Source organism: Schistocerca cancellata, chromosome 3 (assembly GCF_023864275.1).
Source record: "Schistocerca cancellata isolate TAMUIC-IGC-003103 chromosome 3, iqSchCanc2.1, whole genome shotgun sequence".
In the NCBI taxonomy this organism is placed as follows: Eukaryota; Metazoa; Arthropoda; class Insecta; order Orthoptera; family Acrididae; genus Schistocerca; species Schistocerca cancellata.
In genome coordinates this window covers 714,380,988-714,525,166 of record NC_064628.1, presented here as the reverse complement: position 1 = coordinate 714,525,166, position 144,179 = coordinate 714,380,988, and the positions used below count along the sequence as shown (strand labels likewise).

At 42.2% G+C, this 144,179-nt stretch overlaps 1 protein-coding gene across 1 annotated transcript; it reads left to right on the top strand.

Annotated features, from left to right (window-relative positions):
- Window positions 1–34,802: 34,802 nt before the first annotated feature.
- Window positions 34,803–141,749, top strand: LOC126175715 (glutathione hydrolase-like YwrD proenzyme). The gene is made up of 11 exons (XM_049922647.1): window positions 34,803–34,920; window positions 36,405–36,505; window positions 41,699–41,852; window positions 52,947–53,100; window positions 63,398–63,598; window positions 81,374–81,614; window positions 98,701–98,872; window positions 110,109–110,274; window positions 115,667–115,837; window positions 128,252–128,334; window positions 139,110–141,749. Exons 2-11 carry the CDS (start codon window positions 36,406–36,408, stop codon window positions 139,348–139,350), a joined length of 1,683 nt encoding a protein of 560 aa, XP_049778604.1. The 5' UTR covers window positions 34,803–34,920; window position 36,405; the 3' UTR covers window positions 139,351–141,749.
- Window positions 141,750–144,179: the final 2,430 nt, after the last annotated feature.

Sequence of the window (144,179 nt, the reverse complement as noted above, 5' to 3'; positions counted from 1 at the left end):
TCCAGCCTCTGTCCCGTTCCCCTCTGTCTAGGTCTCGGTCGCGACTTTGTACTTACAGGTCCCGGGACCGGGAAACGGTCGGTCTCGTTCCCGCAACGGTACGTCGGCCGGTCTCGTTCCAGCCTCTGTCCCGTTCCCCTCTGTCTAGGTCTCGGTCGCGACTTTGTACTTACAGGTCTCGGGACCGGGAAACGGTCGGTCTCGTTCCCACAACGGTACGTCGGCCGGCCTCGTTCCAGCCTCTGTCCCGTTCCCCTCTGTCTAGGTTTCGGTCGCGACTTTGTACTACAGGTCCCGGGACCGGGAAACGGTCGGTCTCGTTCCAGCCTCTGTCCCGTTCCCCTCTGTCTAGGTCTCGGTCGCGACTTTGTACTACAGGTCCCGGGACCGGGAAACGGTCGGTCTCGTTCCCGCAACGGTACGTCAGCCGGTCTCGTTCCAGCCTCTGTCCCGTTCCCCTCTGTCTAGGTCTCGGTCGCGACATTGTACTTACAGGTCCCGGGACAGGGAAACGGTCGGTCTCGTTCCCGCAACGGTACGTCGGCCGGTCTCGTTCCAGCCTCTGTCCCGTTCCCCTCTGTCTAGGTCTCGGTCGCGACTTTGTACTTACAGGTCCCGGGACCGGGAAACGGTCGGTCTCGTTCCCGCAACGGTACGTCGGCCGGTCTCGTTCCAGCCTCTGTCCCGTTCCCCTCTGTCTAGGTCTCGGTCGCGACTTTGTACTTACAGGTCCCGGGAACGGGAAACGGTCGGTCTCGTTCCCTTAATGGTACGTCGGCCGGTCTCGTTCCAGCCTCTGTCCCGTTCCCCTCTGTCTAGGTCTCAGTCGCGACTTTGTACTTACAGGTCCCGGGACCGGGAAACGGTCGGTCTCGTTCCCGCAACGGTACGTCGGCCAGTCTCGTTCCAGCCTCTGTCCCGTTCCCCTCTGTCTAGGTCTCGGTCGCGACTTTGTACTTACAGGTCCCGGGACCGGGAAACGGTCAGTCTCATTCCCGCAACGGTAAGTCGGCCGGTCTCGTTCCAGCCTCTGTCCCGTTCCCCTCTGTCTAGGTCTCGGTCGCGACTTTGTACTTACAGGTCCCGGGACCGGGAAACGGTCGGTCTCGTTCCCGCAACGGTACGTCGGCCGGTCTCGTTCCAGCCTCTGTCCCGTTCCCCTCTGTCTAGGTCTCGGTCGCGACTTTGTACTACAGGTCCCGGGACCGGGAAACGGTCGGTCTCGTTCCCGCAACGGTACGTCGGCCGGTCTCGTTCCAGCCTCTGTCCCGTTCCTCTCTGTCTAGGTCTCGTTCGCGACTTTGTACTTACAGGTCCCGGGACCGGGAAACGGTCGGTCTCGTTCCCGCAACGGTACGTCGGCCAGTCTCGTTCCAGCCACTGTCCCGTTCCCCTCTGTCTAGGTCTCGGTCGCGACTTTGTACTACAGGTCCCGGGACCGGGAAACGGTCGGTCTCGTTCCCGCAACGGTACGTCGGCCGGTCTCGTTCCAGCCTCTGTCCCGTTCCCCTCTGTCTAGGTCTCGGTCGCGACTTTGTACTTACAGGTCCCGGGACCGGGAAACGTTCGGTCTCGTTCCCGCAACGGTACGTCGGCCAGTCTCGTTCCAGCCACTGTCCCGTTCCCCTCTGTCTAGGTCTCGGTCGCGACTTTGTACTACAGGTCCCGGGACCGGGAAACGGTCGGTCTCGTTCCCGCAACGATACGTCGGCCGGTCTCGTTTCAGCCTCTGTACCGTTCCCCTCTGTCTAGGTCTCGGTCGCGACTTTGTACTTACCGGTTCCGGGACCGGGAAACGGTCGGTCTCGTTCCCGCAACGGTACGTCGGCCGGTCTCGTTCCAGCCTCTGTCCCGTTCCCCTCTGTCTAGGTCTCGGTCGCGACTTTGTACTTACAGGTCCCGGGACCGGGAAACGGTCGGTCTCGTTCCCGCAACGGTACGTCGGCCGGTCTCGTTCCAGCCTCTGTCCCGTTCCCCTCTGTCTAGGTCTCGGTCGCGACTTTGTACTTACAGGTCCCGGGATCGGGAAACGGTCGGTCTCGTTCCCGCAACGGTACGTCGTCCGGTCTCGTTCCAGCCTCTGTCCCGTTCCCCTCTGTCTAGGTCTCGGTCGCGACTTTGTACTTACAGGTCCCGGGACCGGGAAACGGTCGGTCTCGTTCCCACAACAGTACGTCGGCCGGTCTCGTTCCAGCCTCTGTCCCGTTCCCCTCTTTCTAGGTCTCGGTCGCGACTTTGTACTACAGGTCCCGGGACCGGGAAACGGTCGGTCTCTTTCCAGCCTCTGTCCCGTTCCCCTCTGTCTAGGTCTCGGTCGCGACTTTGTACTACAGGTCCCGGGACCGGGAAACGGTCGGTCTCGTTCCCGCAACGGTACGTCAGCCGGTCTCGTTCCAGCCTCTGTCCCGTTCCCCTATGTCTAGGTCTCGGTCGCGACATTGTACTTACAGGTCCCGGGACCGGGAAACGGTCGGTCTCGTTCCCGCAACGGTACGTCGGCCGGTCTCGTTCCAGCCTCTGTCCCGTTCCCCTCTGTCTAGGTCTCGGTCGCGACTTTGTACTTACAGGTCCCGGGACCGGGAAACGGTCGGTCTTGTTCCCGCAACGGTACGTCGGCCGGTCTCGTTCCAGCCTCTGTCCCGTTCCCCTCTGTCTAGGTCTCGGTCGCGACTTTGTACTTACAGGTCCCGGGTCCGGGAAATGGTCGGTCTCGTTCCCGCAACGGTACGTCGGTCGGTCTCGTTCCAGCCTCTGTCCCGTTCCCCTCTGTCTAGGTCTCGGTCGCGACTTTGTACTTACAGGTCCCGGGACCGGGAAACGGTCGGTCTCGTTCCCGCAACGGTACGTCGGCCGGTCTCGTTCCAGCCTCTGTCCCATTCCCCTCTGTCTAGGTCTCGGTCGCGACTTTGTACTACAGGTCCCGGGACCGGGAAACGGTCGGTCTCGTTCCAGCCTCTGTCCCGTTCTCCTCTGTCTAGGTCTCGGTCGCGACTTTGTACTACAGGTCCTGGGACCGGGCAACGGTCGGTCTCGTTCCCGCAACGGTACGTCGGCCGGTCTCGTTCCAGCCTCTGTCCCGTTCCCCTCTGTCTAGGTCTCGGTCGCGACTTTGTACTTACAGGTCCCGGGACCGGGAAACGGTTGGTCTCGTTCCCGCAACGGTACGTCGGCCAGTCTCGTTCCAGCCTCTGTCCCGTTCCCCTCTGTCTAGGTCTCGGTCGCGACTTTGTACTACAGGTCCCGGGACCTGGAAACGGTCGGTCTCGTTCCCGCAACGGTACGTCGGCCGGTCTCGTTCCAGCCTCTGTCTCGTTCCTCTCTGTCTAGGTCTCGGTCGCGACTTTGTACTTACAGGTCCCGGGACCGGGAAACGGTCGGTCTCGTTCCCGCAACGGTACGTCGGCCGGTCTCATTCCAGCCTCTGTCCCGTTCCCCTCTGTCTAGGTCTCGGTCGCGACTTTGTACTTACAGGTCCCAGGACCGGGAAACGGTCGGTCTCGTTCCCGCATCGGTACGTCGGGTGGTCTCGTTCCAGCCACTGTCCCGTTCCCCTCTGTCTAGGTCTCGGTCGCGACTTTGTACTACAGGTCCCGGGACCGGGAAACGGTCGGTCTCGTTCCCGCAATGGTACGTCGGCCGGTCTCGTTCCAGCCTCTGTCCCGTTCCCCTCTGTCTAGGTCTCGGTCGCGACTTTGTACTTACAGGTCCCGGGACCGGGAAACGGTCAGTCTCGTTCCCGCAACGGTAAGTCGGCCGGTCTCGTTCCAGCCTCTGTCCCGTTCCCCTCTTTCTATGTCTCGGTCGCGACTTTGTACTTACAGGTCCCGGGACCGGGATACGGTCGGTCTCGTTCCCGCAACGGTACGTCGGCCGGTCTCGTTCCAGCCTCTGTCCCGTTCCCCTCTGTCTAGGTCTCGGTCGCGACTTTGTACTTACAGGTCCCGGGAACGGGAAACGGTCGGTCTCGTTCCCTTAATGGTACGTCGGCCGGTCTCGTTCCAGCCTCTGTCCCGTTCCCCTCTGTCTAGGTCTCAGTCGCGACTTTGTACTTACAGGTCCCGGGACCGGGAAACGGTCGGTCTCGTTCCCGCAACGGTACGTCGGCCAGTCTCGTTCCAGCCTCTGTCCCGTTCCCCTCTGTCTAGGTCTCGGTCGCGACTTTGTACTTACAGGTCCCGGGACCGGGAAACGGTCAGTCTCATTCCCGCAACGGTAAGTCGGCCGGTCTCGTTCCAGCCTCTGTCCCGTTCCCCTCTGTCTAGGTCTCGGTCGCGACTTTGTACTTACAGGTCCCGGGACCGGGAAACGGTCGGTCTCGTTCCCGCAACGGTACGTCGGCCGGTCTCGTTCCAGCCTCTGTCCCGTTCCCCTCTGTCTAGGTCTCGGTCGCGACTTTGTACTACAGGTCCCGGGACCGGGAAACGGTCGGTCTCGTTCCCGCAACGGTACGTCGGCCGGTCTCGTTCCAGCCTCTGTCCCGTTCCTCTCTGTCTAGGTCTCGTTCGCGACTTTGTACTTACAGGTCCCGGGACCGGGAAACGGTCGGTCTCGTTCCCGCAACGGTACGTCGGCCAGTCTCGTTCCAGCCACTGTCCCGTTCCCCTCTGTCTAGGTCTCGGTCGCGACTTTGTACTACAGGTCCCGGGACCGGGAAACGGTCGGTCTCGTTCCCGCAACGGTACGTCGGCCGGTCTCGTTCCAGCCTCTGTCCCGTTCCCCTCTGTCTAGGTCTCGGTCGCGACTTTGTACTTACAGGTCCCGGGACCGGGAAACGTTCGGTCTCGTTCCCGCAACGGTACGTCGGCCAGTCTCGTTCCAGCCACTGTCCCGTTCCCCTCTGTCTAGGTCTCGGTCGCGACTTTGTACTACAGGTCCCGGGACCGGGAAACGGTCGGTCTCGTTCCCGCAACGATACGTCGGCCGGTCTCGTTTCAGCCTCTGTACCGTTCCCCTCTGTCTAGGTCTCGGTCGCGACTTTGTACTTACCGGTTCCGGGACCGGGAAACGGTCGGTCTCGTTCCCGCAACGGTACGTCGGCCGGTCTCGTTCCAGCCTCTGTCCCGTTCCCCTCTGTCTAGGTCTCGGTCGCGACTTTGTACTTACAGGTCCCGGGACCGGGAAACGGTCGGTCTCGTTCCCGCAACGGTACGTCGGCCGGTCTCGTTCCAGCCTCTGTCCCGTTCCCCTCTGTCTAGGTCTCGGTCGCGACTTTGTACTTACAGGTCCCGGGATCGGGAAACGGTCGGTCTCGTTCCCGCAACGGTACGTCGTCCGGTCTCGTTCCAGCCTCTGTCCCGTTCCCCTCTGTCTAGGTCTCGGTCGCGACTTTGTACTTACAGGTCCCGGGACCGGGAAACGGTCGGTCTCGTTCCCGCAACGGTACGTCGGCCGGTCTCGTTCCAGCCTCTGTCCCATTCCCCTCTGTCTAGGTCTCGGTCGCGACTTTGTACTACAGGTCCCGGGACCGGGAAACGGTCGGTCTCGTTCCAGCCTCTGTCCCGTTCTCCTCTGTCTAGGTCTCGGTCGCGACTTTGTACTACAGGTCCTGGGACCGGGCAACGGTCGGTCTCGTTCCCGCAACGGTACGTCGGCCGGTCTCGTTCCAGCCTCTGTCCCGTTCCCCTCTGTCTAGGTCTCGGTCGCGACTTTGTACTTACAGGTCCCGGGACCGGGAAACGGTTGGTCTCGTTCCCGCAACGGTACGTCGGCCGGTCTCGTTCCAGCCTCTGTCCCGTTCCCCTCTGTCTAGGTCTCGGTCGCGACTTTGTACTACAGGTCCCGGGACCTGGAAACGGTCGGTCTCGTTCCCGCAACGGTACGTCGGCCGGTCTCGTTCCAGCCTCTGTCTCGTTCCTCTCTGTCTAGGTCTCGGTCGCGACTTTGTACTTACAGGTCCCGGGACCGGGAAACGGTCGGTCTCGTTCCCGCAACGGTACGTCGGCCGGTCTCATTCCAGCCTCTGTCCCGTTCCCCTCTGTCTAGGTCTCGGTCGCGACTTTGTACTTACAGGTCCCAGGACCGGGAAACGGTCGGTCTCGTTCCCGCATCGGTACGTCGGGTGGTCTCGTTCCAGCCACTGTCCCGTTCCCCTCTGTCTAGGTCTCGGTCGCGACTTTGTACTACAGGTCCCGGGACCGGGAAACGGTCGGTCTCGTTCCCGCAATGGTACGTCGGCCGGTCTCGTTCCAGCCTCTGTCCCGTTCCCCTCTGTCTAGGTCTCGGTCGCGACTTTGTACTTACAGGTCCCGGGACCGGGAAACGGTCAGTCTCGTTCCCGCAACGGTAAGTCGGCCGGTCTCGTTCCAGCCTCTGTCCCGTTCCCCTCTTTCTATGTCTCGGTCGCGACTTTGTACTTACAGGTCCCGGGACCGGGATACGGTCGGTCTCGTTCCCGCAACGGTACGTCGGCCGGTCTCGTTCCAGCCTCTGTCCCATTCCCCTCTGTCTAGGTCTCGGTAGCGACTTTGTACTACAGGTCCCGGGACCTGGAAACGGTCGGTCTCGTTCCCGCAACGGTACGTCGGCCGGTCTCATTCCAGCCTCTGTCTCGTTCCTCTCTGTCTAGGTCTCGGTCGCGACTTTGTACTTACATGTCCCGGGACCGGGAAACGGTCGGTCTCGTTCCCGCAACGGTACGTCGGCCGGTCTCGTTCCAGCCTCTGTCCCATTCCCCTCTGTCTAGGTCTCGGTCGCGACTTTGTACTTACAGGTCCCAGGACCGGGAAACGGTCGGTCTCGTTCCCGCATCGGTACGTCGGGTGGTCTCGTTCCAGCCACTGTCCCGTTCCCCTCTGTCTAGGTCTCGGTCGCGACTTTGTACTACAGGTCCCGGGACCGGGAAACGGTCGGTCTCGTTCCCACAATGGTACGTCGGCCGGTCTCGTTCCAGCCTCTGTCCCGTTCCCCTCTGTCTAGGTCTCGGTCGCGACTTTGTACTTACAGGTTCCGGGACCGGGTAACGGTCGGTCTCGTTCCCGCAACGGTACGTCGGCCGGTCTCGTTCCAGCCTCTGTCCCATTCCCCTCTGTCTAGGTCTCGGTCGCGACTTTGTACTTACAGGTCCCGGGACCGGGAAACGGTCGGTCTCGTTCCCGCAACGGTACGTCGGCCTGTCTCGTTCCAGCTTCTGTCCCGTTCCCCTCTGTCTAAGTCTCGGTCGCGACTTTGTACTTACAGGTCCCGGGACCGGGATACGGTCGGTCTCGTTCCCGCAACGGTACGTCGGCCTTTCTCGTTCCAGCCTCTGTCCCGTTCCCCTCTGTCTAGGTTTTGGTCGCGACTTTGTACTTACAGGTCCCGGGACCGGGAAACGGTCGGTCTCGTTCCCGCAACGGTACGTCGGCCGGTCTCGTTCCAGCCTCTGTCCCGTTCCCCTCTGTCTAGGTCTCGGTCGCGACTTTGTACTACAGGTCCCGGGACCGGGAAACGGTCGGTCTCGTTCCAGCCTCTGTCCCGTTCCCCTCTGTCTAGGTCTCGGTCGGGAGTTTGTACTACAGGTCCCGGGACTGGGAAACGGTCGGTCTCGTTCCCGCAACGGTACGTCGGCTGGTTTCGTTCCAGCCTCTGTCCCGTTCCCCTCTGTCTAGGTCTCGGTCGCGACATTGTACTTACAAGTCCCGGGACCGGGAAACGGTCGGTCTCGTTCCCGCAATGGTACGTCGGCCGGTCTCGTTCCAGCCTCTGTCCCGTTCCCCTCTGTCTAGGTCTCGGTCGCGACTTTGTACTACAGGTCCCAGGACCGGGAAACGGTCGGTCTCGTTCCAGCCTCTGTCCCGTTCTCCTCTGTCTAGGTCTCGGTCGCGACTTTGTACTACAGGTCCCGGGACCGGGAAACGGTCGGTCTCATTCCCGCAACGGTACGTCGGCCGGTCTCGTTCCAGCCTCTGTCCCGTTCCCCTCTGTCTAGGTCTCGGTCGCGACATTGTACTTACAGGTCCCGGGACCGGGAAACAGTCGGTCTCGTTCCCGCAACGGTACATCGGCCGGTCTCGTTCCAGCCTCTGTCCCGTTCCCCTCTGCCTAGGTCTCGGTCGCGACTTTGTACTTACAGGTCCCGGGACCGGGAAACGGTCGGTCTCGTTCCCGCAACGGTACGTCGGCCGGTCTCGTTCCAGCCTCTGTCCCGTTCCCCTCTGTCTAGGTCTCGGTCGTGACTTTGTACTTACAGGTCCCGGGACCGGGAATCGGTCGGTCTCCTTCCCGCAACGGTACGTCGGCCGGTCTCGTTCCAGCCTCTGTCCCGTTCCCCTCTGTCTAGGTCTCGGTCGCGACTATGTACTACAGGTCCCGGGACCGGGAAACGGTCGGTCTCGTTCCAGCCTCTGTCCCGTTCTCCTCTGTCTAGGTCTCGGTCGCGACTTTGTACTACAGGTCCCGGGACCGGGAAACGGTCGGTCTCGTTCCCGCAACGGTACGTCGGCCGGTCTCGTTCCAGCCTCTGTCCCGTTCCCCTCTGTCTAGGTCTCGGTCGCGACATTGTACTTACAGGTCCCGGGACCGGGAAACGGTCGGTCTCGTTCCCGCAACGGTACGTCGGCCGGACTCGTTCTAGCCTCTGTCCCGTTCCCCTCTGTCTAGGTCTCGGTCGCGACTTTGTGCTTACAGGTCCCGGGACCGGGAAACGGTCGGCCTCGTTCCCTTAATGGTACGTCGGCCGGTCTCGTTCCAGCCTCTGTCCCGTTCCCCTCTGTCTAGGTCTCAGTTGCGACTTTGTACTTACAGGTCCCGGGACCGTGAAACTTTCGGTCTCGTTCCCGCAACGGTACGTCGGCCAGTCTCGTTCCAGCCTCTGTCCCGTTCCCCTCTGTCTAGGTCTCGGTCGCGACTTCGTACTTACAGGTCCCCGGACCGGGAAACGGTCAGTCTCGTTCCCGCAACGGTAAGTCGGCCGGTCTCGTTCCAGCCTCTGTCCTGTTCCCCTCTGTCTAGGTCTCGGTCGCGACTTTGTACTTACAGGTCCCGGGACCGGGAAACGGTCGGGCTCGTTCCCGCAACGGTACGTCGGCCGGTCTCGTTCCAGCCTCTGTCCCGTTCCCCTCTGTCTAGGTCTCGGTCGCGACTTTGTACTTACAGGTCCCGGGACCGGGAAACGGTCGGTCTCGTTCCCGCAACGGTACGTCGGCCGGTCTCGTTCCAGCCTCTGTCCAGTTCCCCTCTGTCTAGGTCTCGGTCGCGACTTTGTACTACAGGTCCCGGGACCTGGAAACGGTTGGTCTCGTTCCCGCAACGGTACGTCGGCCGGTCTCGTTCCAGCCTCTGTCCCGTTCCTCTCTGTCTAGGTCTCGGTCGCGACTTTGTACTTACAGGTCCCGGGACCGGAAAACGGTCGGTCTCGTTCCCGCAACGGTACGTCGGCCGGTCTCGTTCCAGCCTCTGTCCCGTTCCCCTCTGTCTAGGTCTCGGTCGCGACTTTGTACTTACAGGTCCCGGGACCGGGAAACGGTCGGTCTCGTTCCCGCAACGGTACGTCGGCCGGTCTCGTTCCAGCCTCTGTCCCGTTCCCCTCTGTCTAGGTCTCGGTCGCGACTTTGTACTTACAGGTCCCGGGTCCGGGAAATGGTCGGTCTCGTTCCCGCAACGGTACGTCGGTCGGTCTCGTTCCAGCCTCTGTCCCGTTCCCCTCTGTCTAGGTCTCGGTCGCGACTTTGTACTTACAGGTCCCGGGACCGGGAAACGGTCGGTCTCGTTCCCGCAACGGTACGTCGGCCGGTCTCGTTCCAGCCTCTGTCCCATTCCCCTCTGTCTAGGTCTCGGTCGCGACTTTGTACTACAGGTCCCGGGACCGGGAAACGGTCGGTCTCGTTCCAGCCTCTGTCCCGTTCTCCTCTGTCTAGGTCTCGGTCGCGACTTTGTACTACAGGTCCTGGGACCGGGCAACGGTCGGTCTCGTTCCCGCAACGGTACGTCGGCCGGTCTCGTTCCAGCCTCTGTCCCGTTCCCCTCTGTCTAGGTCTCGGTCGCGACTTTGTACTTACAGGTCCCGGGACCGGGAAACGGTCGGTCTCGTTCCCGCAACGGTACATCGGCCGGTCTCGTTCCAGCCTCTGTCCCGTTCCCCTCTGTCTAGGTCTCGGTCGCGACTTTGTACTACAGGTCCCGGGACCTGGAAACGGTCGGTCTCGTTCCCGCAACGGTACGTCGGCCGGTCTCGTTCCAGCCTCTGTCTCGTTCCTCTCTGTCTAGGTCTCGGTCGCGACTTTGTACTTACAGGTCCCGGGACCGGGAAACGGTCGGTCTCGTTCCCGCAACGGTACGTCGGCCGGTCTCGTTCCAGCCTCTGTCCCGTTCCCCTCTGTCTAGGTCTCGGTCGCGACTTTGTACTTACAGGTCCCAGGACCGGGAAACGGTCGGTCTCGTTCCCGCATCGGTACGTCGGGTGGTCTCGTTCCAGCCACTGTCCCGTTCCCCTCTGTCTAGGTCTCGGTCGCGACTTTGTACTACAGGTCCCGGGACCGGGAAACGGTCGGTCTCGTTCCCGCAATGGTACGTCGGCCGGTCTCGTTCCAGCCTCTGTCCCGTTCCCCTCTGTCTAGGTCTCGGTCGCGACTTTGTACTTACAGGTCCCGGGACCGGGAAACGGTCAGTCTCGTTCCCGCAACGGTAAGTCGGCCGGTCTCGTTCCAGCCTCTGTCCCGTTCCCCTCTTTCTAGGTCTCGGTCGCGACTTTGTACTTACAGGTCCCGGGACCGGGATACGGTCGGTCTCGTTCCCGCAACGGTACGTCGGCCGGTCTCGTTCCAGCCTCTGTCCCGTTCCCCTCTGTCTAGGTCTCGGTCGCGACTTTGTACTTACAGGTCCCGGGACCGGGAAACGGTCGGTCTCGTTCCCGCAACGGTACGTTGGCCGGTCTCGTTCCAGCCTCTGTCCCGTTCCCCTCTGTCTAGGTCTCCGTAGCGACTTTGTACTACAGGTCCCGGGACCTGGAAACGGTCGGTCTCGTTCCCGCAACGGTACGTCGGCCGGTCTCGTTCCAGCCTCTGTCTCGTTCCTCTCTGTCTAGGTCTCGGTCGCGACTTTGTACTTACAGGTCCCGGGACCGGGAAACGGTCGGTCTCGTTCCCGCAACGGTACGTCGGCCGGTCTCGTTCCAGCCTCTGTCCCATTCCCCTCTGTCTAGGTCTCGGTCGCGACTTTGTACTTACAGGTCCCAGGACCGGGAAACGGTCGGTCTCGTTCCCGCATCGGTACGTCGGGTGGTCTCGTTCCAGCCACTGTCCCGTTCCCCTCGGTCTAGGTCTCGGTCGCGACTTTGTACTACAGGTCCCGGGACCGGGAAACGGTCGGTCTCGTTCCCACAATGGTACGTCGGCCGGTCTCGTTCCAGCCTCTGTCCCGTTCCCCTCTGTCTAGGTCTCGGTCGCGACTTTGTACTTACAGGTTCCGGGACCGGGTAACGGTCGGTCTCGTTCCCGCAACGGTACGTCGGCCGGTCTCGTTCCAGCCTCTGTCCCGTTCCCCTCTGTCTAGGTCTCGGTCGCGACTTTGTACTTACAGGTCCCGGGTCCGGGAAATGGTCGGTCTCGTTCCCGCAACGGTACGTCGGTCGGTCTCGTTCCAGCCTCTGTCCCGTTCCCCTCTGTCTAGGTCTCGGTCGCGACTTTGTACTTACAGGTCCCGGGACCGGGAAACGGTCGGTCTCGTTCCCGCAACGGTACGTCGGCCGGTCTCGTTCCAGCCTCTGTCCCATTCCCCTCTGTCTAGGTCTCGGTCGCGACTTTGTACTACAGGTCCCGGGACCGGGAAACGGTCGGTCTCGTTCCAGCCTCTGTCCCGTTCTCCTCTGTCTAGGTCTCGGTCGCGACTTTGTACTACAGGTCCTGGGACCGGGCAACGGTCGGTCTCGTTCCCGCAACGGTACGTCGGCCGGTCTCGTTCCAGCCTCTGTCCCGTTCCCCTCTGTCTAGGTCTCGGTCGCGACTTTGTACTTACAGGTCCCGGGACCGGGAAACGGTCGGTCTCGTTCCCGCAACGGTACATCGGCCGGTCTCGTTCCAGCCTCTGTCCCGTTCCCCTCTGTCTAGGTCTCGGTCGCGACTTTGTACTACAGGTCCCGGGACCTGGAAACGGTCGGTCTCGTTCCCGCAACGGTACGTCGGCCGGTCTCGTTCCAGCCTCTGTCTCGTTCCTCTCTGTCTAGGTCTCGGTCGCGACTTTGTACTTACAGGTCCCGGGACCGGGAAACGGTCGGTCTCGTTCCCGCAACGGTACGTCGGCCGGTCTCGTTCCAGCCTCTGTCCCGTTCCCCTCTGTCTAGGTCTCGGTCGCGACTTTGTACTTACAGGTCCCAGGACCGGGAAACGGTCGGTCTCGTTCCCGCATCGGTACGTCGGGTGGTCTCGTTCCAGCCACTGTCCCGTTCCCCTCTGTCTAGGTCTCGGTCGCGACTTTGTACTACAGGTCCCGGGACCGGGAAACGGTCGGTCTCGTTCCCGCAATGGTACGTCGGCCGGTCTCGTTCCAGCCTCTGTCCCGTTCCCCTCTGTCTAGGTCTCGGTCGCGACTTTGTACTTACAGGTCCCGGGACCGGGAAACGGTCAGTCTCGTTCCCGCAACGGTAAGTCGGCCGGTCTCGTTCCAGCCTCTGTCCCGTTCCCCTCTTTCTAGGTCTCGGTCGCGACTTTGTACTTACAGGTCCCGGGACCGGGATACGGTAGGTCTCGTTCCCGCAACGGTACGTCGGCCGGTCTCGTTCCAGCCTCTGTCCCGTTCCCCTCTGTCTAGGTCTCGGTCGCGACTTTGTACTTACAGGTCCCGGGACCGGGAAACGGTCGGTCTCGTTCCCGCAACGGTACGTTGGCCGGTCTCGTTCCAGCCTCTGTCCCGTTCCCCTCTGTCTAGGTCTCGGTAGCGACTTTGTACTACAGGTCCCGGGACCTGGAAACGGTCGGTCTCGTTCCCGCAACGGTACGTCGGCCGGTCTCGTTCCAGCCTCTGTCTCGTTCCTCTCTGTCTAGGTCTCGGTCGCGACTTTGTACTTACAGGTCCCGGGACCGGGAAACGGTCGGTCTCGTTCCCGCAACGGTACGTCGGCCGGTCTCGTTCCAGCCTCTGTCCCATTCCCCTCTCTCTAGGTCTCGGTCGCGACTTTGTACTTACAGGTCCCAGGACCGGGAAACGGTCGGTCTCGTTCCCGCATCGGTACGTCGGGTGGTCTCGTTCCAGCCACTGTCCCGTTCCCCTCGGTCTAGGTCTCGGTCGCGACTTTGTACTACAGGTCCCGGGACCGGGAAACGGTCGGTCTCGTTCCCACAATGGTACGTCGGCCGGTCTCGTTCCAGCCTCTGTCCCGTTCCCCTCTGTCTAGGTCTCGGTCGCGACTTTGTACTTACAGGTTCCGGGACCGGGTAACGGTCGGTCTCGTTCCCGCAACGGTACGTCGGCCGGTCTCGTTCCAGCCTCTGTCCCGTTCCCCTCTGTCTAGGTCTCGGTCGCGACTTTGTACTTACAGGTCCCGGGACCGGGAAACGGTCGGTCTCGTTCCCGCAACGGTACGTCGGCCTGTCTCGTTCCAGCCTCTGTCCCGTTCCCCTCTGTCTAAGTCTCGGTCGCGACTTTGTACTTACAGGTCCCGGGACCGGGAAACGGTCGGTCTCGTTCCCGCAACGGTACGTCGGCCGGTCTCGTTCCAGCCTCTGTCCCATTCCCCTCTGTCTAGGTCTTGGTCGCGACTTTGTACTTACAGGTCCCGGGACCGGGAAACGGTCGGTCTCGTTCCCGCAACGGTACGTCGGCCGGTCTCGTTCCAGCCTCTGTCCCGTTCCCCTCTGTCTAGGTCTCGGTCGCGACTTTGTACTACAGGTCCCGGGACCGGGAAACGGTCGGTCTCGTTCCAGCCTCTGTCCCGTTCCCCTCTGTCTAGGTCTCGGTCGGGAGTTTGTACTACAGGTCCCGGGACTGGGAAACGGTCGGTCTCGTTCCCGCAACGGTACGTCGGCTGGTTTCGTTCCAGCCTCTGTCCCGTTCCCCTCTGTCTAGGTCTCGGTCGCGACTTTGTACTTACAGGTCCCGGGACCGGGAAACGGTCGGTCCCGTTCCCGCAACGGTACGTCGGCCGGTCTCGTTCCAGCCTCTGTCCCGTTCCCCTCTGTCTAGGTCTCGGTCGCGACATTGTACTTACAGGTCCCGGGGCCGGGAAACGGTCGGTCTCATTCCCGCAACGGTACGTCGGCCGGTCTCGTTCCAGCCTCTGTCCCATTCCCCTCTGTCTGGGTCTCGGTCGTGACTTTGTACTTACAGGTCCCGGGACCGGGAATCGGTCGGTCTCGTTCCCGCAACGGTACGTCGGCCGGTCTCGTTCCAGCCTCTGTCCCGTTCCCCTCTGTCTAGGTCTCGGTCGCGACTTTGTACTACAGGTCCCGGGACCGGGAAACGGTCGGTCTCGTTCCAGCCTCTGTCCCGTTCTCCTCTGTCTAGGTCTCGGTCGCGACTTTGTACTACAGGTCCCGGGACCGGGAAACGGTCGGTCTCATTCCCGCAACGGTACGTCGGCCGGTCTCGTTCCAGCCTCTGTCCCGTTCCCCTCTGTCTAGGTCTCGGTCGCGACATTGTACTTACAGGTCCCGGGACCGGGAAACGGTCGGTCTCGTTCCCGCAACGGTACATCGGCCGGTCTCGTTCCAGCCTCTTACCCGTTCCCCTCTGTCTAGGTCTCGGTCGTGACTTTGTACTTACAGGTCCCGGGACCGGGAATCGGTCGGTCTCCTTCCCGCAACGGTACGTCGGCCGGTCTCGTTCCAGCCTCTGTCCCGTTCCCCTCTGTCTAGGTCTCGGTTGCGACTATGTACTACAGGTCCCGGGACCGGGAAACGGTCGGTCTCGTTCCAGCCTCTGTCCCGTTCTCCTCTGTCTAGGTCTCGGTCGCGACTTTGTACTACAGGTCCCGGGACCGGGAAACGGTCGGTCTCGTTCCCGCAACGGTACGTCGGCCGGTCTCGTTCCAGCCTCTGTCCCGTTCCCCTCTGTCTAGGTCTCGGTCGCGACATTGTACTTACAGGTCCCGGGACCGGGAAACGGTTGGTCTCGTTCCCGCAACGGTACGTCGGCCGGACTCGTTCTAGCCTCTGTCCCGTTCCCCTCTGTCTAGGTCTCGGTCGCGACTTTGTGCTTACAGGTCCCGGGACCGGGAAACGGTCGGCCTCGTTCCCTTAATGGTACGTCGGCCGGTCTCGTTCCAGCCTCTGTCCCGTTCCCCTCTGTCTAGGTCTCAGTTGCGACTTTGTACTTACAGGTCCCGGGACCGTGAAACTTTCGGTCTCGTTCCCGCAACGGTACGTCGGCCGGTCTCGTTCCAGCCTCTGTCCCGTTCCCCTCTGTCTAGGTCTCGGTCGCGACTTCGTACTTACAGGTCCCCGGACCGGGAAACGGTCAGTCTCGTTCCCGCAACGGTAAGTCGGCCGGTCTCGTTCCAGCCTCTGTCCTGTTCCCCTCTGTCTAGGTCTCGGTCGCGACTTTGTACTTACAGGTCCCGGGACCGGGAAACGGTCGGGCTCGTTCCCGCAACGGTACGTCGGCCGGTCTCGTTCCAGCCTCTGTCCCGTTCCCCTCTGTCTAGGTCTCGGTCGCGACTTTGTACTTAGAGGTCCCGGGACCGGGAAACGGTCGGTCTCGTTCCCGCAACGGTACGTCGGCCGGTCTCGTTCCAGCCTCTGTCCCGTTCCCCTCTGTCTAGTTCTCGGTCGCGACTTTGTACTACAGGTCCCGGGACCTGGAAACGGTTGGTCTCGTTCCCGCAACGGTACGTCGGCCGGTCTCGTTCCAGCCTCTGTCCCGTTCCTCTCTGTCTAGGTCTCGGTCGCGACTTTGTACTTACAGGTCCCGGGACCGGGAAACGGTCGGTCTCGTTCCCGCAACGGTACGTCGGCCGGTCTCGTTCCAGCCTCTGTCCCGTTCCCCTCTGTCTAGGTCTCGGTCGCGACTTTGTACTTACAGGTCCAGGGACCGGGAAACGGTCGGTCTCGTTCCCGCAATGGTACGTCGGCCGGTCTCGTTCCAGCCTCTGTCCCGTTCCCCTCTGTCTAGGTCTCGGTCGCGACTTTGTACTTACAGGTTCCGGGACCGGGAAACGGTCGGTCTCGTTCCCGCAACGGTACGTCGGCCGGTCTCGTTCCAGCCTCTGTCCCGTTCCCCTCTGTCTAGGTCTCGGTCGCGACTTTGTACTTACAGGTTCCGGGACCGGGAAACGGTCGGTCTCGTTCCCGCAACGGTACGTCGGCCGGTCTCGTTCCAGCCTCTGTCCCGTTCCCCTCTGTCTAGGTCTCGGTCGCGACTTTGTACTTACAGGTCCCGGGACCGGGAAACGGTCAGTCTCGTTCCCGCAACGGTACGTCGGCCGGTCTCGTTCTAGCCTCTGTCCCGTTCCCCTCTGTCTAGGTCTCGGTCGCGACTTTGTACTTACAGGTCCCGGGACCGGGAAACGGTCGGTCTCGTTCCCGCAACGGTACGTCGGCCGGTCTCGTTCCAGCCTCTGTCCCGTTCCCCTCTGTCTAGGTCTCGGTCGCGACTTTGTACTTACAGGTCCCGGGACCGGGAAACGGTCGGTCTCGTTCCCGCAACGGTACGTCGGCCGGTCTCGTTCCAGCCTCTGTCCCGTTCCCCTCTGTCTAGGTCTCGGTCGCGACTTTGTACTACAGGTCCCGGGACCGGGAAACGGTCGGTCTCGTTCCAGCCTCTGTCCCGTTCCCCTCTGTCTAGGTCTCGGTCGCGACTTTGTACTACAGGTCCCGGGACCGGGTAACGGTCGGTCTCGTTCCCGTAACGGTACGTCGGCCGGTCTCGTTCCAGCCTCTGTCCCGTTCCCGTCGGTCTCGGTCTCGATCTCGGTCCAGCTCGGCCGGACTCGTCCTTCTTCGCGTGGCCACTCGCAGTTCCATTGCCGAGTGCTCACACCGTACTTAGTTCAGTATCGAGTTGTTCGTTTTGTTCGCTTCACACGCCCATTCTAGATCTGTTTCAAACCATTTTTGAACTCTGAACTTCTGGTTCTTTCGTATTCTATTCAGCGTCCACGACCGGCACTTAAAATTGTTTTATAATTACGTAAATTACATAAAAATTACGTGGTATGTAATACATACTTCTTTTCAGGCAACAAAACGGCATATCAGCTTACTTCACTATTTCGATAAACAGCAGAAGAAATATTCGTAAAAAGGCAAGATTTTTTGCTATCACGCATGCAAAGGGCATCGGCACGGCACACACGAATGACCATTTTCCGTCTTTTTTCGATCCAAGGTAAAAGAGCATGTTCATTGTTATGGAAGGCAGACCGACTTACAACCGAATGAAGCCCGCGCTTCGTAATCGAGTGTATAGCGTCACATTTTGTAAAGAGAATATGATAATTCCTACAATATTATTTCAGTGGTACAGATTGGTGCGCGAAAAATCGGCTCATTGTCGCTTACCAATCGTCATCTATTGTTTCGAAGTTGTTTGCATTAGCTTGTTTGTTGCTTCTTCACTGTCTATTTATTACATGTTTATTTATTCTGCGCGTAGCGGTCAACAAATCGTGCCGGCCGATGTGGCCGAGCGGTTCTAGGTGCTACAATCTGGAACCGCGCGACCGCTACGGTCGCAGGTTGGAATCCTGCCTCGGGCATGGATGTGTGTGATGTCCTTAGGTAAGTTAGGTTTAAGTAGTTCTAAGTTCTAGGGGACTGATGACCTCAGAAGTTAAGTCCCATAGTGCTCAGAGCCATTTGAACCATTTTCAACAAATCGTGCGTAATCGGCGAGCAGTCTGTAGTCGGGGCCGATTTTTCTTGCGCCACCTTACATATATTTCACTGTGATCAGCTATATAACGCAGCAGTTGGCTAAACGAGATGTTTTGCAGAATTATGAAAATTAAAAGTGTGTGAGAATTCTGTTACGAATAATAACTCTGTACTCCTGGGGGGAGGCAAGTGCCCCCTCTTGGCGCCTTCCATCTTCAGTCACCTATGCTACTAATTTTCAATTTTTCATAAGAACCATATACCAAGCAGAATGAACGGTGAACAAGTAAAAATGAACTGTTCCCAAAAACGAGCAATCACCAGTGAACTAGTTCCCAAAGATGAACGCCTTTGCCCGTCTCTAAACCACATTCGGTGACCTGTGCTACTGAAGAAAGACATAGACCACCTTCGTGGATGTCAGCTGCGTTGGCAATATCTCATTACGGACATAGCTCAGTAAGCAGAAAAAAATGGAGGAAGTAAAAGAAGGGCGGCGGGACGTTCGAAAGCTGGATAGGGGCTGAGAGAGAGCGTAGTGCAAGGGCCTCCAGCATCAGCCCGGTAAGGTACGTAGGACAAGGGCGCCATAGTAGTTTGGAGCCTAATTTCTTCTGCTCCTACAACATCACGTCCCTGACAATATAGCCGCATTAAGCACACAATAAATACAGCTATAAAAGTGCTCATATAGAATTTTCTTAGGATTTTTACAGACGACGTTTAATGATAATAAATTGCTCTTAGAGTGGTACGTGTTCATTGCACCTTTGCCTTGAAATGGCGTACTGTCATATCACGAAAGTTGTAACATGGAAACAACCGAAATATGATGCATCCAATATGGCGACTCAAAATTAGCGAGCGAGGGACGTCATGTGACCGCTTTCCGGTTCAAATCGAGTGCCAGACGTACTTCCGATTTTTAGTCACTCGTCTGTGATGACGTGCGGATGTCCAATACTTTGTTTCTCCTCACCGTTTCACCGTCCTTCAACTACAGATGCCAACCAGTTTCGCTGTTACCGAGATGCTCATTTCCATTCACAAGTCCATAAAAATCTGCCCCTTGTCAGAGTCTCTCATGTCAATGGATTTCCCCATTTGCGGCCTGCAACGTCGCCACAGTGATTTCCCATTCGTCTCTGCTCCACTCATATACTTATCGCTTAGTGTGCCCACAACAACTACGGATTCAGTATTTCTGTGGACAGTGGTCATAATGTTTGGCTCAACAGTCTAGTGTACTCCTCCCGAACAGGCCATGAAGGCCAAACGGTACCGACCGGCCGCCATGTCATGATCAGCCCACAGGCGTCACTGGATGCAGATATGGAGGGGCATGTGGTCAGCACACCGCTCTCCCAGCCGTATGTCAGTTTCCGAGACCAGAGCCGCTACTTCTCAATCAAGTAGCTCCTCAGTTTGCCTCACAAGGGCTGAGTGCATCACACTTGCCAACAGCGCTCGGCAGGCCGGATGGTCACCCATCCAAGTGCTAGCCCTACACAACTGAGCTTAACTTCGGTGATCTGACGAGAACCGATGGTACCACTGCGGCAAGGCCGTTGGCAGTCCAGTGTATGGCGAGTGGAAATTATGTGCTTATGATTAAAGAATTCTGCTGGTGGGGAGAACATCGGTTAAGAGGTGTGAGGTGTTATGTAAATGAGTTCCTGGTGATAAAAGATGTTCAGGCAGTAGCTTAAGAAGTAAAATATAAAATCAGTTTACAATGTTGTCAGTTTGGGGACTTAGAGACTAAACGTTAGCTGCCCCAGAGGTGAACAGCAGAATGAATTACAAGTTGTGTTAACAAAGAACCGTTCTGGCACGCACCTAAAGTGAAAACCTAAATGTGTAGCCATAGATGGCGAATTTGACCATATTTCTTCTAAACGCAAATGTAGATGGAGAAGAGGAGGCTAGGGAATGCTAATGTGTAACAAAAGGGGCTTAAGGAGGAATCATGGATTTCATAATTTTGACGTGGGTTTTTGTTCAAGATCTGTTGCGATAGGTTGCGCTGATATGTTGGTGTAGATGTGCTAGCATTCCAGAGGATGGGAGTGGGGGAGGGGTCTAGACGATGGAGTTGTTGGTACATGTTCTTAGAATAAAGATACTTCTGGATGTCTATAAAGTCCCACTATCATTTCAAAACTTCACAACCTTGAAACTCTTACAGATAGAGAATCGCGATGTGTTGTAAAATGTTTAACAGCTCTCAAAGTTTTTCCACTGTGCTTTGTTGAAGATTTGACTTAGAGTGCGTCAAATTAGCGACAGACCAGGACAAGGGACAGAGTGTCATCTGGAGTGCCGATCCCAAATCTGCGACAACAGTACTGCCGAATTATCGATGCCCATATGGGAGGACACTACCAGAAAAAATAAGCGTTATGAAGTGGTTCAAAAACTCTGAAGAATTCAGCATTGCCAAGATCTTCCTTTAAGTGGACTACCCTACGTTTCAAGCAAGTTTCGACAGAGTGCAAGTTGCTTTTCAACACAGCCTCCAAAACTCAGTTCGATGTGCATCACATGAATTGCAAGAGCCAAGATCAGCTGTCCATGAAGTGTTACACAAATGGTTACGCCTTTTGGGCGCAAATGGTCCAAGCATTGCAGACAATCGCCCTCTGCGGTATACTGGCCACCATAGATACTGACACTTGTAAGGTGGCAGATTGAATGAATGTCAATTTCGCACCTCACATGAAAGATTTTATATGTCGTAACAAGAAGGTGACTATGTCACATGACATACTTTGGCGCAAATGAGCAGATTTGCATATTAAAATGTACAGTATGCAAAGTGAGGGGATGACACCTAGTTCGATGGTATTAAAACACTGAACCCAAATACTGCACGTCAATGAGCAGAATGTGAAAAAAGTTGCTGGAGGAAAAGTTTTAGTTTGGAGGCAGACGCGAGTTGCGCCGTCATGGCCTGAGTACAATGGAATCCTTATAATGTGACCCGTGGTGACAGGGTCAAGGAACACGCCGGGTGATACATCGAGGAGAGCTGGTAACAGGCCAGCACTGCATGCACGCTACGGAGAAATTCTTTAGAAAACTGCGTTGAGGAATTTCCAGAAGGATACAAACAGACCAGCAATGCAGTTCAAATGGTTCAAATGGCTCTGAGCACTATGGGACTCAACTTCTGAGGTGATCAGTCCCCTAGAACTTAGAACTACTTAAACCTAAGGACATCACACACATCCGTGCCCGAGGCAGGATTCGAACCTGCGACCGTAGCGGTCTCGCGGTTCCAGACTGTAGTGCCTAGCACCGCACGGCCACTCCGGCCGGCCAGCAGCAATGCAGTTGATCATGTGAAATGTTCGTGGTATGCTCGTGATGTATGCATGTAACTTTTAGGCCTGTAGAGCGGGCACAAAATGTCCGATTGGCTGAAAGGAACTAGGAAGGAGTAAAGTGCCGAAATTTCGACGCAGTTTGAAGGTAGGCCCTTTGTGATTGGCAGATGTAGTTTCCACGAGATGAAAGGAATGCTCCTATTGGTTGGAAAAAGCCGTGACGTGAAGCACGAAAGGACCATGGTGGGGGACAGTTTGCTACGAGAGAGACAAGGCCGAAAACTCCAGTAACTCTCCTCTGGACCAGCATCAAGTGCAGAACAGGGAGCATCACGCTCTGTGTGATGCCAAAAGAGGAATCTTGTGTGAACACTGCATTCACTTCGGCTGACATTCAGCTGAAGAGTCGTTGAGCTCCAACATCAGAGAAACGAAACAGTCATGTAGTTATTTGTTCTTGCGAGAGGGCATTGTGATATGCACACTGCTCCATCTCTGCACTTGTGTATCGCCATATTTCAAGACTAGGGATGAGTGAATGTTTTCTTGCCTAACGAGACAGTTTCTGCTGATATAATCAGAAAAGAGTTTGATTAGCTTTTATGGGATTTTCAGTGGACAAGAGCAGCCTGGTAGTTAACAGCTCATCGCAGCTAAGGTAAATACCGGTAGCTTGTCACAAAAACTAACCATCCTCCGTAGACTTGAATTTCATCCTAAATAGTACCGAACTTAGAACCGGAATTGAATGATTTGTCGTAATATTGGCCAACTTCACGATATAGTAGTAAGAATAATTTTGTAGACAAACTTCTGGTTAAAGTTTTATGCTTTTGTGTTCAGTGTTATTTCGATTAAATGGGATGTAGTGCGTTATATTGACAACTGTTCTAACATTGTCATGTTACAACCTATGTAAATTCGTGTACTTCTTTCACAATAATCCTGAATAAAAAACAATTCGTGCACAGCTAAACACTGATGTGCTCTGTCATAGAATAGGAGTCCACTCCTAACCCCAGTCATTTATTCTATAAACGCTTACACACTCACAGGGTGTTTTCGCTGATGTCTGACGATAGAGAAAAGGAATGGAGTGTCAGACACCAGCTACCTGAAAAAGTGCCTGTTTTCAAATGAAACATCTTTCCGCGTTTATGGACATGTGAATCGCCATAACATTAGGATTTGGGGCTCCAGAAACCCACACACCCTACTTGAACACATACGTGATAGCCCGAACTGATAGCCCGAACCTTAATGTTTGGTGTAGCCTAATACACAATGAGGTGACTGGCCAATGTTTATTCACAGATAAACCCATAACAGGAAATGTTTACGACCTCCCAGCATGGTGGTGCATCGACACACTGGAGTTTGAATGGGTGGGATGTGCTGAATGACACATTTCATGAGTGGTGGTTGGGTCATTATGGTCTCTTTGCATGGCCTCCGCACTCTCCCATTGCCACGTCATTAGACTAACTTTTGTGAATGTCAGGCCATTAGACTTCTTTCATGGGGTTATGTCAAGAATCGTGTGTATACATCAGTCGAAAACATTGCTACCCTTTGTGTGCAAATCCATTGAAGCAATCAGAACTGTTGATGCTAAAATACTGACCCGTACATGGGCAGAGCTCAAATGTCGCCATGAGGTTCTACGAGGGACGAGTGGGGCACACTTTGGAATTTTGGGATAACTAGGCCTACCAAGGACGACATATTACCAATTTTTTTGGGTCCAATCAAGGACATATTTTTGAAATTACCTAAAAGTCTTGAACATTTGACTGAATTATTAAACATTGTTTATTCAGTTATATTTTTTTCTAGACGTGACTTACTTCGTAAATGGTTTTATGTACAATGTGGCCTGAACAACCAGTTCCTAAAATAGGTCTGTCTAAGTCACTTGGAACTTTTCTGAACACATTTTCATTTCTCTTTTTCTCCACACTACCAGAATTACTGTTAGTGTTATCAGCAATACAACAAAGTAACATTTCTTCAAGTTTGTATTTTTTCATGGACTGCAAAAGAAAGATACTGAGTCAAAATCTGAGCAGTTTCACCAGACACTTCATCGACATTTAAAAGTTTAACTTGAATTCCCTCCTACAGACTGAAATATCTTAACAACAACCGGAAAAAGTTTTACTTTATTTCTGTCTGAGCTACCCATCGTTACTGATACAGAACTAATGTTTTCAAAAGGGCGCAACGCGTTATCAAATATAAATGGCGAAATAACGTTAACAATAATTTACGCGGTATTGGTTCTTGCTGATGAACATTTTGGGTCATTTAACTTTTTAACCAGTTTAAATGTGCATTCTGATGTTTTGAAACTGAGTTCGTGTCCAGCAGTATGGTATGAAAATATACCCTCTTTAGCACCACACTCCAAGTCACAATTACCATTTTTGGCTTTAAAAAATCTCATATGTTTGGCGAGGCAGTAGCATTAATAACAGTTTTCTCGTGGTCGTTAATATCACCCTTTCCTTTGTGTGCAACAGAAAACACACCAGTATATAGTCTACAATAAATACGTTCGTTGGTACTATCATTACACAATTGATTCATGTTGCAGGTTAACATAAGCTCACACTTTCTTTTACCCATTGTTAAGCAGTGAGACAAAAAACGAGCAGAGATAAAATGATCAAAAACGAGTAGATCAGGTACGTCACACGAAAACAACATAAATGTATTGTCCTCATTGTGTTGCCATACGACTAACAGTAAATGAAAAATAGTGGAGAAACTGGTAACCATGCCTACTTATCGACGTCAGAGCTTGCTCCAAGATTAGTTGAGAGATGCACGGGCGCAAGAGAATGTTTAAAAAACACGACGTCGAACACACAAGTCTAAAATATAAAACAAGGCTTCGCCAGTCTTAAAATTCTAAAGCCTTCGACATTTTTGCATCTCCAGGCGTTATCCCAAGCAGCACAAAAACACCAGGACTGTCGAGGCCAATCTCGGACGTTCTACTGGTAAGCCTAAGCAAAACGGAAAAAAACACTGAGAGCTGCTAAGCGTTTTATAACAAACTACGACGATTCACCTCCAATAGTTCCCAAGTTGTGATTTTTAAAATTATATCACGTCTTAGTGGACACACTATAAACACTGAGGTGGCAAAAGCCATGAGATATCTCCAAAGGTCGAGTCGATCCTGCTTCTGCCCGGCGTAATGAAGCGACACGGCGTGTCATGAACTCCACAAGTCGTTGGAAGTCCCCTGCAGAAATATTGAGCCAAGCTGCCTCTATAGCCGTCCATAATTTGTTTTGTCGTCGATGCAGGATTTTTTGCACGAACTGACCCCTCGATTATGTCCTATGTCCCGATTATGTCCTACGTCGGGCGATCTAGGTGGCCAAATCATTCACTCGAACTGTCCAGACTGTTCTCGAAACCATTCGCGAACAGTTGTGGTCCGGTGACACGGCGCTTGGTCACGCATAAAAATTCCATTATTGTGTGGGAACATGAAGTCAATGAATGGCTGTAAATGGTGTCCAAGTAGCCGAACAAAACTATTTCTAGTCAGTTATCGCTTCAATTGAGTCAGAGGGCCCAGTCCATTCCATGTAAATATAGCGCATACCATTATGAAACCACTATCAGCTTGCACACTGCCTTGTTGACAACTTGAGTCTATGCCTTCGTGGGGTTTGCATCACACTCAAACCCTAGAATCAGCTCTTACCAACTGAAAACAGGACTCATCTGACCAGTCCACGATTTTCTTGTCTTCTGTGGTCCAACTGACATGGTAACGAGCCCAGCAGTGGCGCTGCAAGCGATATCATGCCGTTGACAAGGCGATCGCGTTGAACGTCTGCTGCCATAGCTCATTAACATCAAATTTCGCAGCAATGTCCTCACTGGCACGTTCGTCGTACATCCAATATTGATTTCTGCGGTAATTTCATACAGTGTTGCTTGTCTGTGAGTACTGACAAGTCTACACAAACGACGCTGCTCTAGATCGTTAAGTGAACGAAGTTGGCCACTGCATTGTCTGAGATGAGAGGTAATGCCTGGTATTTGGTATTCTCGACACGCTCTTGACACTGTGGATCTCGGAATACTGAATTCCCTAACGGTTGGAGTGTCCCATGCGTCTAGCTCCAATTACCATTCCACATTCAAAGTCTGTTAATTTCCGTCGTGTGGCTATATTGTCAGACACCTTTTCACGTGAATCACCTGAGTACAAATGACAGCTCTGTCAATGGACTGATCTATTACACTCCTGGAAATGGAAAAAAGAACACATTGACACCGGTGTGTCAGACCCACCATACTTGCTCCGGACACTGCGAGAGGGCTGTACAAGCAATGATCACACGCACGGCACAGCGGACACACCAGGAACCGCGGTGTTGGCCGTCGAATGGCGCTAGCTGCGCAGCATTTGTGCACCGCCGCCGTCAGTGTCAGCCAGTTTGCCGTGGCATACGGAGCTCCATCGCAGTCTTTAACACTGGTAACATGCCGCGACAGCGTGGACGTGAACCGTATGTGCAGTTGACGGACTTTGAGCGAGGGCGTATAGTGGGCATGCGAGAGGCCGGGTGGACGTACCGCCTAATTGCTCAACACGAGGGGCGTGAGATCTCCACAGTACATCGATGTTGTCGCCAGTGGTCGGCGGAAGGTGCACGTGCCCGTCGACCTGGGACCGGACCGCAGCGACGCACGGATGCACGCCAAGACCGTAGGATCCTACGCAGTGCCGTAGGGGACCGCACCGCCACTTCCCAGCAAATTAGGGACACTGTTGCTCCTGGGGTATCGGCGAGGACCATTCGCAACCGTCTCCATGAAGCTGGGCTACGGTCCCGCACACCGTTAGGCCGTCTTCCGCTCACGCCCCAACATCGTGCAGCCCGCCTCCAGTGGTGTCGCGACAGGCGTGAATGGAGGGACGAATGGAGACGTGTCGTCTTCAGCGATGAGAGTCGCTTCTGCCTTGGTGCCAATGATGGTCGTATGCGTGTTTGGCGCCGTGCAGGTGAGCGCCACAATCAGGACTGCATACGACCGAGGCACACAGGGCCAACACCCAGCATCATGGTGTGGGGAGCGATCTTCTACACTGGCCGTACACCACTGGTGATCGTCGAGGGGACACTGAATAGTGCACGGTACATCCAAACCGTCATCGAACCCATCGTTCTACCATTCCTAGACCGGCAAGGGAACTTGCTGTTCCAACAGGACAATGCACGTCCGCATGTATCCCGTGCCACCCAACGTGCTCTAGAAGGTGTAAGTCAACTACCCTGGCCAGCAAGATCTCCGGATCTGTCCCCCATTGAGCATGTTTGGGACTGGATGAAGCGTCGTCTCACGCGGTCTGCACGTCCAGCACGAACGCTGGTCCAACTGAGGCGCCAGGTGGAAATGGCATGGCAAGCCGTTCCACAGGACTACATCCAGCATCTCTACGATCGTCTCCATGGGAGAATAGCAGCCTGCATTGCTGCGAAAGGTGGATATACACTGTACTAGTGCCGACATTGTGCATGCTCTGTTGCCTGTGTCTATGTGCCTGTGGTTCTGTCAGTGTGATCATGTGATGTATCTGACCCCAGGAATGTGTCAATAAAGTTTCCCCTTCCTGGGACAATGAATTCACGGTGTTCTTATTTCAATTTCCAGGAGTGTATATCTTGTGTAAGCGATTCTACAGCCATCTGCATATGTGCACGTCTCTGCCCCATGACTTTTGTAACCTCAGTGTACTTCTAGGTGCTCAATATGGATAAGAAGGAAGAAAAATTTGATGATCGGGTAAAGGTTTTCTGTGGGAAGGAGAGTTAGCAGATTCTAAGTGCAAAGGTATTAAGGCATTCGAAGGAGTGATTTTTCAAGAGGGAGAAATCAGTGTTATGTGTGATAGAGAATAAGGGAACGGACTCGTTTTGTAGGTATGTGGAATGGTGGAAAAACGTAGCCCCGTCGATCGGCATGTTAACAGTGCCAGTAGTTTGTGATTTGTGAGTTTCACTGCGCGATTAATCGGCATGGTCTCCACATTAAATAATGGTCAAGGGTTAGTCAGAAATATTTCATTTCGTTTGTGTGCGCATGCGCTCGCGCTCGCTCGTCCGTTTGTATTAATTTCTACATCTGCTGTACATTTATATTCAGAGTCATTACAAAAGGCGTAGCAAATGGGACATACATCAATATTTCCTCCATCCCTATTCAATAAAGGAATGAGGAAAGAATGATTACTTGCATGCCTCTGTTGGAACGACGTTTATGTACAAGGGTAATCACAAAAGTAAGGTCTCCTATTTTGTATAAGTACATAGACCTGTTTATTTCTACAATGGTTTACATCAGTTTACAGCGTGAACATTTAGCTATTTTTCGACATAATCACCATTTCTGTCGATGCATTTTTGTAGACGCTGTGGCAGTTTTTGTATGCCCATGTCATACCAGCTCGCCGCCATGCTGTTCAGAAAGTTACGAACCTCTTGTTTCACCTCGTCGTCGGAGCTGAATCACTGGGACCACAATTAACGCTGACAGATACTGTGAGATTCTGGAAAAACTCAAACGGGCAATTCAGAACCGGAGAAGAGGAATGTTGAGCAAGGGCGTACACATTCTCCATGACAACGCTCGCCCACACATCGCTCGGCAAACCGTTGTTCTCCTCCAACAGTTTCAGTGGAACATAATCACCCACTCACCCTATAGTGCTGGCTTGGCGCCCAGTGACTATCACCTGTTCCCTACGTTAAAAGAACATTTGGCCTGAAAGCGATTCAGCTCCGACGACGAGGTGAAAGAAGCGGTTCATAACTTTCTGAACAGCATGGCGGCGAGCTGGTATGACATGGGCATACAAAAACTGCCACAGCGTCTACAAAAATGCATCGACAAATGGCGATTATGTCGCAAAACAGCTAAATGTTCAAGCTGTAAACTCTTGTGGTTGGCAGGAGAGCCAACACCGTGTTACTAGAGGTGGCCGAAATGCACGCGTTTTAGCTCACGCAGGCTGGCGTGAGGTCTGGAACAGGACAAGGAAATTAGAATTTAGAAAAACGGACGTAGCTGGAGGAATACTTAACTTTAATCCATTAATGGTGACCGTCGCTCTTGACGGTACATGATTCAGTATCAATAGTAACTGGTAATGGCGCCTTGCTAGGTCGTAGCAAATGACGTAGATGAAGACTATGCTAAACTATCGTCTCGGCAATTGAGAGCGTATTTTGTCAGTGAACCATCGCTAGCAAAGTCGGTTGTACAACTGGGCGAGTGCTAGGAAGTCTCTCTAGACCTGCCGTGTGGCGGCGCACGGTCTGCAATCACTGATAGTGGCGACACGCGGGTCCGACGTATACTAACGGACCGCGGCCGATTTAAAGGCTACCACCTAGCAAGTGTGGTGTCTGACGGTGATATCACATTCCTCCCCCGCAAATCGGCGTATGGTGTTGGCATAAGGCTTCCGCCCGCCGTGGGGAGAACCCCATGTTGACGTATGCGACGAGGTGGGAAGCCTAACAACAGGCGAGGCTGTGCCACCCGCACCCTGCCATTCGGACCGCAGGGAGCTAGGAAACGCCTGAAAACCTGCTCCAGGGTGCACGCCAACATGCGGTGTATGCGCCCGCAGAGAGACAGGAGGGGCCGAAGGGTCGACCTCCATCGGGCCGGGGCGCCCGACGGGCGAAGACGACATATGGTCAAGAGTGGGCAAGAGTTCCATGTCGGAGGACAACTGGTCACGGGAAGCGATCAGCAGCGCGTGACCCAGGGAGGCGCCCGGCAGTTGTAGTGACGCGTCCACGGCGGTAGAACAGGCGGCGGCGGCGGTGGCGGCGGCGCGTCGCCACGGGGCAAAATGAAAGGCAGCGTCGGTAACACCTGGGGCTAAGGCGAGCCAGTAAATGGGTCCCCAGGGCACTGGCCGGACGGCACCGTCGCTGAAAGCAGACGGCGAGCGGCTGATCCCGTGCGACGACAGGGGCGCAGCTGGTTGAGATGCCGATGCACCTCACCAGAGGCCCCCAAAACCAGATACATAGCGCGTCCGAGGCAGCGAAGAATGCGCCCTTCGAGCCAATGCCGTGAACCTCGATAGTGGCGGTAGTAGACAACGTCGCCTGGGGCAAAAGCAGGTGTCTGCCGCTGCACAGGAACCTGATGCTGCGGATGTAGCAAAGACATCAAGGTTCGATGAGGGCGACCGTGGAGCAACTCAGCCGGCGACCGACCATCTCGGGGCTGAGAGCGATACGAGGACAAAAAGAGCAATAACGCGTCCTCCCGAGAATGCGACTCTTCTAACTTCAACATCTGTGACTTGAAAGTCCTGACCAATCGTTCAGCGGCACCGTTTGACTGTGGCGATAACGGCGCGGAAGTAAGATGTTGAATACCATTGGCCTTGCAGAATGACTGAAATGCTGCGGACATGAATTGTGGGCCATTGTCGGAAACAATAGTCTGTGGAAGACCTTCAATGCAAAAGATACCAGATAACGCTTGGATGGTGGCAGATGTAGTCGTGGAAGACATCTGGATAACAAAAGGAAAATTACTGAATGAATCTACCACAACCAACCATCGAGCATTCCAGAATGGACCAGCAAAATCGATGTGTAAGCGTTGCCAAGGGGAAGTGGCATGCAAAGAATTTCCGCGGTGGTGCTGATTGTTGTTCGTCACACACCATGCAAGAAGAGCACATATTCGTAATCGCGGCATCGATTCCGAACCAAGTACAGTGCTGACGATCAAGTTGTTTCGTACTCATCAGAAAGCATAACAGACTTCCACCCCGCCCTCCAATGAGCTCCCGCTAGACATCACTGAAGTCGCAAGTGGTGGTGTTTTGGGATCAGTGGGATGCACGCTACAGTGCGTCTGGCTGTCATTGAAGTAGCCGATTTGTAACAGTTCTTTGTGTCACTGATGTGATAACTGCTGCTCCAGTGGCTGTTGCAGATGCAGTTCAAAAAATGGTTCAAATGGCTCTGAGCACTATGGGACTTAACATCTCAGGTCATCAGTCCCCTAGAACTTAGAACTACTTAAACCTAACTAACCTAAGGACATCACACACATCCATGCCCGAGGCAAGATTCGAACCTGCGACCGTAGCGGTCGCGCGGTTCCAGACTGAAGCGCCTAGAACCGCTCGGCCAAACGGGCCGGCCGCAGATACAGTACGATGCGCGAGAGCCATAAGCTGAACACGATGGTCGTCCCTCTGTGTAGTGCCACGTGGCCTTCTGGAGTCAGGTCCTCTTGCGACCAGCGTGACCACCACGGGTAGTAATCATATACTGTGGCTACGTTTCTGTGCAGTCTTTCTGCAGTAACGCAGAAAGAACATTCATCTCCTTGTAACTCACTCGCACGACCTCTTTCAATCTCGGTGAGGCTTCGATAATGACGTGTTTGCCGCCTTAAAGACATTCTTGACTAACGTACACTCACCACGTAGAATCTCAAAGATACACTACTGGCTATTAAAATTGCTACACTAAGAAGAAATGCAGATGATAAACGGGTATTCATTGGAAAAATATATTATACTAGAACTGACATGTGATTACATTTTCACGCAATTTGGGTGCATAGATCCTGAGAAATCAGTACCCGGAACAACCACCTCTGACCGCAATAACGGCCTTGATACGCCTGGGCGTTGAGTCAAACAGAGCTTGGATGGCGTGTACAGGTACAGCTGCCCATGCAGCTTCAACACAATTCCACAGTTAATCAAGAGTAGTGACTGGCGTATTGTGACGAGCCAGTTGCTCGGCCACCATTGACCAGATGTTTTCAGTTGGTGAGAGATCTGGAGAATGTGCTGGCCAGGTCAGTAGTCGAACATTTTCTGTATCCAGAAATGCCCGTACAGGACCTGCAACATGCGGTCGTGCATTATCCTGCTGAAATGTAGGGTTTCGCAGGGATCGAATGAAGGGTAGAGCCACGGATCGTAACACATCTGAAATGTAACGTCCACCGTTCAAAGTGCCGTCAATGCGAACAAGAGTTGACCGAGACGTGTAACCAATGGCACCCCATACCATCACTCCGGGTGATACGCCAGTATGGCGATGACGAATACACGCTTCCAATGTGCGTTCACCGCGATGTCACCAAACACGGATGCGACCATCATAATGCTGTAAACAGAACTTGGATTCATCCGAAAAAATGGCGTTTTGCCATTCGTGCACCCAGGTTCGTCGCTGAGTACACCATCGCAGGCGCTCCTCTCTGTGATGCAGCGTCAAGGGTAACTGCAGCCATGGTCTCCGAGATGATAGTCCATGCTGCTGCAAACGTCGTCGAACTTTTAGTGTAGATGGTTGTTGTCTTGCAAACATCCCCATCTGTTGACTCAGGGATCGAGACGTGGCTGCACGATCCGTTACAGCCATGCGGATAAGATGCCTGTCATCTCGACTGCTAGTGATCAGAGGCCGTTGGGATCCAGCATGTCGTTCTGTATTACCCTCCTGAACCCACCGATTCCACATTCTGCTAACATTCTTTGGATCTCGACCAACGCGAGCAGCAATATTGCGATACGATAAACCCCAATCGCGATAGGCTACAATCCGACCTTTATCAAAGTCGGAAATGTGATGGTACGCGTTTCTCCTCCTTACACGAGGCATCACAATAACGTTTCACCAGGCAAACCCGGTCAACTGCTGTTTGTGTATGAGAAATCGGTTGGAAACTTCCCTCATGTCAGCACGTTGTAGGTGTCGCCACTGGCGCCAACCTTGTGTGAATGCTCTGAAAAGCTAATGATTTGCATATCACAGCAACCTCTTCCTGTCGGTTAAATTTCGCGCCTATAGCACGTCATCTTCGTGGTGTAGCAGTTTTAATGGCCAGTAGTGTAACTAACACTCACTACCGTTACAGCGTGTGTTTAAAGCAGTCCTAATTTGCGTCCTCATAGCGGGCTACTAAAGCCACTCATATGCGACCGGCGCGCGAAATTGGAACAGACATCATTTTTCATATACACTCGTAGAAACAAGCCTACCAACTTTCGTTTATGTCGTACAACTCCTGCTTGGAGTTTTGATTTCCTTTGTGTCAGCGTATATTGTGTCCCTCTTCAAATGACAGTAAATTTTTTCAGTATATCTTTTAAACTCACTTTACAGTGAAAGATGCCGCCCATCTTTATACAGAGGGGTCCAAAAAAATGTAGACACTTTTTGATAGTTAATATCTCTGGAACAAAGTAACTATCGCCGCAATTTTGCACAGTAGCGTAGCCCATTGTTTTCTCAACAGCTCTTGGGACTCATTTTCCAGCAGATGACAGTGCAGTAATGAATGAAGTAAGGTTGTCGTTTGAGCAATATTAGCCCATATTGAAGTGGTGGTACTGGAAGTACGAAAACATGACGCAGGTACAATGGCTATGGCGTAATGTGAGCGGATCTCATCCAACAACACGTACAACAATTTATCGTATTCGGGATAAATTTGAAGGCGGCAATACTGATCAGGCTTGGCGAGGATGAACGATTTGCATGAATGGTTATCTGGTCTGACGAAGCGCAATTTAAACTGAACGGAACTGTAAACTGCCACGACTGTGTGTACTGGGTTCCTGAAAATCCTCACGTTCACGTGGACCAACATGTTAATCAACTGGGTGTTAATACGTGGTGTGGTCTGTCATCGTGTGGTCTGATTGGCCCATTCTTCTTTGAAGATACCGCAACTGGTGTATCTTCATATGCTGCAAACATCTATTTTACCTGCCATCGGAGATGTATTTGGAAACGAAAGATTTTACCTATAACAATATGGCGCCCCATCTCACTACCACAGAGATCTCAGAGCGTACTTGGGTGAAAATCTACCTGGACGATGGATATGTCGAAGAGGAGCTGTTGAGTACCCACCACGGTCTGCAGACCTTACAGCTCTTGACTTCTACCTACGGGGGACCTTGAAAACAGAAGCCAGCTGTGCTGAACGACCTACGAGAAACCACAGCGGCGTTCTGTGCGCCTATTACATCAGCAACACTAACACCCGTAGTTCGGTCTACATTTCAGCGGCATCGATGTTATTTGGCTGCTAATGGAGGTCACTTTGAACACATAAAATAACTTTCGCCCCTTGCAAGAATTGTAACAGGTTGTCATTTGGTTCCACTGCAGGCGAGGATTTGTGCAGACTGCCTCGAAACTGATCAAAAATTGTTCAAATGTGTGTGAAATCTTATGGGACTTAACTGCTAAGGTCATCAGTCCCTAAGCTTATACACTACTTAACCTAAATTATCCTAAGGGCGAACACACACATACCCATGCCCGAGGGAGGACTCGAACCTCCGCCGGGACCAGCCGCACAGTACATGACTGCAGCGCCTGAGACCGCTTGGCTAATCCCGCGCGGCCAAAAATTGTTGCAGCTTATGTTAAAAAGTAAAATGCGCCACACTGTAAAGCTTATGAATTCTAGACCTCGGAGTAGGATAAAATTTTGCGACACACTCCATATTCCTTTGCCTCACAGTTAAAGGGTCACAACATATCGGCTGGGAAATCGTTTTGCTTCGAGGTCAAACTCGAAACCTAACACTGCAGCAAAGTGGGAAAGAATGAAGACGCTACCGTATCTGAATGGGTTAAACATTAAAGCTTACATGGCAACGTTACAGAAATGCAGTGAAAAATAGTAGACAAACGTTCTCTAAAGAGACAGTCTACCCGAAGTAAAAATTAGTGAAATTGGACCAATTGTTATACGTAAAAGTGGTGTAACTAAATACAATTATATCAAATGTGTTCTTCAAACCTTATGAAACAGCACATAATTTTGTGTTTAAAATTTCTATTATTTCCCCAGCTTTAAAAATACTGCGCAATCATGTACACATAAAACTTAACAGTGTTATTACTTTCAGTTTGAAACTGCTGATTTAATTTTTCTCAAGAGAAAAAGGCAGTACGTTGCGGGGCCTCTGACAGTGCGGGTCCCGTAGAAAGTGCCTACGTTTTCTGTGTGGATTGACTGCCACTGTACTTGTAGAACGTAGCTGCGTAATATTCCAGAGTGGGTGGTGCGTGTGTTTTGAAATCCCTTTTACAGACGTACAGCATTTTCCCTGCATGTTACTAACAATCGAAGCCTATCATTTGCTTTGTCCACAACTGAGCATATGTTTTCATACATTATCACTCCAAGATACCTGGAGGCCACGGTCGACTTGATTTGTGTTTCAAAAGTTTGTATCCAGTGAGGGGCATTCATGACAATTAGGATAACGTGCGGGAAGAGTGAGGATTGGCTTTCATATAACTGATGTTTTCGGAATCCGCCTTGGATTTATAGAACGCTCGGACGGAATGTGTGGCCGTAGAAACGGCTGGTGGATCGTCCTAAGTTTCGTGAAGAGGTTATTGTAAGGATCCGCAGGTTGCATCATGACGTAGTAGAAACAACGCGTGAGACATACTGTACTGTCAAGATTAAACAAAGGACTGCTGCCAAGAGAAGAACCGGGACAAAGGAAATTGTGTCGATAAAGTGAAATTTCAAGAGCGAAGTTGTAACGTTGATAGTATCATCTTGAGTCTTTTCAAGAGCAAACAAGTGTACGCACGCGGTTATGTGTGTGGGCGCGCGTTGGCTATTCCAATGTCCAGTGTCGTCCTGTCTGTTGCTTCTCGCGTCGATAAGCGGCGATAAGACAAATGCTTAAAGAGAACTGATGTTAGGGTTGCGCGCCAACTAAGTTACGGGTCTAGAAACACATTTAGAAAACGACTTCTGGTGCCGTGCAGTGGACCTGTTGCAGCCTGCGCATTACGTATCAGGTAAGAACGATCAAAACTGGCAACAGATTCAAGCCGAAAAACCGGTTTTACCGTGGCTAGGTGTACTTTCAAAATAAAAGGAAAAAAAGAGAAAGGAAACCAAAAGCTGGCCAGTGGACGCCTGCTCCCGAAACTCTGTCAAAGTAGTGCGTTCGTTCCAGAAATATTGTACTAGTACGCCTACTCACATTACGCAACCTACTTTCTAGTGTGACGTTACGTTGGAATAAAACTTTTGTTGCGCTGTTCAGATGTGCAGATGTGCAAAAAAGTTCACGCGTCGGGTATAGAGCACGATGTCCTTGCCATTGTGTGATTCGCGGCTTCGGCCGTGACATTGTCTACGGTATCAGACCAAGGACATGCCGCAAAAGATATAATATGAGCGGCAAGAATGGTGCGGCGGCAAAAGAACCGGCGTTTCGAAAACAAACGGCTTCTTCAAATTTTCGACTGGAAGTCCTCTTGCATCTTCATCAAACTTTCCCTCCTATTCCTAGAACTGTTTCATTTATACCAAAAACATTATTAAACACTGTAGTAAAGCGGAGCGGCATGGCTCGTGGATCATTTGTCGTTAAATATAGCTGACAGTGCTGCTTCTGTAAATAGTTACAGCACCTTAAGTAAGCAGTTGAATGACGGAGATGGTTTATTTGGAAGTCAATCTACTTTGTTCTATAGCAAGACAGTGTTTCCTAAGAATTACAGAATCTTGACTGTGAAATTTGGCATTCCGTAAGACTTTTGCTTGGAAGACCAGTTTCATAAGAGGCCTCGGAATTACGCGCCCCTTAACAAGGCGGCAGTGTTGTACATAATTACAGTATTTATGTTCTTATTTAGTTTTAGATTGAAAAGCAGCATTGTGTTCCATTTTCACTAGCTTTCCAACGCAAATGAAAAACGTATGGATCAACCCAGAGCTTCATATTTAAGATGAACAGTCCATTGAGGCATAGAGCCTCTACATTTTGTGCAATAGAGGTAACTGTGACAGACTCGTTGGTTTTTTTATTACTATTATTTTATCCGATATTCTGTGACCTACATATTGGATTTGATGACTTTTTCCATGGCCAAACAGTGCACACTCAAATGTTCCCTGGAGCAACTGAGGATATAAATGAATAAGGTAGTGCTCAAGTAATCACATCCTTTGTGCATTTAAAAGATACTCTTCTGACACTTGCAAATATGGTACAAAGGTGTAGTTTTTCTCGTAAACTTCTACTAAATTCATAGTGCTCTGATGGCAAGGTATTACTAATTTATCTGCTGTAGAGTGTGGACTTCAGTTTTAGACAGAGCTCAAAACAGACACACATCTGATTAGCTCCTTGATTCACAAAATATATAGACTTATGAAGATAATAATTCCAGTCACATTATGAATTGTCTCTCTTTAGTCGCTCATACTCATTTCTGAATATGTTGTCCAGGTTAAATATAATTCAAATAATTCTGACTTTGGTACTTTGCAGGATGGATCAGATGCAGAATTTCACTTCTCATAGATCTCCAGTTTTTTCAAAAACAGGATGTGTGTCATCAAACAATCCATTTGCTACTAAGGCTGGCATAGGTATGGTATAGTTATTTTAGATCAATATGTTTGAGTTCATAAATTGCAAAGAAATGACACTGAAATGAACATCTGGCAAATAATACCTACAATAATTTATGGTCTTAACATAGCAATTAAACTGTGAGTTGCTCTATGTCAATCAGTTTTCAGTCTATAACATCTGTCCTTGTGGAGTTGTTTTCGTCTTCATTTCTTCTTTCTCCACCATCAGGCTTAGGTGGGATATTTGTGGTTCCTCTCCACTTTCCCCTGTCTTCCCACTATCTTCTATAACTATTTTGTCCCAGTCCAGATTCCATCTTCTTAAATTGATCTTTATAGAATCAGTCCATCTTGTTCTATGTCTCCCCCTTGCCCTCAGACTTGGCCTTCATCATTTGTTTTGGTATTTTTCCATCTTGTGTTCTGTTTACATGTTCAAACCATTTTAACCTGTTCTTCTTGTTTCTCTAATTCAGCTTTCCTGCTCCAATTTCGTTCATAACATGATCATTCTCATTCTCTCTCTCCTAATTTTCAGTAACATAGTAATTTCATTTGAATGGTTTTGATTCTGCTCCCCTCTCTTCTTGTCATTTTCCAGGTCACCAGTGCATATGTCAGCACAGGTGTAAAATGCATCTTGTACAGCTCTTCCTGCACTTCATTGACACAATCCTAAATCAGACCAAGCCCCTCACACACTGTTAAAATGCATTGCTCAGTTGTATTCTTTTGCTAACTTCTGCCTTCATACTTGCATTCTCCCTTCCCAGATACTTAAAGTTGTCAACAATTTCAACATCCTGTCCTTTAACATTAATTTGTCCCTTGTTTTCTCTGTCTCCTTTGGTTATCACAATTGTCTTACCTTACTCAACACTGCATTTTTATCACGTAAGGTATCTATTTATACTTTTACAACCTTACTATTGGTTTCCCACATCACAGTATCATTTGCAAATAGCAATAATGTCATCTCCATTCCTACACATGTGTTGCTTCTTTAATGCATCCCCACATTATTTTATGGCACTAGCATTGTCCATAATACAGTCTAACATTTCATCTTGCATAACCACCTTTCCTTTTTACATTCCCTTCATTTAATCTGAAGAAAAAATCTAATGTTATTAGGTCTAAAGATCTTGGCAGCCAGCAACAATTAATTCACTGATTACAGGCAGGGTAGTGCAGTTAAAGTATTGTCTCACACATATGGTAGAATATGAGAGGCACCATCAGTTTGGAAATACAATGGATTTTACAACGTCCTCAGATTGTATAACATATTTTTTTCAGTAGTGCATGTAACTGTTTCCTTATGTTTGTTGCTCTGGGCTAACACAGTGTTTGAAAATATTACTGTTATTACTATGCCTTACATTAACAGATAATCTTAAAAAATTGTTTAAATTGTTCTGTTTGGATTGTCCACAAATTGTTGATTCTTTCTTGTGTTAAGTAAATGTTGCTTTGTCAGAAATAATATTAATAGAAGCAAATGATAATTGGTATTCAATCAATGATAAAATTAAACCCACATACTGCTCTCTTCAGTATGAAGTGCTACATACCTGAGATCAAATGACTACATTCTTTCTGCACATAATGTTCACAATACATATTTTCATGTGCTGTTGAGAATATTATGATATTCTAGCTGTAGGACTACAGTGAAAAGTGTTAATAAATTTTGCTACTACTGTACACTTTGGTGAACTCATAGTTCAAATGAAATGAACACCAATTTCAAACAATATGTTGAAAACTCTTGAAAATATTTTTCATAATTTGAGGTCAATAAAGGGTAGATGACATTTCCTATAATAGTGATATCACAGCTCTTGCAGAACCCACAAACATATCTATATATTTTGCATTAGTAAAAATTTGTAGTAACCACTTTAGAATGAGACAGCTATATGATTCTTCACTATGATACAATCACAATTACCATGCTTTCATTTATAGTCACAAAAGCAATGGTCAAATGTGACATAAAGAGTAAAATGTTATGGTTGCATATGTATCTAGGACAGAGATCAAAGAGGATAGGTGGGCAAGTTAGAAATCTCATAGCACTTGGCGAAAAAAATGTTTATAACACATGTGTTCTTTCTCAAAAGACACCTGGAATGGAGCATTTGCCTGTATCAACTTTATTCTTACACATGACTACTTCTGTCATGGCCAAAACCATTGTCATATGTGCTACATGTCAAAATGTCCCATCTTTCAATTTTCAAGAAAAATTTTTATACACCTTTGGTCATTTAACTTCCACCATGATTAATCATTCAAGTTGTGTGGCCATGTATTTATTCTAGTCATCCTGAAATAAATGGGACATAGCAACAATATGTGTGAGCTCTACATAACAATCTATAACCAATACATCCCCATCAAAAATTCAGTTTAACTAACGGAAGTTATTGGTAAAAGTCAAACAATGCAGAACCCATAATAAAAGACTGAGAATATTAAGGAAAGGATAGATTGCTACTCACCATAGAGAGGATGTCCTGCCTCAGTGGCCAGAGACAATGGTCATGTGCATGCGAGTTGTGCTTGTGTGAACGTGTGTGTTCTCTACTTTAAAAGAAGGCCTTTCGGCTGAAAGCTTAAATGTAAATCAGTCTTATTGTTGTACCTGTCTGAGACTCAACATCTCCTCTGAGTATCAATTTATCCTTATCATAATACTGGAAGTTATTTGCGCATATTTTATCCTCTGTGATTAATTATTGTTATCTCTTGAGCAGAGGTCAGTAATGGTGCAATGATGTTAAACGCTGCTGTGCACCTATCAAAAGGTGCCACTGCAGCCACCAACAAACTGAATTACAGAAGTCATCTTAAACAAAAAAGAAACCTATCAAAAGCAGTGTACTAAAAACAAGGAAAGAAAAAAGTGATCTATTTTCCTCTTTTTATTTAGCAGTCAACCTACTCATTTATAAATATGATACAAGGATGTGTACCCTCAAATGTGTAGACATAGGAAGTTAAACAACTGATAAACCAAATCCATTTTTATCTATAAAAATTAAAATTTTACAAAATATAGTATGTAATGTAATGTAAGATTAGGCAGAGCAGTCAGCATATTTATATTACTTTGTCCTTTTACTTGTATGGTATCAGAAGCTTATGATCTCAGTTTATTTATGAGATTTTATCATTATTGTAGTATGTCTGTTCTCCTGCTTCAAATATGGAAAATATGTTTCTGGATAAACATAGAACACAGATTACAATGTAACTATGTAAACAGAGTTATGTAGCACATCTTCAGTATTAGTTGCCCGATACCTACATATGTCATAATACAAACAATTGGTTTTATTTAGATATGGTAAGTATTTCTTCTTTGAATAAAAGACTGTACCTTGGGAATGAGATAATCTGCTTTATATTTATGGTACAGAAACAGCAGTATAATTTACTTAGTGCCAGTCAACAATCTCTAAGAACACATTATACATTAAATGAGATGCCACAGTTTTAAGACCCTTGTTTTTGTTTTTTGAATGACCAAGGTCTACGTCTTCATCTGATTTTTATTATTTAGATTGCCTACAGTTCCCTACATCACTTCAAGTGAATTTGTAGGTGATATGACCAGTTACAGTCCCTAGCTTTGTTAAGTAGACAGTATTACCTCTTTTATTAACTTGATGTCAAAAGTTTTAAAATTATAAAATTTTTTAAGAGAAGATCACATAACTAATGAGGAGGTATTGAATAGGATTGGGGAGAAGAGAAGTTTGTAGCACAACTTGACAAGAAGAAGGGACCGGTTGGTAGGACATGTTCTGAGGCATCAAGGGATCACCAATTTAGTACTGGAGGGCAGCATGGAGGGTAAAAATCGTAGAGGGAGACCAAGAGATGAATACACCAAGCAGATTCAGAAGGATGTAGGTTGCAGTAGGTACTGGGAGATGAAGAAGCTTGCACAGGATAGAGTAGCATGGAGAGCTGCATCAAACCAGTCTCAGGACTGAAGACCACAACAACAACAGCAACACTCCAATCATGGACTACAAGGCCTAAAATTTCTAAACAATAAAATGACATAGTGTAAAACATCATCTTTTGTGTCCTATCATAGGAGAATAATGTTAAGAAAAATATTTTGGCGAATTATGACAAGTATTTATGTTATGTTATGTAGCATTGGAAGTGAAAAACTCAAATTAAATGCAACTCTTTGTGTACAGTGGAGCCTTCACTGTTAGCTAAATGAAAACACAACAATGCTTTAGATGAGACATAATTAAACACAAATCAATTTCTTCATTGATTGCTGGTACCTTAACACAAAATTATTCATGTAATTCAGGAACAGATGCTCTAAATAAGTAGAATAACTACTTAATTTCTTCTACATTATCGAGACTGAGCTTGAAATCACTGTGCTTTCCACAAATATGATAAGAGTGTGTTTAGGTCTGCACATTCACACATCACAAATATGAAGTTTTCAGAACCTTTTGTTGTGGGTTGGCAGGAGAGCCAACACCGGTATACTAGAGGAAGCCGAAAGGCACGCGTTTTAGCTCACGCAGGCTGGCATGAGGTCTGGAACAGGACAAGGAAATCAGACTCCAGAAAAACGGACATAGCCGGTGAAATACCCAACCTCAATTCACCAATGATGAGCGCCGCTCTTGACAGTACATGATTACAGTATCAATAGTAACTGGTACTGACGCCCTGCTAGGCTGTAGCAAATGATGTAGCTGAAGGCTATGCTAACTATCGTCTCGGCAAATGAGAGCGTATTTTGTCAGTGAACCATCACTAGCAAAGTCGGTTGTACAACTGGGGTGAGTGCTAGGAAGTCTCTCTAGACCTGCCGTGTGGCGGTGCTCGGTCTGCAATCACTGATAGTGGCGACACGCGGGTCCAACGTATACTAACGGACCGCGGCCGATTTAAAGGCTACCACCTAGCAAGTGTGGTGTCTGGCGGTGACACCACACCTTTCACTCTACTTTTACAATACTTTTCGTCAAGGTTTCTTGTTCTGTTACCTCACTGTCATGTTTTGTTTCTATACAACATATATGTTTAATAAAATACTTTTGATATTGTTTTGTGAATTTTATTTTAATATTAAATATTGCATAATACTTTCTAGAAAGGTAACAATTGTTGCTGGAGGCTGTGCTTCTTATGGTACATAATGTAAATTATCTGCAGATATTCTTCAGCGTGGTGGTAATGCTGTGGATGCTGCAGTTGCTGTGGCTGCAGCAATGGCTGTTGTGGAACCAAGTAGTACAGGCCTGGGTGGAGATGCTTTCTGTCTCTTTTACAATGCAAATGAGAAGAAAGTCTATGGACTAAATGGAAGGTACAAACATTCATAATATTAGTGAAACACTTAACAGTGTAAGCTACCTGTAGCATTAGCTAGAGCAACAGTGATAAGTAGTTATAAGGATTGTATAAAACTGTGCACATTGAGATGAGAGTTAATTCATTTATTTATTCATTCACTTTTCATGTTGTGTAAATCCCATGATGAAGAGCAGCCTTCATGATGTGGAATGAGTCACAATATACTTTAATAAGCAGAAGCAGTCACTGCAAACTACATCAGTAAAGTATTGTAACAAATATTTACAATGAGTGCTAATCTACATGCCTTTTAACTCAAGTACTAATTCCAGGTTAATTGTTTTATTTTTCTAACATTAGTAAAAATTCAGCTATTTTTGAAAGTAAGACCACTGCTCTTCATCTTAGACCACTCAGTTGGTTTTTTCTACTCCTTCATATTACATATTTATGTATTCATGATTTTAGATAACACGTTCAGAAAGGTAGATAAACAGGCAGTCATGTCATCTCTCCATGAGACAGTCATACATTTACCTCTGTGCTACAGCATTTAGAGGAACTGTACCTAAAGTTTTAAGAAGTACTTGACTAAGCACTGGCAATATGATGATTCTGTGGAAACAGTGACTATACACAGTAAGTGTAAAAAATGCATGGGGTTGTGGGTAAATAACAGAGAGTTACTACTTGAAATGTGTTGGACTGTCAAAAGGAAAGTGCATGAAGTCTTAATGACAGTTGTAGAAAAATCTTATTGAAAGAACTCTGACAAAATCCAAAGAATTTCTGGTCATATGTAAAGATCTGTGCTTGTAGCACCAAAGTGGCTCAGGCACTCATGACAAAGGAACTGTAACTGAGGACAGCAAATGTTTACTTAGAAAAAGAAACTCCAAGAGTGTTGCAGCTGTTGCCCCTCCACATCACTGTACAGATGAGTGGTGTAGGTATTAGTGCCAGAGACATTGAGGGACAACTGGAATTGCTGGCTGATTGGTAGTATTTCTGCAATAGTAATGTCCTTGATCTGCTAGTGTGAACATATATTGCAGGAGCACAAATGACATGGTCGTGTTGTATATTAGTGATCTGTCAGACAATGTTAAAAGTAATGTCAGACTTTTTGCAAATGATGCAGTTATCTATAAAATAAATAGTGCACAAAAATGCACATATTCTATCAGATATTCATAAGATTTCAAAGTAGCATAAAGACTGTAAAACTATTTTAAGTGTTCAGAAAGGTAAAATTTTACACTTCACGAAATGTAAAAATTTGGTACAGTATTCTACTGCGACAATAATAAATGATATGATTACTTAGTTGCAGGTAAAGCAGGTGGGAGATATGGATTCATTTGTAGAATACTAGGAACATGCAGTCACTCTACAAATAAGATTGCTTACATGTTTGACTCATCTTAAAATACCACTCAAATGTATGGGACATGTACCAAGTAGGACTAGCAGGTGATATTAAATGTATACAAAAACGGGTAGAACAAGTAGTCACAGGTTTGTTTGACTCATGAAAAAATGTCACGAAAATGATGCAATCCTGAATTAGCAGACACTTAAAGGTAGATGCCAAAAATCTTTTAGAACCAGTGTTAAGTGAGTGATCTAGGAATAAAAATGCAGCCTGCTATCTATCACTCTCATACAGACTGCAAAGACAAGATTAGACTAATTACAGCAGTCTCAGAGGCATTTAAGTAATCATTACCACTATGCTCCATACATGCATGGAATGGGAAGAAACCATAATACCTGCAATAATGGGAAGTAATATATTTTAAGCACTTCACAGAGGTTTACATACTATAGATGAATCAATCCTTTCACAACTCTGCACAGTACCACCATAATCCAAAGAGCCTCATGCAAAAGTGTGATTTTTCAGAGGGTCATATTTCAGGTTCTATTGATCCCAGAGATAAGGAGTTAAGTATTTTTGGATAGCCCTTAGCATAGTTATCTTTTCTGTACCTATTGGAAAAACAGGAATATCCTACAAATCAGAGTCCAAATTTAAACAATGCACACTTTCTCCAGTCCAGGTAAATTGAAAAAATTGTTTGGTTCTTTTGTATTAGGTGTGGTCTAGGGTGGGACTTAGGCAGCTTATAAAAGTATCATTGTTCCATGCGCAGTTCTGAGAAAACACCAAAAAACTGTGATTTTTGCATACAAAAAGTACCAATTTTCAGGATTGCCATTTCTATCATTTCTGTTCATGGCAAATGTTGAAATTTTTACCATATATTCTTAAGATGATGTTCCCAGGAAGCTTTGAAACTTTCTTTGGTATCATTATCCATTACCGAGATCCAGAGGTTTGATGTTGCTGCAGTTATATAGAAAAGAGCAAAAACTTAATTTAGCAATTGCAGGCTGCAATTCTCTAAATAACTAAGCATAGGAAATGGCTCAAATTTAATCCTTACATTCCTTACACATTTATCTAGAAACACTATTTTCCCATTTTTGAAAATTTTTGTCTGTTATCAAAATCAAAATTTATGAAAAATCATTATATTTGGGTATCAAAAGTACCAATTGTGTAGATGGCCACTTTTATAGTTTCTGTTCACCACATGTCAAGAGTTCTGGGCTCATCACAAGAGTTCTGAGGTCACCATATCATGTTTTTAGTTGCCATTGTTCCACCAAAAAATCTTTATCATGCTTTGTCTCTGTGTAATGGGCATTTCACACCTACGCAAGCTGTTTTGACCTGGAAATTATTCAATGGTGCCACCTGATGGCAAAAGCACCTTACAAAAGTTTATTTTGTCATACAAAAAGTGTAAAGTGAACTTGTGTTGGATGGGAGATGATTTTATTTTGTTGTTGTTGTAGTCTTCAGTCCTGAGACTGGTTTCATGGAGCTCTCCATGCTACTCTATCCTGTGCAAGCTGCTTCATCTCCCAGTACCTACTGCAACCTACATCCTTCTGAATCTGCTTAGTGTATTCATCTCTTGGTCTCCCTCTATGATTTTTACCCTCCACGCTGCCCTCCAATGCTAAATTTGTGATCCCTTGATGCCTCAGGACATGTCCTACCAACCAGTCCCTTCTTCTTGTCAAGTTGTGCCACTAACTCCTCTTCTCCCCAATTCTATTCAGTACCTCCTCATTAGTTATGTGATCTACCCATCTAATATTCAGCATTCTTCTGTAGCACCACATTTTGAAAGCTTCTATTCTCTTCTTGCCCAAACTAGTTATCGTCCATGTTTCACTTCCATACATGGCTACACTCCATACAAATACTTTCAGAAACGACTTCCTGACACTTAAATCTATACTCGATTTTAACAAATTTCTCTTCTTCAGAAATACTTTCCTTCCATTGCCAGTCTACATTTTATATCCTCTCTACTTCGACTATCATCAGTTATTTTGCTCCCCAAATAGCAAATCTTCTTTACTACTTTAAGTGTCTAATCTCCTAATGTAATTCCATCAGCATCACCCAACTTAATTTGACTACATTCCATTATCCTCATTTTGCTTTTGTTGATGCTCATCTTATATCCTCCTTTCAAGACACTGTATTCTGTTCAACTGCTCTTCCAAGTCCTTTGCTGTCTCTGACAGAATTACAATGTCATCGGTGAACCTCAAAGTTTTTATTTCTTCTCCATGGATTTTGAGACCTACTTCAAATTTCTCTTTTGTTTCCTTTACTGCTTGCTCAATATACAGATTGAATAACATCTGGGATAGGCTACAACCCTGTCTCACTCCCTCCCCAACCACTGCTTCCCTTTCATGCCCCTCGACTCTTATAACTGCCATCTGGTTTCTGTACAAATTGTAAATAGACTTTCACTCCCTGTATCTTACCCCTGCCACCTTTAGAATTTGAAAGAGAGTATTCCAGTCAACATTGTCAAAAGTTTTCTCTAAGTCTACAAATGCTAGAAACATGGGTTTGCCTTTCCTTAATCTTTCTTCTAAGATAAGTTGTAGGGTCAGTATTGCCTCACGTGTTCCAACATTTCTACAGAATCCAAACTGATCTTCCCCGATGTCGGCTTCTACCAGTTTTTCCATTTGTCTGTAAAGAATTTGCGTTAGTATTTTGCAGCTGTGACTTATTAAACTGATAGTTTGGTAATTTTCACATCTGTACACACCTGCTTTCTTTGGGATTGGAATTAGTATATTCTTCTTGAAGTCTGACAGTATTTCGCCTGTCTCATACATCTTGCTCACCAGATGATAGAGTTTTGTCAGGACTGGCTCTCCCAAGGCTGTCAGTAGTTCTAATGGAATGTTGTCTACTCCAGGGGCCTTGTTTTGACTCAGGTCTTTCAGTGCTCTGTCAAATTCTTCACACAGTATCATATCTCCCATTTCATCTTCATCTACATCCTCTTCCATTTCCATAATATTGTCCTCACATACATCGCTCTTGTACAGACCCTCTATATACTCCTTCCACCTTTCTGCTTTCCCTTCTTTGCTTAGAACTGGGTTTCCATTGAGCTCTTGATATTCATACAAGTGGTTCTCTTTTTCCAAAGGTCTCTTTAATTTTCCTGTAGGCAGTATCTATCTTACCCCTAGTGAGATAAGCCTCTACATCCTTACATTTGTCCTCTAGCCATCCCTGCTTAGCCATTTTACACTTCCTGTCGATCTCATTTTTGAGACCTTTGTAATCCTTTTTCCTTGCTTCATTTATTGCCTTTTTGTATTTTCTCCTTTCATCAACTAAATTCAATATTTCTTCTGTTACCCAAGGATTTCTACCAGCCCTCGTCTTTTTACCTACTTGATCCTCTGCTGCCTTCACTACTTCATCCCTCAGAGCTACCCATTCTTCTTCTACTGTATTTCTTTCCCCCATTCCTGTCAATTGTTCCCGTATGCTCTCCCTGAAACTCTGTACAAACTCTGGTTTAGTCAGTTTATCCAGGTCCCATCTCCTTAAATTCCCACCTTTTTGCAGTTTCTTCAGTTTTAATCTACAGGTCATAACCAATAGATTGTGATCAGAGTCCACATCTGCCCCTGAAATGTCTTACAGTTTAAAACCTGGTTCCTAAATCTCTGTCTTACCATTATATAATCTATCTGAAACCTGTCAGTATCTCCAAGATTCTTCCATGTATACAATCTTCTTTTGTGACTCTTAAACCAAGTATTATGATTAAATTATGCTCTGTGCAAAGTTCTACCAGACAGCTCCCTCTTTCATTTCTTACCCCCAATCCATATTCACCTACTATGTTTCCTTCTCTTCCTTTTCCTATTCTTGAATTCCGGTCACCTATGACTATTAAATTTTTATCTCCCTTCACTACCTGAATAATTTCTTTTATCTCATCATATATTTCAGAGCTAGTTGGCATATAAACTTGTACTACTGTAGTAGGCATGGGCTTCATGTCTATCTTGGCCACAATAATGCATTCACTATGCTGCTTGTAGTAGCTTACCCATAGCAAAGAAAAAGACAGTGACAAAGACAATGGCAATTGGACAGAGAAACAGTTAAAGTGGCAGAGAAGGAGACAGTGGTAAAGAATGTGTGAAAGAAAGGCATGAAGACAATGACAGTGGGAGAAACAACCAGAGAAAGTGCCAATCAGACAAAAAGGAGACAGTGGGAGAGACACACATATAGAAAATAGCAGTGAATGTGAAGATCTCACTTCAAAGACAGAGTAAAAGGATTTAGAATGTTCTGTGTTAATAGAGTGTGAATATGTCCGTATGCTAAAAGTGTTGGTGAGGAAAGTGGAATGAGGATTGAGGCAGCTGGTTCCCCACTTTTCTGACTGAATATTTTAAAGAGGAGCATATTTGTCTTTTTGTGCTCTGACAGGAGAATTTTTCAGTTGGTTTGTATATGTCAGTATAACGAAGTAATGATGGTGATTTATGAAAGAATGGCTGAACACTGTAATTTAGCTACCATAAAACACATTTTAAAGAGCATTTCTGAGTTATATTAATCTATGCTGACACAAAATAACAGTGAGTTTATATACCAGAATTTAAGCAGTTATAGTTACATATGTGATGCCAAGGTTGTGTGTCCAATTAACTTTTTGTTAGAATTGGATATGTATGTAAGTAAGCATAACTACATTATGTCATAATCAAACAATGTAAAATCTGGGATGGAATAACAACAAATCATTTTAAAAATCTATGGTTATAATACATACTGTATTACTTCTTTAGACAGATACTATTTTATGTTGTTATCATTCTAGAAATCTTCTACACTTACATCAAATATTTCTCCAGCTCTTATTCAATATTTTTTCGATTTCAGTCATCTCCCTCTCCAGACATGCAGGATGATTTTTACAGACCACAAAAACTAGTAGTTAAATTCATTGACATCTTTTTACATGTTTTCTGTCTCTTCCCCTTCTATATTTAATATAATTTCTTCCGTGTGGTAAACTTCCTTCCAGTAGGGTTATTTATGATGCTCCAACAGACCACCTTGTATCTGCTGGAAGAATTTTTAATAAGAAATCATCATGAGACTGTTTTTTGTAGCTTTGATTACTTTGCTAAAGATGTATTCATATTTTCTGTAGTATTACTTAAATTCTTCAGAGTTTCTACTAACTGTTTCACTAATTCTGTCTTGTCTGTAATGAAACGAAATGATTGGCTGGGATCTCATCCAGGGTTGTATGGCCACCAGGTGCAAATCTTTCTATTAGACACCACTTTGGCAATGATGAGATGAATGATGAGGACAAGACACAAACATAGTCCTAACCAAAGAAAAATCCCTGACCCAACTGGGAATCAAATCTGGAGCCCCATGATCAAGAGGCAGCAATGCTACCTACTGGACTACAAGCTGCTGATCATCTTTAATAAATATGTCTTAGTGCCCTTTGATATCTAAGAATCTTTCTCTTTCTGAATTATTGTTTTTGTTTCTCTGGGAAATATCAGATGAAGTTATTAAGCTTTTCACTTCTTGTTCAGGAATTAAAAACATTAAGTAATTCATGCACACATCATGTTCTGTAAGTCCCATCATAAACAAGAGGCTTCAGAACTGTGCCAATGAGTTAAGTTATTGATTAACAGGCCAAAGCAGCCACTGTTGGCTACTACTGTAAAGTATACTAACAACAAATTACGGGTACTGCTAATCTACTTACTCATGTAAAACTGGAATGCAATAATAACAATATGAAATATGAGTTACTGCTAACCACACAGAGGAGCTGTTGAGTGGTGGACAGGCTCCTTTAATGTGCATTTTGGTGAGGAAGGTGGAATGAGTATTGAGGCAGCTGGATCCCCACTTTTCTGTCAGATTGTTTTTAAAGAGGAGCATATCTGTCTTCTTGCAATCTGACAGGAGCATTTTTAGGTGGTTCTCTTCCTTTCCCTGTTACAGAAGAGTGTGCTGTTTATATAAAATGCATTCTGTATGTTAGTAAAGCTTTCATGGTTTATATTTTTACTTCATCACATTTACATATTTTGACATATGAAAGCTATAAATAAGTACAGTGTACGTAACACAACTTTAAAATAAAATCATTTCCCATCCAACATGAGTTCTCTTTACTCTTTTTGTGTGACGAAATAATTTTTTGTAACATACTTATGCGACCAGGTGACACCATCAAATAATTTCCACCAAAATTACTTATGCTGTATATGATTATTAGGAGAAAAACATCTCCTATGGAAAGAACCACTGTTCTTTCTCTTATACTACTCTGTTGCTGTTTTTATCTTACACTAGCTTTACACAGAGCACTATAGCTGTCTATGTACTAGTAAAGCCAATTTTGATTTACTGCAAGCAATAGAGTTATGTGGAATTTACATTCATGAGTTCTCGCTAAATTGTAGAAATGGCTGATGAGGTATTCGTTTGCTTTGTTTTTTTAATGTCTGGCCATTTTAAATTTCTGAAAATCAGTTATAGGTCTTTCACCAAAGTATGAAACTTCATTTTTAAACCTAGAAAGAAATGCAATATGGACAATATTTTTACTTCTAGTGTTATAGTCATGAATTGCACAGTTTATTGTAAGTAAACTCTGGTTATTAATAACACTTATGGTTATGGAGCACAAGAATGGCACATAATTATAAGATTCCCTAGGTCCAAAAAAGTCTGCAAGATGCTTGGTCATCAAATTTACACTGTTTGCATTGCACATTTCTGTAGAATAAACACTTTTTTGCCCTAGCTGCTTTTGTACCAGATGATTATGATGTAGCACAATGATGAGGGAAAGTATGCTTGCAATCCTGTCTACAGGTCAACACTGTGAGAAGTGCAGAGTAGGCAGAGCTGAGCTTTTAATTACCTTGTCTATGTATTGGTGCCACCTCAGTTCATTATCCAATTGGATATCTAGGAATCCACACGGTACCTCACCCACTCTATGGCCATTGACCTCTACTTCTGGTAACTGCATGTCATTTTTATTTCCACAAAAAAGCACAATATAAGTTTTTGTAATATCAGGTGTTGAATCAGCTATAAGCCTGGTACATTATTCCACTGTCTGTCCTGTTATAGATGTATTTGGCCCTCTAACAATATAGGCTCTACTTCTGTCAGCAGCAAACATCATAGTCTTTGAACAGTCATTCAGTGTTCTAGGTAAATCTGTTATGTAAGCCAAGTAAAGGAGCATTTTTCAGTGTCTCTTTTTTAGGTCATATATGAAATTATTTAGGTTACTATCACTCTGTCTCCTACTCCTTACAACTGCCTTTTCTGTTAGAAGCACACTGCTGTGATGATCTCACAGTAGTAATAACTGGGATGTGGTCTGAGAATCCAACACCTATTATTACTCACTCAAGTGCTGTCAATGTTAGTTATCACTCAATCCAGACAGTCATCCAGGCTGGAAACATATAGTTAACATTCAAGTTGAATGACAACATTAAATTAACCAACAATGATTTTTGGGTAGATTCTTCTAGAAAATTGGTTTTTAGATCATCATTTATTAAAAACTTTTTGGCATTTTTTGACATATTTTATGTAGTTTACTGGATGATAAGCAATGCATGAAGTGAACTTACTATAGTATCTTTGTGACAAAATTACAGGAAATAAGTGTTATTGTTATTGCGATCTTCAGTCAGAAGACTGGTTTGATGCAGTTCTCTATGCTACTCTATCCTGTCCAAGCCTCTTCATCTCTGAATAACTACTGCAACTTACATCCTTCTGAATTTGCTTACTATATTCATCTCTTGGTTTCCCTTAACAATTTTTACTCCCCCCCCCCCCCCCCCCTACTCCACTTCCCTCCAATTGGTGGTCCCTTGATGTATCAGAATGTGTCCTGCCAACTGATCTTTTTGTCTAGTCAGGTTGTGCCACAAATTTCTTTTCTCCTCTGTTATATTCACCAGTTCCTCATTGGTTGTGTGATCTACTATTTCATCCATGTTTCACTTCCATGCATGCCTACACTCAATACAAATACCTCCAGAAAAGACTTTCTGAAGCTTAAATCTACATTCAAAGTTAGCAAATATCTTTTATTTAGAAATGCTTTTCTTACCTTTGCCAGACTACATTTTCTATGTATTCTGCTTCAGCCACCATCAGTGATCTTACTGCTCAAATAGCAAAACTCAATTACTATTTTAAGTGTATAATTTCCTTATCTAATTCCCTCAGTGTCAACTGATTTAATTTGACTAAATTCCATCAGTCTTGTTTTGTTTTCGTTGTTGCTCATTTTATGTTTTCATTTTAAAACATGTCATTCCATTCAACTGCTGTTCCCAGTCCTATGCTGTCTCTGACAGAGAATGTCTTTGGCAAATCTTAAAGTTTCATTTCTTCTTCCAGGACTTTATTTCCTTCTTTCAATTTTTCTTTTGTATTCTTTACTGGTTGCTCATTGTACAGATTGAATAACAGCAAGGCTAGGCTACAAACCCTGCCTCACTCCGTTCTCAATCACTGGTTTCTTTTTATGCCACTTGACTCATAGCTGCCATCTGGTTTTTGTACAAGCTGCAAACAGCCTTTTGCTCCCTGTATTTTACCCCTCCTTTTTTCAGAATTTCAGAGAGTTTATTCCAGTTAACATTGTCAAAAGCATTCTCTAAGTCTACAAATGTTATAAACCTAGGTTTGGCTTTGCTTAACCTACCTTCTAAAATAAGTCATAGTGTCAGTATTGCCTCTGGAATCCAAACTGATTTTCCTCTAGGTCAGCTTCTTCCAGTTAGTCCATTCTTCTATAAGGAATTTGTGTTAATATTTTTCATCCATGACTTATGAAGCTGATAGGTTGATAATATTCACACATGTTACTCTTCTTGAAGTCTGAGGGAATTTGGCTGTCTCTTATTTCTTGCACATCAGATGGAAGAGTTTTATCATGGCTGGCTCTCCCAAGACTATCAGAAGGTCTGATAGAATGTCATCTACTCTCAGGGGCTTGTTTCAACTTAGGTCTGTTAGTAGTCTGTCCAATTCTTCTTGCAGCATCCTATCTCCTATCTCCTCTTTGTTTACACCCTCCTCCATTTCTATAATATTGCCCACAAGTTTGTCTCCTTATACAGACCCTCTATATACTCCTTCCACATTTCAGCTTTCCCTTCTTTGCTTAGGGCTGGTTTTCCACTTGAGTTCTTGATATTTATATAGCTGCTTCTCCTTTCTCCAATGGCCTCTTTATTTTTCTGTAGGCAGTGTCTATCTTTCCCCTAGTGATATATGCTTCTATATCCTTACATTTCTCCAGCCATACCTCCTTAGGAATGAAATGTATGTGTAAGGATTTTACAATCAGTAACAAATACCAGACTTGAATTCATACCTGTTATTTCTTATTCACTCATTCATTCATTAGTATTTCCAGCCTGCACAACATATTGTAACAAAATATGCCTGAAATGTGTCACCCCATTACGAACAGCCTGATTTATATTATTAAGTAATGACAGGCAGAGAATTTTCAATGGGAGTTGTGGAACATATTAAGATGTGACAAGGTTCTATATGCCTATGATGCTGCCTTCAAGAAAGATAATGTATCAGAAAGCATTTTTCCAGCTTTGATTTGATAAAGACTGAATCATAAAATAATTTTGTTCCTCACAGTGGCCGATGTGCAGCAGGTCTTACTTTGGATATACTAGCAGCAGAGGGTTATAATGCTCAGAATCCTCTTCCTGATCACCATGTCCACAATGTAACAGTTCCTGGGACTGCAGCTGCATGGAGTGATGCTGTTAGTCTCTTTGGATCTGGCCAGGTTTGTTAACAACATTTTTTTATTAAGAAATGTGTGTACTTAAGTGATTTTTGAACAAAAATGATGTAACTGATGTGTTAACAATCCATTATTTCTCAATTAATGAGTCATTGGAGGTACAATGTAGTGTATACTTGTTCCTAGGAGCAATGACATCTCTCCAATACCATGAAACTTTGTGCATACTAATGTGGATAATAATCTGACAAGGCTGTCACAGCAAAAGAAAAAAAGTGTAAATAGTAGACTTGTAGCTTTCAGCAAAGGAAGCACAACACCATGCTTCACATTATATTGGTTTTAGTAGCAGAGCATACATACAGAGTTGCTTCACTTTGTTGATATATTTATATTACCTTTGAATCTATGTAAAGCAGAGATTATTTTTTTCTTCTGCTTTTACTGGGCTCTAGAAATGTAAAAGTGTTCAAAATGTAGAATTTACAAGTTACTAGTAAAATTCTACTGACTATCATCAGCATGATATTTTTTTATTTATTGGTTCATATTATTATAACAGAGAAACATTCAAGAGTGCACAATACAGACATTAAAAATGGGTCTGATGAATAAATCCAGGATATGATGCTAAAACAGAGGAAACAGGAATATCTGAAGAAACATAAAAATGTTATCCATTTGTCATAAATGTTGCATAGCTAATGAAACTTAATTACCTAGTTAGTAACAATTTACACAAATCATATTCATAGTTCCTTTTTACTAAGAGAATTTATTATTTGTAGAGTGGTTATACATTTTCTTAATTATTATTATATTAGGTTAGTGCATAAGGTCATAGCATTTTTGTTTTGCATGTTGGTATTCTGGTTGGTATGGGTTTATTTATTGATTGTCATTTTTTATTTGTATTTAACTATGGTCATCTGAGTTTACATATTGTCATTTGGAGACAATGAGTAGAGCTGCAGGTACTAGAAAATGGAGTCCCACGTGGAGAAATTGGAATATTTGTGACATATTCTTCTGTTTGAGTTCAGTAGAGGTGTGACACCAGCAGAGGCAACTAGAAACATTTTCATTGTGTGTTGGGATAATACCACTGGACAGATCACAGGAACAAAATGGTTTTCTTATTTTAGGGAGGATCGTTTTGACATTGGTGATTCTACACATTCAGAAAGACTTTCAGAGTTCAATAAAGATCATTTGAACACATTAATCCACAATGATCCCTGTCTGTGTACTCAATAACTGATAAAAATGATGAACTGTGATTATTCAATCATCATGTGACAGTTGCATACAATGGAGAAATTTCAAAAATCAGATGTATGGGTACTGTGTTCTCTAAGCCAAAATTGCAAAAATCAGTGGGTGGTCATATGTGCATCTCTGCTTGCTCATCATCAATTGGCTCGTGGGCAACACCATTACTCCTATCCTGTATCATTACTGGTAATGAGAAATGGTGTCTGTACCCTACAATAAGGAATAGAAAGAAATGGTTGAGCACAAATGAAGCAGCAACTCTCTGGACAAAGATGTGTGCACATCCACAAAAGATAATATTACACATTTGGTGGAATAGCGACAGTGTGGTGTACCACGAATTGCTTCCTCAGGGTGTAACCATTACTGCTGACATTTATTATCAACAACTGAGATGTCTTGCAGACACAATCCAACAACAATAACCAAGAAGACTGCATGAAGTGGTGCTATTCAGCGACAATTCCTGCTCACATTCTGCTAGTTTAACAAAGAACACTATACAGGAGTTGGGTTGCACCCACCTTATTCACCTGGTCTTGTACTCTCAGACTTTAACCTCCTCTGATTTCTGTCAAACAACCTTCAAGGGACTTCCTTTCTGGATGAAAATGCGCTCCAAACATGGCTTTATGAGTTCTTTGCCTTAAAACTACATGATTTCTACAGTTGCGGAATTGAAAAGTTACACCAGCATTGGCAGACTGTTGTAAATAGTGGAGGAGAATATATTATTGAAGACTTAAGTCTGTGTTATTTGTATCTGTTGTTTTATTAAACTCATGGAAAAATGCTACGGACTTATGCACCAATCCAATATTTTCTTGTTCTTGGAGCATTTTGTATAGCGTCGTTTACTGAACACCACAATGCCATTTTATACAGTAGCATGCAAACCAGTGGCACTGGCAGGGGTGAGGGATGGAGGCCCTACAAATGATGGCATGCATGAGAACCAAGCATTAATCATTTACAAATACTGGGATGTCATGCATGGTCAAAAATGAAAAATCAATGTGGTAAATTTGAATCAAAAGGCCAGTCACATGTAATGATTGGATATTCAGAAATCATGAAAGTGTATGGATTGTGGAATCCAGAAACAGGAAAGATGATTGCCAGAGATCTTGTATTTGATGAAAATGTCTTTCCTGCAAAACTGAATGAAGATGTTAAAAAGTTATTGATCTGAAGACCATGACCATCATATACAATGAAGAAGCATTACAGAATTTGGGTATTGTGGAATCAGGTGAAATATCTGGCATCAAACAAACTGAAGATTTAGAAATGTGTGGGTTCCAAACACATAAATGTAGAAAAGGAGACTGGAGCAAAGAATGAAAGCACTGAGAATGATTACCACACAACAGATGATAGTAACTGTGAACAACAAAGATCTATAATATACAAAACAATAGAACACATTCTGAGAACAAGTCAAATCACAAAAATTGTTGACTGACTGTAGTCAGGCAAATGAAAAGAAGAAGGCACCTGCAGTTGAAAAAGATAATACAACAAGAGAAGAAGATATACAAAGCATTTAGGAAGCTATGTGAACAGATGATAAAAACAAAAGGGAGCAAGCAGTGTCAGAAGAAATGAGAAATATAAGGCAAAACTGAAGCTGGACTTTTGTACCATGTACTAACAATGCAAAGATGATATAAAGAAAATGGGTTTTCACAGGTGCCACTGACAAAGAAAATTTAATGACATAGCAGATTAGGGGGAGTTTGGATCAGCAGACCGTGATGACTGGGTGTTGTGTGATGTCCTTAGGTTAGTTAGGTTTAAGTAGTTCTAAGTTCTAGGGGACTGATGACCATAGATGTTAAGTCCCATAGTGCTCAGAGCCATTTCTTTGATCAGCAGACTTGAAAAGTGCATCTATGGCCTGTGTCAGTCTGATGGAAGGTGGAATGAAACACTCAACAAGTTCCTGTGCAAGCAAGAGATATTCTTCTGGGAGCACTAGTTCTGCAAGGTTTGCAGGAGAGCTTCTGTGAAGTTTGGAAGATAGGAGACAAGATACTGGCAGAAGTAAAGTTGTGAGGATGGGGAGTGAGTCATGCTTGGGTATCTCAGGTGGTAGAGCACTTGCCCGCGAAAGGCAAAGGTCCCAAATTTGAGTCTTGGTCCAGCACACAGTTTTAATCCGACAGGAAGTTTCATATCAGCACACACTCCACTGCAGAGTGAAAATCTCATTCAAGATGATGATGATGATGATGTTTGGTTTGTGGGGCACTCAACTGTGTGGTTATCAGCGCCCGTACAATTACCCAATGTTTGCTCAGTCCAATTTCGCCACTTTCCTGGATGATGATGAAATGATGAGGACAACACAAACACCCAGTCATCTCGAGGCAGGGAAAATCCCTGACCCCGCCGGGAATCGAACCTCATTCAAGAGATATTGTAATCAGTAACATATCAGTGTGTTTATTATGGTCTACAGTGTGAACTGCATATGAGTGAAATAAAGAAAATGAAAAATACCTTAAGCACTGAATTTGAAGAAAGCAACCATGAAGTAGCATGACATTCACAATCAGTTCAGGTTACAGGAGAAGATGGAACACTGATATTAGACCAAAAGAATTCCAAGTGGAAAAACTGCAAACCTGTGAAATCACCTCTCATTATTAATGTAGAGCTACAAAACGTGACAGATGAAGACACCCTCAGTGAACAAAATGCATCAAAATACAGAACCACATTTGGAAGTCTTCTATATTGGACAATGGGTATAAGGCCAGACTTAGCATATACAGTGACTTATTTAAGCAAGTTCAGCAGCATTCTCAGTGAGGAGCACTGGCATGCCATCAAACACACACTACATTATTTATGAGTTACAATAAATGATGTGCTTGCTTACCAGAAGACTGGTAAGAAAATCACAATGTATATCAATGCAAACTGGAGAAATGATTCAAATCATCATAAATCCTTTAGTGGATACTTGATAGTTTTTGGGAGTGCAGCTATAAGCTGAGGCAGCAGAAAATAATTAACTGTTGCACAAAGTACCATTGAAGTAGAGTTTTGTGCATTGAGTAAATCTGTAAGAGAAGTAAGTGGATGAATAGTTTTCTCAGTGAGATTTGCCATGATTATTTCCTGTTCAGCCTATGATGATTTTCATCAATAATCAAAATGGAAAGAATTTGATGAAAATTGTGAGGCTTTGGAAAGAACCAAGCATATGTATCTAAAGATTTTCTTTGTGCAAGAGGAGGTGACAGCCAGCACATAAGAGTGGAATATATTGCAAGTGAGAAAAATGTCATTGACTGTCTTGACAAAGACAGTCAACAACTTGAGGTCGAAAACACAATCTGCAAGTATGTTAAAATAAATGTGCTCTTGCATTCATGATGTGATGTGAGCCTCTGTGTGTTCCCTGACATTTTAGAAGACACACATATCACATAATGGCTATTTGTAGTTTATTTATACACAGAGGCTTGCAAAGGAATTACCAAAGAGAAAATATTCTTGTTTTCTGTCAGATTTTTGACTTATTATTAAAGAGTTTTATCCCTGTTTACTTAACATATTTCTGAAGCAAAAGTAGATCATTTTTTTTAAATTTTTGTAATATTTTACTTACTTTTATTTAATATACGCATGAATGGTCAATAACAATAGTTGTTGTTGTTGTTGTTGTGGTCTTCAGTCCTGAGACTGGTTTGATGCAGCTCTCCATGCTACTCTATCCTGTGCAAGCTTCTTCATCTCCCAGTACCTACTGTACCCTACATCCTTCTGAATCTGCTTAGTGTATTCACCTCTTGGTCTCCCTCTATGATTTTTACCCTCCACGCTGCCCTCCAATACTAAATTGGTGATCCCTTGATGCCTCAGAACATGTCCTACCAACCGATCCCTTGTTCTGGTCAAGTTGTGTCACAAAATTCTCTTCTCCCCAATCCTATTCAATACTTCATCATTAGTTATGTGATCTACCCATCTAATCTTCAGCATTCTTCTGTAGCACCACATTTCGAAAGCTTCTATTCTCTTCTTGTCCAAACTATTTATCGTCCATGTTTCACTTCCATACATGGCTACACTCCATACAAATACTTTCAGAAATGACTTCCTGACACTTAAATCTATACTTGATGTTAACAAATTTCTCTTCTTCAGAAATGCTTTCCTTGTCATTGCCAGTCTACATTTTATATCCTCTCTACTTTGACCATCATCAGTTATTTTGCTCCCCAAAAACAATAGTAACACAGAATAAACTGATATTGGCCTATATGTTTTATTTGTAATTATTTAAAGAGCTGTTTGCTAGAAGCATCCCAGAAGTAATTGCAACAAAATGGAGGTAGATTCAATGAGTGGCCTTGAAATATGTTCAGAGGAATTTAAAGTTACAGTGTAAAATGTAATTCATAAATAAAGACTAATATCACCTCACTGGATATGTCATTTTTAACATTTATTTTCAATTGAGTGATACTTTGCACATGATGAACTATCTTTTGGTTGTAGATATTTGAAAGGTGCTTAAGGAACCTTTGCATTAATGTATTTATTTGCACTAAAATAAAATGAATGGACACTGACACTTCCAGAGTAATCTCCTCATCACAGATATTAACAGCATATGAAAACCAAAGGAATAACATAGAGGAAAATGAAATTCAAACGGAACTCTACCACACCACATCATATACTGTGAGGGGTACCTAATATAGAATTATCATTCCTAACATTGTACCTCATATCATGGAGTGCTAACTATTTTACAGCTTCCTCTGGAAATTTTCTAAATTTTGTAGATACCAGAGCATAGATTCTGTCCAGTGAGAGAATGGAGGAATCAGCTAACAGCTCTAGTTTTTGCATGAGATGGAACAAATGTGAATTTTTTTGACTGTAAAAGCATACACAGTCACTGTAGAAAAAGATAGATTGCTGCTTACCATAAAAAAAGACATGTCAATTTGTAGAAAGGCACAATTAAGAATCTTACATAAAGCTTGTGGCCACAGCCTTCATCAGCAAAAGAGAAACACACACCATTCATACATACAAGCAACCACAGCTGATGCACACATGACCGCTAACTCCAGCATCTTGGGCTGGAATGCAACTATCATGTGGAATACAAGCAGCAATCTGGAGGGGGCAGGAAAGAGGAAGGGATTATAGTGTATGGATGGGGAGAGAGAGAGAGAGAGAGAGAGAGAGAGAGAGAGAGAGAGAGAGAGACGAACACTATCTGGCAGAGTGTGCATGGACTAGAATGCCAACAGATGCAGTGTCAGGATGTTGTGAGGCAAGAAGGTGGGGAAAAAAGGAGCAAAGAAGGAGAGGAGTGGGGAAAGATGGGTGGATGAGTTGGCAGAGGGCAGCAAACAAAGAGGGTGGACAAGAATGGGGAGGAGGTGACAGAACAGAGGGGATGGAGGGGATGGAAACTGTTGGGTGGAGGGTGTGAGGACAGTATGTTATCATAGGTTGAGGCCAGGATAATTATTGGAGTGAATAATGTGTCTAAGGATAAATCCTGTGTGTGCAGTTAAAAAAAGGTAATGGTGGAGACAAGGATCCAGATGGCTCAGGTAGTGAAGCAGCTATTGAAATCAAGAATGTTACGTTCAGCTGCAGATTGTGCTCAGGGTGGTCTATTTAGCTCTTTGCCACAGTTCAGCAGTAGCCATTCATCCTGGTGGACAGCTGATTGGTAGTCATACGAATAAAACAGCTGTGCAGTGATTGAAGCAGAACTGGTAAATGACATGGCTGCTGTCACAGGTGGCCCAGCCCTTGATGGGGTAGAATAAACACGTGACAGGACTGGAATAGGAAGTGCTGCATGGGAGGATTTGGCAGGTCTTGCACCTGGTCTTCCACAGAGATATGATTCTTCCTGTAGAAGACCCAGGTGCAAGACCTACCAAATCCACCCACCCAATTTTTCCTATTCCAGTCCTGTCACAGGTTTATTCTACCCCATCAGCAGGCAAGCCATGTCATTTACCAGCTCTGCTGCAATCACTACACAGATTTTTATGTAGGTATGACTACCAATCAGCTGTCTGCCAGGATTAATGGCCACTGCTGAACTGTGGCAAAGAGCTAAATAGACCACCCTGTGCACAACTTGCAGCTGAACATGACATGCTTGGTTTCAATGGCTGCTTCACTACCTGAGCCATCTGGATCCTTCCCCCCCACCACCAACTTTTCTGAATTGTGCAAGTGGGAGTTATTCTTACAACACATTCTCCACTCCCATAATTATCCTGGCCTCAACCTATGGTAACATATTGTCCTCATACTCTCCACCCAACAGTTTCCACTCCCTCTGTCCTATTATCTCCTCCCCATTCTCATCTCTCACCCTCTTTGTTTGCTGCACTCTACAACTCAGCCACCCATCTAGCCCCAATCGAGTCCTTTTTTGCACCATTTTTCCCCATTTCCCTGCCCCACAACCTCCCGACACTGCATCTGTTGACATTCTGGTCCATGCACACTCCGCCAGATAGTATTTGCCTCTCTCTCTCCCCACCCATACACTATAATCCCTTCCTTTTCCCTACCCCCTCCAGACTGCTGCTTGTATTCCACATGATAGTTGCATTCTAGTCCAAGATGCTGGAGTTGGCGGTCATGTGTGCATGAGCTGTGATTGCTTGTATGTACAAGTGGCGTGTGTTTATCTTTTGCTGATGAAGGCTATGGCCAAAAGCTTTATGTAAGTATTTTCTAATTGTGCCTGTCTGCAAACTGACATGTCTTGTCTGTGATAAGTAGCAATCTACCTTTTCCTGCATTGTCAGTGTTCCTACCTGGAGTTTCCATTATTTGTACTGAAACTAAGACATGCAGTTGGAGGACTTTCTTACAGGTTCTGCTGTTAGGACTAATTATTAACTAACACAGCACACCAGTTTCTATACATATATACCCTGGATCACATACATTAACAACCACTATATCATGGAAAAACCTTGTAGGCAAGATCACCTGATCTTAATTAAAATATAACTTATTTATTTATTTTCAAGTTCCATGGGTCCTTGATGTAAGTGTACTGCTAAGATGTAGAATGTGTCAGATTATAATTTTAATAACCATATGTAAATGGTCATGAGGCTTACAATCTAAATCATATGTGAACAGATGCATGAGGTTCAAGTGTCCAAATGATAACACAGTTTAATGTAGCAATGACAGTTACACAGACAAATTACAAGGCTTGCATTCTAATTCATATAAAATGCATTCCACCAACAGTTGATATGTCATGCCTTCATAGTCATTTCTTATAGGAATGCATAAAATTAAAAACATTTCACTAATTATTACACATTGTCAAAAAATCCTGTAAAGAATAGAAAGGACTATTCAGATGATAAAGTTTTAGCCTTTTCTTGAATTTAGTCTTATCCCCAATGACAAATTTAATGTGAACCAGAAGTTTCTTGTATGCTTTTATGCTTGAATAATGTACTCCTTTCTAAATCATTCTGAGATTTTTATATCTTTGTGAAGATCATGTTTACATCTTGTATTATAATAATGATATGCACTGTTTGTTCTGTAAATTGTATAATTTTTGTTCATAAATCACATTAGTGAAAAAATGTACTGGTATGGCACAGTGAGGACCTCCAACTGTTTGAATAAATTTCTGAAAGGGCATCTAGGGTGCACTCTGTCCATAATTCTAATGACTCTCTTTTATGCAATAAAGCCTTTACTTGCTTATGACTGGTTTCCCTAGAATACAATGCCATATATCACAAGTAAATTGAAATGTCCAAGGTATGCAGCTTCGATTGTTTCCAGCTCATGAACAGATGAAATTGAGTGAATGATAAATTCTGCCAAATTCAATCTTTTACATAGGTCAATGATGTGAACTAATCAGTTTTGGGTGTTGTTAGTGTGTAATCCCAGGAATCTGAAAGACTCAATTCTCAATATTTCTTTGTCACCACATTTTATTTCATTATTTTCCAGTTTTTGTATGATGCTTGAAACTGAATAAACTGAGTATTATACATTGAGTGACAAACCATTTGAAGTGAACAAATCTAGAGCTTCTTTGAATATGGTGGTCACAGACATCTCTAGACTGTAGTATGGTAGTTTGTCTATCACAACGGCTGCGTCGTCTGCAGACAGGGTGATGTGTGTCATTGCAGGTCATTGGTAAAGATTAGGAAAAGTAAGTGACCAAGCACTGAGCCATGTAGTACTCCACATTTCATCATGTCTCTGTCAGAGTAGGCAACTGTCATTGCAGAATTATTCAGTACTGCCTTCTGCCCTCTGTCATATAGATATGGTTTGAGCCACATCCTCACTTTACCATATGAACCATAATTATCAGGCTTTCTAAGAAGAATTTTGTGATCTACACAGTCCAATTTTATCATTTATGGATTTGAGGAATTGACTGACAAATGATGGACTCCTTCCTATCATCATTCAAACATATTACAGGTAGTGCCAATCTAAAATTAAGAACTTCAATACATCATCACAGATTTTACCAGTAAACTGAATAATAACATTTGCAGAAAACATAAGTAATATGATTGGAACATGGAGCATTGAGCCTCCATAATTATAAAATGAACATTTTAAATATATCATCTTTATTCATCTAAAAATAAATTATAGGCATCAATTACTGTCACTAATTGTCATGGTGGGTACTCATCATTGACTGTTTATCAAGTGTTTTAGGCATTAGACTCTGAACTAATACATTCCTGTTCTCTATCATTTGACTGCTTCCCATCTCCCAAACATTAGATGGTACCCAAACTAGATCCTCAGCATAGTCGTAATTAAAACAAAATATGATATTGCTGGTGCTGTGTATGCATTTATCTTGGTGGACATAACATGCTTCAATCTTTGTTTCCTTCTCAGTAACCAAGCAGTTCTTGTTCTTCCCATTTTCATTATATATCCATTTTTATTAGAATTTTGGACCAAAATTTTTAATGTTTCTTTCTCAGACTTAATCACTAAATGACTTTGAGACTCTGATCATAGTTATGTGAATTTGCAGCTTACACTGTCTGACTTGCTGACCCCAGCAATTAATCTAGCTGAAAATGGTTTCCCTGTAACACCTGTTGTTGCTGACTTATGGAAGAAAAGTGAATCACTTCTACAATCACAGCAATATGGAAGTGAGCTTCTACTGAATGGACAAGCCCCAAGAGTAGCAGAACTCATGAAAATACCTACTATGGCAGAGTCACTGAAGGTAAGCAATGTATGAAAATAAACTGCTTTCATGATAAAAACTTTTACGGGTCTGAAGAATGGTACTAATCTTATTTCTCCCAGTGTAATATTAAACAGAGAAAAAAATTTCACAATTGTCATGCTTTATATAAATTAGATGGAAAAAATGTAGCAACACCACCTAAAAGGAATAACTGCCATACAGTGTGACGTAGAGTCAATATGAGCAGGAATTGATGAATGCTAGTTTTAGTTGGTGGATTTGGAAACCTATTTCCTTTTTTTACTTTTTACTCTTCAAACAAAATTTACTCCCTTTCATGAAGTAGGTAACAGAAATGAGACATGTTCTTCAAAACATAGCACAAAGATTCTACTTCAATGAGTTCTTCTTGGTAGAAGATATTGCCTGAAGGCAGAAAAGTATGCCTCAGAGGATGGCTCTACTTAACTGAATTTCCACATAGTCCTTAGGAAGAACCCAACCTATGAGCATAGCTGCCCTGGTCATGATGAATCCTATTAATGACTTTTGGCATAAAGCAGCCCACATTATATGCTTAGACAATGGTGTTATCATGTAAACCCAGCTTGTCATTATTTAAATTCAAATTGTGTGACAGTTGCCTTGTTTGACCTCATGAGAGTTTTCCATTGGTTTCTTCTGTTGCTCTTGATTCAGCTGCCTCCCCAATAGTTTGACCATTTCAGCTCATCCATGAATATTTTGTTTATCAAACAATGGAAAATCCAGGAAGGACTGTAACAATATTACAGAAGGAAAGTTGCTACTCACCATATAGCAGAGATGCTGAGTCACAGATAGCTACAACAAAAAGATTCTCACAATTATAGCTTACAGCCATTAAGGTCTTTGTCAGCAATTGACATTCTCTCTCTCTCTCTCTCTCTCTCTCTCTCTCTCTCTCTCTCTCTCTCTCTTCTCTCTCTCTTTCTCTCTGCCTCTCTCTCTCTCTCTCTCTCTCACACACACACACACACACACACACACAAACACACCAATGCAACTCGCACACATGACTCACTTGACAAAGACCTTAATGGCCGAAAGCTATAATTGTGAGAATCTTTTTGTTGTACCTAGCTGTGCCTCAGCTATATGATGAGTAGCAACATTCCTTCTCTACTATTTTGTTTATATATTTTCTTCCTCTATTTTTTGAATGGATGTTTCAAATACAGACCTTGAAGTAAGAAATAAATTCTATGGAGTTTGTTTAGGCACAGTCTGTCTCATTGTACACTTGCCTTTTCCCCCTACCACCTCTCTCTGCTCTTCTCTCGTTCTCCCTACCACCTTCCCAGCCTCCCTCTCTACCTCCCTCTCTCCCTCCCTCCTGCCCCCTCCCTCTCTCCCCTCCCTCTCTCTCTCTCTCTATCTATCTATCTATATAATAAGGATATAATAGAGGGAAACATTCCACGTGGGAAAAATATATCTAAAAACAAAGATGATGTGACTTACCAAACGAAAGTGCTGGCAGGTCGATAGACACACCAACAAACACAAACATACACACAAAATTCAAGCTTTCGCAACCAACGGTTGCTTAATCAGGAAAGAGGGAAGGAGAGGGAAAGACGAAAGGATGCGGGTTTTAAGGGAGAGGGTAAGGAGTCACTCCAATCCCGGGAGTGGAAAGACTTACCTTAGGGGGAAAAAAGGACAGGTATACACCTGCACACACACACACACATATCCATCTGCACATATACAGATACAAGCAGACATTTGTAAAGGCAAAGAGTTTGGGCAGAGATATTAGTTGAGGCGGAAGTACAGAGACAAAGATGTTGTTGAATGACAGGTGAGGTATGAGCGGCAACAACTTGAAATTAGCGGAGGTTGAGGCCTGGCGAATAATGAGAAGAGAGGATATACTGAAGGGCAAGTTCCCATCTCCGGAGTTCTGACAGGTTGGTGTTAGTGGGAAGTATCCAGATAACTCGGATGGTGTAACACTGTGCCAAGATGTGCTGGCCGTGCACCAAGGCATGTTTAGCCACAGGTTGATCCTCATTATCAACAAACACTGTCTGCCTGTGTCCATTCATGTGAATGGACAGTTTGTTGCTGGTCATTCCCACATAGAAAGCTTCACAGTGTAGGCAGGTCAGTTGGTAAATCACGTGGGTGCTTTCACACGTGGCTCTGCCTTTGATCGTGTACACCTTCCGGGTTACAGGACTGGAGTAGGTGGTGGTGGGAGTGTGCATGGGACAGGTTTTACACCAGGGGTGGTTACAAGGGTAGGAGCCAGAGGGTAGGGAAGGTGGTTTGGGGATTTCATAGGGATGAACTAAGAGGTTACGAAGGTTAGGTGGACGGCGGAAAGACACTCTTGGTGGAGTGGGGAGGATTTCATGAAGGATGGATCTCATTTCAGGGCAGGATTTGAGGAAGTCGTATCCCTGCTGGAGAGCCACATTCAGAGTCTGATCCAGTCCCGGAAAGTATCCTGTCACAAGTGGGGCACTTTTGGGGTTCTTCTGTGGGAGGTTCTGGGTTTGAGGGGATGAGGAAGTGGCTCTGGTTATTTGCTTCTGTACCAGTTTGGGAGGGTAGTTGCAGGATGCGAAAGCTGTTTTCAGGTTGTTGGTGTAATGGTTCAGGGATTCCGGACTGGAGCAGATTCATTTGCCACGAAGACCTAGGCTGTAGGGAAGGGTCCGTTTGATGTGGAATGGGTGGCAGCTGTCATAATGGAGGTACTGTTGCTTGTTGGTGAGTTTGATGTGGACGGACGTGCGAAGCTGGCCATTGGACAGGTGGAGGTCAATGTCAAGGAAAGTGGCATGGGATTTGGAGTAGGACCAGCTGAATCTGATGGAACCAAAGGAGTTGAGGTTGGAGAGGAAATTCTGGAGTTCTTCTTCACTGTGAGTCCAGATGATGAAGATGTCATCAATAAATCTGTACCAAACTTTGGGTTGGCAGGCCTGGGTAACAAAGGAGGCTTCCTCTAAGTGACCCATGAATAGGTTGGCGTACAAGGGGGCCATCCTGGTACCCATGGCTGTTCCCTTTAATTGTTGGTATGTCTGGCCTTCAAAAGTGAAGAAGTTGTGTGTCAGGATGAAGCTGGCTAAGGTAATGAGGAAAGAGGTTTTAGGTAGGGTGGCAGGTGATCAGTGTGAAAGGAACTGCTCCATCGCAGCGAGGCCCTGAACGTGCGGAATATTTGTGTATAAGGAAGTGGCATCAATGGTTACAAGGATGGTTTCTGGGGGTAACAGATTGGGTAAGGATTCCAGGCGTTCGAGAAAGTGGTTGGTGTCTTTGATGAAGGATGGGAGACTGTATGTAATGGGTTGAAGGTGTTGATCTACATAGGCAGAGATACGTTCTGTGGGGACTTGGTAACTGGCTACAGTGGGGCAGCCAGGATGATTGGGTTTGTGAATTTTAGGAAGAAGGTAGAAGGTAGGGCTGCGGGGTGTCGGTGGGGTCAGGAGGTTGATAGAGTCAGGTGAAATGTTTTGTAGGGGGCCTAATGTTCTGAGGATTCCTTGAAGCTCTGCCTGGACATCAGGAATGGGGTTATCTTGGCAAACTTTGTAAGTAGTGTTGTCTGAAAGCTGATGCAGTCCCTCAGCCACATACTCCCAGCGATCAAGTACCAAGGTTGTGGAACCCTTGTCCACCGGAAGAATGACGATGTATCGGTCAGCCTTCAGATCACGGATAGCCTGGGCTTCAGCAGTGGTGATGTTGGGAGTAGGGTTAAGGTTTTTCAAGAAGGATTGAGAGGCAAGGCTGGAAGTCAGAAATTCCAGGAAGGTTTGGAGAGGGTGATTTCGAGGAAGAGGAGGTGGGTCCTGCTGTGATGGAGGACGGAACTGTTGCAGGCAGGGTTCAATTTGGATAGTGTCTTGGGGAGTTGGATCATTAGGAGTAGGATTAGGATTATTTTTCTTCATGGCAAAGTGATATTTCCAGCAGAGAGTACAAGTGTAGGACAGTAAATCTTTGACAAGGGCTGTTTGGTTGAATCTGGGAGTAGGACTGAAGGTGAGGCCTTTGGATAGGACAGAGGTTTCGGATTGGAAGAGAGGTTTGGAGGAAAGGTTAACTACTGAATTAGGGTGTTGTGGTTCCAGATTGTGTAGATTAGAATTTTGAAGTTTTGGGGGGAGTGGACCTGGAAGTGGGAGATTAAGTAGATGGGAGAGACTGGGTCTGTGTGCAATGGGGCGAGGTTGAGGTTTGCTGGAAAGGTTGTGGAGAGTGAGTGAATTGCCTTTCCAGAGGTGGGAAACCAGGAGATTGGATAGTTTTTCGAGGTGGAGGGTGGCATGCTGTTCTAATTTGTGGTTGGCCTGTAGGAGGATGCTCTGAACAGCCGGTGTGGATGTGGGAGAGGAAAGATTGAGGACTTTTATTAAGGATAGGAGTTGATGAGTGTGTGAGTCTCCCACTTAAGATTTTCTTCAAGCCATGTGCCAAGAAACTTGACAGAGGCCACACACGTAAGCTCTTGGTTATTTAGAATCACACTGGGCATTTCTTGTTTTAGGGATGAGAGTCTGAAGCTGATGTACATTGTTTTCCATATATTTATAATCAGTTTGTTCTCATTGAACCATTTGCTGAGTGGCGACATAAGCAGTTTAATTTTTTGGTTGTGGCCCTCTGTATCAGTACCTGTTATCAGTATACTTGTGTCATCGACAAATAGTGTGGTATGTCCTGTAGCAAGCTTCGTGCTTATTTCATCAATGTATAGCAGAAACAGTATGGATCCCAGGATTGAGCCTTGTGGCACACCATATCTAATAGGCATTGCCTCAGAGGAGTGGACAGTACATTGATGGGTGGTTGTAATCTTTTTTCAAAATTAATTTCAACTTTTTGTAATCTGTTCGACAGGTAAGATTCTAACCATTTGTTTGCAGTTCCTCTTATACCTTTATTTGCTAGCTTCTTAAGGAGTATGGTATGGTCAATTACATCAAAGGCTTTGGATAAATCTAAAAAGATACCAGTAGAGATTACCTTATTACCCAGTGCTTTTAAGGTTTTGTTGAGATACTCATAAATAGCTGTGGTAGTCGTCTTTTGTTTTCTAAAACCATGCTGGTGTTTTGTTTATAAGGATAGTTTATTAGTAAAGTCTTCCAGTCTGGTGTAAAATAATTTTTCAAATATTTTTGAGAATGAGCTGAGTTGTGCTATGGGCCTGTAATTGGCTACATCATTTTTAGGGCTCTTTATGTGAAGTGGGGTAATTTTAGAAGTCTTTAGTAGGTCAGGGAAAACTCCATTTGTAAAGGATGCATTTATTACTTGGGTTAGGGGTTCTACAATGGATTCTCCACATTTCTTTACAATTAAATCAGGAATGTTGTCACTGCCACTGGAGTACTTATTCTTTAGTCCCTTTATAGCTGCAAGTACTTCAGTATTGGAGACTTTGTGAAGAAACATTGATGCCTGTACTGGTATGGTTTCCATTAGTGTTTGGTGTTGAGTATTTGGTCTGTGGCAGTTTTTCTTTATCAGATTTTCTGCTACTTTGCTAAAATAGTCATTAAAACCATTTACTATTTTGTGGGGATCTGATGTGACTTCATCATTTAGGTTTAGTTTTAATGTTTTGTTTATAACATGTTGCTTACTGTTTGTTTCATAAGCCATAAGCCTTTCACTTTATTGTTAGATTCCTTAATAAATTTATCATTGTATAATTTTTTTGCTTGTCAGATTACTTTTCTGTAGATTGCAAAATAGGTCTTACAATATGACCTAAACTGATCATCGACTTCATGGTGTTTGATGGGATTTTTTAAGTCACACTTTTTTTGGCTGGAGATCCTTATCCATTTTGTTACCAATGAGTTTGCATGTTTGTTTCTGATTTTCCTTGATTTCTGTGGAAATACAGCATTGAAGTGGTGGATAAATGTTTCATGGAAGGAATTAAATATGTAGTTTACATAATTTTCTTTATAGACCTCTGCCCAGTTTTCAGCCCTTAACAGATAGTTAAAAAGCCTTATATTATCATCATTAAATTGCCTTTGCATTTTAGTTTTTGTGGGATATTGTCTTATGTAATTTAAATTTGACATCGGTATTTGGGCTTCATGGTAACTGTAACCTGTGCTGATGGCTTCGACTGAGTGGTGTAGTTTGTCTGCGTTTATGAAAATCTGATCTAGACCTGTTTTTGAATTTTTTGTGATCCTGGTTGGTGTGTTTACAGTTAGGGATGGGTTGAACGAATTTGTAATATGCAACAATTCATCTTTGTTTTTTCCAGGTGTGAGGAAATCAATATTAAAATCTCCACTTATTAATAGATTTTTGTTAATTGAATGAATTTTTGTGAGTAGTGCTTCGAGGGAGTGATTGAAGGTTTGGATGTTCCCATCAGGGGCTCTATATACATTCAGTATCAATAGATTATAGTCTGTTAAGATAATTAAGGAGAATTCAAAGTCTGTTTCTATTTGCATATTATTGTACTTTGTGAGGCTTTTGAGCTTAAATTTTTTTGACATAGATTGCTGTACCACCTCCCTTACTTTTGTTCCAACAAGAATAACCAGCTAGAGTAAATTCGCCAAGTGGAATTTTTTAAATTTTGTCTTCTGTTAACCAGTGTTCAGTAATACAGAGAACAGCTAAGTGTGACTTTGTGTTTTGGAAGAGATCTATTTCTAGTAACTTATTAAACATGGACTGCACATTACGGTGTAATATTGTAAAGGATAATAGTGACTGTTTTCCAATGGAATGATTTTTGAGACCACTCACTGGGTTTTCTTGTAGTTTTGGTTCATGAGGATTTTGCTCTGTATCTGTTTTCCTTTGGTTTACTGCTAGTAGGAAGCTACAGGTATTCTTGCCCATAAAAAATCCTGGCTGTAGGCTGGAGGTCTGCTTTTTTGTGTTGAAGATCTTGTCACAGTTTCCAGTGCTACTGATTTGGAGTGTGGCTGCACATTTTTTTGCTGTTTCTGCTTGGAGAGCCAGTCCTGACAAAACTCTGCCATCTGGTGATCAAGATGTATCAGACAGGCAAAATACCCTCAGACTTCAAGAAGAATTTAATAATTCCAATCCCAAAGAAAGCAGGTGTTGACAGATGTGAAAATTACCGAACTATCAGTTTAATAAGTCACAGATGCAAAATACTAATGCGAATTCTTTACAGACAAATGGAAAAACTAATAGAAGCCGACCTCGGGGAAAATCAGTTTGGATTCTGTAGAAATATCAGAACACGTGAGGCAATACTGACCCTACGACTTATCTTAGAGGCTAGATTAAGGAAAGGCAAACCTACATTTCTAGCATTTATAGACTTAAAGAAAACTTTTGACAATGTTGACTGGAATACTCCCTTTCAAATTCTGAAGGTGGCAGGGGTAAAATACAGGGAGCGAAAAGCTATTTACAATTTGTACAGAAACCAGATGGCAGTTATAAGAGTCGAGGGACATGAAAGGGAAGCAGTGGTTGGGAAGGGAGTGAGACAGGGTTGTAGCCTCTCCCCGATGTTATTCAATCTGTATATTGAGCAAGCAGTGAAGGAATCAAAAGAAAAATTCGGAGTAGGTATTAAAATCCATGGAGAAGAAATAAAAACTTTGAGGTTCGCCGATGACATTGTAATTCTGTCAGAGACAGCAAAGGAATTCGAAGAGCAGTTGAACGGAATGGATAGTGTCTTGAAAGGAGGATATAAGATGAACATCAACAAAAGCAAAACGAGGATAATGGAATGTAGTCGAATTAAGTCAGGTGATGCTGAGGGAACTAGATTAGGAAATGAGACACTTAAAGTAGTAAAGAATTTTGCTATTTGGGGAGCAAAATAACTGATGATGGTTGAAGTAGAGAGGATATAAAATGTAGATTGGCAGTGGCAAGGAAAGTATTTCTGAAGAAGAGAAATTTGTTAACATCAAGTATAGATTTAAGTGTCAGGAAGTTGTTTCTGAAAGTATTTGTATGGAGTGTAGCCATGTATGGAAATGAAACATGGACAATAACTAGTTTGGACAAGAAAAGAATAGAAGCTTTCGAAATGTGGTGCTACAGAAGAATGCTGAAGAATAGATGGGTAGATCACATAACTAATGAGGAAGTATTGAATAGGATTGGGGAGAAGAGACATTTGTGGCACAACTTGACTAGAAGAAGGTATCAGTTGGTAGAACATGTTCTGAGGCATCAAGGGAACACCAGTTTAGTATTGGAGGGCAGTGTGGAGGGTAAAAATCATAGAGGGAGACCAAGATATGAATACAGTAAGTAGATTCAGACGGATGTAGGTTGCAGTAGGTACTGGGAGATGAAGAAGCTTGCACAGGATAGAGTAGCTTGGAGAGCTGCATCAGACCAGTCTCTGGACTGAAGACCACAACAACAACAACTGCTTGGATGTCATGGGCTGACTGATTTGTGGCACTTGACGAGATTTTTGCACAAGATGTTGGTGGTGACTTGGTGCTGACTGTGGATACCTTCTTCTTGTCTAACACTGTTTCTGATGTTTTCCTTGATGATCTGACTGCATATTCTCTTTTGTTGTTGTTACTGATGGCTCTTCAGCTCCTGGTGTTGTTGTTGGTTCGGCTGCAGTATTGCTCATTCTTCTGAGATTGTCCACCAAATTATTTTCATTGGACCACAAATATGTCTGATGTCCTGGTGTAACACATTTTATGGCACTTCTTGTTACCAGTGGACTTTTGATGGCATTCAGCAGATTAACACACAGTTTTCTTTTCCCATTTTTATGTAAGTAAAGCCCATGCCTAGTGAAGTCTTTCTGTTGAAGTAAGCTATTTACATCTAAAACTCTGATGTGTTCACTGTAAGATGCCTTCTGCATCAAGTAACTGTTCATTTAGTAGATTTTGCAGTTTTCATTTGGCATATCATATCTATATGGTATTGTGCATAGAATTAGTTGTGTTTGCCTAGTTTTTGCAATGGTTTCATATAGTGATGTCATAAAACCATGTTTTGATCCATTAATATTGTTTGCACCAGCTAAGATGACAACATAATCATTTTGTCCTAGATTAGATGTTTTGTTTTCTATATTGCATGTTGCTTCTTTGAATATTGATACATTGCAGTCGTAGCTAGATAACCGTTGTACTTTGTTCCACAAGCACACGATATGTTTCCAAGATTTACTTTCGCAAAGCAGTGTGGACAATACCACATATGCATCACTGGGCATGTTCTAATACCACTTTTTAGTATTTTATCACGCAATATGAACTTTGTAGATGCTAAATACTCATAATTTACAGTGATTTATTACTACATCAACACGCGCTGCCATCTTAAACCACTTATTGATATAATGTTCATGTATGAAATGATTCATGGAGTCAAATGAATTAGATGTGTCCAAGAAAATCTCAGTAATTCTTCCCATGTTCCACAAGGAAATAGAATGGGAAGAAATCCTAATATGTGATTCAGTAAGTCTCTCTGCTTTGTTGCTTTGTTCTAATAAATGTTTGACACATGCCATGTATAATAAATTCATTGTGGCCCAATGTCAGTCCCCCAGTCATGTAGTGTTCACAGTATACTGAAATTATGTCTTGCTTAACCCTTCAAGACTTTATGTGGTAATGCTCTTAGGTGATTTTTAGATGCAAGATTTATACAAAGATCTGTATCCATTTTTAAAACATACTTTTTACACTTGGCTTCATTTTATCGACTAAAATAACTAAATATGAAATATACTGTATTGTTAAAAATAGTGAAATGGTCATTCAGTGATTACCATGCAAAATAATAACAAAATTCAGTATTATGAAAAGCTGCTACTCACCATATTGCAGAGATGCTGAGTCACTGGCACACACACACACACACACACACACACACACACACACACACACACACACACACACACATATGGAAATGTAACTCAGTGCACACAAAACAAATGTGACCAATCTGAAAGCCCACCTGTCCATTTTTGGTGTTATCTTCAGAGAAAGTCAATGTCAAAATTATACCTTTTTGAGCAGTGACAGGAGAAAACACACAGCAAAGATATGCAAATATGCAATTTTTCAGAATTGGCAGTTTTTTCTTCTGGAGGAAACACTGAAGAGAAATGAAGAGGGATGAAAGAAACAGACTGGCAAGGTTTAGGAGATGAGGACTGTTACAGAAAAGCCACTCAGAACCCCAGGTCATGAGAGACTGGATGAGATGAGAAGGAAAGATTGATTGTTGGTTGCCTGCACTGGACGAGATTTGAAAAGCTGAAAACTTAAAAGTGGAACAAAGGGCAATAAGCACAGTTCAGATTACTGGAAAAAATTGTGCGAGATTAAATAGGAACAGAACTCTAAGTGCATTGTACATGATAGGCAGGTTAGAGGATAGGGGAAAAAAAGACTGGTCAGAAAAACCACAGAAATTGACATAAATGCAGGCAAGGTAGGTGCCAAGAACGAATGCATATTGAAATGTTCATTCCCACCAGCGAAGTTCTAAGAATCTGGTTTCAGGAGAGAAAATCCAGATGGCATGTATGGTGAAACAGGCAACACAGTCATGACTGTCATGTTATAGAGTGTGCTCTGCTACAGGATATTGTGTATTACCATTATATACCATCTGTCTATGCCCATTCATGCTAATTAATAACCTCATGGTATTCATACCTCCAAAGAAGGTATAAAAGTATTGGTAGCTGGTACACAACAAGTATTGTGTAACAGGTGACTCTCCCTTTACTAGTACATGCTTTTCCAGATACAGGGCTGGTATAGGTGATGGTAGGATGACACTTCAGAAAGGTCTTACAGTGATAATGGCCATAGGGGTAGGAACCATAGGGTAGGAACATAGTTGCAGAAGGAGCATATGATCTGACAAGGACATTGCACAGATTGCAGGAACTATAAAAGGCTATTCTATGTGTGGTGGTGGGCAAAACGTCATTTAGAATAGGCCTCATTTCAGGGCATGATTTTAGGAAGTCATAGTCTTGTTGAAGTAGCTGATTAATACTTGCAAAATCCAGATAATACTAAGTGACAAGAGCTGTACTCCTAGGATTTTTTGGAGGGATCAGCAATACCAGGAGTGTAAATTTGTTTTTGAATTATTCTGGTGGGATAGTTACATATACATTTGCCTTGAATGTCAAGGTTGTATGGAGGAAGGAAGGAAGGGGAGCATTTGACATGAAAAGGATGTCTGACATTTGGTGAAGATGCAGTCAACATGAAAAAAGTGACATGAGATGTGTATAAGGAGCATGTGAAATTTAATTAGGAGATACCAAAAATTTCAACAGGTCAGCTTCAGCCTGAGTACATATGGCAAAATGTCGTCGGTATATCTCATCCAAACCAAGGTCTAAAGGCTTATGAATCCTGGGAAAGCTACCACCAAGATACCCATGAAAAGGTTGACATAGGCAGGAGCCATCCTGTTCAAAAGCCCAGACCTATGGTCTGGGTTGGTTTGGGTTTGGGTTGTTTGAGGGACGAGACCAAACAGCGAGGTCATCGGTCTCATCGGATTAGGGAAGGAAGTTGGCCATGCCCTTCCAAAGGAAGCATCCCAGCATTTGCCTGGAGCGATTTAGGGAAATCACGGAAAACCTAAATCAGGATGGCCGGACGTGGGATTGAACCATCATCCTCCCGAATGCGAGTCCAGTGTGCTAACCACTGCGCCACCTTGCTCGGTCCCTATGGTCTGATGTACGTCTGTCCACAAAGATAAATTAATTGTGCATAAGTATAAAATTCATTATGTGAACAGGAAGGTTGTCATAAGTTTGAAATCAGTTAGGCATTGGTTCAGGTAATGTTCACCTGCAGTCAGGGCTTGTACGTGGAGATGTCAGTATAGAGGGAGATAGCATCAACTGTGACAAGCAAGGTTTATGTTGGAAGGGGGTCAGGCACAGATTGCAGATGACCTAGGAAATGGTTAGTGTCTTTAATATAGAGAAAGAGTGATTTTGTAATAGGTTGCAGGTGTCGATCAGTGGGTGTTTTTAAGTCAGTAGTTGTGTGACAGCCAGGGTAATTGGGTTTGTGGATCTTAGAAAGATGTTAAAAGGAAGCAATACACAGTTTGAGAGGGGTAAGATGTTCTGTGACTTGATGTGTTAGTCCTTGTGAGGGGCCTGAGTTTTAAAGCAGGGACTGTAGGTCAACATGTCCCACAGGAGTGGGATCTTGTGGAAAATGCTGTATGTAGAAGTGTTGGAAAGCTGTCATAGACCCTCAGTTACCACAGTGGTAGATCCTTTATCCATTGGGAGAATGGAGATGGCGTCATAATATTTTAGCAAATGAAGTGCCTGTGATTCCACAAAGGACATGTTAAGGTCATGTTGTAGGCAACTGAGAAAGAGTGGTGAACCAATGCTGGATACTAGGACTTCTTGGAAAGTTTGTAAGGGGTAGTGGTGGTGGATCAAGTTGGGATATTGTTTCAAGTGTTCAAGACAGAATTCAGTGTCAGATTTGCTGTAGAAAATGTTTTGTGGTTGGCTGCAAAATGATACCTCCAGTTGACATTACATGTCAAGGAAAATAGGTCCTTAACCAAATCAATATGACTGAAGGCAGGTATAGGTTTGAAATTGAGACCCTTTTATAACACAAATAATTCAGGAGGGGAGAAGGCCTTAAATGTGAGGTAGAGAATTCTGTACCTTCTCTGTACCTTCTGGCTGGTCCTTGCAATCCTGAGTGTCAATGTTCTGGGAAGTAGTTGTGAAGATTGGGAGATATTAAGAAAGTTGGCCAAGGTTGGTTTGCAGAAGAGGAGTGGTGGTTGATGGAGTGGCTGTTTTGGGAGCTGGAGTGTGACAAGGATGGAAAGACCACTATTAAAGTAGTTTAGGAGAAGGTAGGATAGTTTTTGGAGGTGAAGTCTAGCTGTTGTTGAGGTTTGTAGATGTCCTGGATGACTTCCAAACTTAGATCTTTGTGGGAAGCTCAAAGGGACAAGGACGTTTCAAGAAAGAGAATTTGGGACCTAAATTTAGGTAGTACAAAAAAAAGTTTTCAAAAGGACCAAATATAATATATGATTATATTCATTATGGGCTACGAAGAGGGTTTACTGCATCAGAGATAGTGGAAGAGGTGAAAACAAGCAGAGAGGGGAAAAATGAGAGTAAAAAAAGACAAGGAAGGCAGAAGATTGGAAAAATGCTGGAAAATTAAATGAAAATTGTGAGAACAGACAAAAACTAAGAAGGGTAATGACTGGTTGACAGGGGAGCAGAATTTCTCTGAAGAAAATTGGAAAATATGATAAGAAAGTTTTAAAAAAATTATGATTGGCAAAGTTCATGAAAATGACAAAAGCTGAAAAACAAGTCGAACAGAGACAGGAAGTCATCAAATACAAATTAATATGCTAGATTTGAGAAGTAAAATATGCAGAAAATGGCAGTAACAATCATTCAGGACAGTTTGAAACACATAAAAATGTGAAAGAATTGCAAGTAACACTGTGAAACTTAATCTCAAAGCATTTTCAACTGCAAACTTAACATTGAACCCTGCCTTGTACAGTTTCAATCAAGAGTCCAACTTGATCCAACACTAGTACCTCACCACCTCTTACAAGCTTTCAAAGAATTCCTAACATCCAGCATTGCTTCACTCACTTTCTCACACTGACATATCCTCTGCAGATTTGCAGGTGCTTCATTTCCTAAAACATTATGACTCTCTCATCAGACACCTGGCAGACAAGGGATCTACCACAGTGGTACTTGACAACAGGAGTATGTAAGAAAGGGTCTACACCAACTTTCTGAAACTTCTACATATAGCACCTCCCACTGAGATCCCATTGCTATGGTACAAACTGACATGTCATCTCTCCTTGAAACCTAAGATCCTTCTCAAGGACTGACAGATCAATTGTAGAATTTCCTACACCATCCCAAATCACACACATTCACCTTTTACCTTCTTCCTAATATCCAGCCTTGCCATCTCATAGTTGCTGGCTTCGAAGCACTCACTAAACATATATCTGCCATGGTACATTAACATGTGTAACCTGCAGTACAAGCACTCCTACATTAAAGACACAACAATTTCCTGAATCATCTCAAATCTGTGCTCATCCCACTCGCGGCATGTATTCCCCATGTACAAGAATGCTACTGAACATTACCTCAGCCAGTACTCATCTGATTCCAAACCTATGACAACCTTCCTGCTGACCTTAATGACCTTGACACTTATGAACAACTACTTTAACTTTGAGGGCAGACATACATCATATCAGGGCTACTGCCTTGGGAACACGATGGCTCCTCTGTATGTCAACCTTCTCATGAGTGGCTTGGAGCAAGTTTTCCTTTAGATGTTGGTTTACTTTAGATACACTGATGACATTTTGCCATATGTAATCTGAAGTATCTGCACTAGCAAAATAGAAATGTGGAAAACACAAGTCCAAAAACAATTTATTGGACTCACTAAAACGAAACAATAATATAATCTCCAAAAGAACAACAGATTTGATCCCAGCTGCAGATTGTCACAAATATAAAATAACAAATAATAATGGAAAAGACCCAACTCTTCATGGGGAGAGATCACAAAAAAAACAATTCTACAACATCAAGATGTTCATCGACTATATCAAGTCCATCTGTAGGAGATCGGCCAGCTAGAAGAGGCGTCTGGCCGTGGCTGCCGGGTGGAGCTCTGTATACTTCCAAGCAGTGTCGAACTGCCCTTTGCTGGCAGTGTGCCACCCTATAAAGCCCATTTGGCAGATGTATCTGCCAGAACTATTTGTGATCACATGCCTGATGCATCAAAGTAGCTCTTGGGCTAGCTGCAACCTCTGGTAAACTGTTCTACATGCTTCGTGAATGGATAGTGGCCCTGGTGGTCATTGGTGGAGATCTGGTGTTGTGTTGTGTTGTGGCCACCAGTAAATATTTTTCTTGACAACACAGACAATGAGAGATTTCCTGGTGAGTATATTCCCTGTGATACACGCATCCCGTGTTGGTTGGACATGAAGTGGGATGCCGATGCAGTAGGTGCTACAATGTATGAAGTGGGTGGCCACAGCAGGCTCGTAGTGAGACTGATCTGTAAAAATTTTTGAAATTTCTATATAAATACTCTCAATTAAATTATACATGGCTCTTATTTGGATCTCATGCCACTTCTATTGATACTGACCTAATTCTCATACAGGGTCATCCGCACACTTCTGTTCATATTAAACTTACAAACAAAAAACAATATTTACATTTTTGACAGCTGTCATTCTTTTCATGTCAAGTGCCCCACCCCTCCTGCCCATGCAGCCTTGGCATTCAAGGCAAACAAATTTGTTCAGATGCAGACTCTTTTTAGACTCTTTATAGCAGTAAATCACCATTCTCACCTCAGCCTTCACTGTATGTAACTATCCCGGATTTCCTGGGCCATCACATCCATTCCTGGTTTTGTTCATCCCTGCGCCTATTTTCCTATCCTATGGCTCCTACCCCTGTGACTGTCCCCCTGAAACACTTGTCAGATGCACGCTCCTACCACCACCTATACCAGTGCTGTAGCTGACAAAATATACACTATCAAAAGAAGAGCCACTTATGGAATGACACATGTTATGATCCAGCTGTTATGCAAGCACTCTTTAGCATTTTACATTTGTATGAATGCCACCAAGATATCAGTTAGGGTGAATGGGCATAGACAGAGGGTGTATAGTGGTAATACACAATATCTTGTTGCACAGTATGTTCTACAACATGATACGTGTTCACATTGATTTTGCGGGCCCGTTTCTCAATGGCTTTTGGCTCATTGTCATTGATGCTTATTCCCGATTCCCATATGTGGTTCGCTGCTCCTCAACCACTTCAGAAGTCGCAATCCAGGCACTAGCCAAAATCTTTTCTGTGGAAGGTCTGCCAATCACCCTGGTCTCAGACAATGGACCGCAGTTTATTTCGCAGACCTTCCAGGATTTTTATAGGCGCTTTGGTATTCGGCACGTTTGCTCTCCCCCCCTTCCATCCACAATCGAATGGGGAAGCCGAGTGCATGGTGCGCACATTTAAGATGCAGATGAAAAAGTATGTGCATGAATTTCCTGCAGAGGAAGCATTGACGTTTTTCCTGACGGCATACCGGACCACACCAATGGGAGAACGCAGCCCCGCAGAGCTCCTCCATGGGTGCCAACCTAGGACTCTGCTGCACCTCCTCCAGCCTGGTCCTCGCCAGTCTTTGCAACACGGAGTACCTGGCTTTCCACTGGTTATGTCGGTCTGGGCCCGTAGGTTTGGTCGCAATCCAGGTTGGATACCAGCGGTGGTCCTGCGCACAAATGGCCGCCGGCTCTATACCTTGCAGGCAGGGGACCGGGTGGTACGTCGTCACCAAAATCAGCTACATCCACGTTTGGGCACCCACCCTCCAACCTTTCGGACACCGGCTTCCCCATTGCCAGCACCCGTGTTGGTTTCTCAGGGGACGTTACCGCCTCTCCCCGCTGTGACTCGGCTGCACTGCGATGGTTCTCAGCCTTGGCAGCCTCCAGTAGCTCCAGCACCAGCATTGCCATCGTTTGAGATGCCCCAGCAAGAGCCGGCCCACCACACAGGCCTGGTTTCTCAGGAGGCTGGTTCACCTGTGGTCGTCCCTTCCCCATCGTCCCCACCGCTGGGTCTTGCCCCTCCTGAGGTGGAACAGGATCCGGAGTTCGAAGGTTTGTCGCCCGTTCTGTCCCGGGCTCCAGTGGTGGGATGATGGGGACCTCTTCATGTGGGTCACTTCCAGCCGTATTCGAAGGTTCTGGCTCGAGGGTTGGCAGATCCCCTTGACTCCGGACTTCCAATGGATGTGGAGGTCATCACTCCTGCCCGACGCTCCACCTTCCAACGCAGTGGATCACAGTGGCCTCACCCCCCAAAGGAGGAGTAGTGCAGTAGCCACCAGACAGATCGCGGGAGGCGCACATCGGCGTAGCGCGTCACTGACGGTAGTTGCCGCAAGTAGAGTCCCATCCACCAAAGGACATGCGAGAATTCGGACGCGACCTCTGTCGGCGTAACAACAACAACAACTCAGGCAGCATGGGCTGTGCCCAGTCAGTTAACATCGGGCCTGCCTAGGACTCAGTCCCGGTCTATGCTAAGAGAAGTGCTACGTAAATGTGAACAGTGTTACTACAATAACAAGAAAATGATTACAGTTAAATTACCAAGTGAGGTGGCACAGTGGTTAGCACACTGGACTCACATTTGGGAGGACAATAGTTCAAGCCTGCACCCAGCCATCCTGATTTAGGTTTCCCGTGATTTCAAAAATCACTTCAGGCAAGTGCCAGGATGGTTCCTTTGCCAGGGCATGGCCAACTTCCTTCCATAATCTAATGGGACCAATGACCTTGCTGTTTGGTCCCCTCCCCCAAATCAACCAGCCAACCAAACAACTAACAGTTAAATTTTTCTCACTGCTCTTCCCATAAACTGTAATTTATATTTACAAGCTTCCCTTAATCACTTCTTTCATCCATCCCTTTCTGCAGCTTGTAAAAGTATTTCCATTCAAACTCAAGTTCACATGACCATGCATTTTCTGGATTATCCATGTATTCTAACAGTATGTGTAGATTTTCTTATGGAGCAATTTAAAAATAGTACACTGATGCCAAAGGAGAGAAAATAAATTAAAATAAAAAACTAAAAATCTTTGATAGGTCATAGACAATTCCTGTCGATAGATGCTTGAAATAATTTATTTATTTTGTTCACAGGTTCTTGCACAGGAAGGAAAGACAAGCTTTTATACAGGTCGTATAGGACAAGCTATAGTTGCAGAAGTTCAAAGACTTGGAGGTTACTTAGCACTGGATGATCTCAAAGATCACACAAGTACTGAAGTGCAGCCCATTTCTGTAGATTACAAGGATTACATTGTTTGGGAAATACCACCTAATGGTCTTGGTATCACAACATTAATGGCACTGAATATTTTAGAAGGTTACGATGTTCAAGGTAATAAAATAGTAAAACTAAGTTGTGTACTATAGTGACAGTTAATTGTTACAAACTAACTTAATTTTTTCAGTCCTATTGTTAACACTAACTATAATTGATGGTGTTCCTGGAAATCTTGAAGATTTTTGAAACTCCCTGGCAGATTAAAACTGTGTGCTGGACTTTAACTGTAACCAGGACTCTTCATCTGTTGAAGGCAAATGCTCTAGTACAGTTGCTCAGTGGCAATGGCTGCAGATAGGATTCGAATACAGTGTGGGCTGTGGGCTTGTAAATAACATACTGATATTCTGAAATTGTATGGGTATAATTTCTTATGAGAATTACTTGGTGAGGGTAACAGGAGGAGGGCGGCGGGGGGGGGGGGGGGGGGGGGGGAGGGAAGAAAAGATAGCTCTAGTGGCCCCAAAGCCATCTTGTTGGAGGAAATGAACAGTACGTGGTTCGATCCATTGAAAACTGAGATCCTATTTCTGCAGATCCCTTCTAAAACAAAGCAGCAAACTTGAGAGCAATGGTTTCATAGCAAAAGTTCTCAAAACTTCACAAACTTTGAACACAACTTTGCCATACCATACAATGGTTAAAACTATGTGACAATGTAGAAAAATAATGCAAACATATGACAAAAATATTCAAAGTAAAAGCAGATTATAAAATACAGATAAAGGCATAAAAGAATGACATGAGGCTGAAAATGGCTTATCAGTTAGTTTTGGGAGAATTGGGCGAGGGGGGGGGAGGAGGGGGGGGGGGGTAGCTTATAGAAATGTAAAGGTTGTGATGCATTAGTAGCACAGTGGCCTGCTAGTCATATGGAACTGAGCTACTTCCACAGAGAGCCACATTAGCACATAAAGTGGGGTGAAGCAAAGAATAGGCACCAGCTGTTTGGCTGGTGTTGTTTGACAAAAGCCAGATGTCCATAATTTACAGGCTATTGCTCATAGTAAGCAGCCCAGTGGAGGAGAAGTACTCTCCAGAGCAATGGTAGTATCAAACTAACAGTGTCACATAATTCACTCAGGGGAATGGTATATGTAAAAATCACACTTTACTGTGCCAAAAGACAAAAAAATATAGAACTGACCATGTTATGAAAGCAAAATGGGAACATAGTATGGTCAAGCTAAAACACTAGATGTTTGCCTATGATACACCCCATAAGATATGGAATCATGGGGATGTCAGTGAACAAGATACAATACATGTATGCAACACTTAAGCAAAATTTCTAGCTAAACATGGGACTGATGTATTGAGAATACACAACACAATCACCAGTATGGCTCAACAATAGACTGAAACAGAAAATACTGGCATATACTCCCACCTAAGATTTAAGATGAAATCTGTTCTTAATCCCTAGATCATAAATTGTACAGAGGGAAAGAACATTGTAACAGGAACTAATCGGTTGCTGTGTAACAGTTCCACTCTGCATTAGCTTTTTGGCTGAATGAAGTTTTGTTGGATCCACTACATATTGCTCTCTTTATTCTTGGTGAAGCAGTCGAAATGAACCCAAATCTTCTGATCAGGGAGCTGTAATTTGACACTGACAACTGCTGTAAAACAAAGTATACAGAATGGTCTATCCCAGAGGCACATAAATTTATCAGTTCTGCCTAGTTTTATGGTGGTTTGTTGTAACATAACATAATTTCGTACTTAATATAGTGACATCCCAGCATTCTTTCATCATGGCTGCAATGTTCTGCTGAACTGTCTTCCAAAAAAACTTTCATTTTTTAACCAGGTGCTTGATCCTGTAGCAGCTTACCAATTTTGAAAGAGAAATGCATTTTGCAATGAAAAATGTCCTCATAGAGACTCAAACCTGTGTTTCATGTGCCCTGGTGTTGTTTGATGAAATCGCATTTGACAGTAGATGATCCCAGTCCGAGAGTAATTCAATGTATAATAATATATTTTAACTACCATTTTATGTATGCATTCAATCCTGCCATTACTCTCAGAGTGAAATGGCATTGTTCTCCACTTCCTTAGTAAAATAGTTCACATACCTGTGCTCTAAGATTAGACATAAAGTTTGTCCCTTGGTCTATTACAATGGTCTCTAGACTCCCAGATTGTTATAATAAATAATGGTAACTGCTTTGACAACTTTCTCAGTGGTCATGTGTTCAATCATTATCATAACAAAGTAACAAAAGAAATGATCAGTGGTAGACAAAAAATATCTGTTCTTTTTGGCTGTAATGGGGAATCACCCAGCTATATCAAGTGCAATGATTTAAAAAGATCCTGCTGCCATAGGTAGGGTTTGAAGAGGTATATTTGGTCTTTGTCCTTGCACTCTCTTAATGCAAGAGAGATAGTTTTGAACATAATCCTCTATATCCTCATTTTGTTGTGCTTTTTGCATCATGATATATGTGCATGCTATCATGACATTGTTGCAATATATGCTTGCAGATAGTCTTCAGAACTACTGTCTGTTTACCAAGATTTGTTTTTGAAACATCATCTCTTGTAATAAAATAGGGAGATGTAGCCCATTTCTTACCCCTGGCATCAGAGTATTGCACCTTTCTTAATTCCTCGATATGAACATCATTTACTGTAGGATCTTAATTATCCTATTCAAGGTACCTGCATTGTGAGTTAATTTGCTCGGCCTGTCTTTGACTATGTACTCATATTCTTCAGTTTTAATGCCCACCTAACAAGTCTGCTACTGGTATCTTCTAAATGTAATAGTCATCGTAAGGCAGCATGCACAGTAATAACCATAGGTTCTTGTCCATATAACTAGTACTGACAGTAATGAGTGCCAAAAACAAGCACCAGAAGTTCCTTCTCCGTGGTGCTACAGTTTTGTTCAGTTTGATACAGTTGACACAATGCATAGCCAACTGATTTTTCTTCATCATTTGTAGGCACAGGGCAGGGGCATGCACAGGAGCTCTGGGTAAAGTCTGACCATGCACTGGAAAGATATGTACACAGTAGAATAGTTTGTAATGGGAGGGAATCTCCATGATATACAGTCACTGTAAAGAAACTTCTAAATAAACTGAGATTACTGCTTAATAGATGTAAATCACAGTGTAGAGCTATAGACAGACACATGCTGAGTGAAACACATTTGGGTGTTAAGAGAGCATTGCATGATGCCTTCAGTGATTACTGCAGCAGAATATTGTCAAGTTATCTTTCACTGAAACCAAAGCAATTCTAGTCATATGTAAAGGCTGTTAGTGGCACCAAAGTTAGTGTCCAGTCTCTAGTTAATGGGAAAGGAACTGAAATTGAGGGTAGTAAAGCAAAAGCTGCAATGCTCAACTCTGTTTTCAAATGTTCATTTACAAAGGGAAACCCAGGATAATTGCCCCAATTTAATCCTCATACCACTGAAAAGATGAATGAAATAAGTACAGTGGAACCTCCAGAATCTTACTCATAGTGAAAAACATTCGTTAAGTGAAACAGTTTACCCCATATAAATTAATGTAAAACATGGTAATGGATTCTGTGCAAAAAAAGTATTAAAAGTTTTATCTTATTCATGCCATTTATTGAAAGAAAATTATACATGCAGTATTATGTACTTTATTATTCATGATACATAACTAATTCTTTTTTATTAGGAAGCTATCTATAGTCATTTGCTTCTGCTGACACTTGAACACTTGGTGGAAATGCAACACAGCATTATTGTCAAATAAATTTGTAGTGAGCATAGCCACTGCTTTATTGGGGTGATGATTTTCAATGTAAGATGAAACCAATTCCCATGCTTTCAGCATTTCTCTTATTGCACCAGAAGATTGCTGCTTTGCTGTTACCACCACCACCACCTCCTCCTCCGAGGAACTCCTCTCCACAGCTTCCTGCCCTGAAACACACTGCAACTCCATAAGCTCTTCAGTGGTCATTTCTTGGCTGTGATCTTCCACAAGCTCCTCAATATCATTGTTATCCACTTCTAGTCCCATGCTCTTGGTCAAAGACACAATCTCATTGACTACAGGCTCCACAGGTACTGACTCAAATGCCTCAGAGTCACATTCGACAATGCACTCTGGCCAAAGCTTCTTCCAAGCAGTAGTGAGAGTTCTCTTAGTAACCACTTGCCATGCCCTTTTGGTCATCTAAACACAGCAACAATGTTGAAGTGATATTTACAACACTCTAAAAGAGTGAGATTGGTAGATTCTGTCAGCTCAGAGCAATGCTTGGAGAATGCTTTAGTATAGAGCTCCTTAAAGTTAGAAATAATCTGCTGGTCCATAGACTGGAGTAATAGAGTAGTGTTTGTGGTGTAGAAATTGGATCTTAACAAATTGAAATTCTCCAAGGAGTGGTCTTGAAAACCTGGAAAATGGGCAGGAGAGTTGCCCATAACAAGCAAGACATGGAGCGGCAAATTAATCTCAAGCAAATATATTTTCTCTGAAGGACAAAACACTTCATTGACCCAATCACAAAAAAGATCAAGTGTCACCCAAGCATTGTTGTTGGACCTTCACATTACATTTAACCTGCTCCTCTGGACATTACACTTCCTGAAGGCTCATGGAGTTTCTGTATGGCAAACATGCAACAGTTTAATTTTCAAATCACAGCTTGCATTGGCACTGAATAACAGTGTGAGAAGGTCTTTCTTTGGCTTGTGACTGGGCAATGCATTCTCCTCTGCTGTTATAAAGGTATGCTTTGACATCTTTTTCCAGAATACACATGTCTTGTCACAATTAAAAACCTGTGGTGGCAGATAACTCAGAATCTATGAGCATCTTGAAGTTGCTGATGAAATTCTCTACTGCCTTTTTGTTGGAGCTGGCTGCTTCATCATGCCTCACAATGCTATGGATGCCAGTTCTTCTCTTAAACTTTTTGAACCACCCACAGCTTCCCTTAAAATCTTCTTTGGCCACTGATGATCCTGGCGTCTTCTTAACAAGACCAACGAAACTCATTCTCTCTCGCCTTCTTACAAATGATGTTGTCATTAATAATGTCACCTGCCAATTACTTTTCATTCAACCATATAAGGAGCAACCTGTTGACATCATTCAGAATATGAAACTGTTATTTAGATACTCTACTCACTCCCCTTGAAGCATCCATCTCCCTAATCTTGATCTTGTTCTTGAGGATGGTGCAAATAGTTGATGCAGACTGGTTGTATGTGCATGTTAACTCAGCAACACTCACACTACATTCACATTTTCAAAGATTTTACATTTTATTTCTAAGGTCATTTTCTTTCTCTTATGGTCATCATATCTTTGGGGTCATTTCTATGAAAGTCATTAAAATTTGCACACAAGAAACACTGTGCAAACACAGGTTGAGAAATGAAATGTTGTGTGGCTAGGGCCTCCTGTTGGGTACACCGGTCACTTGTTGCAAGTCTTTTGAGCTGATGCCACTTTGGCAACTTGCATGTTGATGGGGATGAAACGATGAAGACAACAAAACACCCAGTCCCTGAGTGGAGAAAATCTCCAACCCAGCTGGGAACTGAACCCCCCCCCCCCCCCCCCACACCCCACCACCCTCACACTTTGCACAGCATTTGGTCTCACTGACCACTCAGCTATCAAGGTGGACACAAGTTGAGAAAAATGTATGACTTTTTGCTGCAATAAGATGGTAGCAGGAAAAGTGCTAAATCCAGAATGCAGTATGTACTAAAGACACTGTTCATGTGCGGCTGCTGCCAACAAAAGGTTGTGGACTATCACTATAGATGAAACTGAGGACTGAAAGAAGGTTGAATTACTCCTCCTTCTAGAAAATTTAAGAGTTTCCTCTAATGCAGACTGCAAGCAATACAGTTTGTGATATGGTATCTGGGTTATAGGTCTACCATCACCCATAGAAATCTCAGAGTACATTAAGGAGGTTCCTGGAAGTGTTTTTTTTTTCCCCAGGCAAGTCACAAATTCAGGTACAATGGAGTATAGCACATACTGACTGGTGTGACATGGATGCTCAAATCTTTTCCTTTTGTTTTTTAAATTCTACTTTCAAAGGTATGGTAACTGAGATGGAATTTATGAAAGCTGTTCTTTCAGGGGTTGTTCGTCTACATCTACACCATACTCTGTAAGCCACAAAATGGTGCACAGTGGAGGGTACTTCTGGTACCACTAACTAATCCCCCCTCCCCAATCACACTAACAAATGTTGCATGGGAAGAATGAGTGTCAGTAAGCCTCTGTATTAGCTCTAACTTCTCAAATTTTCTCATTATTGTCTTTTTGCAAGATATATGTGGGAGGAGTAATGTATTGTCTGACTCTTCCCAGAAAGCGCTCTCTTAAAAGTTTGATAGTAAACCTCTCCATTATGCACAATGCATCTCTTGCAGCATCTGCCACTGGAGTTTGTTGACCATCTCTGTAACACTCTCATGCAGACTATATGATCTTGTGACAATATGTGCTGCTCCTCTTCGGATCTCCCTTACCTCTTCTATGCCTTCTACTTGCTAAGGATCCCAGACTGATGAACAATATTCAAGAAACAGATGAACAAGTGCCTTGTAAGCCACTTCCTTTGTGAGTGAGTTACATTTCCTGATGATTCTACCTATTAATTCCAGTCTAGCATTTGATTTTGCTGCTATTTGTTTCATATGTTCATTCCACTTAAGGTCACTCTACATATTTTATGGTAGATACTGTTTCCAGCAATTTGTCATCAGTAGTATGGTTGTACAGCAGTTGATTTCTTTTCCTATGTATGTGCTATATGTTACACTTATTTATGTTCAGGGTCAACTGCCAGAGTCTGCACCACTTATCAATCCTCTGCAGGTCATTCTGCAAATTGATAGAGTCTTTTGGTATTGCTACATACTTCTAGACAACAATATTATCTGTGAACAGTTTTAAAGCTTTTCTGATGCTTTCTGCTAGTTCATTTATATACTTCTTTGGTGTACTCTGGAAATTACCTTTACATCTGTCAATTTTGTTCCATTACAAGTGACATGCTGAGTTCTGTCTGTAAGGAAGTCTTGTATCCAGTCACAAATCTGGTACAATACTCTGCAAGCTCATATTTTTTCACTAAATGGCAGTGTGGGATAGTTTCAAATACCTTCCTAAGCACTGTTGTCTACAACACTATGGACCTCATGGAGGAACAGATTTTCAGTCTCCAGAAACGTCATACTACTGAGCACAAAATATAATTCTACAACAAATTGATGTCAATGATATAACCCTATAATTATGTGCATCTGCCCTAATGGGAATGACCTACACTTTTTTTCCTGTCACCAAGATCTTTCCCCAGAGAGCCTAAATTACTTAGTGACATCGCTGAGCCCTTCGCTTGGCTTAGCAATAGTAGTTGCCTGGTATTCACTACTCAGAGAGTTCTGTACTGGTTCAGACAACCCCCTCACATGAGTACTTCCTAGGAGAATGACTTTCTTAAGCTTGTTAATCACCTAATTACTGTCCTTGTCTTATCAGTGTGCTCCTGAACTCTTTGGGTTCTCTGCACACTTTTGTCTACACTCCTCAGAAGTGAAGCTGTTTGAGGCATCAGGACTGAAGATAGTAGAGTTTTTGAAACTCATGGCTGATCTGGCTGGTTTGATCACAGTCAAGTTATCTACCCCATTACTATCTTTCAAACAATGGAAAATCCAAGATGGAACTTACTAATTACTAACTTTGCTGCTGCCAACAACAGCCCTCAGCCATACTAATTCTTCCTTTGCTAGTAGAAGATTAACTTAAAGTTTTATAATTGGCCACTCTTTTTTCATAACCATGAAGCAATATGTACGGCTATTACAGTGCCAAAGGCTAGACATATCTCTATCCAAGTTGGTAGCTTCACAGCATCCAGCATGGAAAAAGCATGTGCTGTTTTCACACTTGGAGGCAGTAATTTTCCTGCATTGTCAGTTTTATTTTGAAATAACAACTTTATTTTTTTAAATTTAGAGATTATATTATTTTTCCCTGTCAGCCATTATCAAGTTACACCATAGTAACATATTTGTAATTAATATAGCATGACAAATTCCATCCATCAATGTGAAGGAAGCAACATGTGTTGGTATCCCTAACAAGGATTTCACACAGCCATAGTAGTTAAGGGCACAACCATCTCAGATCATAAATCCATATGTGAAAAGGAAAAGATGTGGCCCTTATGTGGGTTTTGTCACAGTGCTATAATACAATAAATTAATTATTAGTGTAACTATTTAAAATTAAAACACAAATTGTGTGGTCAGTACCTAAAATCAGATCTTGATAAGATTTCAAAGTGGTGCAAAGACTGGCAATTTGATTTTAAACTAGTAATAAATAAAAATAGCAACCAAAATTTTACTGAACTGCCAAAAAGTAACACTACTAGAAATTATGACACTTTCAAGTCATTGACCACCAAATTTGAAGATTAAATAATGGAAAATACAGGATGGACTGTGACAATATTATGAAAAGGATAGTTGCTACTCACCAATAGCAGAGATGCTGAGTCACAGAAAAGCACAACAAAAAGATTATCAGAAAGTTAGCTTTTACCCAACAAGGCTTTTGTCAGTTTGATGATTACTTCCTCTCAGTGACAGAAGACATTAATCCATTCATAAACAATCAAATTCAGTTGTATTGTATTTACTGTTACATATACTACCTGTGTCTTAGAGAAAGCTTTTGACAATGTTGATGGGAATACTCTCTTTCAAATTCTGAAGGTGGCAGGGGTAAAATACAGGGAGCAAAAGGCTATTTACAATTTGTACAGAAACCAGATGGCAGTTATAAGAATCGAGGGACAGGAAAGGGAAGCAGTGATTGTGAAGGGAGTGAGACAGGGTTGTAGCCTCTCCCCGATGTGATTCAATCTGTATATTGAGCAAGCAGTAAAGGAAACAAAAGAAAAATTTGGAGTCGGAATTAAAATCCATGGAGAAGAAATAAAAACTTAGAGGTTCATCGATGACATTGTAATTCTGTCAGAGACAGCAAAGGGCCTGGAAGAGCAGCTGAACGGAATGGACATGATCTTGAAAGGAGGATATGATGAACATCAACAAAAGCAAAATGAGAAAATGGAATGTAGTCGAATTAAATCAGGTGATGCTGTGGGAATTAGATTGGGAAATGAGATGCTTAAAGTAGTAAATGAGTTTTGCTATTTGGGGAGCAAAATAACTGATGATGGTCGAAGTAGAGAGGATATAAAATGTAGACTGGCAACGGCAAGGAAAGCGCTTCTGAAGATGATAAATTTGTTAACATCAAGTATAGATTTAAGTGTCAGGAAGTTGTTTCTGAAAGTATTTGTATGGAGTGTAGCCATGTATGGAAGTGAAACGTGGATGACAAATAGTTTAGACAAGAAGAGAATAGAAGCTTCCGAAATGTGGTGCTACAGAAGAATGCTGAAGATTAGATGGGTAGATGAGAAGGTATTGAATAGAATTGGAGAGAAGAGAAATTTGTGGCACAACTTGACTAGAAGAAGGGATCGGTTGGTAGGGCATATTCTGAGGTATCAAGGGCTCACCAATTTGGTATTGGAGGGCAGCGTGGAGGGTAAAAATAGTAGAGGGAGACCAAGAGATGAATACACTAAACAGATTCAGAAGGATGTAGGTTGCAGTAGGTACTGGGAGATGAAGAAGCTTGCACAAGATAGAGTAGCATGGAGAGCTGCATCAAACCAGTCTCTGGACTGAAGACCACAACAACAACAGCAACACTGATTGCACCACTAACATACATTTGTTTAAAAAATACAGTCCCTAAGGAGCTTGCTAAATTCGTCAGCTCAAAAAATAGTAGAAATTCTGTTCCATTGTTAAGCCAAGTGCTGGCATGCCAGTCAAAAACATTAGGGCAGAGAGGGCTGTGAAGAAGACGTCAGTCAATTGCACACTGAAAGACCTCTCTCCAGGATGACAACATGATGGCAGTGCTGACTGGCCATGGCCCTGTTCGACAGAAGCATCAAGACCAGTGACCTGGATAGAAGAATCCACAATATTACTTCACTTGTATTGGGATCATTATATTGAAAGTCTTTGATTATATTGCACGTCACCCTTTGCTTGACACACATCACTGTAAATTCTCAAAGTTAAGTATTGTCATTTATTTTATTGTAATAAAAACTCATTAATATGATTTGACCAAATTGTTGTCTAGTAATCCAAGAAAGCAAGTTTCCTAGGAGCCCCATATTTGAAGAATAGGCAGGATACAACAAATTCTACTAGGTATGATGGTGTTTCTACCAGAATATTAAAATCTTTAGTTTACTTGATTGGATTACCCTTAATTTATCTTTGTGATCAATCAATGACTCAGGCTGTATTATGCACTTTTCTATAAAACTGGAGATAAGCAAATCACCTCTAAGTACAGATTATTTCAATCCTTCCATTTTTCTCAAAAGTGTTTGAGAAAGTGGCCTATGACACAATACCGACTCATTCAAATGAGCAAAAATGGTTAACTGCCTCTCAGTTTGGTTTTTCTAAAGGCATCACCACAGAGAATGTGATACAATACCTTACAAATAGTGTCTTCAAAAAACCTAAACAAGAAAAATCATCGTGCTGGTGTATTCTGTAGTGCCATCATTAATTTTGGGCATTACTGTAAGAAAAGTAACTCCATTGCAACAGTATGTTGGGCAAGCAGGCAGGTGCAGAGATGCTGGTATATGATTTCATAAATGAACCTGTTTACCTACCATCAGATGAGCTAGCCTGAGCCATGCACTCTCAGCAACATCATAGAAACTACAAATTAGCTTGAGGGGTGTTTCCACATGATTATTCCATGAAGGCGTTGACCTCTACGTGCCTGGAAGCAACATATCAGCACAACAAATGTGCCATTAACCACTATAAATACCCTCTGGTTCTAGAACAGTTATACACAGTCCAGCAGCATCTTTCACAATGACAGGGCCATGCAAGTCTTCACTGCATTATGGGCCAACAAACAGCTGACCCCAGTCTGTGCAGCCATCTCCTCCAGACTAATTCATGGGGTTGATTCCACAACTGTGGACTTGGAGCAGTACAGTGGACAAGCCATTTCCAGACTCTAGAGCAGTATCTGAACTCCTGCCCTGGAGGGCAGTGATTCATGGCCAGGATGGTACCACCACCAACCACCTGCACCAGATCAAGCTTCTCTTCCAGTAGCAGTGGGACTTTACTAGAATCCTGGGGGATGTTTGTGTTACTGGCAGTCCTTGCTCATAGCCATGCGGTGCAAGTGGGCCATGCATGGCTGAGTGAGAAAATAATGCCATCAGTATGGGACATGAACATCACCCACACCAAACACAAGAAGTGGCAGACCATGTCCATGGCATCATAACACTTCAGTCATCATAAAAACTGAATAAAGAATGTTTATATTGCAGTCAAGTTTCTCTGGCCACAACTGACCACCACTGCTGCCTTGACATCCCACCACTCTACCTCCTATGAATTGCTCATGTGGGATCATGACGATAAGATTGGAATGATTACTGAATGCATAAAGGCATTCAGACAGTCATTCTCCCCATGCTCCATACATGAACAAAACAGGAAGAAACCCTAATAACTGGCACAATGGGTTATATCCTCTGCTATACACCTGACAGTGATTTGCAGAGGATAGATGTAGATGTAAATGTAGATATGTAATCATAGTAAAAGGATATAAATAATTTTCAGGCTGACTCGGCCCTCTTCTGTAGTGTTCAGAGTGAAGTTATGTATTCTGGTGCAAAGGTATTCAGCAGCTCCTATCAAGCAATAAAGTGAAGATCATAACCACATCAAAAGGAAATTATAAATGTACCTCATTAGCCACTCTTTTTATAAATTTGAATTCAAGGAATGAAAAGTTATGTTAACTACAAGGAAAGTAGCTGCACAATGTAAAGTATCACTATAATGTAGCATAACGTGTAGGTAACTACTTTCTTTGACAAGTACCAAAGTTATCAACTAAATATTAAACTACCAATAGGAGGAGAACAACAGCTATTTAATATAAATGGGGAGATAGTAGCTTTTTCCAAAGCACCATGAAGTGCAAGACAGAGGATACTTTCCCATGTATCAGTTATTAGGAAGTCTTTCCATTCCATTCATTTGCTATGTTGGCTCAAATAGTACCTGATTACAAAAATTAATGAAAAGTTCTTAATGCTGTCACTTTCTCTAAATATTTATAGATTTATATCTAAAAACAAAGATGATGTGACTTACCAAAAGAAAGCACTGGCAGGTCGATAGACACACAAACATACACACAAAATTCTAGCTTTCGCAACCAACGACTGCTTCGTCAAGAAAGAGGGAAGGAGAGGGAAAGACGAAAGGATGTGGGTTTTAAGGGAGACAATGATTGAAATATTTCATTTGTACCAAGGTTATGTAACTATAATTATGTTGCATTTGTAAAAAATATTTTAAAGAACATAATCAACAATGACATATGATAGACATGCCCTATGCTAGGTAAATTAACACTCAGTTGGTACACAGAGGAAAGGGCAGAGGGAGAAAATTAAAATAAGGATGGAGATGTGATACTGTGAATAGAATTTCACAGTGCACTGAAAAACTTAAGACGAAGCAAAGTAGACAATATTTCCTCAGAATTAATAAGAACTTTGGGATAATGGACAACCAACCATGTAAAAACTATGCCAATGCATTGGTATCCAGATGCTTTCTCAGTTTTTGTTGTTTTAAGTGGGATACGCGTGACGTGTATCCACAGGACATGTGGCCTGTTATTGAAGAAGTGTCATGATGATCTCTCCATTGGCAAAAGATTCCGGAATAGTCCCCCATTTGGATCTCCAGGAGGGGACTGCCAAGGGGGAGGTTACCATGAGAAAAAGATTGAATAATCAATGAAAGGATAATGTCCTACGAGTCGGGGCATTGAATGTCAGAAGCTTGAACGTGGTAGGGAAACTAGATAAAGGGAAATGCAAAGGCTCAATCTAGATATAGTAGGGGTCAGTGAAGTGAAGTGGAAGGAAGACAAGGATTTCTGGTCAGATGAGTATCGGGTAATATCAACAGCAGCAGAAAATGGTATAACAGGTGTAGGATTTGTTATGAATAGGAAGGTAGGGCAGAGGGTGTGTTACTGTGCACAGTTCAGTGACTGGGTTGTTCTAATCAGAATCGACAGCAGATCAACACCAACAATGATAGTTCAGGTATACATGCCGACGTCGCAAGCTGAAGATGAACAGATAGAGAAAGTGTATGAGGATATTGAAAGGGTAATGCCGTATGTAAAGGGGGACAAAAATCTAATAGTCATGGGCAACTGGAATGCAGTTGTATGGGAAGGAGTAGAAGAAAAGGTTACAGGAGAATATGAGCTTGGGACAAGGAATGAAAGAGGAGAAAGACTAATTGAGTTCTGTAACAAGTTTCAGCTAGTAATAGCGAATACCCTGTTCAAGAATCACAAGAGGAGGAGGTATACTTGGAAGAGGCCGGGAGATACGGGAAGATTTCAATTAGATTACATCATGGTCAGACAGAGATTCCGAAATCAGATACTGGATTGTAAGGCGTACCCAGGAGCAGATACAGACTCAGATCACAATATAGTAGTGATGAAGAGTAGGCTGAAGCTCAAGACATTAGTCAGGAAGAATCAATACGCAAAGAAGTTGGATGCGGAAGTACTAAGGAATGACGAGATACGTTTGAAGTTCTCTAACGCTGTGGATACAGCAATAAGGAATAGCGCAGTAGGCAGTACAGTTGAAGAGGAATGGACATCTCTAAAAAGGGCCATCACAAAAGTTGGGAAGGAAAACATAGGTACAAAGAAGGTAGCTGCGAAGAAACCATGGGTAACAGAAGAAATACTTCAGTTGATTGATGAAAGGAGGAAGTACAAACATGTTCTGGGAAAATCAGGAATACAGAAATTCAAGTCACTGAGGAATGAAATAAATAGGAAGTGCAGGGAATCTAAGATGAAATGGCTGTAGGAAAAATGGGAAGACATCGAAAAAGATATGATTGTCGGAAGGACAGACTCAGCATACAGGAAAGTCAAAACAACCTTTGGTGACATTAAAAGCAATGGTGGTAACATTAAGAGTGCAATGGGAATTCCACTGTTAAATACAGAGGAGAGAGCAGATAGGTGGAAAGAATACATTGAAAGCCTCTATGAGGGTGAAGACTTGTCTGATGTGATAGAAGAAGAAACAAGAGTCGATTTAGAAGAGATAGGGGATCCAGTATTAGAATCGGAATTTAAAAGAGCTTTGGAGGACTTACAGTCAAATAAGGCAGAAGGGATAGATAACATTCCATCAGAATTTCTAAAATCATTGGGGGAAGTGGCAACAAAACAACTATTCACGTTGGTGTGTAGAATATATGAGTCTGGCGATATACCATCTGACTTTCGGAAAAGCATCATCCACACAATTCCGAAGATGGCAAGAGCTGACAAGCGCAAGAATTATTGCACAATCAGCTTAACAGCTCATGCATCAAAGCTGCTTACAAGAATAATATACAGAAGAATGGAAAAGAAAATTGAGAATGCGCTAGGTGACAATCAGTTTGGCTTTAGGAAAAGTAAAGGTACGAGAGAGGCAATTCTGACGTTACGGTTAATAATGGAAACAAGGCTAAAGAAAAATCAAGACACTTTCATATGATTTGTCGACCTGGAAAAAGCATTCGACAATATAAAATGGTGCAAGCTGTTCGAGATTCTGAAAAAAGTAGGGGTAAGCTATAAGGAGGACGGGTCATATACAATATGTACAACAACCAAGAGGGAATAATAAGAGTGGACGATCAAGAACAAAGTGCTTGTATTAAGAAGGGTGTAAGACAAGGCTGTAGCCTTTCACCCCTACTCTTCAATCTGTACACTGAGGAAGCAATGATGGAAATAAAAGAAAGGTTCAGGAGTGGAATTAAAATACAAGGTGAAAGGATATCAATGATACGATTCGCTGATGACATTGCTATCCTGAGTGAAAGTGAAGGAGAATTAAATGATCTGCTGAATGGAATGAACAGTCTAATGAGTACACACTATGGTCTGAGAGTAAATCGGAGAAAGACGAAGGTAATGAGAAGTAGTAGAAATGAGAACAGCGAGAAACTTAACATCAGGATTGATGGTCATGAAGTCAATGAAGTTAAGGAATTCTGCTACCTAGGCAGTAAAATAACCAATGATGGACGGAGCAAGGAGGACATCAAAAGCAGACTCACTATGGCAAAAAAGCCATTTCTGGCCAAGAGAAGTCTACTAACATCAAATACCGGCCTTAATTTGAGGAAGAAATTTCTGAGGATGTACGTCTGGAGTACAGCATTGTATGGTAGTGAAACATGGACTGTGGGAAAACAGGAACATAAGAGAATCAAAGCATTTGAGATGTGGTGCTATAGACGAATGTTGAAAATTAGGTGGACTGACAAGGTAAGGAATGAGGAGGTTCTGCGCAGATTCGGAGAGGAAAGGAATATGTGGAAAACACTGATAAGGAGAAGGGACAGGATGATAGGACATCTGCTAAGACATGAGGGAATGACTTCCATGGTACTAGAGGGAGCTGTAGAGAGCAAAAACTGTAGAGGAAGACAGAGATTGGAATAGGTCAAGCAAATAATTGAGGACGTAGGCTGCAAGTGCTACTCTGAGATGAAGAGGTTAGCACAGGAAAGGAATTTGTGGCAGGCCGCATCAAACCAGTCAGTAGACTGATGACCAAAAAAAAAAAAATTGATGCTACAGCATTCATTTTTGACACACTAGCGTAGAAGGTGTCACAAAATGAACTAAGTACAAAATCCATACATTTTACACTTTTATAACATGTATAAGCTGACTTTAAGTATTTCCCTTGTCTTTGAAAATGTAGATCCTAACATTTTACATAAAACTGAAACTGCTTTTCATGTTGATGGACTCAAAACTCAAGTGTGTGACATGATAGACTGAATATTTTTTGAAACATTGAGCCCTATAAAAAAACTTGTCTTGTGTTACAGCTTTAGCTGTAATCTACATTTGTGCATTGTGCAATTTTAGCACTAGTATCCTCATTTAGACCATTGTTCCCCTCAATTTCAGTACCTGTCTACATGAAGAAAGGTACATTTTCGAAAATTTTTTGGAGGTTACACTGTCATACATTACACATTTTTTGAAAACTGTTAGTTGCAAGCCACAGTTGTGCATTATAACAATATTATGAAACGGAAAGTTGCTACTCATCATATAGCAGAATCCTGAGTCACAGATAGGCACAACAAAAAGACTGTCATAAATAAACTTCATCAAAAATGGACAACACACACACACACACACACACACACACACACACACACACAAACCCAACTCACATACACATGACTGCAGTCATGTGTGTGTGTGTGTGTGTGTGTGTGTGTGTGTGTGTGTGTGTGTGTGTGTGTGTGTGTGTTTTGTCTATTTTGGATGAAGGCCCCATGGCCTTAAGCTTTATTTGCGACAGTCTTTTTGTTGTGCCTATCTGCGATTCAGCATCTCCACTATACGGTGAGTAGCAACTTTCCTTTTCATAATATTGTTACGTTCCATCCTGGATTTTCCATTGTTTGAGTTGTGCATTATAAATATTTTGGCAGCAATATCTGCTACGGAAAATCATTTCCCCTTAATCAAAGTGTAACTATTTACACAATTTGTATAACAATTGCACCTTTTTTCACTTTGTTCTAAGGAAGTGTTTGGAAGCACATGGTCTTAACTCTTACAAAGTCGACTGCTGCAGTGTAATATTGTGTTCTGCACCTTCTATAAATATCACTTAATGTTATGTTCCCTTTCAGCAGCAGTGTTCATTGTCTCCATTTGTTGCAAATTTCCACAATTTTTTGAGTTTGTTGTCTAAGTTTAAAAGTGTGATCATAATCTCCACAAAATAAAAAGTTTGAGACTCAAAGTTCCAAGTAGCTTTTAACAATTTGCGATCATTAAACCTGTTGAAATGATTTGACAATAAATGTATACCTTATAACAAGCAGTTTTAATTTTAATTTATTTTTGTTTTTTTTTTGTTTCAGCACTGGGACAAGGCTCAGCTGATTACTTTCACCTTCTTATAGAAAGCTTAAAGCTCAGTTTTGCTGATAGCTTATACTATGTGGCTGACCCTGACATTGTATCAGTACCAACTTCAGGCCTTCTACAGAAATCATATGCTGCAGAGAGAAGGAAGCTTATTTCCATGGATACGTAAGTTTTTATATGTACACGTACATCGAAAATCACTTGGTGGACTACTTAGATTTCAGCTATAACTTTGTTTCTATAATTTCTACTACCACGAACTTGATAATATAATAATGATAGAAGTTTTTTGGATGAGAATCTAATTTTTTACTGTTTAGAATCGAAGAAATGAAAGTAAAATAAGCTAAAACTTTCCCCTAAAGCATTTCAGTATCACAGAAGACAAAAAAATGTGATGAACATTATGGCTAAGGCAATGAAAGGTGCTAATCAACAAATACAGCATGAAAAACATTTTAAATAAATACACTGTTTTACGCTGTTTATCAGCACATGTAAAACCTGGGAGTGAAGTATTAACTGCCACTTAGTCTGTATTTAGCATTCCTGGTAGAGCATTGTTTGAAATGATCAAGTGTATGAAGCCTACAATTTGATTGTAATTTTACAGTCATTACATAGCTAAGTAATACCAAGAACAATTAATCAAAGCCTGTTAAGAACAAGGTTAGTCATACGTTATGGAGATCTGCCGGAGCCTGTCTGTTCCATTTTTAGAACCTTCATCCAACCTCAGCTTGGTTGTGGATGCATGACTGATCCCCTACTTTACCATACATGAAAAATAAGGTTTAGTGTGCAATCCTATCTCCAGCCTCTGTGATGAAGCTATTAAATCACTTTAACTTGGTACCAAGCTAGACCCCAATGAAATTTAAATGCTAATCCATTTATTTTATTCATGTGTACATACAGTGTAATATTTAGGAATGACCATTAACATTTATGCATAATGGTAAAGGGTTAGTTTCGCTTGTATAAAATTCCATAATATGAGCCTTTGTGAGATTAACACTTACACTGTTTGCTGTGAACCAATAATAGGCCTGCTAAGCTTTCATTGTGACTGTATCTGTTAAGAATGAGTTTATGCAATTGATCAGAATGTCATTCCCAAATGAGATTTTCACTCTGCAGTGGAGTGTGTGCTGATATGAAACTTCCTGGCAGTTTAAAACTGTGTGCCAGACCGAGACTTGAACTTGGGACCCGAGTTTGAGTCTTGGTCTGACACACAGTTTTAATCTGCCAGGAAGTTTCAGAATGCCATTGATCAGAATGCATCAGCAAACATTACAGTTATTTTAGTTGTCTTTAAAGTCACTGGAAAACCATTTATGCAGAGTAAGTACCTCAGTGCACTCAGTACCAAACCTGTAGGATCCCACATGTTGTGTACCCCCATTCTGAGATTAGCTATATTCCTGCAGAATTTAAAATTTTGACAATGTATGGGTTGTTCCATGGAATTTTGGGCAAGTTGCTGGATATCAGTAACTTGCTACCATGTGGCAGCTAGTTATTGGCATCTGGCAGTCTGACCAAAATTTCATTGAAGAATAGTCGTATTCCTATCACACAGTACATCACCATAACCTTCTTCTTTCTGTTAGGGGTGTAGGATGCCAACAATGAAAGAGGGATGCCACTAATACCATAACATTTACTTTCCTCAAGTAGAATTTTTTTATGTACACAATCAAAGACTTTGGCGAGGTAACAATGTAACAAGAAGATAATTTTTCTTGCTTCACTCTGCAAGGACTTCATTTATGATGTTTTGTAGTGCTTTCTAAGTGGAGAAACTTCTATTTAGGCCAAACTGAGAGCCAGTTAACAATTCTCAGAAAAATGAGTCAGCATTCCATCATAGGTTACTTTCCTACAAATTTTTGAAAGACTGGAAGAAGTGAAATGGGTCCTTAATAGAAATAAATTTTGTATCACCATTTTTATAGGTAGATGTTAATACAATAACCCAAGTCTGTCAGGGAACATGTTCTTAGCCATTTACAGACTACAAAGATGATTTTAGAATAGCCTATAATGTTAGTACTAGATATTAAACACAGCTACATTCAAGACTTGTTGGCTGTCCTTCGTGTGTTGTATTATCATGGCTCTTCACTCATACTACCTGATGAACATTTTCAATACACTTACCATTTCTCAGCATTATATTTGTTCTGTACTTTGGGTAGGCACCGAGGAAGTTAGCAGTATTTATTTACGATTTTTGCTCTATTTACTGCAGTCTGTAAGAGCACTACAATCTACCAGTAAAGCATGAAGTTACAAAATTGCCAGTGATCACAGCATGTACATTGAAACATTATTAGTGGCATTTGCAGCAAACCCTCAAGTGGGGAAATCCCATCAAAAATGTTGACATTGAAATGCCATTGTAATCATGCACTGAACAACAGATCGGCATATGCTAGATTTACAGCAAACTACAAAATTTGGTATGGGTTCACTCAACCTGCTGGCATGAAACTGATTACAAAGGTGATTACTGTAGATTTAAATGTCATCTGTTGGGTTTAGAGTAAACAATAACATATGGGAATGGAATGACAGTAGTACTACAACCATATGGATTCTGTGTTACATCACAGCTAACATACATCCCAAAACATCTACACAGGCATCAACTGTGCACACTTTCAATGGTTCCATACCAGCCAATGTTTTAATGATTTTCCACAAGTATCATTGTAGTAAGAACAGTACTGCTTTTGTATGGCCTAATGTATTATATGAATTTCTTAGTGGTTGTACATTTGAAATTAATATATGGTAGAATTAAATATTTTCAGGATAAAGATGACAACTCACTGAATAGTAGAGGTGTAGAGTCATTGAGAGGCACACAGACAAGACTGAAAACTTTGGTAGCTTACTAATGAATCCTTTTCTCAGCTTCAGTACACAAATGCATGAGCACTTGTGCATTCAGCCCCCCCCCCCCCAAAAAAAAAAAAAAAAAAAAAAAAAAAAAAAAAAAAAAAAAAAAAAAAAAAAAACACACACACACACATACACGCGCACGCACACACAAAAATGGGAGGTGGAAGTGAAGGCCGCAGAAAGGTGAGTGACAGCTTGGAGCTGTACGAGATAATAGCTCTTGAAGGAGAGCAGTCAGTGCAAGGGAATAGGTATGCAACACACAGGCACCAGAACCAGTGAGTTCATACAGCACATGATGACGATGATGATGTGGGTTTGTGGAGTGAGGTGGTGACAGAATAGAGGAAGGGAAGACTGTTGGGAAGATGTTTAGAGTGCAGGGGATTAGTGGAGTTTGAAGTCAGGAGATTACAGGAAAGAAGGATAAGTTGCAAGCATACCTCCCATCAATGTAGTTCAGAAAAGCCAGGCCTGGGGGAAGGATCCAGATGGTACAAGTTGTGAAATAGCTATTGAAATTGAACATATTGAGCTCAGCAGCACATCAGCTCTGTCCCTACACCACAGTTCAGCATTGCCCATTCATTGTGGTGGACAAATAGGTTAGTGGTCATGCTCACATAAAACGCTGTTGATAAGTTGCAGGAGATATGATAGGTAACATGACTGCTTTCATAGATAGACCTGCATCTAATGGAATGGGATAAGCCTGTTAAGGGACTGGAGTAGGATGAGATTGTTGGATGAATCAGGAATGTCTTGCACATGGGACTTTGAAAAAGGTATGACCCATGTGGGAAGGGGTTGGGAATGGCTGTGAAACAGGGATAGACCAGGATATTGTGTAGGCTGAACTGGTAGTGGATTATCTCTTTAGGAAAGGTGGATGGATTTCAGGCAGGATGTCCCTCATTTTTGGGCATGATGATAGATAGTTGAAGCCATGGTGAAGGATTTGAATTAATGGGTCAGTTGTTCTAGTTCTGGGATGATGCTGGGTGACTTTTTTTTCCTTTTTTTGGGGGGGGGGGGGCGGGAGTGCTCCTTTGCAGTTAGTGCTTAGAGGTGAGACCTTAAGCATACTGAGCAAGAGAATTCTCATCACTTCAGATGCCCTGCCCATGGCTGGATAGACTGTATGGGAGTGCACTTCTGGTGTTGAAAGCATGATAGTTGTCAAAATGCAGATACTGTTGATGGTTAGTGGGCCGATATGGACAGAACTATGGGCAGAGCCCTCAGAGAACTGGAGGTCAATGTCCAGAAAGGTGGCACATTGGTCTGAGAAGTGCCAGATGAAGTGAATTGTAGAGAAGGTGTTGAACCTGTGGAGGAACGAGTATAGGATGTCTTGAACCTGGATCCAGGTCATGAGGATACTATCAATGAACCTGAAGCAGGCAACAGGTTTGTGGTTTTGGGTGACTTGGAAGGTTTCTTTTAGATAGCTAATTAACAGATTGGCATAGGAGGAGGCCATACAGATGCCTATGGGTGTGCTGCAGATTTGTTAATATATCTTCCCCTCAAAGGAGAATTAGTTGTTTAATAAAAGAATACACTGTCCATTGTAAGCCATATTGTGCATTATTAAAATTGCGCTATTAGCTAATTTCAACTGTGAGCCATTATCAAGCACATTTGCTATGTTATGTATTACATCTCATACTTATCACATTCTTTTATGTCACATACATAAAACAAGAAGTTGTACTCCATCATAACAAGAGTTGTGAGGATGCAGCACTTAAAATATGTTATTATGGGGTATGATTTATGTATGTGACATAAAAGAATGTGATAAGCGTGATATGTAGTACATTACATAGCAAATGCACTTGATAATGGCTCATGGTCAAAATTAGCTAATAGTATTATTTTAATAGAGCACAATATGGCCTACACCAGACAATGTATGCTTTTAATGAACACTTAGAGACTGTGGAGCAAAATCTTCAGAATTATTTGTGTGTGAGGATGTAAATAGTTAGATGAATAAAGAATGTGTTGGTCAGTTTGGAGTCAGAAGGACATTGGGAGAGGGATGTTTGATAGCACCAAGACCATGAGGTTAGAGGATATTGGTGAATGGTATCAAGAGTGATGAGTAGTTGTAAAAGGTGGCAATGGGATGGGGATAGTCAAGATTCAGTGAAGGAAGTGCTTCATATCTTCTATATGAGAGGCTAGGCTAAGGGCAATTGATTGAAAATTCTCTCAGGGAGAGTACAGTAACCAGCTACATGGGCTATCCAGGATCGTTGGTTTCATGGATTTTGGGAAGCATGTACAATGTAGGTGTGCTTGGCTTTTGTTGGTGTGAGGAAGAAGATTAATCTGGAGGAAAGATTCTGTGGTGGACTTATGAATATGAGCAGGGATTGCCATATGATCCCAGCCAGCATAACCTACAGTCCCTACTAAACTAAAAAATAAATGAGACTAAAAAAACATTGTCAGAATGAACAAGTTTTAAAGCTGCCAAAGAGTAATGAGAACTACTTGGCAGAGTGAAGACTGCTTACACTTTCATTCGTGTTGTGAATCAATCAGCTGTGGCCACCTTTTTGGTGCTATAGTTATTGTGTCTATCACTTCATGATTATGGAGAAGAGCATCTGATGTTAAAACTCAAAGATGTCTTCAAAGTAGCACAAGCAGAATTTTAACAGTTGAGAGTTGCAGTTGGCAGCTGTGAAGTTTTGAACGTGATAGAAGACTGTGCTGTAAGCACCAATTTTGTGGGTGTGCTGCTTCATAATTTGCATGTGAAATTTGTGCTTGATTTGGCTACTATAGGTCATCTGGCCTGATAATATGATAGCAGTTGTGTGCACAGCCTGCTGGCTGCACCTCCTGATGGAACTAATGGCTATATAGGCTGGAGCACAAGGCTCGGCCAGCCACTTGTGTATTGCTAATTGTAGTGTACCTTGTCTTCCATGTTTGTGTATGGTTCAAGCAATAAATTACAGTGTTCTTGGGTTAGAACACATTTTTGGTCATGACGATGTGATTCGACACCACAAGTTCCACTTCAGTCATTGGTCCTTTAAGTTTAATTTACATGGAGGCAGTGCTTAAATCGCATCTCATGCAACAGTAGGTGCTGACAGACACTTTTTCCAGTACAATCACTTCAGTGGCACAACCTACAGCCATGTCAACATATCCACTACCATTCCCTTTGTAACACGGTGCAGCAAAAGTCTGAGACAAATGAAAAATGCCTTCAGCAACATTTCCAGGCATTTGTAGTAACAGATGTAAACGTGTGCAAGGTCCTTCTTTTGTTGTGGATTTAACCTCACATGTATCAGTTGTTCTGTCAGTTTGCCCCCTTACAAGAAGCTTCAAGCCTTTCTTTTTATCAGATGTATGAGTTACTTTGTACCTGTCATTGTGAACACACTCACATTATTGCTGCTTGTGTGGAGTTTTACCACTGCCAAAAGTGGCCAAAACAGTCATACAGGGCATGGGCAGCAGAACTATATGGACTTAGCCACCATTGTAATTTTGTGACAAATGTTCATAAGGAGTACCATGTAGGTCATATGGTTCATGATGCAATCATACATCTTGCTTCAAATAGGGAAATTCAACAGTGAAATTCCTGCTCTAACAGAATTATTTAACACAGCTCAGTCATTTGAAGTTTCATGGGCTGCAGGTAGTCAGATAGAAGCCTGCTCCAAAGTTTCAGAAATCAGTTCCTCTCACTCCTTCCAGCTTTCAGTCAGTTTTCAAGGGAATGTAAATGCCATTGCAGCAGTCCATCAAATGTCTTAGCATCTGATAGGTAAGCATCATTTGCAACAACAACGGTCTGCATCACAACAGCAATGATGTCACTCTCCGCTGCCTCCATGTGTAGTGCTTCATTCAAAGTGAATAGGCCACATGTCCCAACTGCCGGGAAAAGTGTAATATGTGCTATAAGAAATTGCTTCTGTATGTAACTCCTTTCCAAAATAAGTAAGAATGAAACAAACATGGATGTGAACAGTGTCAGTGGTGACGGTGTCTCAAAGTAAGGTATAAACTGAAGTGTGTGTGTTTAACAAACCATTGAGAATGCAGCAGCACATGGTGCACATGGGTGCTGCAACAACATTGGTGAATTCTCAAACCCTGTGTATGTGGGTTTTCCTCCTCTGACTCCAGTGTCACAGAGGCTGGTGTGTTATAACAAATAACAGATTCCCATTCTTGGATAGTTTTCTGTACCTGTGATTTACAAGACTGTGGTTCATTCATTAACACTCTTATTTGTGGATAATGCTTACACTGAAAATCATTTGGTTTGGATGCTTTCAAACAGTTTGGATTCTCCATGGGTGATAAAGTGCATTTGGTTTCTGATAAAGTTCCAGATCAACAGTTAGATCCTCTCTGTGCCTACTTTTCCTCTATATTTCCTCAAGGACTAGGCTGTGTAACAGAATTTCAGGTTTATATTATAATGAAACAATCTGCCTGCCTCTCTTTTTTCCAGGCCTATCCAGTACAGGTAACTTTACAGGATCAAGTAAAAGCAGAAGTAGATTGTCTTCAATCCCTTGATGTTATTCAACCTATTTCCTCCAGTGAATGCTCAACACCATTGATGATAGTCAGAAAAACCTACTGGAAAATTATGCCTTTGTGATGATTTTAAAAAATCTGTCAATGCATGGAGAATCATTGATACCTATCCTTTGCCATGCCCTGATGAGCTATTAGCAAAATTATCAGAGGGGTGGGGGGGGGGGGGGGAGGGGAGGAGGGGTATTATTTTTCAAAGATTGACTTGGCAGAGGCAGAGGCATATGAGAATTCAAACGTCTTCTACTTATCAATATATCAATACCCCACATGGACTTCATCAATACCAGCATTTGCCTTTTGGTGTGGCAAGTGCACCAACTATTTTTCAATGCTTTTTAGAGAAACTTATTGCATCAGTTTTAATGACCTCCTTTGTTACACACTTTGGATGACTGTTAATTGTAATAAATGTTCATGGAGTAATTAAATATTGTTGGCCGGGTCTAGTGGTAGTTTTAAAGAGAAATTACTCATCTGGTTTTTCAGGTTCTTCTTCAATCCATTGCTTGGATTTTTTCTGTCTGGAAGCCAGGTTCTCTTGTAGGCCTGGAAGCCCTATAGGTTGATGTGTTTGTAGAATAATGCAGACGACAAAACTGATTCATATGTAATTTTCATATTTAATTGTCCTAGATGCCTCGCTGCCGAAAATTTACAATGTTCACTCAGTGAAATACATTCCATTTATATGCAACTCCAGAAAACCTTACATTTCTCCTTCCTTCCTTCCCGCCACACACACATGCAAGCCAACTGCACCCAGTTAACATTGTTCCAGAATACATCAGTAAAGATGTAGTCATGCTAAGATAAAAACATAAAATATTAAATCAAAAATAATTTACAAAAAAATGAAATTTACTCAACAGTACAATAGAACAAATTATGATAACATATATTTACATACACAAAAAAATTAAATCACAGAGGTTAAGTGTGTGAGCACGACATATAATACAGTTGGAGTTTAAAACATTTCAAATAAGATAAAAAAAGGGTAAGATCATAAATTTGAGAAGATACATGGTCCAGACATAGAACATAAAGTAATACAAGCTTCTTTTTAAAAAAAATGTCATCGTAAGTTTCTGTGATCTGAATAGTTGAAGGCTGGTAAAAAGAGGGGTCTGTGTGTGTTGAATTGGAGGGTGGTATCTGATGGTTCTTCATACTGCTGATGGTCTTGATAATTTTTTAGGAGTGGACACAGCTCCCAGGTTATTTCCCACAACTTTTTGTAGTGTATCAACTTCAGGATCCAACATTCCCTAGTCATGTATATGAAACATTTCATGAGAAAATTACAAGATAAACAAGGCTCTCAGAATATGAATTAAAAGAACAGAGAAAAGTCAAAATTACTTCTTAACTGATCTGAAGATAAGTGAGAAGAATACTTGGTATTCTCTTAGGCAAAAGCAAATACTAACTCATCTTGAAAAAAAATTTGAAAAAGGTCACTTCTCGCAGAAAAAAGAAAATTAGATTTTATCAGACGTAATTATGCTGTTGAATTTTGTACAAATACTAATTAGCAATATTTTAGGAAAAATACTTATAATAAGACAAAATTGTAAAATAAATATAATGTATTAGGTGTAACGAGACTAAAATTAACACTCAAAAATCAGTAAATTTTAACTTGGATGCAGAAAACTATCAGATAAATGATTTGTTCTCTTATACACTTAACTTTTTAAAGTTACTCAATTTCTGAAAAGTTGATACTATTTTGAAAACAGTCTTTTCTGTTACTTTTGAAATAACTGCAAAATACAATACCACTTGCAATATTGTAGATTACGATATCAATTTCACTATCAAAAAATGCAATACCATAACTGAGAAGCAAGTCTGCTGTGCCTTTTTGGCACTACCATGGCTTACAATACCATTTCACACTGTCAATAGTTCATGAAATACTGTGTGTAGTATAGATACTACTAAAACGTCAAAGCTTTTGATAAAGTTCTGTGAGCTACATAAGCACTATTCGGTTCCAGGATACTAGATTATATGTATAGTGGTTCAGATGAAAGTCTGGTGTGCTAACATGGCACAACTTCAATTGGGAATATCATGTAATTTATTTAAACACACAGCTAAATTCACTATCAATTTGTTTCAACTCATGGCTGCGGATATTATGCAACATCAATGAAACAACTTATATTTATAAGGACTATGGTGAGTGTCCATGGAATATGTCATGTAACTAACACTTAAAGCACAAAAATGAAAATTTCCTGTCCAGATCATGAGGTTACCTGAAATTTACATATCACTTCTGGTTGAAAATTCACTTAAAGCTACATAGAACTGGAAAATGCCCACTTAGGAAATACACAAAATTATATACTTTACACAGATGATATTATGTATCAATTTTTTGGGAAACATAATGTAACACCATTCAACAGCAGTCCATGTTTTGTGGTCATGGTATCATCCCATTTCTGTTTCAGTATTAACAGGGACCTATGCTTGAGACAGTAGTTTTGTAGTCCTGCTGTAGGTAATCTCCAAACAAAGGTGCAGTATGACACAGAATATTACAGGGAATCCATTACTTGTTCTCAGACAGCTGACACTGACCAAAAAGGCTTACGGTGTACCCTTGTGGTGATCAGACGACGTCAACCAGAACCTTGACAATGAGTGTGCCTGCCCTCACATTCCCATGCAGTTCAGCACTGGGCCACTGTCACATTCAAATACCACACAGATCTGGATATTGCATGAGTCAACCAGCCAGCTAATTGGATACACACGATGAGGTATCTCTCAAAATCTTTCAGGTGCTGAGTGAGCTGTATCACATGAGTACATGGCATCTCTGCATCCTTCACAGTGATCACTCAGCATCTGATATTATTCGTGCACTTTATACACCCTATTAGGCCTGGTAACAATGCTGACTACGATCAACATTAATGTGCTCTGGGGGTTTTTCTGTCTGTCACAGAGAATGGCAACACTAATCATTTACAAATCCGATTATGGTGTGTACTTGTACAAAGTTACATTGACATCCATTCGTATCTTCTGGGTGCTATACTTTTTTTGTCAGGCAGTGTACATTCACTTCTTCATAGTATTTCTTATTAAAAGTAAAAATAAAATTGTATTTTTTTTATTTACACAACCACAATAGAAAAAAGAAAAAATTACTAATAGATTTTGCCTCCTTATCCAGAATCCTAGGGAGGTCCTATAATCTAGTGAGAAGGTCTTCAAAAAGTTCCTATTTAACATGAACCGTGCTGTATAGAATCCCTATAAATACAAAAGCAAATGCCTTATTAGCCACTCCTAAAATGTATCTGATCATCTAGATTTAAATACCTGAAGAGTCTTATTAATTGTTTGGCAAGCACCCATTTCTATTGTAAAGTGTTTTATTCCTTTGTCATCTCAACAGAAGTTATAAGATAAATATTGATAAGCTGTGTAGGTAGGTATCAAGTCATTAACAGTAGATAAATAGCAGCTATTTAATATAATTGACAGAGGAGCAGTTATGCTTCAAGATAGTGACATTCCTGTTAAGCTTAGTGTAAGCAAGCACAAATAATTATAGCAGTTAAATGGTATTCAGTTATTAATGGTATTTCTAACAATGGTAACTTGTTCAACATCTTTAAAGCATCTCTTTTATGATGAGATCTTTGGAACATGGTAAAAGAATTAAGTAATTAATAAAGAGCTCTCAGCAGTGGTGACAATCTATGAATTACAGCTTTGCTGCTTTAAGAAGTTGGAGTTAGGCGTATGAGAAAAAATTAAGTAGTCAAAGAAATTAGATATACTATTGTATGCAAATAGGAAGAATATTATTTTAACATAATAATAATAGTGATAAAAATTTATTTAATTGTTCTTTTTTACATTTAAGGGCAAGTGATTACCCTGTCCATGGGGATCCAGATATAAAACAGATGTCAGATACTGTTTACATGACAGTCACAGATGCTGAAGGAAATGCATGTAGTTTTATTAATAGCAATTACATGAGCTTTGGAACTGGAATTGTTCCTGAAGGATGTGGATTTGCTCTACAGGTAAAATTTTTCTATCAGTAAACATCAACTGAAATGAAAAAAATTAACTTTATAATAACAGTATAAACTACATCAACCTAGAGACCAAGAGTTGGATCACTGGTGTGAAGGAGTGTGTGAAGAAAGGAGAAGACTGGAAGAGAGTGGAAAGAGAAATGTGGTGGGAGGACAGCCAAAGATGCAGTCTTATGTTCCAAACAGACCCAGCCATGAGCTGGAAGCTGTAGAATATGATGAAGCATATAAACTACATCAAACTGCAAGAACTTCTTAATCATTACTTGATATTAATTAATCATTTTCTATGAAGTGAAAACATCTATTCAGGTAGCTCAATATTGCACATCAAGGACTATAAATGATGATCAAAAATGGTTATAATTACCAAAGCTGTAATAATTACTTGAAAACAGAACACACACACACACACACACACACAATATGAAAATGTATTGCAATAGTGCAATAAATTAATTCAATTTGATCTTGCTTTAGGAGCAGCAGTAGTTTTTGCACATTCTTGCTTCAAGTCTGCTGCACTTCACATGATCTAAAAATTCTGTGACTGAATAGCAGCTAGAAGCAGTAATCTAATAAGAATGCTCTTAGTAATTTATAAAACATCAAAAATGAGGGAATAACTTGAACATTTGTACAGCACTATTTGTAGTTTAGGTTTAAAAGGCAGCTGTCCTTACTGGCGGGACACAGAAATCGTCTTTTGTCTGGTATAACTTTCATACATATTCAAGTTTTTATTTGTTTCTTTTAAATTCATTCCTACATATTTACATGTTTCTAGAATAAAAATTAAGAAGATTGAGAAGTGTGAAGACTTTTGAAAAAAGGCCCAATAGGAATCTGCTTGTGATGTATGGCACTTTGGTCTTGTAACTCTTTTCTGGGTTAAAGAGATGACAGTTAGCAGTTGTGCAACCCTGAAATACACTCAGTACTGTAGAATGTTGTGGAATTGGGCAAAGTATGGAGTTTTAACAGTGTGGACGCTTGCTTTGTGTGCATGTAAATGTAGGCTGTAGCATACTTTCTTTGTGTCATATTTGTTTTTATTATGTGTGTCTGCCATTTTTACATAAATTCTGTACCTATTTTATTCCTTACTTCTTAATTCCTTCCAAGCAATTCTACAATGGCATGCTGAAAAGTAATGCCTCCAATTTTTTTTTAATGCTTAAAGATTTTTAAAACAAATTTTATTAACATTCTACATCTTCATACTTCATGTCTATATATTTATTTCTCATCATGGTCACACTGGCTATGAACAAATTTCTCCCATTGAAAGACCAGTTTCTTGAAACCATCACTGTAAAATGTCTTACTTAATTGACAAAGTCACAACCTCTACTCTGCTTGTACCGCTTCATCACCATCAAAGTTAAGCCTATGAATGTGTTCTTTAAGTTTTGAGAACAAATGAAAATTACTTGGTGCCAAATTGGAACTGTATAGAGGATGATTGATGACAGGGAACTCAAGGCATTGGATTGTTGCAGATGTTGTAGCACTCATGTGTGGTCTGGCATTGGCAGGCTGAAGGAGAGGGTGATCTGTATGAATGATCTCTTCAGATCTGAAACTTGATTACAGCATCCTGTTTCGCACACACCAATATAGTTACATTGCACACCACCATGTAACACACTACAGTTTGGACCCCTCTAGCAGCATAAGGCAGCAAATATGTAGACATGAAGAATAAAGATGTAGAATGTTAATAGCATTTGTTTTATGTAAAAAGTTTTTAAGAATTTTCACATAAAATATTCAGAGAAATTACTTTTCATCACACCCTCATAATCTAATTCCTTTCAGTTGATATTTCACCCAGAAAACTCATTGCCACTTTGCATTTATATTCTCTTTTCTGTTTTCTTACAGTGCCCTAGTATTCTTTACCTGTCTGCTACATTTAAATTACATACTTCACACAGTATCTGCTACTCCTTGCCCATAACGTTTCTTCTCTTTCTTTCTTCATCTTTTCTGAATTGTGTAAGTGCCTGCAATATATCCTACATTGATGTAACTCCCCCCTCCTCTACCCTGGATCTTCAACCTTTGTTATCCCCTGTCCATCAAACACCTATCCCCTTCCCTGCTCCCACTCCAGCAGTACACAGCCTTCTATTCCACCGATGTACACACAGTCTGCTTTTTCCCCTCCTCTATGCCTCTCCTTTTCTGCCCCCTCCCCCCCCCCCTTTCTCCTATCCTCACACCTGCAGCAATCTGTCCTATCCTGTCCCCACATCATCCCTGCATGCTCCCACAAGCAGCACTTTACCATCCCCCACTTTGATCCTGCAACCCCTACCCTCCCCACCTAAGCCGCCTCCTTACTACCCAACACCTAGATTTTTGCATGAATGTATGCATGGCGTCTAGTTTAGAAGAAAGCCTTCTGGCCAAAAGTTAACATGTTTTGCAATCATTTTGTTGTGCCTATCTGCTACTCAACATTTCCTCTATACGGTGAGGAGAAATCTATCCTTTTCATAATATTGACATTAAAAATTGATATTTATGACAAAATACTTCACGAGAGAATTAACTAACACATAAAGCTAACTCTTTCCCTCCTCCTCCTCCTGTCTCTCTTTCTCTCTCTCTCTCTCTCTCTCTCTCTCTCTCTCTCTCTCTCTCTCTCTCTCTCACACACACACACACACAAACGAAAAAATATCATGTACTGAAGTTGTTCAGTCACATCTTTATTACGAATATTATTTGCGTTGTTATATGTTTATTCCAAAGCCTTTCAGCCATGTCATTATATTGTACTGTCTTTTGCTTGTGCTCTTGCATAATTATACAAGGGGTATTAAGAAATTTGGGAACAGCATGAGAAACTCATGCTGCAGTGTAAATGCAGATGCTAGCCAAGCCTGCAGGTTGCACTGTTGTGTTTGACCATGAACGGCACTTGTGCAGTGTAGTCAGTACATTTCAAGTATCAGTTACAGTCAGAACAGTGTTCATTGTAGATGTGGGTGCATTATGTTAGATCTCAGTGCATTCGAATGTAGGCAAATTGTTGATGCTAGTATTATGTGTGCTTCTGTAACCAAGGTGGCTGGAGTGTTTGGTGTTTCAAGACACCATATCAAAGATTTATACTGCCTACAGGAAAAGCAGCAAAACATCATCAGTCAAGTCACAACACAGACAAAAAAGTTTGTTCAGTGATCATGATGGAGAGTCAATGAAGGGACTGTGCTGAAAAATAAAGAGATGTCACTGTCAAACTGAATGTCACACTCTTGAACACTGTCAGTACCGAAACGATATGAAGGGGACTTGGTAAGCAAGTAACTACAAGACAAGCTAGAATTCCCAAATCACTCATTAGTGTTGCAAATGCCCATAAAAGAAAAATGTGATACAAAGTCACAAAACCTGGACTACAGAGCAGTTGAAGAAGACATTTGGTAGATGAGTCTTGCTGCATACCATTTCCAACTTCTGGACAGGTTTACATCCCACTCGTGGAATGTGGCAGGCTCTTGCCAATCAACTGAGCAGCCATATCATCGTATTTCATGTATGCCATGGTTACTCTGAAAGGTTTCATTACTGCCAAGGATTACATGAGTATTCTGGCTGATCAGGTCCATCCCAAGGTACATTATTTGTTTTCCAATGGTGATGCTGTATTCCAAGATGATAAGGCACATCTTCACCCAGCTTGCATTGTTCAGTGCTGGTTTTGTGAGGCCGAGAATGAATTGTTGCATCTCCCCAGGCCACATCAGTCAATCTCAATATTACTGAGACTTAGTGATCTATGTTGGAGAGAAGGATACATCATGATCTATGTTGGAGAGAAGGATACATCATTGCTATCCTCCTTCATCATTGTTACATGAACTTGCCACTATTTTGCAGGACAATTGGTAGAAGATTCCCTTGGAAACCATGCAGGATCTGTATTTATCCATTCTAAGATGACTGGAAGTGGTTTTGAATGCCATTGGGTTTCCTATGCTGTATTAGGCGTCATAATTTGCTGTGTTTTTGGTGTTTCCCTATTTTTGTCCATCCCCCTGTATGTAGAGAACTGAAAATGTAGTACCTATTTCATTACAATGTTGTGTTTACTAGGATACTTCATATTTTTGCATTTTTATTAGAAATTCACAACTTTATTTGTATTTCTTGTAGGTGCAACTTTTTCAGTACTTAATTATATGTGTCTGACTTACTTATTTATGTTTTGTGTTCAAGGTGTCAACTATGACCATATGAAGGCTGCAGGATTCCTCAAATACAAAACATTTGTAAATCTGTTAGACAAGATAAACCATGTTTCATAATCTTTTCAGAAGTAAATTATTTGTATTTAATGGAATAGCTTCTCTGTTGCTTACAGGCTGAAATTTAACAATTATTACAATAATGCAGTATTATTTGGTGTTAACAGTACTTTATTACAACAAATGGCATATTACATGAAAATGCACACTCTATTTTTGTGACTGTTGTACAATAAATGAAGCACTTGTTACAAAAAAAAATGTTGTTTGCAATGCAAGTTTTGAATGCACTGTTTATGCAACGTTAACTATAAATTATCCATCATTATATCAAAGCACAGAGTTATAAAAATCCCCATTACTGCAAACAACAAATGTTGAGTTATTCCAAATGTGTACTGCATAAGATGGGCAACAGTAAGCACATTTTTGACATATGTTTATATTTTTTACAGAGCAACCATGTAGGCCTATAGCTGATAAGTGAACAACTTTATATTCTTAATGGAAAATCCAGGTTGGAATGTAACAATATTACGAGAAGGAAAGTTGCTACTCACAATATAGCGGAGGTGCTGAGTCACAGATAGGCACAACAAAAGAACACTCACAATTATAGTTTTCGGCCGTTAAGGTCTTTGTCAACAATACACACACATACACACTCCACATTTCATGTGAGAGTTGCATTGGTAGAGAGAGAGAGAGAGAGAGAGAGAGAGAGAGAGAGAGAGAGAGAGTGTGTGTGTGTGTGTGTGTGTGTGTGTGTGTGTGTGTGTGTGTGTGTGTCTGCATGCATGCGTATGTGTGTCTATTGCTGATGAAGTGATGAAGGCCTTAGCGGCCGAAAGCTATAATTGTGAAAATCTTTTTGTTGCACCTATCTACGACTCAGGATCTCCACTATATGGTGAGTAGCAAGTTTCCTTCTCATAGTATTGATATTCTTATTGATAATGTTCTTCTTTACTTTCCAAGTAAACAAATAAACAGTGTAATGACAGGATTATTTTTTCCTCATTTTTCCTAGTTTCTGAACCTTCTAACTGAATAAACAAAAATTGCTAAGTGAACTCACAAACAAAAACTACATAATTTAAATGTGTCTGTTCCAGAATCGTGGGGCCCTGTTTACTTTAGATCCAACAAAAAACAATGTTCTTGCTCCAAAGAAGCGCCCACAACACACAATTATACCAAGCATGGTGACAAATGCTGAGACTGGAGAGCTTTTGGCTACGTATGGCATAATGGGTGGATTCATGCAACCTCAGGCCCAAGTCCAGGTAGATCTCTTGTTGAAGAATAAATTTGTGCAATATGTGAATCACGGTGTATCTTGGACTGAATGTGTGAGATAAACAAACATATGCAATAGTCATAAACAAAAAACAAATGTGATCACTGAGGAGTCTGTGTGATATAATATGTAGTAAATAAGTCATTGATGCAGTGGAAGGTTTAATGCCACAGGACCATAGCTTTGTCCTGAAAGATCTAATTTCTGAATTTATTTCTATATTTTTGCCAGTTAAATAAGATCTTATGGGTAAACATAGATTCTGAACTACATAATAACTGATTGACTGACTTTTTATCTGACCAGTTTTATCATACAGCACACATTATACAAGTGATACTCAACAGATCACAATGAGGATACAGTCATATTTAGTGTAAACAAGAATGAAGTGAAAATAAATAGGTGCATATTCTTATGGCCTACGTTTTTCAGGAATTGTTTAAGAACATGTCAAAATATGGATACACTAATATACAGTATCAGCAAAATATGCAGGCAAATTATTATTAAGTACAGTACCTGTTTTTACAATCTAATTTTATCTGTAATTGCTCAAGTAACAATTTTTTACATATACCTATATTCTTTTACAGCATGGAAACAATACTGTATTGGAAATGGCTTTAGCTTCATTTTAAACACTGTATAAGTAGCACTTTTTATTTCTTTTGGTATCCTATTGGGTAATACGATACCAACATTAATTATGCTCCTCTGATTGCATGTTACCCTGCTATATGTTTGATGTATATCTCATTGTCTCATGGTACAATATTTGTGTACATTCTTGTTCCGCAATAATTTGCCTGCTTTCAAGAGGAAGTCCCTACTGAACAAGATAGTTTCATAAATGAATAAGCATGGGGCATTCAGAACACCAAGCTCAGTAATGTAAAATTTGCATGACTCTATTTTTTTGAGGTCACAAATTATCCTTAGAGCTCATATTTGCACTCTAAAAGCATCTATACTATGCACAGAATGTCTCCATAAAAATGATTCCACAACAGTATACATTCACTTTCACAAAATCTCACAAAATATGAAAGAAGTTATACGTGAAAAAATGAAGTCAATATAATTTACTATAACTTATTCCTGGAAAGTTGCCAGAACAAAGAATAGACGGGAGAAATATTTTCTAACTGCCATACATTGTCAGTTGTATCTTTTTGACTCACTATACACCCATTATTTATCTCTTTATTCTTCACCCTTTGGACTCTGAGGGGCATCTGCACACTTACATTGAAATATATGTTGGTAACTTCTATTGCGAAATATGACAGAAATTAAGATGGGAGAGAAGATTTCTTTTTGATCCTGCTAACTCAACTATTATTTTGTACTGTGAAGATAAACTCTACATATTAGCAGTCAAATCGCAATCAAAATGTTATTGCTAATTAAAATTGCATCATTTATAGTGACAAATACATTTCAAAACATAGAAAATTTGGTTAATACTGAATTGTAATTAAAACAGATAAAAATTTCTGGGGGATAATTAAAACCAGCAAACAAGAAAAAACTGTGAACAATAAGAAACAATTAATCTATATTTTATTTTATGGCACTGCATATTACGTGGCAGAGATTAAACTACATTTTGCACAGTACTTTTGCACTGGAGCACGCACAGATGAATATCAGCTCGTTAACTGTGTCGTCTGCATTTGCTGTGCTGCTGTCCAAGGCTGCCACACAGATCCCTGTTGTGTTGGCAGAAGAGCCAACACCGTGTTACTACTGGAGGCCGAAATGCATGCGTTTTAGCTCATGCAGGCTGGCGTGAGGAGGGAAGAACTATACTGACGTGAGGTCTGGAGCATGACAAGGAATTAGAATTCAGAAAGCAGACGTAATTAGTTTGATACTCAACTTTAATCCATTAATGATGAACGACACTCTTGACAGTACATGATTCACAATATTATCTGTTCAGAAGACATTCTTGAAGATAGTACTTATAGTAACTGAATATGGTGCCTTGCTAGGTCGTAGCAATGACGTAGCTGAAGGCTATGCTAAACAGTCGTCTCTGCAATTGAGAGCATCTGTAGACAGTGAACCATTGCTAGCAAAGTTGGCTGTACAACTGGGGTGAGTGCTCGGGAGTCTCTCTAGACTAGACCTGCCGTGTGGCGGCGCTCGGTCTGCAATCACTGATAGTGGCAACATGTGGGTCCGACGTATACTAACGGACCGCGGCCGATTTAAAGGCTACCAACTAGCAAGTGTGGTGTCTGGTGGTGACACCACAAAGAGAGCTAACAATCTCAAAAAGATAGGAAGTTCTTAAAAGAAAAACTAACAAGATAGTTTCCAGTTGCGTTCCTGAAAATTATTCCATGTCGGCTGGTTTGCGGCCTGACTGCAGAAAACATTCCTATCAGGTAAGGTCTGTAAACTTATTATGTAGTAAGCTAAACAAAGTGAGTTAGTGTGGTGTGGTGGCTGCACTGGCTGTTGCGTTCTGTAACAAATCACCAGCCAATAAAAGCTAACTGGCCAGAAGTGGTGAATATTTCCTTGATTGTGACTGAGCATTTTCTTCAAGACTCAGTGTTTGAATTTAAAAGGTTGGCAATGAATATTGATGCTCAATACAGTACATCAGAAATACATGCAAACATTATGAGGTATAAACAGGCACAGGAGCAATGAATCAGTCAGTATGAGAATTTAATTCTTCTCCTCCTAGGTAGCAATTTTACCAACACTCATAATGTCAACTGAGAGTAAATCACGAATCCATAAACAAACAAGAAAGAAATTTCAAAATTTTGTGTCATATAATGCAAACAGACGAGTGTGAATTATAAGTGGCACAACAAAAGGTGGTTGGCTGGGCTACTTCAGCATATGTTGGCTTGGTCTGGAACACTTTGTGTTAACTGTCATGTTTTTCCATTGTTGCCGCAACCTATCAGTGGTTGTACCATAACTTCACAGTGAAGTTAAATGTTCCAAGTTATGTTGGCAGTGCCAATTGTGGATTACATCAGTATTTGTTCTTTCATGTCTCCTGCTTCCGAAATGGCCTAAAATATTTCTTTAACTTTGTCACAACCCATGGTGCAAACTTTCCAGCTTTAGTGCCACTTATAACTTCAATCTATCTCATCAAATGTCAATAGGAAGAATATGGGATGATGTCAAGCGAGACATTGCATAAGAACATAGAATCGATGGAAACCTCACTAAGAAGAAATTTAAAATCAGGGAATTTTTAGCATTTACATTATTTGTTTTTCATAGGGGTTATGAATTTATGGTGTGGAATCATGAAAAACATAAAATCAGGGAATGTAAAATCAAAATTCCACTGTTGTGAAGGTTGTGGCCAGGATGGTTACATGAACAAATGGTATGTTACAGGGAGAGTTCCCACCTGTGCAATTCAGGAAAGCTGGTGTTTGTGGGAAGAATCCAGATATCACAGACTGTCAGGCAGTCATAGAAATCAAGCAAACTGTATTGGGCAGTATGCTCAGCTATTGGGTAGTTAGGCTGGCTCTTGGTCAGTTTGGTGGTGACTATTCATACAGACAAAGAGCTTGTTAGTTGTCATCCCCACATAGAAAGTGGCAAATTGATTGCAACTAAGTTTGTATATCACCTGGCTGCTTTCACAGGTGGTCCTGCATTTGATGGGATATGAGATGCCTGTGAAAGTACTGATGGACATGGCAGAGAGGATGCATGAGACATGTCTTGCATCTAGGTCTATTGGTCTATTGGAGGGATATAAATCATGGGGCAAGGGACTGGGAGCAGGATGGACAAGGATATTGCATAGGTTGTGTGGGTGGCAGAATGCCACTGTGGGAGGGGCAGGGAAGATACCTCTCATTTCAGGCCATGGTAAGAGGTAGCCAAAACCTTGGTGGAGAATTTGATTCATTTGCTCCAGTTTTGGGTAGCACTGATTCATGAGAGGTGTGCTTCTTTGTGGTTTGATGTTGAGTATGCAGGGAATGGCAGGTGAGTGGGGATACAAGGCACTGCCCTTTTTTGAATGATATAAAACCTCTTTCTACATCTACATCTATACTCTGCATACCACCGTGAGGCACATGGCAGAGAATATGTCAAATTGCAACAGTTATTCAGGTTTCTTCTTGTTCTGTTCATGTATGGAGGCTGGGAAGAATGATTGTTTGAATGCCTCTCCGTATGCTGTAATTATTCCAGTCTTATCCTCAAGATCTCTGTGTGAGTGACACATAGGAGGTTGTAAAATGTTCTCAGGGTCATCATTTAAAGATAGTTCTTGAAGCTTTGTTGATATAATCTCTAGGGACAGTTTATGTCTACCTTCCAGACTTTTCCATTTCATTCCCTTCAGTATCTTTGTGACACATGGATACAATCAACAAAATCAAAGTCCAGGACTCTCACTGTGAAACATGACGAATAATCATTTCAGTCAAACGTCATTGGCAACATCAATATTTTCAAGCTAAGTATACAAGAAATCATGTCTTGTTTCCTGCTTCAAAAATCTTAAGATACCATACAGCAGTAATCTCAGGGTGAACCAGAATGCTGCTGACAATCTTTCACAGATTGTTCAGGGATACCTTCTAAGTATTTTAGCATGAGGGACCTACAGTCTCCAGTGGCTCACAACAGAGTTATTGAATTTCTCATGGTGTCTTGCACCAGTGAACTTTGTATCTGTATTACACTGAAAATAGTACACAATAGTATAAATGTTGTCAGTGTGTGCTTTCCATCTTATTTGGAGACAACGTTGTTCCATTTGCTTACAGTCCTTTCTGTTGACAACAGTTCTGTCTTCAAGCTTGCATTCAGCACTGCTCTGTTATGTCTTGGGTTTTGTTTTTCTGGTAATGTTGATTGAACACTGACACTGATACACAGCAGCAGGGCTAGATTTAGTGCTGAAGAGTAAGTCTCATTGTTGGTTTGCTGAATACAATGGGAGAGCTGCACAAAAATGCTATGCTGAACTGTACCTGCAGAGACAGCAACCTCATCACAGTACTTTAGCACTTCTGCATACGTGCCTACAAGAAACCAGATCCTTCCATTATAAATAATTGTATATTACAGTCATTTTGCTTGATACCAAGTTATTTTCACAGAAACAAGGTTATTGTGGTAACAAACCAAATAAATCATAATTACACTATTACTGTGTTACAAGTCACCAGAGACAGTGGGTCTCTTATACCAAAATACTCAGGACTTTGTCAGTTCAAAAATGTATTTTAATGGAGCTAAAGTATTTATGTTAGTATGAGGCTGCTGTAGATTTAATTATACATGAGAGGTTTTAATTATACATGGTGTCTTTTTATTTATTTATTGTATTTTTTTTTTGCATGGAGACACCAACTGGTGTCTTTTGCAAACATCATAGCATTTTTTTACAAGTTTAGTACAATATATATATATATATATATATATATATAGTTATAATAGAAAGAAACATTCCACGAAGGAAAAATATATCTAAAAACAAAGATGATGTGACTTACCAAATGAAATTGCTGGCAGGTCGACAGACACACAAACGAACACAAACATACACACAAAATTCAAGCTTTCGCAACAAACTGTTGCCTCATCAGGAAAGAGGGAAGGAGAGGGAAAGACGAAAGGATGTGGGTTTTAAGGGAGAGGGTAAGGAGTCATTCCAGTCCCGGGAGCAGAAAGACTTACCTTATGGGGAAAAAAGGACGGGTACACACTCGCACACACACACATATCCAATCCACACATATACAGACACAAGCAGACATATTTAAAGACAAAGAGTTTGGGCAGAGATGTCAGTCGAGGCAGAAGTGAGAGGCAAAGATGTTGTTGAATGACAGGTGAGGTATGAGTGGCGGCAACTTGAAATTAGCGGAGATTGAGGCCTGGTGGATAACGGGAAGTGAGGATATATTGAAGAGCAAGTTCCCATCTCCGGAGTTCGGATAGGTTGGTGTTAGTAGGAAGTATCCAGATAACCCGGACAGTGTAACACTGCGCCAAGATGTGCTGGCCGTGCACCAAGGCATGTTTAGCCACAGGGTGATCCTCATTGCCAACAAACACTGTCTGCCTGTGTCCATTCATGCGAATGGACAGTTTGTTGCTGGTCATTCCCACATAGAACGCTTCACAGTGTAGGCAGGTCAGTTGGTAAATCACGTGGGTGCTTTCACACGTGGCTCTGCCTTTGATTGTGTACACCTTTCGGGTTATAGGACTGGAGTAGGTGGTGGTGGGAGGGTGCATGGGACAGGTTTTACACCGGGGGCGGTTACAAGGGTAGGAGCCAGAGGGTAGGGAAGGTGGTTTGGGGATTTCATAGGGATGAACTAAGAGGTTACGAAGGTTAGGTGGACGGCGGAAAGACACTCTTGGTGGAGTGGGGAGGATTTCATGAAGGATGGATCTCATTTCAGGGCAGGATTTGAGGAAGTCGTATCCCTGCTGGAGAGCCACATTCAGAATCTGATCCAGTCCCGGAAAGTACCCTGTCACAAGTGGGGCACTTTTGTGGTTCTTCTGTGGGAGGTTCTGGGTTTGAGAGGATGAGGAAGTGGCTCTGGTTATTTGCTTCTGTACCAGGTCGGGAGGGTAGTTGCGGGATGCGAAAGCAGTTGCCAGGTTGTTGGTGTAATGCTTCAGGGATTCCGGACTGGAGCAGATTCGTTTGCCACGAAGACCTAGGCTGTAGGGAAGGGACCGTTTGATGTGGAATGGGTGGCAGCTGTCATAATGGAGGTACTGTTGCTTGTTGGTGGGTTTGATGTGGACGGACGTGTGAAGCTGGCCATTGGACAGGTGAAGGTCAACATCAAGGAAAGTGGCATGGGATTTGGAGTAGGACCAGGTGAATCTGATGGAACCAAAGGAGTTGAGGTTGGAGAGGAAATTCTGGAGTTCTTCTTCACTGTGAGTCCAGATCATGAAGATGTCATCAATAAATCTGTACCAAACTTTGGGTTGGCAGGCCTGGGTAACCAAGAAGGCTTCCTCTAAGCGACCCATGAATAGGTTGGCGTACGAGGGGGCCATCCTGGTACCCATGGCTGTTCCCTTTAATTGTTGGTATGTCTGGTTTTCAAAAGTGAAGAAGTTGTGGGTCAGGATGAAGCTGGCTAAGGTAATGAGGAAAGAGGTTTTAGGTAGGGTGGCAGGTGATCGGCGTGAAAGGAAGTGCTCCATCGCAGCGAGGCCCTGGACGTGCGGGATATTTGTGTACAAGGAAGTGGCATCAATGGTTACAAGGATGGTTTCTGGGGGTAACGGATTGGGTAAGGATTCCAGGCGTTCGAGAAAGTGGTTGGTGTCTTTGATGAAGGATGGGAGACTGCATGTAATGGGTTGAAGGTGTTGATCCACGTAGGCAGAGATACGTTCTGTGGGGGCTTGGTAACCAGCTACAATGGGGCGGCCGGGATGATTGGGTTTGTGAATTTTAGGAAGAAGGTAGAAGGTAGGGGTGCGGGGTGTCGGTGGGGTCAGGAGGTTGATGGAGTCAGGTGAAAGGTTTTGTAGGGGGCCTAAGGTTCTGAGGATTCCTTGAAGCTCTGCCTGGACATCAGGAATGGGATTACCTTGGCAAACTTTGTATGTGGTGTTGTCTGAAAGCTGACGCAGTCCCTCAGCCACATACTCCCTACGATCAAGTACCACGGTCGTGGAACCCTTGTCCGCCGGAAGAATGACGATGGACCGGTCAGCTTTCAGATCACGGATAGCCTGGGCTTCAGCAGTGGTGATGTTGGGAGTAGGATTAAGGTTTTTTAAGAAGGATTGAGAGGCAAGGCTGGAAGTCAGAAATTCCTGGAAGGTTTGGAGAGGGTGATTTTGAGGAAGAGGAGGTGGGTCCCGCTGTGACGGAGGACGGAACTGTTCCAGGCAGGGTTCAATTTGGATAGTGTCTTGGGGAGTTGGATCATTAGGGGTAGGATTAGGATCATTTTTCTTCGTGGCAAAGTGATACTTCCAGCAGAGAGTACGAGTGTAGGACAGTAAATCTTTGACGAGGGCTGTTTGGTTGAATCTGGGAGTGGGGCTGAAGGTGAGGCCTTTGGATAGGACAGAGGTTTCGGATTGGGAGAGAGGTTTGGAGGAAAGGTTAACTACTGAATTAGGGTGTTGTGGTGCCAGATTGTGTTGATCGGAATTTTGAGGTTTTGGAGGGAATGGAGCTGGAAGTGGGAGATTGAGTAGATGGGAGAGACTGGGTTTGTGTGCAATGAGAGGTGGTTGAGGTTTGCTGGAAAGGTTGTGAAGGGTGAGTGAGTTGCCTTTCCGGAGGTGGGAAACCAGGAGATTGGATAGTTTTTTGATAGTTTTCTGCCTATGTGGATCAACACCTTCAACCCATTACATGCAGTCTCCCATCCTTCATCAAAGACACCAACCACTTTCTCGAACGCCTGGAATCCTTACCCAATCCGTTACCCCCAGAAACCATCCTTGTAACCATTGATGCCACTTCCTTGTACACAAATATCCCGCACGTCCAGGGCCTCACTGCGATGGAGCACTTCCTTTCACACCGATCACCTGCCACCCTACCTAAAACCTCTTTCCTCATTACCTTAGCCAGCTTCATCCTGACCCACAACTTCTTCACTTTTGAAAACCAGACATACCAACAATTAAAGGGAACAGCCATGGGTACCAGGATGGCCCCCTCGTACGCCAACCTATTCATGGGTCGCTTAGAGGAAGCCTTCTTGGTTACCCAGGCCTGCCAACCCAAAGTTTGGTACAGATTTATTGATGACATTTTCATGATCTGGACTCACAGTGAAGAAGAACTCCAGAATTTCCTCTCCAACCTCAACTCCTTTGGTTCCATCAGATTCACCTGGTCCTACTCTAAATCCCATGCCACTTTCCTTGACGTTGACCTCCACCTGTCCAATGGCCAGCTTCACACGTCCGTCCACATCAAACCCACCAACAAGCAACAGTACCTCCATTATGACAGCTGCCACCCATTCCACATCAAACGGTCCCTTCCCTACAGCCTAGGTCTTCGTGGCAAATGAATCTGCTCCAGTCCGGAATCCTTGAATCATTACACCAACAACCTGAAAACAGCTTTTGCATCCCGTAACTACCCTCCCGACCTGGTACAGAAGCAAATAACCAGAGCCACTTCCTCATCTCCTCAAACCCGGAACCTTCCACAGAAGAACCCCAAAAGTGCCCCACTTGTGACAGGATACTTTCCGGGACTGGATCAGATTCTGAATGTGACTCTCCAGCAGGGATACGACTTCCTCAAATCCTGCCCTGAAATGAGATCCATCCTTCATGAAATCCTCCCCACTCCACCAAGAGTGTCTTTCCGCCGTCCACCTAACCTTTGTAACCTCTTAGTTCATCCCTATGAAATCCCCAAACCACCTTCCCTACCCTCTGGCTCCTACCCCTGTAACCGCCCCCGGTGTAAAACCTGTCCCATGCACCCTCCCACCACCACCTATCCCAGTCCTGTAACCCGGAAGGTGTACACGATCAAAGGCAGAGCCACGTGTGAAAGCACCCACGTGATTTACCAACTGACCTGCCTACACTGTGAAGCGTTCTATGTGGGAATGACCAGCAACAAACTGTCCATTCGCATGAATGGACACAGGCAGACAGTGTTTGTTGGCAATGAGGATCACCCTGTGGCTAAACATGCCTTGGTGCACGGCCAGCACATCTTGGCACAGTGTTACACCGTCCGGGTTATCTGGATACTTCCCACTAACACCAACCTGTCTGAACTCCGGAGATGGGAACTTGCCCTTCAGCATATCCTCTCTTCTCGCTATCCGCCAGGCCTCAATCTCCGCTAATTTCTAATTTCAATCTGCCGCCGCTCATACCTCACCTGTCTTTCAACATCATCATTGCCTCTGTACTTCCGTCCCGACTGACATTTCTGCCCAAACTCTTTGCCTTTACAAATGTCTGCTTGTGTCTGTGTATGTGTGGATGGATATGTGTGTGTGTGTGTGTGCGCGAGTGTATACCTTTCCTTTTTTCCCCCTAAGGTAAGTCTTTCCGCTCCCGGGATTGGAATGACTCCTTACCCTCTCCCTTAAAACCCACATCCTTTATATATATATAAAGAAAGATGATGAGACTTACCAAACAAAAACGCTGGCAGGTCGATAGACACACAAACAAACACAAACATACACACAAAATTCAAGCTTTCACAACAAACGGTTGCTTCGTCAGGAAAGAGGGAAGGAGAGGGAAAGACAAAAGGATGTGGGTTTTAAGGGAGAGGGTAGGGAGTCATTCCAATCCCGGGAACGGAAAGACTTACCTTAGGGGGAAAAAAGGACAGGTATACACTCGCGCACACACACACATATCCATCCGCATATACACAGACACAAGCAGACATTTTCATATATATATATATATATATATATATATATGAATATAATAGAGGGAAACATTCCACGTGGGAAAAATATATCTAAAAAGAAAGATGATGAGACTTACCAAACAAAAGCGCTGGCAGGTCGATAGACACACAAACAAACACAAACATATACACAAAATTCTAGCTTTCGCAACCAACGGTTGCCTCGTCAGGAAAGAGGGAAGGAGAGGGAAAGACAAAAAGATTTGGGTTTTAAGGGAGAGGGTAAGGAGTCATTCCAATCCCGGAAGCGGAAAGACTTACCTTAGGGGGAAAAAAGGACAGGTATACACTCGCACACACACACATATCCATCCGCATATACACAGACACAAGCAGACATTTGCCTTTGTTGTGTCTGTATATGTGTGGATGGATATGTGTGTGTGTGTGTGCGAGTGTGTACCCATCCTTTTTTCCCCCTAAGGTAAGTCTTTCCGCTCCCGGGACTGGAATGACTCCTTACCCTCTCCCTTAAAACCCACATCCTTTCGTCTTTCCCTCTCCTTCCCTCTTTCCTGATGAGGCAACAGTTTGTTGCGAAAGCTTGAATTTTGTGTGTATGTTTGTGTTCGTTTGTGTGTCTGTCGACCTGCCAGCACTTTCATTTGGTAAGTCACATCATCTTTGTTTTTAGGTATATATATATATATAATTTTTTTTTAATATTAATATTCACTTAAAGAGTATAAACACTTGTCAATCAAGAAATGTTTCAGTTTCATTTTTAATAAGTTCCCTTTGTGGCAACTTATAGAGCTCGGTAATCTGTTGTACCATATTTGACCACTAATGCACGGACTATGGTCTGTTGTTTTTAATTTAGTTCTTTTTCTGTAGTAGCAGTCTTTATTTCTTGTATTACAGGCATGCATATCGGAGCACTTTGTTTCTTTGTTTTGATGTGTCACAAAAAATATAAAGGAGGAATGGTCAGTATTCAGGGATGTGACACAAATGACCATTTGAAGCAAAAAATTCTAGTAAACATCAGCTCTAAAATGCAAAAAATAATAGCTATGAGCAGTTCATCTCTTCTACTGCAAGCTCTTTCCTTTCCATATTTTGGGACAAGACAGTATGACCAAAACAAGAAAATATTGTCTAGTAACCATGGGGTTTAAAGTGCATATTTTAAGAGCTACAAGCACTTGATCAGTAGAAGATATGTGTGTCACAGTAGTGGAGGTGAACAACTACTCATAGCTCTTAAGGTATGCTCTTTAAAGATTTGATTAGATGATCTTTTCTTGTTTTGGTCCATACTACCTCCAGGAATACCCTGCATAAGAACAGGTGACGGTTAGAGACAAGTAATGGATAGGGAACTGCAAAGATTCAGCCCATGGAGTTAATGGGAATGATAATTCTGTTGTGAAGGGTGTTCCTACTTTTGCAGTTCAGGAGCTCAGGCACTAGGCAGGACAGGTTAGTAAAGAATCCACATGAAGCTGCTACTGAAGTCAACCACATTATGTATTTGTTGCAGTAAAGTTGGTATCAATAAAATATGACTGCCTTCACAGTCACAGGCGAGTGCCTGTGACAGGTAGGCAGACAAAGCTATTGTGTAGGTTAGACGGGTGACAGAATCCTGCTCTTGGAGGACTGGTAAGGATAAAGAGCAGGTTTTGCTATTTTCAGTGAACAAAGAGATATAGTCAAAATTAGTCAAAAGAATATGAATCATTTGTTCCAATGTTAGAGGAAGTCCATCTCCTGGTGGTTGTATGGAAATCCACAATATGTGTGGCCTTAACCCAAAAGAAATGAGACTGCTACTAAAGAAATATTTGTTGTGGTGTTAGTGCAGATCTGTTTTTTAACAGTTGCTAGTTAGAAAGAGTGAAAATTTGTAGGTTTGGCAAATGATAGTATTCATGTCATATCCACATTATTTAGAACATGCTCACCCAACTATTCCTAACTGTTGTACATTGATGTTTTACACCAGATCTTAAAGACACAATTACTCTCTTCCAGGTGCTACTCAACATGGTGGAATTTGGAATGGATCCACAGCAAGCCTTGGATTACCCAAGATTTTTTGTGGATGTCAGTACAAGGTTTGTTATCACAGCTGCTTGATATTCTTAAAAACTGACTAATTCTACTCAACCAATTTTTGAATATGAAACTTTACGTAGTGCATATGTATTATCTTTCTCATTCATTTTTATCTGTATTTCATATAAAACTGACTCTGAGGTAATTGCTTACTTCATAGATACTCTTTCTGTCTAATAAGAGTAATATATAGTCTCAGAAAATGAACTGGTGAGGTTACAAATGTGTGATTTTCTTAGCTGATTATTTTGACAATAAGGTGGTTTTGTGGACAACACATATATCCAGAGAAAACTTTCAGTAGTTCAGATTAAGAACAAGACAAGGTGGAAACTAAAGGAGCATACAGGACACATAACAACTGAGGCATCTAATTATACCAGCAAGACCTCAGGACAAGAATGTATGAATATAAATATAAACTATATTTCTGAGGTTTCACATTTGGAAGTTGTATGGAGAAATTGGTTGATAACTGAACATCTAAGCAATTCTGTCAAAAGCACGTCTCTGAGAAAGTTCTTCAAAATACCACTGTAATAAGAGTGGAATGAGTAGAGACAAAATATAAATAAATGACAAAGAATAGTGACTTTAAATAACAATGACTCTTATGGAAAATAATGAAAGATTCTATTAAAAAAATAAAGCCAAGACACTAAAACAAAGAAGATCATTAAAATCATAGCAATCTGTGACTGACACAGTCAAAGACTTTTGACAAATTACAAACGATCTTATACAGCTGCTCCTAGTTTGAAGTCCACACTTTCCAGCACTTCTTTTTGTCTTCTGCTGATGAGGCAAAATATAATTAGGTTATATATTGGATGCCAATTGCCATAGTGAAAGATCTTCTCTAATAGTAATCTGTGACTGACACAATCAAAGACTTTTGAGAAATTACAAATGATACCTACTATCACGCTGTTGTTGTTGTTGTCTATGATATCATGTACATATGTAAAGATACCTTGTTCAATTTATACAATCTTTTGAAAGTCAAACTACCTTTTATTAATAATGCCAAACTTGTCAACATGTTTCACAACCTGATTATGTGATAGTTTTTCAAATATTTTGGAAAATATGATAATTAATGAGATTGTTTTATTTGAAGTGTTTCATGAGAGCGTATTTGTGAAACATTCCCTGGTACATTTCTGAATTGGAGGTAGTGCTGGATTTATGCATTAGACACATAGGCCTGGATCTAGGAAAAGGGGGCATCACTAGACCTCCATCAGCTCTCGTATTTTCAATAGACATAGGGAAAAAGGGGAAACATGGAAGGCAACCCAGTGGCCAGCACAACTGTCACTAGCTTAGTGTTTAGGTCATTGGTGAGTTCTGCTGGAGGGCATCTTTTAACATTGCTGTCACAATGACTGTAAAGTTGTGTCTTATCATCAGTTCATGTACGAGTTAATACTGCTTTTGTTACCAGTTATCATCCCTGTGCATTTTAGTTAACATTCTTTTTCTTTAAAAAAATCACTTTACCTGAAAAAAGGAGCAGTGTGAAAAAGCTATGCAGTGCACTAAATAGGAAATTAACTATTTAACAAAAGATTGGAATATGCCATTCAAGTAAAAGACTTAGGAAATATTTTTTTCTAAATGTGAAAATGCAAATTTGAACTACCTGATCAGTAGTAGTAACATTAAAAGTCAATGTGTATTTTTAACACTATGTAATGAAAGCACTGATGGTGATGAATGTGTGATGACAGTGGTGGAAGAGTTAGGAATAGAAGCAACATTGCTTGTGATGGTAACGTGGAGCTTCAAACATTTGGAAATAAGGAAATTGAGGAGGACAGAGATGATGACAAGAAAAGCTGCAAATAGTGTCTTAAAAATAAAAACAAATGAGCATTTGGTGGGAGTGTGGGGCAAAGTACCAAGAAGTCTCTGGCCTAGAGTGCCACCATCTTTTCATCAAGCCCTTATTAAATGTTAAAGAAGCAGTGGTTCTCTTTGCAGATAATGACATACTATCTTAAAGATTAAGTTATTATGTTTTTATTTTTTATACTTGTTGTAATACAATCACATCAGAATTTCACAATACTATAACTGGTTTTGACCAGATATGCAGGTAACAGTTTTGACCACAATCTAATTATACATTCCAAGATTACTTTAGACATATTACTAAGAATACTTATTGCACAAAAGTCAAGATTATCTCACTCTTTGAGTGAGTTTACAAATTTTAACTAAGTGTTCCATAAAATTTGTAAATGCTCAGGTGTGCTGACCATTCGTACACCATTGTGACACTTGGTCACATCATACACAGCATGACCTTAGTCTACATGCCTCTGGTAAGAAGTTACCTGCATGGCTAAATGTAAGTAACATCCAATATGACCAGCTACTAATCAAGAAAAATGCTGCAACTTGACAAGACCATGATCTGGAAGAACACTAATTTAGTTCAGAAAAAGCCTTAGAAATAAGACACGAACTTATATATTCACACAAGAAAATACAAAAGCAAATGGAACATCAATAAAGGATTTGACAATCACAGAGACTGAAGTGATACCTCCAGGTGAATAGAGAGAATTTAGGCTAATATCACACTATTGCAGAACCAGAAAAAAGGAAAATGGGAGTGGCTTCCCTCCTTTAGTGCTTAAATTAAGGATCATTTGACAGCAGATCTCCATCTCCATGACTTTCTGCCTTCTTCTTTATTGCCGTGTAAGAGTTTATTTATTTATTTATTTATTGAGTCCTTTGATCATATGTAGTACAGTGTACAGGATGATATTGGACTTATTACTAAGTTCAAAATGATACATATTTAAATAATCATTTTTCAACATGCTACCAATTTCAATAGTTGTAGTTCTTACAATGATACAATGTTACAAATTACAGTAGCTTTAGTTCTTAACAGTTATTCTGCTCCAAGTATTCCTTTACTGAGTAGAAACAGTGGTACTGTAGATATTCTCTGACAGATCTTTCAAAAGCACTAATATTTTGTAAGTATTTTATACTATTTGATAGTCTATTATAGAGTTTAATACCCAGATAGCATGTACCTTTCTGATAAAAACTGGTACTGGCTGGGGTTACATGCAAGTTATATTTTATTCGAGTATTATAATCATGTATATCTTTGTTTTTTAAAGTATTATCATCATTTCCAATCATATACTTTTTTACGTACATTAGTGTGTCAACAATAAACATAGACGGTAGAGGTAGTATATTCAGTGCTTTAAATATTGGTTTGCAGGACTGTCGAGCACCACTCCCTGTCATAATCCTAATGGCTCTTTTTTGTATTCTGAAAGTCCATTGAGCTGCTGGGGAATTTCCCCAGAATATGAGTCCATACTTGAGATGGGCACTGAAGTACGCATAATAGGCACACAATAGTGCCTGTTCATTTATGCAACGTTTAAGAACCCTAAGAAGATAACAGCCTGTGCTCAGCTTGGCATTAATTTGTTATATGTGTTTCTCCCATTTTAAGTCTCTTTGTATCCAGATGCCGAGAAATTTTGTAGCCTCAACATTTGCAGTAGGGTGTTGATTGATTTTTATTTCTGGATATATCAATGTGGTGTTTCGGTGGTTATGGAAATTTAAGGCTACTGTTTTGTTTTAGTTTATTATCAACTGATTTTCTGCTGTCCAATTACTTAGTTGTTTTGTAACTGTTTATTTCTTCTTGTATATCTTCATTTTTTGCTGCTTTTACCAGTATTATTGTATCATCAGTAAACAGTATTACTTTGTGGGAATCAATATGTATATCCAAATCATTGATATATAACAAGAAAAGTAGGGGTCCCATTACCGAGCCTTACGGTACCCCGTGATTGGGCTTTCTGATGATACATATTCTGTGATTATTCATGCTTTATCATCTATATGTCTGATGCATACTTTTTGTTTATGGTCACTGAGAAATGAACGAATCCAGTCATTTGCCAACCCCCTAATTCCATAGTGCTCTAGCTTCTTCAATAGGGTTTTGTGGTTTACCATATCAAAGGCTTTGGTTAGGTCCAAAAATATACCTGTTGTTTGTTGCTTTTCATCTATTATTTTTAATACAGTAGATATGCATTCATAGATTGCTGTCTCTGTTGATTTCTTGCTTCTAAAGCCATGTTGAGTATTAGATATCACACTATTTTTGTTTATAAACTTTAACAACTTACTACACATAATTTTTTCTATTACTTTTGAGAAACAGGATGTTAATGTAATGGGACGATAGTTTATTACCTCATCTTTGTCACCAGCTTTGAAAATAGGGATGACTTTTGATGTTTTTAGTTGATCTGGAAAGATGCCTGACTCTAGGGAACAGTTGCATAAGTGAGTAAGTGGGTCAATTTTATTTTGGATACAGAGTTTTAGGATTCTGTTTGGTATACCATCAATTCCTGCTGAGTATGTTGTCTTTAGTTCTCTGACAGCCTTCAATTTCTCCTCCCTGCTTACTTGGTCCACAAACATTGAAAATTTATTACTGTTGCACTTGTTTACCACTTGATGCTGAGTTGAACTAAAATTAGTTTTTATTAAATTTTCAGCTATCCCAGAGAAGTATTTGTTGAATATGTTTGCTGTTTCTGTAGGCTGTAAAATCTTTTTATTGTTGTGTATCAAGACAATTTTCTCCTCAGTTCTCTTATTTTTGCCAGTTTCTTTTTTAATGATGTCCCACATAGCTTTCACTTTATTTGTAGAATTATTTATGTAGTAATCATTGTACATTCTTTTTGCCTGTTTAATGACCTTTTGTAAGATTTTAGTGTATGTTTTGTAGTGAGTATGCATTTCCTCAGTGGCATTATTTTCTTTGCAGATTCTGTGGAGCTCCCTTTTTTTCTGGCAAGAAGTTCTGATTCCCTTAGTAATCCAACCCTTTCCTCTTGTTTTCTCTCTTATATTTACCATTTTTTGAGGGAAGGCTGTATCAAAATGCTTTACCATTTTTTCTAGAAAAATATTGAATTTCGAATTCAGATTTTGCTTTTCATAGATATCAGACCAGTCTTCAGTATGCAATAGTGAGTTAAAGTGGTCAATGCTTTTCTGCCTGTAGATCCTTCTCTTGACCTTTAGTAAGTTATTCTTAATGGGTCTTCCTTCCTTTGTGGTGGTAAGTATTTGAGCTTTGTGGTCACTGTATCTTGTGTTAAACACTTTTACTGACCACTCCAATTTCTCTTTATCAATCAGGATTTGATCTAAACCTGTCTGACTGGTTGGTGTTATTCTCGTTGCAACTTTAACTGTGGCTGTAAGGTTATGTGTTTTAATGAGACTGCCAAGGGCGGTTTTCTGTTTACATTTACTAAGAAAATCTATATTAAAGCCACCACATACTACAATATCACACCTTGTTTTATGCAGCTTATTTAAGAAAATTTGCATTTTTTTCTGAAAATACCTGCCTGATATTTCTTCTAGTTGGGCGAGATGAGTCTTCCCTAGTGATCCATTTCTCCAACGTACTCTGACCTGCAATCTTTTTGTGCTATTTGTCACTCTTGTTTACAAGATGGCAGATTTCTTCAGCCAAGAACTGTTTACCATAGTAATTTAAATGTAGGCCATGACTGGTATGCATGTCTCTGTTTAATGTACTGACATCTATTAGATTCACATAAGGATATTTTTTGCACAGATCATTTATCTTTCTATCAGTTTGTTTACACATGACCAGGGCAGTAAGTCATACCTATGGGGTTGATTTACCACAGTTACATTTGTTTTGTTTAATTTGGGCAGCACACTGTTGAGAACTGTGATGAGTATTTTACCTTTATCTCTGCCAACATCGTTTGTGCCTGCACAAATTATGACACAGTCATTAAAGTCAAGGTTTTCACATGATTTTGCAAGAGACTTTGTAACTTCTTCCATTCCTGTCCCTGGCTTTATGAAGGCTTGTACGCTTAGGTTTGACTGTGTGTGTCAGTCACTTTTTCCGCCAGTTGACAACTGTGACTATCGGCAAAAATTAGTACTTTTTTGTCTTTTTTGCGTTGGTCATGTTTTGAAACACTAGTAGATTTCAAAAAACGTGACAACTGCTGTTTTTTAATAGTTTCTGGACTCACTTGTTTTTCAGCTACATTGTTTCCAGACTCGTTTGGAGTTTTGTTTGAAGCAGTTACTTTGATATGTCCAAGTTTTGTGCTTGTGGCTGCTGTACTTTTTTCGTTTACGTCACTGGTGTCTGATGTTGTTTGGAGCTTGTGTTGATAATGTTCTTCTTGATTATTACAGTCCCGATTTTCCAACTGTTTCTCTAGTTGGATTACAGTCCTCTTTAGTTCTTCTATTTCACTATTTCTTGCAGATATCACAATACGAAAGTCGTCACAATGTTTACACTTGCTGTGCATTGAACTTGCTTCCATCTTTTCACTTGCTTTTGATCTTGTGATGATTTCATGTACGTTTTTTACTTTTAACTTACAGCAATAACATTTCCCTTGTTAGATTAAACTAGTTTTTCTGCACTGGTTGCATAGAAACTCATTTTGTTTCATGATTTTCATGACATCCTTTATACACTGAACTATGTACTTCAGCCGTAGCCTTCCTCTTTTCCTTTTTCCATTAAAATATGTCCATATTATTATTTTTAGCTCCTTGTATCACAAGAGGTGATAAATAATCTGCATTTTTTTGTGCAGTAGCATTTCACCCACCCCTCTCCCAATCTCTTGAGGATTTCACTTGTTATCTTATCAATCCATTTGATTTTTTGGGGTGTTCCCATAAAAACATCTCAGAAGAATCCAATCTTTTCTTTTTTAAGTCTCCAGAGCCACATTCATGTACACACCTTCAGAAACCTTATCCTGATTTACAACTGTTATTTTTTCGGATTAATATTTTTTTCTATTGATGGCTCTCTTTTCTTGATCAGTTCCAGTTTTTATTTCTTCTTTGTTTCTTCCATATCATGATCTTGCTTCTTCAATAAGTGAATGAGCCTTTCTGTTACTGCAAGTTGTCACATGTATGCTCTCAGACACTGGCTTGCCTTCTTTTTTCACAAGAAACCTTCTTTTTTCACAAGTCAGCACCATTGCTTTAGACTCATTTATATTCATGTTCTGTTCTTTTCCTATAATTTTATCCAATTTATTTAATATAGCTTCAAGGCCTTCTTCAGTTTCTGTTAAAATAGCAGCATCACTAGCACATCTCTGTGTATCTTCTGTCTTGCAACATACCATAAAATGGGGTAATACAGATCATTTTTAGTCATTTTTTACTGATATTTCCCATGCCATTAAAACCATATTTATGTAATTCTATGTAATTTTATATTTAATATGTGTGAGTCTTTCTCATTCATTTGATGACAGAAAATTGAAACAAGTGAATATATTATGAGTATAGGAAAGAAATCACTGACAGTGGTACGCCTTGGGGTGGGGTAATTCCCATCAGGGGTTTATTTTGCTTGATTATCAATGTCACTCTTTTCCATAGTTACAATGATCAAAAGTTAATAATTTTTAAAAAGTACAAACACTACTGTAGTTATAAAGTAAAAAATAGGCCTGCATATATAAATACATGAACGAGAAAAATCAAAACATTCAACACACAATTCCACACTCAGATTTAAATACTTGTTTCATTACAAGCAGTCCTATTCCACATCACTAACATCAATATCAGAGAAAATAAACTTTCCTTGTTTGCAAGACATAGCCTCCATCTCTGTAATTGTTCTTCTCCTATGTCCATTGTATCTGCAACATCTGGTAATACAAAAAAGGTTGAGACTCCAGTGTCTCTTTATTTGGGTCACCAACTTGGGCTTTCTGGAGATGTTCTTTAAAGGATGCAGTCCAGGAGGGTTTATGACTATTAACATCATTCTCATTTTGTGGAATCTGACACTACACTTCTGCAGGACAGAAAGGCACAATACCAATTTTTTTAACTGGCACATCAAGAGACTGGCAAAGGTTGGTTACATATAGAGGTAGGAGGACAAATCTAATGTAATGTCATATTCCTCATAAAGCCTGAGGACACTTATTGTGAGATGGCTGGATAAGGTATCACCAATCATAATATTGTTCTGTGCAATCTGTTGGCATAGGGTAACAAAACTTTTGTGAACCATGGTTCAAACATATCAAGATCAAACCACCCATTCATATTCCTGTTGTAACCAGCCCCATTGACACCTCCCTCAGCTTAAATATCATACAGGTGCTTACTTTTGTAAACAGTAAATGCGGGTAACAATGTTGCATCTGCAGCTGCTGCCATTGTGCACTGTCACAAGTTTTAGATGTACTGTGTCTAAAATTCTCCTAGGATGCTTCAAGCCTCTTTTGTCAAGCACCTTCACCTCTCCTGGGTCGTCAGAAAAAATTGTTTCATCGTAGTTAATTATTCTAGTGTCAGGAACTTCATTCAATGTTTCCCTAAGATTATTGTAATATTCTATTATGATCTCCCTTGAAATAGCTGCTCTAACTCTTTTTATGTTCTCTTTGATTTTCAATGTCAGTTCAGAGTTTCTTTTCAGAAATGCATGAACCCACTCTAATCCCAGCCAATTGTCTTTAAATCTCTTTTCCATTTCCCCTGCATGGTTAAGGTAACACTGTACAAAGTTACATATGTCTGTGTTTCTCAGTGGAAAGCTTCACTTGGCACATATCAGTAAATCCTCAATAACTGTTTTCTCCTCTTCCCTGTTTAAAGCTATTGGTGCACCTACCTTGTGTCTATACTTATTCTGTAACTTATCGTTAAAGTTTGTGTACAGTAGAGCAAACTCTTCTGATGCTCTCCTGATGCTCATTTTCCCCTGATGCACAGCCGGTAACACGTTTACCAGGTAAATGGAGTTGTATTTGCACCTTCCGCCGGATCCAGGGTTCTTGATGTATGTTCTCTCCATCGTTTTTATTACCCTATAACAAAACAACTTTCCATATAAAGCACTATAACTTTACAATAGTATTACATACAGATTTATGTAAATGTTCATATAATACCCAACTAACTAATCAGCGATATTAACTTGTTCTATTTGTACAACCTGTGAAGCTCTTCAACTCAAGTTTTCACTGTTAACTTTTTTTACATGTAATAGACTGTTTCTCATAACATTTACTGACTGATTGTAGTTGAAAAATAAACAAATTCTTGGCATTCAGCCAAGCAAACAGTAATGTTACCTTTGTTAATACATTGCACACTAGCTCCATTATTGCTGCAGTTTCTTGGATGAGCTCAACTTTTAAGCTACAGGCCAAATAAACACTATTGTCCTGCTACAACAATACTGCCCCATTCTGTAGTATTACCTACTTCCAATTTCAAACTGTTCTCTGAATTTTTTAAGTGCTTGCTCTATGGGTAGATTAAAAATGATTCATGATAGTGTACAACCTTGCCAGACCCGTTTGTGAGTCTATGCTTCGTCTTGTGTTGAATGCCCACCAATAACAGCTGTGGCATTTTTGTAAAGGTTCCATATTGGTAATCAGTTTCTACAGTGAATTCCTATTTTTTCAGTACCTCAACCGTTTTTTCCTATTTTACAATATCATGTGTTTTCTGTACATTAAAGAATCTAAGTATCTTGTTAAATTCCTTTCCATTTATTTCTGTATAATTAAGTTTAAAGCTAATGATCCTTCTCTGATTCTTCAATTTTTTGAAGCCAAATTTATCTTCTGAGAGTGGAGTTTCAACTTTTTGTTGCATTCCATTCATGATGGTATCAGTTATTATTTTCAATGCATGGAGAACTAGGCTAAGCAATCAGTAATTTTCACATTTTAAGACATTTGTCTTTTTGGGGATCTGTAGACTTCAGAGTGGGGTCTGTATTTCAGTTTTTAACATGCCACCAGTATACATAACGCATGGAAGTAAGAATTTATAAAGTCTCTCTCATTCTCACATCAGGTGTGTATCATGTAGCTTGAACTCAAGAGACCTGCCTCCCCTCCCAGCCTTCTGTACATGATCATTATTTTCTCTCTCTCAAAAAAACTAACAGTCCTGAAAGCTAAGAACTGATTTTTTTCTATTTTTATTGTGTCTATTGGTAACACTGCAATTTTCCCTGCTGAATATAGATATTAGCCAACCATACTATCTCCTTGAAATTTTGTAGTTTAGTTAATTGAATTCTCCTTTTGATAAAATTATATGATTATCACAATTACAGGACTGAAGTCTCCCATTAACAGCAGGATAAGTAATACTGATGATTTGAACAGGTTTGATCTCTTACTGGATACAGGTAACCATTATTCTTTGATTATTACGAGTGTAGTTATGTACATACTGATCTAGCAGCAGCAAACAAACAGTAGTTATTTGGTATAGAGGAGACATCAGCAGCCGTGTCAAAGTTCTGTCATTTCTACCAGCTGTATTATATTTAGTTTATATTGTGTAGGTGCAAGTAGTATTTAGTAATTTAGTGATGGATGACTGTTGATATGAGGTACAGAATCAGTTTCTGACAGCTATTCCTCTCTGTTAATATATACTATGACTTTTTCCAAATTCCTGGAAGTTTCCCTTCATTTTGGGATCCATGGAACACAACAAATGAGTGTGTTACATTAAAATGATATTTTACAGTGAATTTTAAAATATTGTGAAAAGGAATCATTAGCAGGAATATATACTGGTGTGAAAAACGTGAATATTAACCATTGCTAAATTTCCAGTGGAGTAAGTAACCACCACTCAAAATAACTTATTTTTGTTTTCCTCTGTGCAGCCAGCCCTGGACAGTGTCACTGGAATCTGGAATACAAAGCGAGGTCTCTCAGCAATTGGTCCAGAAAGGACACAAAATAACTTGGCCAGTAACAGGCTTTGATCGAGGAGCGTTTGGACGTGGTCATGTAATAACCCGTGGTGCTTGGTTTGCTGGCACAAGTACAGATGTGTACACAGGTACTGATGTATGGTGGGCTGCTGCCGATCCACGTTGCGATGGCTACCCACAAACATATTGATCTCATATGCGTGTACGAGCACATTCACACAAAAAGTGTTAAATGACATGGTAGTGCTGTAAATGCCATGCACGATGAAACAACAAACAATTTATTATTGATACTGACAAAGGAACTAATTCAGTTTACTGCACAACAACAAAGAAAAAAGAAGACATTTCCTTTTAAAATTATATCTGTGAGACATTTGAATTGCTTCCTTTCCTTCCTAATGTAACGTTTTACTATCTTCTTTCAATTTTATTTTGTAAACAGCAAAAAACTCAGAAAAATTTTGTTGCTCATGTTTTATAAACAGTTTGTCTAAGGCAATGAGGAAATGTATGGAAGACTAAAACAACAATATGATAAATATGTGAAGACTGAATATGGTTCCACCCAAATCATTTAGTTATTCAGTCAGAAACAGCTGCAGAATGCAATATATACAGTTTTATAGTTCATCTTCACATATGTGGAGTAAACATGGTTTTCCTAGAAATAGTTATTGTATTTGTAATATGCAGCTGATAATGAAACAACTCTGCACGTAAGGTATTCAGATTTTTCATGTGCATTGGTAATGTAATAAAAACAAAACACAACCACTTTTAGGCTGATGTTCTTAAGCATACAAATGCTTCTCCATTGTGAAATTATGACCCTAGAATGCAATAGAGGTTGCATTATAGCATGATGAAGGCATTTCTCTGTAAATGTATAAGAAAACAATAAAACATTAGCATTTAAAGTATAGAAGTTTCACAAGTTTGAATGCACAAATTCTGTTAGTCAACTGTGATGCATTACTACGATAGCCTCTCTTTGGGTGTATTAACATTGGCAGCATTGATGGAGCAAATATGAGTTAAAATAAAGTAATGTGAGGATCTTGATAAACATTTCACACTAAGGCAGTAAACTGATTGTTAATAGTTCAGTGTTTATGCTGAAGTTTATTAATGTCTCTACAGAATGAAGAACTACAGACAACATTGTTCTCAGTATGGATTTTAATTACACTTGTGAGAACTTATAGTGATGCTTTAATACAAGGTACACAACATAAATGTAATACTGTTTTTAATAAGTTAAGACAATAATGGAATTTTGCTGTTGTGTCAGTCACTTGTCAGACTGTGGTGGCTAAGAAAGTTGACACTGTACATTGTTTCAATTTTTTGTAAGATTACTTAAAGTAAAACTAATAGAAAAATATTGTCAGTCACTCATATTACATCTACCAATTGAGAAAAGTTACAGCTCTATATTAAAGTAATAAAAGCAGAATGCTTATGTGCAGCTGTATGCCTGGATTTGATTAAGATTGGAGAAATAGAAAACCTGAAAAGTATCAGAGCAAGTAAAACACAATGATGAACACAGGATCAGTAGTAACGAGATCTGTACAAGAAAACTGAACAAAGAAACATAATTATGGAGAAAACAAAGAATGTTGTTTTACAGCCATGTGGTTTGGATGAATGAAAACAGGATATGTAAGAGGTTTTTTGAACATATTAACTACAGAAAAATCTCCCTGGTGCAAGTGGCTCCAGGAAATCAGAAGTTATCCTAAAGAGATGACGACTGAAAAACATGAATTTCTGAACAAAGATACATTCTGAAAGTAGCCTTTAGATTTCCATCACCAGAGAAAACCAAAAACGAAAAGTGGAACAAAGTAGTCAGAAGTTAAATCAGAAGCAGTTACTCACATGGCACAAAACAAATGAAAAAATGTAGAATACTGAACAAGCTGGAAATAATTGAAATTTGAGGCTAAGTACAAGATATTCTGTTTCACAGACACTGCTGTTTAATTTGAAACAAAAAGATATATGCACTATAGGTAGCAAATATATTTTAATGTATTTAATTTGCATTTCTGCATCTCATGAGCAATAATAAACAGATATATTAACATCTGCATGTAATAAGGTGTATGATAAGAAAACTTGATAAGTAAACTTTAAATACTAAATTTCAAAATTATATTTTCTTTCTTCTGGTATTTTAACTGCATACTATAGTATCAAACAATGGAAACGCGAGATATGCATATAAACAATGTAGGCAAAGACATATTGCTACTTACTATAAAGATAACACACTAAGTTGCAGACAGGCACCATTAAAAGACACTTACATATAAGCTTTCAGCCACAGTCTTCATTGGAAAAAGAGAAACACACACCATTAATTTATACAAGCAAGCACACCTAATGCACACACATCCACCAGCTTGAGACAGAATGTGTGTTATCTTTATGGTAAACAGCAATCTGTCTTTTCCTATATTATTCTATACTATAGCATTTTCTGCATAAAAATAGTCTGTTAATACATATACGTAAATGTACAGTATTTGACATAAAACCTAACTGTCAGCTGGCAACTGTAATAAAGTAAGTCCAATTTCTGCTTAAGGGTTTGCCTTTGATGCAGCAAATATTGGTCACCAGTTGACAGCCACTAGTTACTGCATAGATTTTTTTTATTACATTATACCTTCTGCACAAGTTTTTCTGTGTAAAAAGTTTAATCTTGCATTTTTGTAAGTGTAAATTCATTCAGTCTGTAGCACAGTAGTTGCTCATTTGTCTTGTTTTGAAGACAAGCATTTGTTTGTTTAGTAAGCCAGTCAGTGAGGTCCCAGCTCTCGGCTGATACGTATCTATAGTGCAGCAAGTTAAGTACTTATCTGTTCTTGTGTTTTTCTTATAGTACATTTCTTAAATTTTGTGCATGGTTTTCTGTTTAAGAGGTTTAATCTCTGTTTTTGTTCAGTTTAAATTTATTCAGTCTATAGTGCAGTTTCCACTTCTTCTGAACAGCCACCTACATAGCTTATTAACACATCAGAAACCATTGGTGACACATAAGGAGGGTAGCAAGTTGCATATCTAGGATTCTGTCTGCTTTTACAATCTACTTCTTCAGTTAGGCTTCCTAGGACTGGTAGGATGTGTGCATGCTGTGTGTGGACACAGGAGCTGGCCACCGTTTGCAAACAGCTGAATGCAATTTTGGCTATGGTCAGTCACCTTCAGATTGCTGCCTCAGGATGTAACAGTAGCAGAGAATCTGGCACATCGCATGGGACACCTTCTTATCTCACCCAGATGCTCTGCTGCCAAAGCATCTCATAGTGTACCCAATGAAGTGGATCTGCCCTCACAGCAGGGTGAATGGCAGGTGGTAACTCACTGACGTTACTGGAGGCATAGGACCTATGTGAAGATCAGCCTTCTGGCCTTGCCCATTCACCCTTTGGGAGGACATGTGGCCATTCCTTCAGCAGGGTCCAAGCAGGCACAAAGAAGGGGGGGGGGGGAGGAGGGAGGGGGTTACTGTCTATTGGGAGCTCAAACGTTATGCACTTTGTGGAGCCCCTTAGATAGATAGCGTTTAGGACTGGGAAGAAAGGCAATGAGGACTCACTATGTCTGCTGGCAGAGAGGGAGGGGGGGAATCATTTGAGAGGTGGAGATGTGGAGGATTCCCTGTCTGTGGAATCGAGCATGCAGAGTGCTGTTATCTGCAAGTTGTGGCTCACATTGGCATCAATGATGTCTGTTGGATGGGTTCTGAGGCCATCCTCAGTTAATACAGGCAAAGGCTGTTAATACAGGTGAAGGCTGTTTGCTTCACACACGGGGTGCAAGCAGAGCTCAAAATTTGCAGCATTATTCCCAGAGTTGATCAGGTTTTGAGCTGAGTGGAGCATCTCAACAAAAGGCTTCATTGACTCTGTGATGGTCATGGCTGCAAATTTTTAGACCTTTGTTATCAGATGGGGATTTGTGGGACTCCCCTTGATAGATCAGAATTCAGGTACTCGAGTAGCAAAATACTTGTGGAGTGCACAAGAGGGCTTTTTAGGCTAGGTACTCCGATGAACACTCATCAGTCAATATGCAGCAAGGCAAATCCAACTGCATTAAGGGTAAACACACTTTGACTGTAAAAATTTTATCAGTAAATTGTTGAATATTTGTAACAAACTTCCTGTATTTATTGCCCTTCACGAAAGCTCTTGCACTCAAATTATTCTTGGGACTTAGAGCTGGGTGAAAACAAAAGTGGAAAGCTCTGAAATATTTATTGAGTCACAGAACATATATCAAAAAGACAGATTAGAGGCCACAGGAGGGAAAGTTTCATTGTAGTTGACAAAAATATTGTCTACACTTAAGTCAAAAGTGGAAGTGTTCATTGCAGTTGACAAAAATATTGTCTCTATTGAACATATAGTTGAATGTGACAATGAAGTTATCTGGTCACGTATATTATGTGTTGGTGAAATCAAGTTAAATGTTGGATGTTTTTACTAGCCACCTGGTTCCACTGTGACAGTTCTAGAGTCATTCAAAGAAAGTCTGTGGTAAGTAACATGTAAATACCCAAATCATGCAATATTAGTTGAAGGCACCTTTAAACTACCAAGTATAGACTGGGATTCTATGGATTCATTGTGGCAGGTACGGACAAACTATGTGTGAAGTACTTTTCAACACGTTTTCTGAAAACTGTCATGGCACCTAGTTTGGCAGCCCACATGTAATGGAAATATCTTAGACCTTGTAGCTACAAATAGAATGGACCTTATTGACAGTGTCAGTATAGAAACAGGGATTAGCAAATCATGATATCATTATAGCAACTATGATTATGAAAATTAATAAATCAGTCAAGAAGACTAGGAGAGTATTTCTACTAGAAAGAGCAGATGGCCATTCGTTAGCATTGAGACAGTGAATTGCCATCAATTAGATCCAGAAAGATGGGCGGAAAGGAATAGTGGGCAAAGTTGAAGGGGATTGTAAATTGTGGTCTGGAGAATTATG

Coding starts and splice junctions, on each gene's coding strand:
- LOC126175715 (XM_049922647.1), top strand. CDS start 36,406: ATGGATCAGATGCAGAATTTCACTTCTCATAGATCTCCAGTTTTTTCA. Junction 53,101..63,397: donor GTCTCTTTGGATCTGGCCAG/GTTTGTTAACAA, acceptor GTGAATTTGCAG/CTTACACTGTCTGACTTGCT. Junction 110,275..115,666: donor GATGTGGATTTGCTCTACAG/GTAAAATTTTTC, acceptor TGTCTGTTCCAG/AATCGTGGGGCCCTGTTTAC.